Source organism: Accipiter gentilis, chromosome 18 (genome assembly GCF_929443795.1).
Source record: "Accipiter gentilis chromosome 18, bAccGen1.1, whole genome shotgun sequence".
NCBI lineage: Eukaryota > Metazoa > Chordata > Aves > Accipitriformes > Accipitridae > Astur > Astur gentilis.
In genome coordinates this window covers 19,007,416-19,151,594 of record NC_064897.1, presented here as the reverse complement: position 1 = coordinate 19,151,594, position 144,179 = coordinate 19,007,416, and the positions used below count along the sequence as shown (strand labels likewise).

At 39.5% G+C, this 144,179-nt stretch overlaps 1 protein-coding gene across 1 annotated transcript; it reads left to right on the top strand.

Moving 5' to 3' along the window:
- Positions 1-44,256: 44,256 nt before the first annotated feature.
- On the top strand, positions 44,257-81,411 carry SYT10 (synaptotagmin 10). Its single transcript, XM_049821735.1, has 7 exons — positions 44,257-44,407; positions 57,693-58,050; positions 64,031-64,595; positions 76,648-76,768; positions 77,129-77,300; positions 78,788-78,917; positions 80,030-81,411. The coding sequence occupies exons 1-7, from the start codon at positions 44,257-44,259 to the stop codon at positions 80,099-80,101; spliced, it is 1,569 nt and encodes a 522-aa protein (XP_049677692.1). The 3' UTR covers positions 80,102-81,411.
- The last annotated feature ends 62,768 nt before the right edge of the window (positions 81,412-144,179 follow it).

Below are 144,179 nucleotides of genomic sequence, written 5' to 3'. Positions count from 1 at the left end.
CTTGATGATTACTCCTGTCAGTACTCTCTACTTTCTCATTTTTCATTTGTATTGCTAGTTTATATCCTTCCTGTAACCACTTTGCCATTCTATTTTTTATTACATGGTGTATGACTGGCCACTCTTGCAGATACTCTTAGAAACTAGTCATATCCCTAGAAAGGAGAATACCTGGCAAACATAGGAGAATTGACACATTCACCTCAATGCCTATTAGGAAATTAAATTATTTTAAGGAGTAGCAAATGCTGAAAACCCTGAGATCATGACGGTTAGGACTACTTTCAGTTGGAAGATTAATTCTGTGTTAAGCATTGCACAGTTGTTGAGCTAAAAGACTAAAAAGGTCAGTCTGTTTCAGTATTGTCCTCCTTCTTAAGTCTTCCTTTTTCTGACAAATCTATACTCCTCCTCAGTATTTGAAGATACCATAGTTAAAAGTGCTCCGTCATAGATATGTGAGCAGGAACAGGCATTATCAAACTGATTTTACAAATAAATAGCATCAAACATGAAGTGTCTAAAATTCACTGCAAAGTTCTCATAATAACCAATTTAATGTCATACTGTCATGGTTTAACGCCAGTCAGCAACTAAGCCCCATGCAGTTGCTCATTCACTCCCCCCTCACCCAGTAGGATGGCGGAGAGAATCAGAAAAAAAAAAAGTAAAACTCATGAGTTGAGATAAAGACAGTTTAATAGGACAGAAAGGAGGAAAATAATAATGATTGTACTGATAATAATAATAATTTGACAATAATAATAGTAAAAGAATTAGAATATACAAAACAAATGATGCACAGTGCAATTGCTCACTACTTGTTGACTAATGCCCAGTAAATTCCCAAGCAGTGATCCTCCCCCCCTGGCCAACTCCTCCCAGTTTATATACTGGGCATGACATCACCTGGTCTGGAATACCCCTTTGGCCGTTTTGGGTCAGCTGTCCTGGCTGTGTCCCCTTCCAACTTCTTGTGCCCCTCCAGCCTTCTCGCTGGCTGGGCATGAGAAGCTGAAAAGTCCTTGACTTAGTCTAAACGCTACTTACCAACAGCTGAAAACTTCAGTGTGTTATCAACATTCTTCTCATGCTAAATCCAAAACACAGCACTATACCAGCTACCAGAAAGAAAATTAACTCTATCCCAGCTGAAACCAGGACTCATACACACTGAACCATGTTGCTTCTTTGAGACACTAGAGAGTTATAGTGCCTAAGGTGCTCCTGTAATCACAAAATCACATGTTTTTGTATGAAATGTTTTGTTTGATAATTATACAAAGAATGATGAGCCTCTTGGGAAATCCATTCGGACGTTTCTGTCAACTTTGTGTCATTGAAAGTTCATATAGTATTATGGGCATTTTAAGCAACTGTGAAGTTACATGTTTTTCTTTTAGAGAATACAGTGCAAGTTGATATTTTTTCCATTTTAATACTTACATATCAAAGTAGTTTTCTTTTCTCACCAATGATAATTTTTAAAGGTATATTTTGAGAAACTAACAAGCACTTATCATAGCCAGTTTCAAGACTAAAAACAGGCATGAATTATACTTTCAAGAATGGAAAAAACCATCATTTACAAAGATGAAGATAACTTGCAGAAATGCAGGGCACTTCTGTCTCTGTTTATTATCCATCTTCGGTAATTTTCCTGTGCAAGTACCTCAAGACTAAGAGTGGTAACGGAAAGAAAACAAAGACAGCGAGAGGAGTAATGGGAGGGATCGGGGGAGAAAGAATCAGCTTAATTAATAAGGAGAAGACTCAAGCTATAGGATTCCATGATTAGTGATTTGATATAATGTAGAAAGTCAAGTATCAGACTGTTCATACAGGTTAGTTCTTCTCAAGAGGATAATTTCTTCATGACAGGAGTTCCCATCTCCAGGTTAACTCACAGGAAGACAGAGGAGGTTGTTTCCCCCATCATATATGTAGGTAAGAGGCACCTAAAACATTAGTATTATTATCAGTAGTAACATTTTCATTATATTTTAATCAGACATGGGCAAAAGCGGGCAATACATCAGATGTGGATAGAATCTCCCCTGGTGAAACAAGACGGTATGGAAATGCATGCTTGAAAAATACATAAGCAAACTTTCCTCATTGTTTAAAGTGACAGACGTGTATTTCATCTTAATCTAAGTTTTGCTGGAAGATGAAAGTTGTGCAGAACATAGACTCTCTGGAGATGGAGCTCTCTAGGAAGTTTTCTTTGCTTTTCATGACAGCTGACTGATACCTGCAGAGTTAACCGCATTTTAATGCAATTTATAGAGCCATGCATATCACATAAAATTCAAAAATTAATTAAGAAAACATCTAAAATACAAATTAGAGAAATAATTAATTTATTAACTGATGTATTGTTGCTTGAAATTCCAAAAAAAAAAAAAAATGTGTCATGAGACCCTGCATGTTCCTGCTTTCAAAGACAAATTGACATTCTTTTCCTCCCCCACTTCTTCTTTCTTTTTTAAATGAAGCAAGTTACTTGTGAAAGTGTTCTGGTTGATGGAACTCTGCCAGCCTATTTTATTATAACACATTTTTATTCGCAAAGAAAGAAAAGGTTACATCACATGTCATATCTTTATTATACTTGACAAGCTGTAAAGCATGTATCCTAAAAGGAAACAGAACGTGATATATCAGACTGTCTTTCCGTTATCCACAAGAGCCAAGATGCTGTATGGCAAAAGAGCCCTGTGTGGACGCTGACATTCCGTGGTGATTGGTTCTTTTTTGCATTTACTTCCCAGGATAAAGAACGTTAAATACACACTTCCACAGGAAAACTTGGGAGACTGATGTAAGTGGTCTCCTCATCAGTGGGAAAAGCTGTCATCACACTGCTGGTGGACTTGCTTACCCAACTTGAACTGGAGAGGAACTCTATAAAAATAAGCAAATCCTTATTACTCTGACCAAAGCCTTTACACACATGTCATGTGGCTGCACACAATTTTGTCAAAAATTGTGAGAGAAAAAAAAAGTTAAATCCCTTTCCCAAAATATGTAAATGGAAAAATGTTTTCAGTTTTAAAAGAATTTCCAATTAATAACATACATGTGTTTATGCAACAGTATAACAAAGACCTAATTTGATTTGGATCTCTGAATACTACAGTAATATTAGTACTTCCTGTATACTAAACTCAGGAAATATTACTTTTATGTACCTGTAAAATTTTTTTCAATTACAGAGCAGTGTAAGAGTATTTTTTTCACTTTGATGGTAACCAGCAGGAGAGAGTTTAATTCAGATACTGCAGGGTAAATGTAACCTCCATGTATATTCACCCTACACCATGCAAAGATGAAGTCATGCAGGTATCAAGTAAACTTATAAATCAAAAATTACCAATGTGTAAATTGTTCAGGACACTGGGATCTGATATTCTGACTGGGTTCCTTTTATCTTCAGAAGGGTGTTTATTGGGTGTCAAAATTTTACGTCTACATACAGCCACAAAACACAATGAATAATTGTATGTTACAATATTTTAATACTGGATCAGGAGAAATTAGTAAAAACTATGAGGTGAAAAAAAGTTATTTGATCTGAATTTGGGGAAAACAAATGATTTTTAAAAAGAAAAAATTAACAGCAAATATAAGCAAGCATGCTGTGTAGTTTTAGGATTGACATGCCCAGAAAAAAAGGAAAGAAAGACTGGACTTTTGCCATATTTCATCTGTGCAACATTTTATTAGCTGAGGTTTATGGCCCTGTTTGCAATAATGAGCAGGAACAGCACAGTGTCCAGATTAGCAGGCATCAGTGCTACCATAAATCATTTTAAAACAAGACAGTTCTTCAAAGAAACACTAAACTTGTCAGTGGGCCACCTTTTAAATTACATTTTGTATTAATTTTAATGCCACAGGAAGAGCTTTTAGAAGCAGGTATTTCTGCATGAAGAATCATATTTAAACTAATACATTCAGAATAGAATTTGGAGACAAAATCTATAGCCCTATTATGTGAACAAACCAGACTGTAATCATCTCTTTTGTACTAGAAGGAAATAGAAAAGAATTAGACAATTTTGTCATTTGTTTTGTTTGTCTTGGCAACAGGGCACCCTGGCATATCACCAGGAAGAAAGATTCATAAATGTGCAAGATTTTAAATAAATATGTTGCATATAGATTGAAAGCACTGCAGAAAGTTTCAGGAAACATCTGCCTCAATACGTTTATCATTATGTGAACCTGTTATTGTCGGACCCTGAAAAAGCAGGACACTTATTTTAATCATGGTTATTTGTACAGTTCCATTGATTTCATTGTAAATTATTATTAACAGACAATAAAAAGTGGTACAATGAAGTCGCAAAAAGCCAGGGTCCACAAACCTAATGCAAATCACACATTAAGATGTGATACATGATGACAGGAGACAGGCCCTAGAACTATAAAAATGCTGAAGAAAATAACAGAGTTTTCTTCCTGCCCTTTTGGATTTACTGAAAGGCCATTCAAAGAAATTTTGTGAGAAAGATCAAAATGGAATTAGTTACTTAATGATTCCTTCTCCCTGCAAAACACAAAGGACAAAATCTATAAACATACTTAAAATGTCTTACTTTGTGAGAACTGGTTCATTTTGGAAGCTAGGATTATTCCTTAGGAACTTTTTACAAGGAATCAGCTTCAAGAAATAAAAGAGAAAGAGAAATTTGTGCCTTTGAGTCATTCATTTGGTCAGCGTTAAATTTCTGGGTTTTTTCAATGTGCTATGAGGTCTTCAAACACTTTTGCATGCTGCATCTGTATTATCTGAGGGACTGGACCTGTCAAACCTATTCAATCACATAGCTGTTGAATGGACCTCGGGCACTGTTGTTCTTGGCTCTTGGATATTTATTTGCATGTGAAAGGACAAACTTGGCCCCTGCATATGCAAGATCCTGCACACTATAATTTATAGATGCACTTCATAACATTTACATTTCAAAACAGAAACCAGTATTGAGCAAATTTATGACCTCGAGTACCAGTAGCTTCCTCATCTACCTGCTGGTTTCCACCCCTTTTTTTTTTTTAACCTGATGAATGTAACTATATATAGTTATGTTCACATTTTCAAAGGTCTCTTACTCCTGTTTCTGTTTATGGACTAAGAGGAAGTTTGATGGACTATAAGACCTTTTCATGTGACGAACCAAGCTGTGCTCCTGTAGAATGTCAACTCCTTCGACCAGCAGAGAAGCAAAGGGAAGGCTGATTAGATGGAAATTGCCTCTTTTCAGGTCGTGGGAATCCATTTTGAAACTTCTTACCCGACTAGCCTATTTTCACTGATGCTCATGTCCTCCAGTAGGAATGTCACCGTATCTATACCCATGGATTGTGATTTTTTTCTCCACCTACTTTGTTTTCTGCTGCTTTAATCCACTGGGCATATATGAGTATACCCTACAATAAGTCCGCAGCAGATGTCAACTGACTGTAGCCAACTGAGTTGCAATGAGTTAAACCTGTTGATCCTTCACCTTTGCTTACCCACTTAGCTGCATAGATTCCAAAAAGCCTGACAGCCACAAATCCAGAAGCTGAGTAAAGTACACAGATTTTATTCTAATGGCTGTGAAAAGGAAGACCTTTCAGTAATGCCACTGTAAGGTAAGATGATTTTATACCAGCTTTGTGCTGACACAAATGACTACCTGTAGTGCTCGATGGGAGAGAATTTGGTTGGACCTGGCAAGTGTCTCACCTCTCCCTTTATTCTATTTGGGGATGGAAGCTGTGAATATTTTTCCAATTTGATATACAGTGCACTTAACCCGCCATAATAAAAATATTTAGATTACCGATAACCTGAGAGATTGGGATACCTCCCCTCAGCAATAGATATAATTAACCTTCACATGCAAGCGTCGCTCATTTGTGGTAATATTTTGGCAAATGTGCATAGTAACCACAGGGCTAATGTATTGTAATTGTTCTTAATCATTTGTTGATCTTGAAAAATCTTTGTTACTGAATTGCTTCACCTAGATCTCTGATGTTTTCTGCTGGCACATCTTGGTTCCGGTGTTTGAAGGGTTAGTGGCTGAAGAAGTTTGTGTTCTGCCAAAGCTGCATGGGATGGTTGCCTGGTAACGATACCTGTGGCATAAAAAGTATTGCATCAGGCATATGCCTGTTCCTACCTCTTTTTAAGAGACAGCAAAGAATTATAGATATATTTTATTTAAGGAACCTAGAAGATCTAGAAGAACTGTTACCTGAGAGACAAAGCTGAAAAGGAAATGCTGTGAAACCAATATATCATTGGAGTCTGCCTTCTGTAAACCACTGCAGAATTAAATTAAATTCAATTTTAACACTCTAGATAGCTGCCATGGGAAAAACCCCCACTTTCAGCTGCTTGCTGGTCCCACCCCAGCAAGGCAGCCAAGTACTTTGGAGAGCAGTTAGGCATAAGGTCCTCCACATTTTGGCCCCAGGGGGCCTTCCAATGTGTTTAAACATCAACCAGCTAGACCACATGTTGCTGCCTGCAGCTGTAACTCACCGGGCACTACACCAGTCTCCTCTCTCAAGGGGAGACACACCACCACACAGAGCTGGGTGACAGGTTCTGCACAACTCCCATTGCTCCCATGACCCATGCAGCTCCCTGTGGCAATACAAAATTACTGCCTCTCATCGACAGTACCCAAAGCCACAAACTGACCAAAGTAATATCAGTGGACCAGACAAGACCTTTACTAAGTCTCTCTCAAGGTTGGATGGGACCTCTATTATTGACTCCTCATCTTCTCAGCTGTTCCACCATTTTACTAGTAGGTTTATTCCTATGTCTATCCACCTGTTGGGGGGGTGGATGGTGGTGGTGGGGGTGCATTCTTTAGTAATTAATAAAGGCTAAACAATGAATAAGTGACAGAAATGCTCTGATAGACAGAAAGTATATTTTGCCTGCCCACTTAATGGCATCATAGGCTATTACCATGGCTGTCAAACTGCAGTCTGGAAAACAGTGAGCATTTGTGGAGGGTCTGAGGGTCCTTGTTAAAGAAAGACCTTCAGCAACCCCAGTTCCACTTAGTTTGAGGATGGGCTCAGGTCTGCTGGTCCCAAGGTTTAAACATTACTTGAGCTTGGAAAAAAATGTACAGTACTACAGAACCACAGAATAGCTGAGGTGGGAAGGGACCTCTGGAAATTGTCTCATCCAACCCCATCACTCAGAGCAGGGTCAGCTAGAGCATGTTGCCCAGCACTTTGCCTAGTCCTTAACTCAGAGGAACTCTAGTCCACTGCTTTGACTCTTCTCACGAACCTCTTGACTCCTTAGAAGCTCGCGCTGGCTGACACCACAAAGCCAGATGTGGCAAGGTTGAAAGGAAGAGATAGGGTCTTCTAGCTAAATTTCCTGTTTATTACAGTCAGAGATGTTTGCCTATTCATTGTGGCATCAAGTCCAATAACCTCTGGTTAATTACAGCAAATCTTTTAGGCTGACATTTTAATCTTGACTTTAAAACTCCAAGTGACAGAGAAGCTGGAATGTATCCTAGACAAATTATTCTAATGATTAATTACCACTTCCATTACCAAAAAAAAAAAAAAAAAGAAAAGAAAAAGTGCAATATCTGAATTTTTCCAGGGATGGATCTTGATATGTATATCTGTTAGATCAAAAAGACTTCTATTGTCAGGATTTTTCCCCCAGATAAATATTTATGGACTATGATATTAATATTTTTATATGCTCTTGGATAAGATACATCCAGTAGCAGCCATATCATAGTAGTCTATGCAATTTTAATAATTACTGAATCACTGTTTTGCTGTGCTACTACTTAAGAAGATGCGATATGATCCATCAGAGTGCATTCTATAAAGAACTGAAAGGAAAGTAAGCAGTGTTGATTAGCTACTGTGAAGTGGGGGTGTGGGGGGGGGAATCTAGCTTGCTTGCAGTGAAGTTTATCCTCAAATCTCCTGTGGCCAGAGTTCACATTTTCTACATTTTGTTGTCATTAAATGGAATCTTAACCTTGGGCATAAAATGATTTCAAATAAACAGCTGCTAAACACTAGAGAGGCAGAAGGTTGTGTTAATGCCTGTATGCTCAACTCTGGCAAAGTTGTTTTATTTTTTTATTGCTAACCCAGTTTTATCCAGCCTCACTCAAATTTTGTAATTGCACAACCTGAAGGGTAAAATGTGTGCATGTCTGGGGAGAACTATATTCTGTCCAGTGAAATGACCCATACAAGCAGAGCCCAGAATCCATCATACCCTAGCACCTGTCACTCCCCTCTTTCCTGATTCCCTCCCCATGCCAAAATACTTCAGTCACATCAACAGAATCCTGAAAAAGAAAGAGCCTGGAAATATGTTAAAGTTACAACAGCAGACTTCCAGACACAGTCTGCTCTTTCCTTCTGAATGAGCTAACCATGGTTCTACCAGTCCCAAATGCAGACTGCAGATTTATGGCGCTAGTATTATCTTTGCTTTTAGAGAGCTGGAGGCTTTATACATCAACAATAGTAATTTATTCCTTCTGGAAACAACAGCAGGTGTAGAACATTGGCTAGCTGAATTCTTCAGAAATTTGTAACTTCTGAAATGCTGAAATTATGATAATAACTCAAATTGCTTTCTTATTTGAATACAAGACCTACACCCTTCTAGCTAAGAACAGATGCCTAAAGTCTTCACAGAGTTCCTCCCTAAACATCCACAAGCTAATAAGTATCCCACAAGTTATCCAAAACTGGGAAACTCGGTATCAGACAGTGAGTGTATCTGTCAGTGGTCATCCTGTCATCCTCCCTCCATGCCTGAATACTAAGCGGTAATAGCTGTGCTGTGTGTCTCTGGATCACACTGCTGCAGCCAGTTCCTGTGAGAGAAAACTTCAGCACCTACCACTGCTTGCTGCTGGAGACAGGTTACTGGGCTGGAGAGCATGCTCTGAGGCACAAGGCTAGCATCCACCTTCTCATGAAGGCCCCTTAAGAACAGTTTTCTGAACAAATAAGGCTAGTAATGTTCCAAAACTCGCCGAAGGTGCTAAAATTTCACCTGTTGGCCTCAGTGTTTATAATTTTTAAGAAAATTAATTAAGCTTCCTCTAGGGCAGTCTCCATCTGATGAGCTGCATCAGTAGGCTGCCCGAGGCCATAGCCTGCCTCTCTCTCTGCCAGCTGCATCAGCCACATGCAGTATCACAGGTAGGCAAACACCTTTGGGAAATCAACACCAGCTAATTACTATTTACATTTTCAATTACAGGTGAGTAGGAGTAAATTTCTCTACCCCTCTTTGCAAATCCTTAGATTATAATTAAGATATCAGCACTGTTTTTGAGAGCTTCCCTCTCCAGTCTCTATACTGAGCCTAGTAGTTTACCATTAACATTTCTCAGCTGATCACATGTTACTCTCACAGCTGTGCTCTCTGTGCATGTGGTGGAGGTGGTTTAAACAAAAACCACAGGAGAGGAACACTGTAACCAGCCTGGAATAATACACAGTTGCCCGGAAGACCTGAGGCACTTGGCATTGCCTGAGCTGCAAGAGGAGACATAAATGCTACCATAGCTAAGGTCTTTTTTGAGGCAGAATAGAAGAACACACCAGGAAAATGTCAATGAAAGATGGCTTCCCAAGAGACCCACTTGCAGACCTTAATTCAAGCCAGAGATGGAGGTTGCATGCACTGTTTACTTTCTCCCCTTTTTTTCACACACACACATTGACTAAGCAGTTTTCCTGGCCTCAACCCCATTTCCAATTATCGTTATTTGGGCTCATCCCTAATGAACTTTTTCATTTTTATTGACTATGGTTCTTACTAGCCTGGTGGTACAATATCTAAGAGAAGAGGGAGACGTGATTCCCTCATCAGGAGATCCGGTAGACAAGACAGAGTTGGCCATTTCAAAGGCAAAAGTCTAGCTGCGGTTCTCCTTGCCACCGACCCTCTACTTTTCCCTCCAGTCTTCCTGATTATCCAGAGACAACTTCTAGGCATGTGCTTCCCTGACACTGAGAAACTGTCACTCATAAAGTGTGTCTCTGCTTTATATATACAGTTATACCCTATATTGCTGACTAGTAGCAGAAATGTGTAGGAATAGGCAGAGGTGAATGTCCCTGTCTAGATCTTCAGCAAGGAAAGCAGAGGGAGTAGTTAGAAGAAAAGAAGCAGCAAACTAATGGGAGAATTAATTCACTAGTAATAAGGAGAAGGGTCCAGAAGTGTTTAATCTCTATGTGTGCATTAAAAAATGAGACATAAAGAAGGTGCTCCAACTTCCTAATTCTCATGAGAAATTCAACTGAAAAATTCATCAATTCATTATTTGTTTGCTCTACATGAATACAAAAATCCTGCTTTTCCTTTATTTTTAAAGAACAGAAACAACAGAAACCATGTCATGACTTGTCTGGAATCATCCTCAAGATGAACTGTGTAGAGAACAGTGCTGTGTGCTGTACTAAAATATGTGTGGGGGGGGTTCTACTTCAGAATATTTCAGCAAATATCCATGTATAAGATCTAAAGCCAGCTCCCAGTCCATAACCCTGTCCTTCTTCACGGTGAGTTCAGGAGAGTTTTATTTAAGAATTTCCAAGCTCTATCAGAACTGCAATGTCAGAAACTTTATGCTAACTGTAGTCATTTGTCAGCATCATAAATTTACATCTTTGGTGATTCTGTATCAGTAACACTCAAGGAGAAACTTCTAAAGGACTGATGTTGATGCTGGAAGTTATGTCAATTTTTTATCACTTCTTGGCAGCTGAATGCATATCGTACATAAGTTAAGATTTTTGATTTCTGAATCCTGGTTAAAAAACCCCAGAAATTAGAGTTGTTTCTTGTTTAGATGTTTACTTTTACTCAGACAAATAGATAGGCATATGTGTTTGTATATAAAGTTTATCTAAATGAATATATGCATATATAAAATATGCTATATTTTTAATCTACATATATAAACATTTTAATCAACATTTTGGATATATATTAACTATCACTCACTTTTTTGTGTGTTTCTTCAGTATTTTGTAATTTGTCTTACAATATTCATAAAAGAATCTGACATTGCTTCAGTGATAGAGGTCTTGGTTTAGCAGAGTTAACGCTCGTCTGGGCACTACTGACAACCAAAAGCAGATGGGTTCATACTGTTCACTGAGGCAGTGGCCCAGGTCTACCACAGATCAAGATTGTTACAGGATCACCCCAGCACAGGCAGTGTTTTGTAGCTGTACCTGCATCAGCTGGCTGGTGGGGAGGAGTTTCTGGCTTTGAATTTTCTTGGTGTGTCTTATACGAAAACAAGTGGCCCACAAACCCACACTTGACTCATATAATCATTTTCCCTTTCTATAAGAAATAGTAGAAGAAGATATAAGTATTAACTAAGACTGTGTTTTTCCTTGTTACAGTTTTAGTTGGGTAAACAAGCAAAGATGATAAACTGCATTGTCAATAGGAGGAATTTTCCATCCAGCAAACCAGTACAGCAAAGTCCAGCAAAGTTCTCCCAACAGAGGCCTTGCCCTAGACAGCTAAGATCTAGGTGAAATACTGTAAAAACTGGCTGGCTTTTTCACAGGTTCTTTACAGGGTAATATGAATGAGATTCCCTTTTTCTTCTTTCATCCTCCCATTTGTGTTACTTCTTTTTAAGGCCAAGCTGTCAGGCAAATGAGTTCTTAAACTTACTGTCTTGTTTTTCTCTCCCCCACCCCCTTTTTTTTTTTTATATATTTGGGGTTTATAGTATTTCCAGGTATAAAACCGGAGAAGTGAGCAATCCCAGTGGCTGCTTTGTTAGGTACTGTGCAGACACTTGAAAGAGACAGCCCCTAACTCAGGCTATCTATGAAAGATGGATAAAAGGGTAGGTAGAAAAGAAATCGTTTCCTCCCTCAGGCTCTGTGTATGTGTGTGTGTGTGTGTGTGTGTGTGTGTTCCTTGAGGTGTAGACAGCTTAGAAACTGTAATGGTTTTCCTAAGTCTACGCAGGAAACGTATTACAGAACCATGGATCGATTCAAGATCCACTGCCCCACTCAGACTTTAATCACGAACCACTCCTTCCCTTCTCAGTATCTTTCTTTTGAAAAAGATCTTTAGTGTTCAGAACACAGGCACAGCCACCCAGGCACATTTCTCCTCCTCATGACAGACAAATGTTGTTAAAATATATACATATGGAATTTAAATTTGCTTTTGCTCAAAGACGAATATGACAAGGTATTGGGTTAGGCTTCTTTCCTCCAAAATTGCTTCAGGCTAAACCCCAGGATTGAGATACCACAGAGAGCTGTGAGATAACAACAAAGAACAAATTCTGGAAAGCAAGCTATTAAAGCCAGAAGATTGTTGTTTTCCTGTTGGTCTTTATCTGCATTTATTAGTGTATTTTTTAGAGATTAACTTCAAGGATCAGATTGTCCAGCAAATTTAGATTCCTCTGGGGCTTTGCAACCACTCTCCCAGACTGACAAAAAGATTTCAGTGCAAAGCAAGGTAACTTTTCCCACATCTGATTTCTTTGCCCAGTTTATTTTGTGGTTTTGGTTTTTTCGGGGTTTTTCCATCCTAATCTGTTTATTTCAAGAACATTCTTAAGGGTGTAAGACTTGTTCTCAGGGTAGTTTTGAGGTCTGTTTAACTCAACAGCAGACACCTCACCAGAGGAGCAAGAAACCCACTAATCTATTCTTCCTAATTTATGCTAGAATTTAATTAAAACCTGTAATATAAAAGTTTACATCCTTATTAAAACTTTCTTTCCCCCTCTAGCTTGCAAGTGTTTTGGATCCCCCTTTAACTTTTGATTCCTGATTATAAATATCAACATCAGAAGTAAGAATTTCCTGACAGTTTTCATTCTCTCCTGCTTTCCATTTTTCATATTTATTGCTTTTTTGTTTCTATATAAACCAGTCTAGACATATTTGTCCTGATCAGAAATGTATGTTCCACCTGAACTCTAGTTATTTAAACAAGTTTTTTCACAGCAACATTACAAATTTTCTTTCATCTGTGGAAAAATTCATTTGTTATCATAATACCAGAGTTCAAAGCAGGCAGGAACCACCTACACTACCCCATAAGACAGCAACAAGGATACACCATAAAAAACCTCCTCTCTGATGTTCAGCGTATCAAGGTTGCCACCCTTCAGATCCCATTCATTGAAAGTGAAAAAAATACTGAGCTTTGAAGAATAAAAAGTGATGAGCCCTAAGCGTTACTTTAAATGTCCTAAAATGCAGGTTTACACTTTAAATACTAAAGGGAGCCTTATAAGGAAAGGGGAAGGGAAAGGGAAAGGGAAAGGAAAAAGGAAAGAGAAAGGGAAAAAGAAAAAAGCACCAGCATTCTGCTCTCTAACTGGGAAAACCATGCAGCATACATGCTCTACTACATGCTTTAGTGTATCAATTCCCCTGTCCAGCCTCTGGAAACAGTACTCAGTGGTGTGCCAGAAGAAGGCTAGTAGGCAGTCGTGCATCAATGGGGACCATGTTAGTTGCCATTAGCCAGTCACCCTCTAACAGTTTTTAAGCTGACTTAGGCAATGAGGAAAGGAAGGATGGCATTAAATTATTTATTCCTTTCCTTTCCCAGCAACCAAAACCAGCATCACACTGTAGCTGTAGCTGAAAAACACAGAACACAAAGATTGAAATACTCAGCTTACCTATAAAGTTAGAAAACACGTTTTCTTTCTCTGATAAAGGGACATGAAACTAATGATAAAACAAACATTTTTACCTAGAGAAAAACAAAGTAAGTTAGGAGCAGCAGTTCTCTGGATGAATATTCTAAATTCATAAAATTGCTCTTTAGCTTTCTAAACAATAAATTGCCGAAGAGCAATTTTTAAGAAGCTCTACAGGAAGAAAGTGGCATAATTATTCCTTCTTAAACAAATAGCACAGGCACTCCAGCCTTTATTTAGTTATGGAGGCTTTAAGCAATGTACTTTTCTACATTCATTAAACAGAACCTGAAGATCATGCATCTTCTGCCCAGAAGCAATCAGAATCATAATAACTGCACTGTATCTCTGAAAGCTAAGCACACAGATACCCATCAGTTAAACAGAAGTTCAGTAGTTAGAGATTTCAGTTGCCTTTCATTAAGATGCAAGTAAGGTACAATTTCTTTTTAGTTTACTGCATTCATTTAAAGTGATTTTTAAAGATTTTTTTCTAAAACGAAGAAGTCCATTCATGAACACCATCAAAATTGATAGATATAAATTCCCCAGTGACATAGATCCTGACTGACAACCAAAGGTTTATATTCATTTAGAAAATTGGTTTCTACATAAAATCGTGGAGCTGACTAGATGAAATAAACAGAAATCAGCGTGCAAGACTTGCTATTACGGAATGAATTCTTGATTATTACACTTCCTTTAAAAGTGCTTATTTATTCTTTTCATATTACTTACATGAAGTAATTCATATTTCATATTACTTATATTGAACCATGGATGTCATCTATCTGGAGTTCTATAAGGCCTTTGACACAGTCCCCCATAACACCCTTCCCTCTAAATTGAAGAGATATGGATCTGATGGATGGATTGTTCGGTGGATGAGGCATTGGTTAGATGGTTGCAACCAGAGGGTTGTGTTCAACGGCTCAATGTCCACATGGGGATCAGTGATGAGTGGTGTCCCTCAGGGGTCTGTACTGGGACCAGTACTGTTTAGTATCTTCATCAATAACATAGACAGTGGGATCGAGTGCACCCTCAGCAAGTTGGCAGATGACACCAAGCTGAGTGGCGCAGTTGACGGACCTGAGGTATGGGATGCCATCCAGAGGGACCTGGACAAGCTCAAGAAGTGGGCCCATGTGAACATCATGAGGTTCAAGGCCAAGTGCAACCTCCTGCACCTGGGTCAAGGCAACCCCTGTATCAATACAGGCTGGAGAATGAAGGGATTGAGGGTAGCCCTGCCAAGAAGGACTTGGGGTTACTGATGGATGAAAAACTGGACACCAGCCAAAAATGTGCAATCACAGCCCAGAAGGCCAACCATATCCTGAGCTGCATCAAAAGAAGCATGGCCAGCAGGTTGAGGGAGGTGATTCTGCCCATTTACTCTCCTCTGGTGAGACCCCACCTGCAGTACTGCGTCCAGCTCTGGGGTCCTCAGCACAGGAAAGACATGGGCGTGTTGTACTGGGTCCAGAGGAGGGACACAAAAATGGTCAGTGGGATGGAACACCTCTCCTATAAAGGCTGAGAGAGTTGGGGTTGATCAGCCTGGAGAATAGAAGGCTCTGGGGAGACCTTATTGCAGCCCTTCAGTACTTAAAGGGGGCTTATAAGAAAGAAGGGGACAAGCTTTTTAGCAGTGCCTGTTGCAAGAGGACAAGGGGTAATGGTTTTAAACTAAAAGAGGGTAGATTCAGTCTAGATATAAGGAAGGAATTGTTTACAATAAGGTGGGTCAAACACTGGAACAGGTTGCCCAGAGAGGTGGTAGTTGCACCATCCCTGGAAACATTGAAGGCCAGGTTGGACGGGGCTCTGAGCAACCTGATCTAGTTGAAGATGTCCCTGCTCATTGCATGGGACAATGCATAAGGTAAACTTTAAAGGTCCCTTCCTACCCAAACTTTTCTGTGATTCTATACGTACATGAATTAAATAAAATGAATACCCTTCTGTTAGTATAAATAGCACATTATAACAGCTCTGGTACATAACCGCTTCCTTAATAAATATGTGTGTGCTCCAGACATTTAAGTTTACCATTCCCATAGGCCACCACATTCCTCCTTTGCCTGTAACCCAGCTCAGGTGGAAATTCAATGTATTTAACCTCATTTCCAAAATCTTGACTGAATTAATGGTAAATCACGTCAGGGATTCTCTCTAATCTCTCCACCTGCATGAGCATAAAGGGTATGCCTGATAGCATCTGTGTGTCATTTGCAAGGGCTGAGGTAACAAAGCTTTCGTCAAGCATTTAAATAATGGGAGAATAACACATGAGGACTCTCACATAACACACATCTTTGAAACACTTGGCTTAAATTAGCATTTTCCCAAGTGATTATACCAAAGACTTCATTGCAAAGGAATAAATTACTACTCCTTCTTTCCCACTCTCATTTCTCTCTCTCTTTAGAATATATAATGCTGAAATGGCATCATTTCCCCTAGAAATGTAAGAACCCACAAATGGGTAGACATACCTCCATTGACATATGTAAGAGGCCGAGGATATGAATAAATGAGTCCTTAATACTAATTCCCTTCTCTAGTTACTTTAGGTAGGAGAGTCATAGCAATTTCTAAAAAAAAATAAAATAATTCAATTATGGGTTAAAAGGAAGTATATTTGAAGTTATTAGAAATCATGAACATCTGTCAGTCATAAAAATGGATCTATGATGTTCCACTTCTATCTTTAAAAATGCTATTTACAACACTATTCTGCATACCAGCAATTAGTAATTTGTATGTATCTTTAGGTAGTCTCACCTTTTGATCCAAGAGACCATTAATTAGCGCAATTCTTTCATTACCATTTCAAATGGTTTTGTACAAGAAAAGGGACAGTTGAATTTTTTTTAACACAGCCAGCACTCAAAACTGTGATATTAATTATATCCAGAAATGAAATGTACATCAATACCACCTGTAAGATCTTCCTTCAGTACAGCCTTCTGGTCTGTGAACACTTTGAATGATTCTAGCTTCATGTCCTTCTCAACTGATTCCTATGCACTTTGTGGGTTTTTAGAAAGTTCTAGCTTCAGCTCTTTCTTGGCAAAACTTTGCTCTTAAGGATGCACAGCTAATATAGGAGTAGATCAGTTCTTTATCTAAATCAGCAAAGCTCCAATAGCTCAGTAGGGAGTATATTGATTTATGAGAGTTGGGCACAGCCTGTAGTCCATGAAATTGTCCTCTTTGTATGATCTAAAGACAAATCAGAGTTAATGTGCAGTAGATATATCTGAAAGCTAAATTTGTACCATTATCCTGACATCCATCACCACTTACTATGCCCTGTCCACCTTAGCATTGTTTCCAGATTCCATTAACTCCAGCAAAATTTGTAATTAATGATTGATTCCATTTGTTTTCTGGCACTGTAGCTGTAGGGTTGCTGTCAAAGAAGTGTTGCTGGATTATACTTCTACTTATTTATTTACTTTTTTCAGTCTCAGTGGTTTAATGAGCCTCCATCACCTCCAGAAAACTGATGAAAGGACAGTAGGAAAAATGTGTGCTTTGAGGGACACAGCTTCTGGTATTTTGTAGCCCTGCCTGCTTGTAATGCTCTGGAACCTGTGCATTTGCACACTCATGGAAAGAGCAGAACATCTGAGCATAAAATTATGGCAAATTTAGGACCCTTTTTTTCCCAATTTAATTCAATTTTTGCATTTTTTAAAAGCACAGTGGTATTTAAACAAATTTAGAAATTAAGGGTGGCTGCTTTCCCTACCCGTACACAGGATGCACTTAATGAGAGAACATTCCAGTTCCCCATAGATGCTAGGGAAGGTAATATTTGCCTTTAGATAACATGTGAGACTAGAAGCAGTTATTTATATTCTGAGCTCTCTCAGATTCAGTTATCCAGAGAGGCTAAGTCAGCATTTCCACTACTCAATGCCCAAGGCCAGATCTTCAGCACCTCTAAAGGGATGTTTCTTTGCCTCTATTTCCGATATATCTGTCTCTAAAATCTTAAACCTTGGCTTCCCACAATTACGTAGCTGGAAGCTTTCTTTCCTAGGATGTCTGATGTGTAACTATAATCTGAGATCATTCATGCATTTTGCAAAACATGTCCTCGATAGCATTTGTAGGAAAGGTCTTAAGAAGAGTTTTAGCATATTCTTTAAGTGATCGCTTAATTTAATTAACGTGCCCATTGTGAAATTACATATTGACTCTGAATATTTCTATAAAGTACATGTTTTAAGGAATTTAGATATTGGCTAATTTTATATAGAAGCTGAGAGTAACACATTATTTCTATTGCAAACACAATGAGTTGACAAAGCTCACTCTAAATAGCAGTATTATAGAATTCATATGATCTTTATGTTTGATAAGATCCTAACATACATATCTATAGTATCATTCATACATGAGTTTGACATGTTCGCAACTAAAGAACAAGCTAGTGAAAAATGACTGTAAATTTGAAAACGTAAATCATAATTGAGATGTATCTGCAACCAACATACTAATCACAAATGTTCTCTTTCCTTTTCTGAAAGAACTGTCTCTGCATATCATCCATAAAACAAATGGTAGCTGAATATTTTGTTTAATTTAAAAGAAGGCAATAAACACACACAGGGTCACTGTGAGAATATGTAGGTTGATGCAATGTCCCAATCCACCGGTGAAGCTATGGAAAGAACAGGCAGCTTAGTCTGGTACAAACCCCTGAGGCATCCACATCCTGCGGAAGGAGCTGCAGCTAATGAACATGAAAGCAACTTGCCTCAGCAAATGGAAAGTATTTTCAAAGTGTGTTAGGGAGTTAAGTGCTCTAGAGATTCCCCCATCTTTTCTCTGTAATAGAATGGAGTATTACTCCCATTTTTCCCTCTCCATCTTTGTAGTGGCTTTTAGGAATAGCATTAGGACAGCCACTACAAAAGATATCAAATAAGTGAAGTGGAGGTGCGCAGGTGTTGTTCTATAAGAGACCTTATTCTATGCTCATGACCTTGACCTCTCCATATCATGAAAATGTGTGTATATAAAATGCTGAATTCTTAGCCTATTTTATGGGAGGAAAATCCTGCAATGGATAAATAAGAGAAAATATCATTAGTTCAAATTCATAATTTCCATTCCTCTGCAAGAAAATTACCTGTCAGGGGAATAATAAGGCCCTTCATAGTGCCTCTAGCAGCATAAAGTGTTGCCAGGAATTTAAGGGGGAAAGCTGAACAAGCTGACCTTACTTAAACTTCAGTCTGCCTAAATTCTGAAAAGCACTTACATCTATAAAATGGCATTCAGTGGATAAAAGGGGAGAAGATTGGAGGAATGAGATTTTCCTGTCTTTCCCACTAAAATGCCAATTATTGGTCAGATTGTGCATTATTTGCCAAGCCTGGTGAGTCATAACCTTGAATACCCAAATGCTTACCACATGGTTGCAAAGACTTGCTTTGTAACAGACTACATAAGGGAATCTAGCCAAAACCCAGACTTAATTTAGATTCTACCATTGATTTCATTTAAAACTTTCCTCCACTGGTCCTAGCAGAACTGCACACAAGCAAATCTCTAAATAACGAGTCACACACTGAACACAGAACACAAATCAATGGTCCACTTCAACAGTTTTCAGACCACTCCACCTCCAGAATGGTATCACTCTTCGGTTATGCCAAGCAAATCTACCATCATATTCCTGAATGTTGTGCTTTGATCTTTTTGTTTAGAAATTCAATATGATGTTTCTGTGCTTGTCATGGAGAAATCAGGAGTGAAAAGGAAAATGCTGACAGCCCTGACTTCACTTGTAACTGTTGTGTTGTCTTGTGAAGTCATCTTATTCAGCATGTTAGTGCAGGTGTGTATGCACTCTGCCATATTGATAACAGAAGGGGAGAAACTAGTGATCTCCTAAAAGCCACGAGTTAAACCTTTTGGACTTACATGACCTTCATACATTGAATCAAGTCGACTGAGCCTTAGTTCATTCATGGCCTTAAAGATTCAACAGGAAATCTTCACAGAAAAAAAAAACAAACAACCAACCAAACAACAAACCACCACTTTCTTACTAATAACCAGCCATAGTGGAAAGAGTTATTGGGACTGCCATTCATACCTAATCAGGACATGCTTTAAGTTTTTATAATTTCCTTGGCTACTATATGATTCTCATTTTTATGGAGTTACTTAATGGAATAGTCCTTACTGTGATTAAGCCTATTTATTATTAATGATGTGATTGTTTCTTTTGTCCTCTCTCTTGTTCAAATAGCTCTAAATTCTGGTCATGGAAGGCAGAGTTGATCAAATTCTGATTTCAGTGAGACTGTCATAAGCTGAAATATTTAACTACATTGAGTGAAAGGAATCATTCCAGATTTATAAGGGCACAAAATAAAAATCTGGCCAAGTATATCAAAGGTAACCAAACATAAAATTCATTGCTACATCCTCATGAAGACACAGCAAACTACAAAGATCAGTAGACCTTGAAGAAAAGATAAATGAGCAGGTAACTGATCCAGAAACAAAACAAAATGAAACACACCTTTGCCAACAAACATTTAAAAAGTGCTGAACTACCCAGAATGTGAAAAATGTTACAAACAGACAACATCTTCACTTCAAATGAAAAACCTATGAAATCAAAGCCCCATGTGAACAAAAGGAGCTAAAAAGTAAACAAATTTCAGTCTTGCCAAAATAGGGCAACAGTAGGGAAGCAGGTAGAATCTGGAGGTCAGGCAAAACATTAGTAAATTCAAACATAATTTTGAAAAGATTAATTTCTAAACTTGAAAATTTGACTCTATTTTAATGATACTTCTTAAAGTATAAAGACACTGTTGCTTCAGAACAACTTCAGTTTTTTTTTTTTTCCATTGCAAAAACAGTAAGAAAAAAGGTTCTGCTTCTGAAAAGAGTAGTTACTGCTCTCCCTTTCCCATTTCTTCACCCTCAAAATAAACTAAATATAGCCATTTTGTTGTGCTTGAAATTATTCAGATAATTGTTGTTCTTCTACTCTTTCGTAGCCTATACTTCCACACAAATTTTAACCCATTGAGGATTAGCTGAACTTTGGGACATCATCTACATACCACTGTATGTAAAAAGCAGCAGCAGACTGATGTGAACTCTTCTAATAACTATGGCACTTAGCAGATAAAGTACTACTCAGCTGTCTGTGGTTCTCAGGAAAAAATCACACAAGAGCAAATGACACTCTAAAGATGCCTTCCTTTCTTCGGCTTGGAACTGTCAAGTGAGGAGTTTTATGTACAGACATATAAAACAAACTCTACAAATTGCTGCTCTTCCTGTACTGCTTAGATTGGTAACCAGCTTTCCAAGATGATGTTCCTGACCTTCTGTGTCACTTAGCATAGACGAAAAAGGTGGCATCAAAGTCACAGACCTACCAGCAAATTTCTTTGGATTTCTGTAGCTGGCGATGTGCAGATGGAGGCTCTCAAAGCCAATCAAGAGACTGAAGCAGTGCCCTTGCTTGCTAGTTGCTGCACTTTAGAAGCTAATATGGTCAATGCCTTCCTAATTGTCTAGAAATAGTTGACTGCTCTTGCTTGCAGACAGTGCAGAAGGTAAGGACTCTCCTTTGGGTACTGCAGATTGTCTCAGTGCGAGCAATATTTCTGCTGCCAATATCACCTTGCTGTGATGAAATTTTAAACCTCCAACTCTTAGACATCTTCTGGGAAATCTTCAGATGGATAGTTATCTTGACTTTCCAGGTTCTTTGTTTCACCACAATCACAAAAGATCAAGTCCCTGACCACTTAATATTGTTCACTGTCATTTCTGCATTCTAACATTGCTTCTTCACTTTTTTTTCTAAAGTGTTTTTAAATACTTTCTTTAATTCAATGAAAATTATTTGCTTGTTTCTCAAACCTATTTATATTCTAATATTTAGTAGTTTCCGCCTTTGAAGAAATGAAACAGTATAATAGAATATTACTTCTTTATTAAAAGTCAGTCTAACATGTTATGCATGTTTTGGAGTGTTAAGAAGGCATAATGCTGTCCAAAAGTCATTCAATTCTTGTGTTTAATTTCCTACACAAGCTTTTAGGTCTGGCTTTTCCTCACTCTGAAATTACAGTATATTCCATTATTTCCTATACAGCAAAATGCAGATTATACTGCTGTTCTTTTGTTCCAAATCTAACAGGAACATTTTTTAAAGCTGTCACTTTGATAATAATTTTGTAGAAGCTATAGCAACACAGAGAATATTTTTTTTGTTTCAGTTGATTATGACAGACATTATGAATTACCATTTATGCATAACCTTTTCATCAGCAACTTTACAGCAACTTAAAATCAAGTGATAACATATAACATATTATCTAATGCCTGCACCTGGGTTTTCAGGCAAAGCTGTCCTGACTGTTCTTCACTTGTAGAAAGCCCCAAAGGCAGTGGCTGTGCTTTCACACCGTCATTCAGTTGTAGTGATGAAAGTCAAACCTACACAAAAGGATCCTGGAGAGCCCTTATGCATTCTAGCAGAGCATGATGTGATTTCTCTGTGATGTTATATAAATGAAGAATTTATGGGCAGGTTATCAGGCTTATCACTTTGCATACCTTGTGCTACATATGCAAGATAGGTAGCAGGCAGAACACAGGCTGAATATTGCTTATCTTTTCCTTTGGGAATGGTCTTCCTCAAAAGATCTAGGCTGGTGCTCAGAGCAAAACTGAGGGACAAAAGTTCCACAAATCTTTTTCCTGTCATGATGCATAGAAGAGCTGGTCACAAGAGAAGTAACACATAACATGGTGTGATGGCTTTACCTTGGCTGGACAGCAGGTGCCCGCCAAGCCACTTCCTCAGCTGCATGGATGAGAGAAAATATAACAAAGTCTTGTGGGTTGAGAGAAGGACAGGGAGAGATCACTCAGCAATTACCATCACAGGCAAAACAGACTCAACTCGGTCTAAAATGAATTCAATTTATTGCCAATCAAAATCAGAGTAGGATAATGAGAAATAAAACTCAAATCTTAAAACACCTTTCCCCCACCTCTCCTTTCTTCCCAGGCTCAACTTTAGTCCTGATTTCTCTACCTCCTCCCCACCAACATCACAGGGGGATGAGGAATGGGCGTTGCAGTCAGTTCTTCACACATTGCCTCTGGCGCTCCTTCCTCTTCACACTCTTCCCCTGCTCCAGCATGGTGTCCCTCCCAAGGGAGACAGTCCTCCATGAACTTCTCCAGCATGAGTCCTTCCCACAGGCTGCAGCTCTTCACAAACTGCTCCAGCGCCTGTCCCTTCCACGGTGTGCAGTCCTTCAGGCACAGACTGCTCCAGCGTGGGTCCCCCGCGGGGTCACAAGTCCTGCCAGCAAACCTGCTCCAGCGTGGGCTCCTCTCTCCACAGGGCCACAGGTCCTGCCAGGAGCCTGCTCCAGCATGGGCTTCCCACAGGGTCACAGCCTCCTTTGAGTACCCACCTGCTCCAGCATGGGGTCCTCCCCAGGCTGCAGGTGGAGATCTGCTCCCCCGTGGAGCTCCCTGGGCTGCAGGGGGACAGCCTGCCTCACCAGGGGCTTCCCCATGGGCTGCAGGGGAATCTCTGCTCCGGCGCCTGGAGCATCTCCTCCCCCTCCTTCTGCACTGACCTGGGGGTCTGCAGGGCTGTTCCTCTCACATGTTCTCACTCCTCTCTTCAGCTGCAGTTGCATAGGGTTTTTTTCGTTCTTTCTTAAATCTTTTATCCCAGACATGCTACCGCTGTCAGTGGTAGGCTTGGCCTTGGCCAGTAGTGGGTCTGTCTTGGTGCTGGCTGGCACTGGCTCTATCAGACATAGGGGAAGCTTCTAGTAGGTTCTCACAGAAGTCACCCCTGTAGCTCCCCTGCCACCAAAACCTTGCCATGTCAACACAACACACATGGGAATATGGAGCTCTGTTAAGCATTTAATATCCAAGTTTACCCTGCATTTTCTCCCATTTGTTCAGTACATGTTGTCCTGTAATTTACTGCCAAATGGTGCAAGTGTTGGCCAGATTCTGACAACCTCATTCTCACTAAAACAGGACAATGCTCTGAATATGGCCACATTGACTTCCTCATTGCCAGATCTGTACATACTTAAGGAGCGACAGAATCTAGTGCTTCATATGTGTAACCAGAAATACTTTTTGCAGAAATCCTGCAGAATGGAGCGATCTTATTCTTTCAGTTTGCGACAAAACTTTGACGCTAAACATCAGTATTGGAAAGCTGTTGTTAATTAATAGATTAGCGATAGATTGATTTCATCGTGTTATTTAGCAGACATTGTATCTGGATAGATCTAAGTTTGGGGCAAAAACTGCACAGCTCCAGGATTAAAATCACTGCCCTGGGATAGGCAGTGCTAGCCCCAAATCAGACATATAAGTAACAGAGCATGAAGGTCTCTGCTGGGCAACCTGGAGCTGGTCTCAAAACTCATTGCAGGCACTGCTCCTGGCATTAGAGCACCCTACTGCCTTTCAAAAATGAGAAGACAGGCTTAGATTTTTACTCCCTTACTTGATTGGTATTATATATTTATAACTGGATTATTCACTGCAGTATACTCTCTGTTCTGTAGCTGGAGTATTATAACAATGTTCTATTTTCTAGCCAGTGACAGTTAGCAGTTTAATTGTTTTGCCAAACTAGTATTAAGCTAGATAGCCAGAGAGCTCACATAATGACTGTGTTGCTAGTCCCCTTCAGCGTTTATTTCATCTGCAAAGTCCCTTATGTGATTTGTTCTTTGTTCCAAAAAATGGTCAAGGAAATAATTTGCTACATGACCAAAATGAAGAAATCAGTTTAATAATTGGAGGGTAAGAAGCTCTCAAAAGCCACTCATTTGCTTGCACTCATTGTCCTCTCCTCATTAATAACACTTTGCATATGGAGCCAGATCTGCAAAGAGTCCTGATCATTGCAAGGCTCAGTATGTCAATACTGTCATTATTTTGGGACTCGGCCCACAGTGCTGAATCAATAGTCCTGACTTAGGCCCCCGAGTTCCATATTTAACAGAAAAAGGAGATCAACTGCCACATCTCTAATTTAAATTATGCCATACATGTACAATGATTATAAGGAAAATCTCCATTTTTCTTTTTTGTGATGCATTTATATTATGGGTGAGTTTCATAGGAACAGTATCTACTATGAAAGAGCAGGAGCTAAAAGAAATTTTAATTTTAAAGTGCTACATTTCTAGGAGAGCTTTACTTTCTCTACATTTCTGAAGAAATGCGCTAGACTCCTGTATATGTCCACACTTCAGAAAGTACTGGAGGAAGGCACTATTAATACAGCTGGAAGTCTCCATATAAAGTAAGAAGCAAGTTTCGAAAGCAGAAGCTCTGCAAACTTTATTGTCCTGACTTTGGGAAAATTTAACCTCACTAGCACTGCCTAGTTCAGAATGTACTCTCACATCCATAACATGGTTTTAACCATGCAGCTGCACACCATTCTCCCTTCTTCTTTTCTGCAGCCTGATCAGGATGGCATCCACCTGACATTATGAATAACAAGTACCTCACGTGGAAACACATACTCCATTTTTCATTCATTTAAGCATACTACTTTCTTCCTGTATCAAAAAGAATAATGAATTCTGGAACTCGTAGAAAATCCTGATATTTTCTGTAAAAGGAAAATCTTATGCTATCTCGCCTGTGTGCATAATAATCTTGTTACCTCATCAAACCAGAGCTGATAGCAGCCATTTTGACTACATTTCTCAGCAGTAGAATGGATAGGTGAGCTTTGGCAGATCTTGCTGCAGTCATTTAAGGCATGACACTGCCCAGCTATTTAATCCAGTTTCTTCTCTTAAAGTTATTGCTTACTTCCCCCCCAGCCCTCCAGCAAAGGTGGCATGGGGGTGGCCATGATTCGTATTGTTCCAGTCATTGTTTAGCACCAGTACTGAAGGTGAGTTTGCACTGTGCCACCAGACTGCAATTCAAAGCAGCTGGGCTACGAGCACACAAGACTGGTGTAAGCTTGCTCTGCATAGTCATCTGCACCAGTAAAAGGCTGGATCAGTTTGCTTTGATGATGTGATTTAAAGTTTTATTTAGGAAATATATAAAAACATGCATATACAACAGATTCTGATTATGACCCTAAAATATGATGTTCTGGATAAAAAGATCTTAATTTCTTTTTTTTTTCTTTTCTTTCCTAATCAGAGGCATGGAGCTACTGGTCTGAAGAGTCCCGACACTAGATCTGGATCAGAAAAATTCAGAAGGAAGAGGTCCTTTGGTGGCTATTAACACAGTTAGATGGATGCAAACTTTAAATCAGGAAGGTAGTTAGAAGCTGGTAGATGGAGGATGATCATTCTGCTCTTGCTGTTTCTTGCACTCTTCCCCAAAGCATCAAATACTGACTGCTGTCAGAAAGTAGATACGGAGATAGAGGGAGACTGGTATTAAGCAGTTTGGCAGTGCTGTGACTGCATTCTTTTGTTATCATTATCATGCCTGTGCTGGTATCATTAGGCTAATATGAATATGCACAAAAGAATGTGCGCTTTTTTTTTTCTGCCAGAATGTTTGCAGTGCTTTGTGGAAATGAAGGCATGTACGGTGTTACAGCATAGTCAAATGTAATTCAAACATCGGAAAGATTACAAATGATTATATCTACTCTGGAGGTATAAAAATTAGCTCAAGCCCATTCTCTCTTCTCAAGAGCCTGGAAAAAGCATAAACCATCCTAGGACCAATGTTATTTTAATTCTGATCTAGAAATTAGGAAACAGGACAACTAGTTTCCCATGTAACTGTCAGATAGAATTGAAAATAAAAGTATTTATTGGGATATATCTGATCTGAAATCTAATGTTTATGACCTGTGGAAATGTCCTAGAAAGTTTTCTTCCAGAAAATATTATTTCAAGGCAGGCTCTAAATCAAATTATAAAAGACAAGATTAAAAAAATATATGTATGAGCAATGGACATATTCATTCATTACACAAGAAGTTAAGGCGTATATTTTCTTGAGGTACCTGTCAGCAAAAAGTTGGTGTTACAGAATTTCTATCTGAACATTCAGAAATAAAAGGTGCCAAACTTAACACATGACTGATTCGATATAGCTTAGTAATTGTTCTTCTTTGTGCTTAGCATTGATAAACTGAGCCATTCAATCTCTAAATCTCTTGAATACGGCTTGGGTAAAAAAAGATCACTTTTTTTAAAGGAGTGCAAAGACAACAGTTCTGCAGATGGCTTTGTGCTGGTGAGCTACTGTGCCTATGCAGAGACCCAGAAACAAAGCATCATGTAGAAAAATCTGAAGGATAAAGTCCTTGCTCTTTTGCCAATACTTATTGTTTAAGAATTAAGATTAAATTAAAATTTCTCCGTATAATGAATGTTGTTTGCAACTTCTATAATTCCTTGTGAGGCCTAAAAAAAACCCATGCTGTTGTGGCATCCATCAAATCTTCTGCATGTTTGGAAATTTTTTATGGGAGTAGGCAGTTACGGTTTCTTCCACATTCCCACTTTTATTCATTTATCTAAGCAGGTATGGCATCTTAATAGCAAAATCCACATAAGACAGTTTACAGCTGTGGCTGGATGAGGGCAATGACATATAAAGTTAAATAGGAACTGACATTTTGAAAAATAATATTTTCAACAATGTAAAATGTGTTGTGTCAGAAAAAAATAGATAAAAGTCTTCTCTTTTGATATTTTATTGTGTGGCTGCTTTTCATGCCATTATGCAAAAGGACAATGATTCCTCCAGCCATCATTAACGTTTTATTTTTCAAGTAAAAATAATCACTTTTCCTGTGGTTATTAATATTTTAACATTATAAATGTTTATTAAAACAGTCAAAACCTATGTTTTCTGTTGCTGAAAAAGCATGCAGACCAAATTAGTCCTGCGCAAAGAGTGTAAAACCATTTCTAAGAAGATTAATTTGCTCTCACGGTGCTTATAATCATGAACCTTTTTGTATTTGACTTTTACAGCAAACTTGCTTTTTGGCAGAAATATATAAAACATTGAACTTTAAGTGACCTCTGGAGAATATTTGTGGAAAACAAACTGTGAATTTATAAACATGAATATTCCATTCCCATCCTCAGTTAATCAGGATATGAAACTTACCAACTGATCTGAATATACATTTTAAATCAACCAACACAGCACAAATTTCAGCTTTCAAATGCTTGTGATAAACTGCCCCTGCATAGTTTATGGACCAAGAAATACTAATGAGAGTTTTTAAGATGTTTAAAGTATACAGATTTTGGGTTGGTTTGGCACTGCCTGTATTACAAGTAGTACAGCACAATAGGAGAGCCCCACAGGGTGAAACCATTGGTGCTGAGAACCCAACACCCACACTACGTTTTTCAGGAGGTTTAAGCTGGGCCCTTGATGAATAAATAATGAGTAATCATTAGTGGCTGAAGCATGTTAAGCACACTCCTGGATCTCTTCTTCCAGGTTAATTTCTTTGGAAAGGAATCCAATTCATCTCTGAGATCAGTCTAAGATGCAAACCAAAGCAGAGAGAAAGGAGACAACTGGAATTGCACTCTTGATCTAAAACAAAACCAGACCTGTACGCGCTTCTTATATGGGCATTGCTTGTTGTCACAGTTTATAATGTAAGGTACTTCTATGCAGAATAGAACCACAAATACTCAATGTTTCTATTTAGTATTTAAATTTCTGACATAGTCCTAAGTATCATTGTGGGAGTCTAAAATACTAGCACATATACATAAAATACTTTACACATATATGTATTTCAAAGAGCATAACCATGTCTATGTATTTCTTTTCAGGTCACAGTCTTCTTCAAACATAACACGTACATTTCTAAAACACATTTAAATGACTTTGTGTTAAAGATTTTTTTCCCCCAATAAAGCTAGAGCACAGGCTATCTTCCTTCTCTGAGAAATAGTATTAATTTCACAGTATGTACTTTTCTGATATGAAGGAGAGATAATATAATAAACTTTCTTCTAGGAAGATCTTTAAAGTCAATATCTAAATCACCAGGGTTATACATTTCCAAAAATAACAGCCCTGAATTATGTCACACAGGGATACGGGACTGGCTAAACCTTTGGAGTTAGCAGTATGGTAGATTAGCTTTCTAGCTTTTCACCTCTACAGAAGCAACTTCAGATTCTGGTGCCAGTTTAGCTCAGAAATAAACTGAGTTTGCAATTTTCCTGCTAATACCTAGTGGTTAGCCTCAAAGAACTGGTGCCTGGTTCTGGATGATTACCAGAGCTACTTTAATAGAAACTTATCACTAGCATAGCAGGGGTAGTGCAGTATTAGTGAGGTGCATTACATGGCAAAATAAATTCATAGTATCTATGGCTAAAGTCAGTACTTTTAGTCACTGAGTCTTGAAAATAGTGTGCTAACGACTTACCTTAGCATGGCCATTTTTCAAGAAATCATGCCCAGTAACGAATTAGCATGCAGATGGCATTTCCTTCTCCTCCAGCAGGTCAAATTTGAATCACGCTTTGGGAAAAGCATAAGAAAATTTACTGTCTTGATGTACCTCTTCTGTAGATAAGCAGTAGCAGTTTTAGCATTCCACAAGAACAGAAAATGTATAAAAAGGTATAAAATTATCATTTGAAGAAATAATTAGAAGTCTGTGAGTGACATTTCTTTCTATGTAGATACAGACAGATACACATACCCTATTTTCTAGATTTGGTCCAGACATAATAGATGATAGATGTTAATCTCCAGGTAAGCACGGAAGCCCTTCGTGCAAAAAACTAACTAAACCATATGTTCATGAAACACTTTTGTGTGTATGAAGGTTGTGGGATCAGGTTAGTAAATATGAATTCACAAAGTATTCATTTTATCAACTACAGATACATATTCTAAGTTCAGATAGCTGTATGGTAAAATAAAAAATAAATAAATAAAAAACCCCCACAACCAAAGAAACAGCTTCTCTTTTCTATTTATAGAGCAAAATGGAGCTTTTATATAACTACTGTATGAAAGGCATCAAAAGTTTTCATTTGTTAAATTTGTTATGTTTTACAACTCCTTGGAAATGTCTTCTAAGTGACAAAGGTTGATTCTTTTCTTGAATGTTATTTAAAATATTAGCATTTTTATAAAAGCTCATTTGAATCTGCAGTATTTCTTTATGAAATGTAATATAATCAAATTGCTTATCCAGATCCACACTGCATTACTCTTTTTATAATGGTGCGATAGCTGCATTCATTAGAGTTATACTGGTATAAAAGCTAGATGAAAACAGTGAGGAATCAGGACCCTATTCTCTTTATTAACAGATCAGTTCATGCTGGAAACAAAGCCTGAATGTTTTCTACTTTGCATATTTTAAATTATCTGTACCAAAAAAGGGAATAATGTCTATTGCCAAGACCTATACACACTATTCATTATGTCTGGAAAGAGAGGACAGGCTTAGTTCATTAAAAAGTTGTTAAATTTTTTATTAGACTCTGGCTAGTTAATCCATAAAAATGAACAAACCACTTTTTCTCAAAGTTTAATAGCTTGCTTTCATCACGCTGTGAAATACGTAAGAACGTACACAAGAGAGAGCTCAAGTTTTGAAAAGTTTTATCTTTTCATACAGTTGCTTAACATATGAAACGTGTAAATATATAGTAGTCTTGTTTAAGACACGGGTGTGTTTTTAATTAATATCTTGCATTATGTTTAGTGTCTTTTTTACATTATTTTGATCTATGATTTGTTCTGAGTGCCCTCTACTGAAAAGTAAGATGAAGTGATTAATTATTTAGTACCCAAAGATAAAATGCCTAAAAAACCACATTAGACAGTTGTACATTATTAAAAGATATATGTATTGGTATATGAAAGGCTTTAGAGCAAATCTACTATTTCAAAGATAAGTGCATTATGCGTATATGTACGTATATATAACAAAAAAATGGTCTGTTTGTTCCTTCTGCTTCCAATTTTCTCAAAAAAAAAATGTTAATGATCTAGAATTATATAACAGCAGAAATCTAGTGCATTTGTTGAGTAACAGACATCTCTTGAGAGCTTGCTCCAAAACCCCTGGAAGTCAATAAGAATCTTCTCATTAGTTCAAGTGGCTTTGGATTGGTCCTAAGTAGGTATTGTATAATATTAATCAGTTACAGAGACAACTTCAGGACTGTTCTGCTACTGTAGGACAATAACAAATTAGAGAAAGCACAAGCAGCAGGTAGTTGAAATTTGGACACTGAGAAACCAGTTATAGATGCATATATGTATATTATATGTATATATATATAAATATGCATATAGCTCTCTCTACAACAGTTAAAATGAGATGTTCATCTTGAATGCTAATTGAATTCTTACTGTTCAACAAGCTTCCCATCAACTATGAACTATCATGGTTCTAGTCAACTGAGATTAAACAAATTTCATACTTTAAAGTGCTGTATTATTGTATTTTTAAAGTGTTGAATGCATCATTGTGTACAGTATTTTAATCAGTATTTTAAAAAAAATTGCTCAAAACCTGTAAGCATACACACTGTTTTATTGGTATAGTACAGATGTGCATTCCTAGTCTGTGTTTCCCAGCCAAAGGACATACAGATTTTTGGTTGAGATGATTGATAAAACCAGTGAATTATGATGCTTCCTCAGCATACTGTTTACTAACTATGGGTAAGAGTGAAGGCTATCTGGTACTGCCAAGCAAAATGAATGAGCTAGAGATTCCCGGCCGATAGAATGTAACCCCAAACTCTCTCCATCATACTGTAATAAATACGATGTCACCAGCTCTTGAATCAAAAATAAGTGCCTCTGCACTTCATTGGCCAACTTCACTAATTCTCTCTCTACTCAATACACTGTTCACTAATATATTGGTGTCAATCTCAGCCTCCTATTCTAGCCTGCTTTTCTACTTTATTTCCTGTCTTATAATTACCTTTTAAGTAAAGTTTGCTGCTTATTTAGGTGTTTTGTTTTTTTAACTAGTCAGAGCAGGCATAACTTTATGCATCCATTTATTTTCCCAGTTTACCTATATTTTCTTTGATTCTATCTTTTCAAATGTTTTTCCTTAGTTCCCCTGAAAAACCTCTTCTGGTTAGTAATTATCACCACTCAGGTAGTTGTCTAACTACAACTCATATTCATGCCAGTTTTTCTTCTATTTTACTCCTTATTTTCATTAGGTATATTCACCAAATATCACATGAATGTTGTGTACTGAAAGTTTTTCTAAATGTTTTATAATAGATTCCTTAGATGTCATTCTCCATTACATCTGCATGCTGATTTTTCCATGAAAACCACTTTCAGTTCATGAGTTTCACCATCACTTCCATGAAAAATACCAATATAAAATGATTACTTCACTAGCTCCTGGTCTTACTGTCCTCTCCAATGAGCTCAGATTACCTTACTATTTAGAAATTATATAATGTTATCTTATTTATGATGTGGAAAGATTGCTACAAAGATAATTACTATTTAGGTTTGTTCCTCATACGCAACGTGTATAACATATACACAAGCGCATTTGCAAGTGTGCAGACACACACATTTATTTTATTCTTTTATTAAGGCTGTTCCAGTCCAGCCTATTCCAGTTCATTCTTTGAACAGATTTACCACTTCTTAGAGGGTACATCTATACTCATTATAAGTAATTACACATAACCACAGAGCAATACCATCTGGATCCATGGATATGCTTTGTGGGTCAGATTCTCATCTTCAGTCCAAACTCTGCTGTCATTCAGGCAGCTCCGCAGACTAAGGAATTTCTGGTTCTTCCTAATTGTTCTAACACACTGCCATGCAACACCTAGAATATGTGGGTTCAGGGAGAAGGAGACTCCCAAAGCAGGTAATTCCCTTTAGTGAGCAAGGGCTATAATAGCAAAGCCATTATATAAACTGTGGGCTCTCTATGCATCTCGGAGCTGCCAATTTTAACATGCGCTGCCCACATAGGCCTATGCATATGCAGGAAATCTATTACTGTTTGACTGTTAGGCTCATGAGACCTGCATGAATCAACTGTTCGCACAGACAGCTACTCATTGCCAGGGAGCTTTGGAAAGTATGCGGTCTCAATCATGTTTTGTGAGAGAGCAAACCCTGCTCCTGTACAATAGCTCTATTAGAGCATGCTTTCTCTTACATTAGATCATTCAAGCAACTTAGAGAGTGTCTGTTTCCTGGTAAGGATGAGCAGTATGCAAATACCATATCAGTACTTAATAATCTAGTTGCTATAACAATCTTATGACCCACAATGGAGCCTCTACATATTCATTTGAGTCGCAGTCACACCCTCCAGAACTGAGGCATGGTTGCTCCAGAGGAAGGGAAGTTAGGCAGGGAAAACATAAATTGTTTTATGTTCAGACAAGTGTTCTGGCTTCCCAGAAAATGAGTAGCTGAAGGAGGAGGTTGTACAAGGGAACTTCAGGACTATCTTGGCCTGTGGCTTCCAACATGGATGATGTTCATCAGGGAACAAATCCAAGCACACCCATGAGATCAGACTGTGTGAGGGAGGAACTGGAAGGCTACCAAAAGGGGAATTGTTTTCCCCAGAACCTCTTGGTTCTATAGTTTCATGGTATACTGCAACACCTTGATGCTCTCTATGGGTGCCATTATCTTAGAAGACTGAAATTCTAAATCACAGCATTGGACTTACTGTCCTGCACTGGGATTCACATGACTGTCTGAGCTGGTCATCCCTTCACAGTCAATGGAGAAGAATACCTATGCTAAGGGACAAATTTACCTCATCTTAAGACAAACATGTGAGAGGCCTCAGACAAATAACAATACAGTACCCCCTTCTGTCCATAAGCTATATATGGATGACAGCTGAGATACATGCATCTACACTGTAGATATCTAAATGTAGCCAAGATGAATCCTACCCATAAATTCTTCTACAGTCTTCTTTTATAGGCCTAGGTCTTAAGCACTCATGAGCTGTGATTTCTAGCTGATCTTTAGTTGGTGGACTGTCACAATGGAGTCACAATCTGTTAGTGTATTTTAAAAAAGCTTTCAGGCTGCTCTGAAATAGAGCAAAACCTCATGAAAACCTGTGTATAGGACCAGCCTCATAACCAGACCTACAAGTGGATTCTTTGCAGGCTTCTTTCCATTAAATCGGATTATGACTCGATATGGAGAAGAGTTTGGCTATATTTTTATCTTTACTGAGGGAAGAAATTAATGTCTGCAGTGCCAGATTCAGAATTCACGTAAAAGCTTTTAAATTTATGAAAAAGCTTGCTTTTATTTTTTTCTCCTTTGCTTTAAAACCTACATTTTTAAAGTTCATCTTCTCAGACTTTTTTCCCTAAGGGCATCGTTCATTGTTAAGAAAATAACACTAAACACTCAATGTTCACAGTTATTTGGCAGTGATTCTACCCTAAAACTGTGGCTTGATTTCTGAATTTTAGAGTGAATGGGAGGACATTGTAGAGTACGCCAGAGGTTTGTTATCAGTCAGTTAATATATGACTGATTCAGATCATCATTATAATGTTTTATCATGATATTTACTGCCTTTCAGTGTGTGCGTTGTAAACCATTTGGCAAAAGCTCATGTTTTTTAAGAGAAAAAGTACTTGTGACAACTAATTATGAAAAAATGTAGGAGTGCCATCTTGCAGGTATAGATTTTCTTAAGGGACTTTGAAATTGTAAAGCATCCTCTACAACTCTGTCATGTTCCTTGTCAGACAGTTATTTTGTGAATGAAATACATATTATGACACCTTCCTGTAAGGACACAGAGACCAGATATCAAGAGAAGCTGCCTGTGAAAGGTAGTGAACTACATGTTTTAGAGACTCAGGTGTACTAGCAAGAAAGTTTGGCTCTGCTCCTTCCCCTTTAACTTTGTGCGTCACCAGAATTTATTTATTTAAATGCTGTTCATATATATACACAATGATTGAATGACAAGTTAGAAATCCTGATATAAAATCTTGCTAAGAATATTCAGGATACAGCCACATGTGAAACATGTTGGTTTACAAGCTTGACTTGTTATTATGGGCATACTGTCCTATATCCTGATCCATTCTGACATCTGTGTATACATCACAGGACTCCTATCCATGTGGTGGGCCAATGTGACAGCATATTCAAACAAGATGAAAAAATCTATTTTTTCCATAAGCATAAAAAAAAAAAAAAAAAAAAGAAAAGAAAAGAATTATAGTACACTTAAAATAAAATAGCCCTGATGTAGCCTTCACAATTATTAATAGTTGTGACTTATAGACGGATTCTGCTGCTGTCAGTTTCCTCAGTGCTCACACACTAGATCAAAAAATTTGTAAATATTTTACTTTGTGATATGATAATTAATTCAAGATGGGTAACCAGAGTTTGGGGTGGGGTGGAGGGAATCAACATTCCTGGCATTTATTTATGCCATTTGCAAAACCACAACTATTGTATGAGGAGGAGTCCACCAGCAAATCTGACTTTCCTCAGGCCAAGTGAAAGGGAAAAGACAACCCTTCAAAGAGGTGCAGCATGCTTCTTCCAATGTACCAGACTTGCCCCTTTTTGTCAGTCAGTGCTGGAGGAAAAACTGATGCCATGGCCCTATGTGTTCCCTTCCCATCTCTTCTGGGAAACCATGCAGACTGCCAGCCCCCATCCCCACCAATTTTTTTGGTCAGTAGCAACTGCACCCTGCTTGCTAATGAAAGACCCCATAAACAGGTCTCTGCACAGTGCTAATACATTGTCTTAGAGCATTGTTTCTGGCTTATTGCCCTGACTGTAAACTAAAGGGAGAGCAGTGATTAAGGGCTAGGAAGAAATCACTGAAATGACTGATTACACAGAATTGAAGTTGTTTCAATTAGAATTACCAGAGATTAGTTCCTTTCTCTCACTGAAAAAAATTAAATTACAAATTATTAGAGAATAGAAAACATCCTTCTAAGCCTAACAGTATTTATTTACCATGACCTAGGTGGGAAACAGGCTGTCTCAGAATCAGCACATGATACATCACTTTATGATTGGGCACTTTACTATGGTCCCATGGTCTAGCCAAAGTTGGTCTAGCATCAGTTGTTAAAGTTCAAAAGCCTTGAGCACAGCAGGGAGAATCTGATTAATTTTTAATTACCTAAGGGGACCACTTTGGTTGAGGATGGCCAAGGAGTACTACATTCCTGCTGCCACCATCAGACCTTCAAAGAACATAGCTCACTGTGCAAATAGCAAATGTGGCTTGTAGGACATGTCAGACACCCTGTTAGGGCAGCTCTCCTTTTTCCCCAGCAGAACAAGGGCAGGTGACAAGGAGAGGAGGAAGATGGCAGGGTGGGACTGATCCACAGATGTGTATTGAATGGCATCTTCTCATTGTAAAAATTAGTTTTCTGAGTTCATTTTCCAGCATCTGCTGTGAACAAGAAGAGTGAATCATGAGCCACTGGTTAAGAGCGGAGAATTAAGCTCAGTCCTGACACAAATGGACGTAGTTTCTGTTGTGAGTAAATGGCATTGTACCCGCTTAAGTCAAAGCTGGATTTGGCCAGTAACATATACCAAGCTCCAAACTAGTTTTGACGGAGATAATTAAGAAATAATGACAGTGGAATAGTACAATGTCACAGGATAAAGGTCTCCTCCACTCAACAAATGCTGAAATGAGGCTCATTTATCATCAATGAATGTCAAGGCAGAGCTGGTGTCTTTTAAAAGCATGGAGCTTTACTCTTTTGACAATGCTGAGTAGCAATTATTTGTTTCTATTATGTGGAACTAAAGGATTGATATAGATGTAATAATTTTGTTCAGTGGCTATTGATAGCTTAGATGAACAGGTGTTCATTTCATAAATAGTTGACCTATTTTATTCTAATTAGCTTAGACAGGAGATGTCTCAATGTATTGCAGCAGAAGAGTGTAGTCCTTCACAACAAATGTTTTTGCTATATTTGCACTACCACAAATTATTTCAGTGAGTTTTGTACTGCTCCATTAGGACCTTATAATACATTCACCAAAGAGTGTCGCCGTGAGAGGGGGATACGACATAATGGGCCACAAAATCCTTAATTTATCAGGTTTTCCAATGAAATAAATCGGAAACAAAATTTGGAGCTGTTATAGGAGGCACTGTACCATGAAATGATCAAGCACAGAGGAACAAAACCAGAAAAAAAAATTATAATCACCAAACTACTTGTGTCTGGGTTCAGGTTGATAATAACTTTTGGAAATCAATAAGGAGCATGCTCATAGCCATCTCACTAGAAGGCACACAGAGACATAAATTCATTAGATGCAGATGAATAGCCCAAATTAATCAGCAAAATCTGGCTGCATTGAACTATTCTAGTAGCAAAACATACCTTATTTCACCAAGGTTTATGGTTGGCATGTATTACCAGAGACAGAGTATTATGAGGAAGCTGACTTTGAGGAAAAACTTTGAAAAGTTTGCTGACAAAGAAAAAAATCATTATTCTATTATTCTGGGCTCTTCAAACCCACCTACTTCACAAATCTGGAGATTATTTTGAGCATGACTTCTTATCCACAGCTGAAGAAACCTCTCAAATGCCAGTCACAACCTCATTCCTCAATAAGTGAAACTAAGAGAAAGAAGGGAACGTAATAGGAAGAAAAAAGGCAACAGAAATCGTTAACATGCTACCATTCAATAGAATATCTCTTTTTAAGGCACCATGTCACACACACATGCTCGAACACGTTTCCTCTCTGTGGCCTTGCCTTTCTTCTGTTTCAAAAAGTAGGTGAAAAACAATAAAAATGAGAGGCTGTGTGATGCAGGTGGTAGAGCCAGCTGTCACAGAGCAGAGACAAGGAAGCCCTTCAACTGAAAAATGGCAGATAAAAAAGGCTTATTAGCCTCAAAAATACTTTATCTGGTAAGAAAAAAAAGAATATCAGAGGAGGAAGCTGTCTCCGGACCGCTCTTCTCACCTTTTCCAACATGTAATTAGCCATCACACAACAGGAGTCACTGCCACCTTGCTCCACTGTCTGTCACCAGTCTGGAGCCACCTCCTCACAGGGCACGATGTCTTCAACCACAGTCTCACCCCATTTAGGACTGAAGATTAGCCAGATGAGGTTTCCTAAGCACCGTTTACTTCCGTCTCATAATAATTATGACCTTTTACGTATCAACTGTCAGGGCCCTGAGGGCACTGCCAGGCCAGTCCACCCCTGCCCTTGCTCTGGAGCTCCCCTCATCCTACCTATGGCCCAGGACTCCATTTCAGCCCTGGGGCCCATCAGTCCCCGTCCCAGCGACACCGCAGCAGGGCCGGTCTCCAGCTCCCCACAGCCCTGCCCTGCCTGGCCATGGGCCCCACCAAGCTGGCCCCACGTCCTGGCCCAGCCTCAGCCCATCCCCGTCCCCACGGAGGTGCCACATGCCCAGGGCCAGGGCTGCCCCCAGTGTCCCCCCGGCTGCCCTCCTCCTGGCTGGGAGGTGGGGCAGGCCCTGGCTGCCGGGGGCTGGACTCCATGGCCCTCAGGGAGCTGCCGGCCCTTCCCACACCCTGGCAGCAAGATACTTGTTCATTATGTGGTCATTAATCAATGAATGTTCACAGCTCCTTTGCACATAACTGGTTAGGTATGCCTAAGGTTAAGGCAGGCCTTAAAATCTACATAGGGGGCAAATGGTGTGCCAGACCACGCAGCCATTCCCCCAGATGGCCAGGATGAGCTCTTGGGACCTGCTGGCTTCCCAATGGATTGCTTCGCTATTCCTTCTGCTTGAATAGCCACACAAAAGACTATACTTTGCAGAAAAGAAAAAAAAAAAAAGTATTTTATTTAATTACCAGCTAGTAGCTGAGAAGCAAACAACAATTCACAGTGGATTCAGGACTCTGAGACACCAAAAACTTCCCCATCCCGTGTATCACTTACAAAGCATGATTTGAAATAAAATAGGATAGTAATCACTTTGCCCTCTGTCCCTAACCAATTATTCTCAAAGAATTATAACATACGAAATCTCCATAAATTATTCCATGCCATACATCTTTCAAGAAACATTTCCACAAAAGTGCAAACATTATTTTCTGCTGACTCTCAAATTTGCTTCAGCTGTCTGTGCAGGTCCTGTAGGACTCCTTTGCTCAGACTTATAGACTTAAGTATCAACTACACCAAATTAAGAGGAAAAAAAAAAGTAATCATTGCTCAGCATTTCTGAAAATCGAGGAAGCATCTGTTTAGACCAAATGGGGTGGGGTGGGGTGGGGTGGGTGTCCTCTTTGTGGTTGGGTTGTGGGTTTTATTCATAGCAAATTAGAAGTTGGAAAAAGCAACCCAGATGAGGGCTAAATTGTACCAGATACTATGAAAGTATTGCAGTGAGAAGAGGAAATTGAGAAGAATGGTAGAAAAAAGGAAATTTAAACTCTTTTGTATTACGTCTAAAACTAAGATAGGGTTCCTGTTCAAACCTTACATAGACAAGACAAATAAAGGATACCAAAAAGTGTTACTGACCTCATGTTATAGTTTGTAACTCAGAGATATTAAGAGTCTCCCTCAAAGTCCCAGGGACAGCCTGAAGACTGTTGGAAAATGAGAACTCACACTGTGGCCCTTCGCTGCTGTAGCCATGAGGCCTCAGTCCTCTTCCAGAGAGGCTGTTCTGAACATTCTGAAAGCTGGAAGCTCTCTCCCAACCTATTCAGTGTTTGCTTTGATGACAAAACGATGCCGTGCAATTACCTTTTCATGTCACAAGAAGGAAGGGTGTGATTTCATGCACTGGATTCCTGTGCTAGCCTTTTTACCTCATGAGCGGAGGCCCAATTCTGACCAAAATGATCTCATCTTCATTCAATTAGGATGCAAAGAACAGCAGCGTTCCCATATCCAGCTGACATAATGTTTCAGTCTGTTATTATGAGCACCTTTACATAGCTCATGGCACCCTTCCTCTCTAATTTGCAGGTTAGGAACGTTCCGTGTTGACTGTCTCCTGGATTGCTCTATAACTGTAATAATGCCTGTCAGACAGCTCTCTCTCTCTCTCTCTTTTTAACATTGGGAGTGAAAGGCACTTACTCAAAATGAGAGGGTTAAAAATATGCAGCTAGAGTAAAGCAATCTTTAATGTTTCAGGCTTTATTTTGCTGTTTAACAGGGACTTAAAAGTTAAGGAGATGCTATCAGGAAAAAAATTGAATTTGTAATTTTGTTACAAAAACTGTATTAGTAACCTGTGTTTTCACTTTCTTCTTCTACTCATAGCTTCTTAAAAGCTGAATGCTGAAATGTTTCTTTTCCCCCAACTCTGTTGCTTTCTTGGTACCTTCATTTAATTCTAAATCAAGAGACCAAGGCCAGACTCTCAGCTGTGGTAAAAAGAAATACTTGAAGGTTCCAGCTAAGACCTGGGTGCCATCTTGTTAAAAATACAGATCGAGTCCTTATGCGAAAAAGTGAGCAGGCATGATGTACAAGAAGCACGGGGGGTAGCTGTTGAAGACTGCACAAGTCAAGAGCAAATCATGGCTCTCCCTGAGTGTATCTACAAAGCCTTCCTTTGACCCTGCCCAGCAGTACACTAAGAGCCAGCCTCTGCTTGCAAGCACGGTTACAAGTGCAGCCAGAGACTACTTTCTGTTGCAGATGTCTTTGGTATTGTACACTGCCACTCTAGCTGAATTTCAGACAGAAATTCACTTCAGAAAGTGGTCAAAAGCTATAAAGTGTGGAGTATACCATTACTATGGCTATTCTTACACCTGCTTATCATCACCTGCAGCAGAGAGAGTACTTTTGACTTGATACTAGACCAGCCCATTCTTCCTTTGCAAATTACTAGGCCTTCACTCATTTGCACCAGATGATAATTTCTGGCCTTACACTTAGTAGTGCAGCTTAAGTCTGACAGACATCTGAACCTTATCTGCCTTTAGGCTACCCATTTTGACTAAACTTCAAAAATCCTAACACAGTGTTTGTTAAAGATTCATCTTACAAAACTGTACATTTAGCCCATGTTTTTCCTGTCCAAAGTGTAGTACCCTAACCACTGGTTGAATATTGCATAGACAATATGAGGATGTGAATACCTGCAATTAATGTGAAGAAAAGGAAATTTTCTCCCCTAGTCAATGTCAATCAACAGAAATCAGTCAAGCCAGTATGAACTTGCTAATGACAAGCAGCCAGCATACCAAGAGTGGATAAGGTCTGGTGTGATCCCAGCAGCTGGAACCTATGAGGCATGAGTCCACTGTGTCCTAACAAATCATATGTGGTGAGACAGCCTAAGAGCACTTCCAAAGGGGAAATGGTCTTTGTGGATACAAGGGCACACGATGCAACTGCATATTAATTTAAAAACTCCCAGGCTATTGAAAAACCAAGCAGTGGGAGTTCAAGCTAGCAAACAAGCTTTTATATCCTTTCATATGCAGAAAAAGTAGTTTTCCACTGAAAGAACACATTGGAGAAAAATGCCATGAATCCTAACCTGAATTCACATTTTGGACTAAACTCCTCAACACAAAAGTGAAGAACTTCTGTCATCAGTAACTTGACCCCAACAGCAAAAGATGTCTGGATCTGGTTTAGGACAAGATTGTCACATATCTCACCAGCAGAAACATCCACCTTCACGCAGCCACTTGCTCACTCCCCCCCACCCAGTGGGAGGGGGGGGAGAAAACTGTGGAAAAAAAAAAAAGTAAAACTCATAGGTTGAGATAAAGACAGTTTAATAGGACAGAAAGGAGGAAAATAATAATGATAATAGTAACAATAACAAAATTACAATAGTAATAATAAAAGGATTGGAATATACAAAAAAAGTGATGAACGATGCCATTGCTCACCACTCACCGACCAATGCCCAGTTAGTTCCCAAGCAGCAATCTGCCCCCGTGGCCAACTGCCCCCAGTTTGTATACTGGGCATGACGTCACCTGGTATGGAATACACTGTTGGCCAGTTTGGGTCAGCTGTCCTGGCTGTGTCCCCTCCCAACTTCTTATGCCCCTCCAGCCTTCTCGCTGGCTGGGCGTGAGAAGCTGAAAAATCCTTGACTTAGTCTAAACACTACTTAGCAACAACTGAAAACATCAGTGTGTTATCACCATTCTTCTCATAGTAAATCCAAAACATAACACTATACCAGCCACTAGAAAGAAAATTAACTCTATCCCAGCTGAAATCAGGACAATAAGTAAACAAGGAGGGTGGCAAACTGATCTATGTGTGAAAGTTTGACCCTATTATAATCAATGGCAAAACTGCCAGTAACTTGAGAGACAAAAAATTTCACTCGTGGACTGTGTGATACATCCATGGGCACAAGGACAGTCTGTAGAAAGGTTCAGAAATAGAAGAGCTTAGTTTTCAGCCCTTAAATGGAGTCCTTTGCCTCATTAAAACCCACTTCTGTTTAAGACCCTTCCTTTATCAGTCTGTATTTGTATCTCCTGTTAGCTTCTGCTAGAGTTCTGAATATGTCTCAAAGATAAACAGACTGCTTAATTATTAGTTGGTGGTGCATGACAGAATTTTGGGAACAGGACTGTAAATGTCACATGAACAGTAAATATGTTCATAATTTGAAGTCTGGAGGTAGGCATCAGTTGCCTTCACTGTAATGTACATACCTTTTTATTGCTAGCAGGCCTATTTTCATGAGATAATTATACAGATTTAGGTCCCTATGAGGGTTAAATGAATCTTCAAATAGTACTACACAGTTCTGTGTCCTGACTAGTTACAGTCTAAACATTCTAGGATTTGTCAGAACACTTTGCAGAAATAACACAGAGTTTTGACAATGCTAATCTCAGGAAACACACTGAACGGGGAATGATTTCTTTAGTAGCATCCGGTATTTCTGAAATACCTGCTATATCTGTGAAAAAGCATTATGGATCAGAATTTCTCTTGATGTTACAGTTTGTATACAACAGAGGCTATTACTTCCCTACGATTTTGAAAAATACTTGTGTATGAATTCCCATGCATAAATGCATGAACCTTCAAAATGCCAAGTGGCTGATTTTTAGAAGTATCATCTGTTTTTTACAAGTATCCGTACTATGTAAAGTACAGGATTTCAGAATTAAAACTGGAATACACATTTCTGTAATATTTCATAATTTACAGTTATTGACTGGTGGTTATAAAGTTTTCCAATGTTAAGCTTTCCAGTTTGTTAGAGAGAGTTATTAATTTTCAGGTACAGATAAAAAAATTGAAACCTGGAGGAAAAAAAGCACAGCAGCGTACAAGTTAACTCCTCATGCTTATGAAACCGAGACACCCTAGCAGCGGACTACAGGCAGTGCTGTTAAGCAAACTGCTAGCAGACTTCCTTTCAAGGGTGCCTAATCAGAATTAAGTACTGAAACACATACATATGACATCGAAGAAGAAGCATTTTTCTTCACAAATATAAAAATGTATCAGAATTGCAGTAAGTATATTAACAAATTAACAGTTTAAGTCTCGTCCGGCTATGCAGCCACTAAGTGAAATAACCACCAGCAGTAAAAGCTGTACTGATTTTTAGAAGTATGTTCAAGCACATGCAGTACCTGGAACTTTTTTACCTATAAAAAACCCCCAACTTTGCAGAACTTGTTGAGGAAACAGAGGGGACGATCGTAAGGTTACTCTAACGCCTTTACAAGTTAAACAAATAGCCCAAGTCAACTATTCCGTAACTCTGCTGCTGAAAAGTCTAGTGGAGATGGTGACTCGGTTCTCGAAGTTATCTGACGTTGCTCGGCAGACCGTACTGAAGATGACACTGCCCAGGTCACCTCAGAAATAGCGTTCCGGGGAAAACGACCGGCGCGGTGCCGAACAAACTCCGCTTCGTCCTCCCGCCGCGATGAGCGACCGAGCAGCTCCGCACGAAGCGCACCGCTCCCCCGCGGGGCTCGGGGCTCCTGCCCTGGGCGGAGGGGCAGCACTCCTCCCGCCGGCACCCCCGCAACCCCCGCACCTCCCCGCTCCCCTCCCCGGCCCCGCCCCGCCGCGCTCCCACCGGCGCTCTCACCCCGGGAGTCGGCCCGGGCGCCGCCGCCCCTCGCCGGGCCGTGGAGCAAAACTTTCCCCGGGGGACGCGAGCAGCCCCCCCGCCACCTGCGCCCCCCCGCGCTGGGCTGCCATTGGCCGAGCCGCCTACCGAAGCCCGCTAGGCACAAAAGGCGTTGCTAAGTGGATGCTTATTCTCCCCCCCCCTTTTTTTTTTTTTTTTTCCCTCCCCCCCCCCCTTTTTTTTTTTTTTTTCCTCTCCCCCCCCCCCTCCCCCTTCACTACTTCTTCGGTTCACTCGCGCCGCGCCCGCCGCTCCGCTGCCCGCGGGAGGCTGCGCGGGTCGGGCGCGGAGCCGGTCCCGCTCCGGCCATGGGCTAGCGGGCGGCCGTGGGGGGTGGGGGGGAGGTGTGTGCAGAAGATGAGTTTCCCCGCGGAGGACGGCGTGGGCAGCCTCTGCCACAAGGCGCTGCAGATCATCTCGGAGCTCTGCCTGGGCGGGCAGGTGGAGCGGGAGAAGTGCGCCGGCATCTTCCCCCTGGAGACAGCCCGCCAGGGCATCGGCGGCACAGGTACCGATACACCGGCCCCGCCGCCGTCCCCCCACCTCCCCCCGGTCCCCGGTCCCCGGCCGCCACCCGCCGGGCCCGTCCTGCCGCCGCGGGGCGGGCAGCGCCGGCGTGGGCGGCCGGAGAGCGCAACTTTTTCCTTTGCCTTCCCTGCGTGCGGAGGGGGCGGACGGGGTGTGTGTGTGTGGAGGGGGGGGGCAGCCCCACAGCCCGCTTTAAAATCGTCTCCCTCTCGCAGCCCGCCGAGTTCTCCCGGGAAACAGCGAGGCAAGCGGCGGGACCGCCGAGCCGCCGCCTGGGGGGTGGGAGCAGCGCCCCGGGGCGGGGGACGGGGGAAGCCTGGGGCAGCGGGCGCGGGGACGGGGGAGCACCGAAAGGCGCCGAACGGAGACAAATCGCCGCCCGACCGGCGAGCCCCGCCGCGTCGGATGTCTTTGTCACGGGTGGCGGGGAGGACGGGCAGCCGGCCCGGCTGCGGGCGTGAGGTGGGCTGGGGCGGGGGGGGGGGGCACAGCCCGGGCTGGGGACGGAGCTCGGAGCGAAGGCGCCGCTCGGAGTAAACCTGCGGTGAAACTTGACAGAGCGCCCGGCGCTTTCCGAGAGGGGGTTGAGGTGGGTTTACATCCCCGGCGTTAATCGCTGGGGGCGGCAGGAGAGCTTTCGGACAGCCGGGGAGAACCTGGAGAGTCAGGGCAGCCCTCCGGTCCGGGACTCGTGCAGGAAAATTGGGGGGGCGGGGGGGGGGGGGGAATTCGGGTTAATTCAGATATTCCGAAACCAGAAAAATTGTCGGGGTCGAAACCAGGATTTTGACTCCTAACGGTGGTATCTTTGGTGACTGATTTCTGGATTGCCAGGATCTTTGGGATCTGGCACTCTGCGTTATTCTGTACAGTACCCTCCGGACCCCTTGCTTTCCACGGTACTTGTTTTTAGGACGGGGCTTGAAAATTAGTCCAAGTTCCGTGCTTCATTTCTGCCAGAAGGGATTGATAACCTATTCTGTCTGTCCATAAATGCAAATGGACAGCTTGCATTATGGCCAACAACTACCAAGCGTGCAGTGCAAATTAAATAAATTAACACCAAGTCATGAAAAGCAGCAGGTCCTCAGCATGTGCCCCAGCTGCGCTGCTGCTACCGCCACAGCTGTTACTTTTTTTTTTTTTTCTCTTTCTTTTCTTTTCTTCTAATGCCCACAGATTTTACTGTGAATTCCGGGTTATTTGTAGCATCTCAGAGCAAAAGACTCTTGTCTGAAAGAGGAACGGTTCTTCTTTCAGACAGCGGTAACCTGCATGGTTCTCCCAGGGTTTTGCGAGTTTCCAGCCAGTGAAAGACGGAGGGGGGGGCTGGGAGGGGGCGACCCGGCCCAGTCCGGCCCAGTGGGGCAGCAGGGCGTGGGGGGCACGGGGGTTGTAACATGCTTCCACCGGCACGGATCGTGTGATTGTTGTGCTTTGTAAATGCCAGCTACCGAGTATGTTCGGATCATGCATGGTGTTAATTGTCGTGGTCCGAATGGTAGAAGGTTGCATGAAAATAAAATGACCCTAAGGAGCCTGGAAAATTGGGCTCTGAAAAGCTTAGTTTCTCACTGCACGGGGAGTCAGTATTAGGTGTCATATAAAAACAAAGTTGAGGTATAAACAGGTGAGATGGGAAGGAAACAAAAATGTCCCACAAGACTGTTTAGAAAATGTGCATCTTCAACACTGCCTTGATACTGCATTGTGTACAGTAACAGAAGCTTCATTTTAGGCATTTCTTCAAAGTCAACGATCTTCTTGGTTTTTCATTTGTAAACCCTAACTACCTTGCAATTGTTGGATTAGAAAAAAACTGACAGCAGACCAGGGGCTTGAACCACTGGGTCCCACATCTCAGCTGAGTTCCTAAATCTCACTTTTTCCTCCTTAAGAGGAAACCATTATTAGATGATGGGTGCCAACTTTATTGGCACACATTTTATTAAACATTGTCTTATTAATAACACTGCTAACGAGCATATACTAATACTTTCTGTCTCCAGTGGAGGAACAGACACACAGTCGTTGTTGATAATTGACAATATTTTAATATGTAAACACTTGGATAGACAAGATAAATATCACTCACATCAATTTCATGAACTGAAAGTCTGTAAATACAGTTTAGGCTGAGGGAAATGCAGTCATTGAAAGGTGAACCCTGCCATATCTCTTCTGCTCTTCAAACGCCATGTAGAGTTCCTTATCTCTATGGATAAACTTAATGTTGTCGGCAGTGTTGAACATCCATAGTTCCTGTTCATTAAAGGTAGAAACAATAAGTGTTCTCCATCGTCACTCTGAGAAAGAAGCCATAAATGTTTGTGTTTTCCTGAAATATCTGTCTCATACATAGGGTGGTAGCATTCGGTGTGAATCCATATCATGTAGCCATACCCTTCTGTGGCTGAGTAGGTTCTGCCCAGTTCTGGTGTCATGCAGCTGCAGCAGTATGGTACAGAGGAGGAATGGCTATTTAGCCCTATCAGTTTTGCTCTATGTCCTGACTGATGATGCTGGAAGCACTTTCCCAGCGTATGCCCATACCGGGTGACATGCATCATGGAACTAGTTCAGTTATGTGCTCCCTGGGGCTCCAGCTGTAGCAGTGTGTTGGGAATTAGCTCCTGCAAAAAGCACTAAAGTGTGTGGAGTAGAAACTACTGTAGTAACAGTAAGAAGATACTTGGGGTGTGAGGAGGAGTTCTGGAAGATGGAGAAAAGATAAAAGACTGTGAGAGGGTCACTACAGATTAATGGTTTATTATTGTATGTTGTTATGTTATAGAATCACAGCTAAACTTTCAATCAAAACCCAAAAAGCAAATAGTCCAGAAGATGGTATAAAGAGGAAAGAAAAGAAAAAATAATAATAGCTGGCTATACAAGGATAGTATAGTTGCTTTTTAAATGGTGGGTTCATTCAGTTTTCCTCATCTCAAAAAGAAGATACCTAAAAGTGTCAGAAAGGTAGCATAGGCAATAATCACTAATGAGATTTCGTTTGAGGAAATAAGTCTAAAAAGATGAGGAGACCCATATTTGGAAAGGAAAGAATAGTGCAAGAAACATTTCAGAAAGTAAAACAGTAGAAGGTAAAAAGGAAAGCAGAGCATTTCTATTTAATACAAGAATAAAATTATGCTCTAGAAGTCGAAAACATTAAAAAAGGCAACTAGAACTGCTGTGATATGGTTATGTTGGGGGTGTGATGATTGCATTCTGTTCAGCTAGACCATGAAAAGCAGCCAAGCTTCTCAGAGCAATCAGCTAGTTAAGACAAAAGGTGTACCACCCAATCACAGGCTCAAAGCAAAATATGAGACAATATTGACCTTGTGACCCAAGAGGTTTCACTGACAACCAGAAAGGCTGGGTACTGATTTTTTTGTTAGTGGAAGTGTCTAGGTATGAGAAAGAAGCATAACAAGGGTAACAGAATCAAGCACAGAGAAGAGGGAGCCAGAGACACAGGCAGAACAAAAAATGGAGAGTATGGCTTTGGGAAGGCAGAGTACAACAAGCAGAAAGGAGAGCTATTCAGGTTTGCTGCTAACCGAAAAATCAACCTCCATGTGTTTGATTCTTCTTATTCTCAGAGAAATAAGAGTTTGGACATTCTTTGTGGACAAACAGGATTATATCAAAGAAGTGACTGATTATTCAATAGTTTTTTCCTCTCAGCAATACCATCTCAGTGACACCATCACCTTAGGACCCTTAATTACTGCTCACTGCTTGGGTCAAAAAGGGGTAATCATATTTAGTGTAATGGATAATTAATCTATGGAACTCACAGCAGAGTATCTTAGTGAGATAAATAATTCTGTAAATTTCTAAGAGTTTTAGACAATTAGTGAAGATAGACATCTGCTGTTACATTTTCTGCCCTGGTAATTACAAGGACTATTAATTCTCTCATCTCGGGGGAATGTTCAAGTGAAAAGATTAGGAAGCTGTTTATATTTATGGTACCTTTATATATTTATATGACTATGTGAGCTTGCTTCTGAAGTGTATAACATTTTTGGCAAAATGCTGAATTAGTTGTGCAACTGTTTTCTTTTTATTTTACACCTCCTTTATTTCCAGTAGATTTAGGCAAGATGATTAAGATGTTTGTCAATTAATAGGAAGAGTTCAGGTGGAAAATAAATGGGAGCTGGATGTGCAGGATTGCACCTAACAAAATTTATCTCTAATCCAAGTACATTATTTTCTAAAGTGTCCAAAATTCATATATGCAGCTTGGTTATACTTGTATTTTGACTCAGGTTATTTGATTAATAAAGGACTCTAATTCATTTTTACCAGTTAAGCATCCCTCCTCATTTTCAAAGGAACCAAGCACATCAAAGTCCCAGTTGGGAGCATTTCTGAAGGTTAAGCCAATTGCATAGAGTCTAATGAAAGGAGCTTTGGCATCCTGCTCTAGGCACACATGTTTAAAATTCATTGCATGTCCTCTGCAAATGGTGGGCACTTTCTGCTGTCTTTGCCTTTTTTTAGGCCTGCTGGTCCTACAGAACTTCACTATCTTATTATCAGCTCTCACAGTGAATCGATGTTTATAACAGAGCTGGGAACCCAGTTGCTTCCCTGCCAGGAGGGCATATTTTAGCCATCTAGAGTGGGTAAAGAGTTCTAGAGAGCCATGTTCGCTCTTGCTCTTTTGCTTGTCCAACAATGAATTTATGTTGACCATGCAAAGAGCATCAGCTTCTACAGGATCATCTGTTACTCATCTAAATATTCTACTCACAAGTATTTTATTAACATAAAAGTTTAACCTACCAAGTTTCTAACCCTACCCCTGATTGGCAGTTTACTATAGAAGTACAGAGGGAGGAAGAAAACACTGGAGCATCCTGCACATAGCCATTCTGTAATACAGCCTCGCTCTTCCCTGAAGACTAATGCCTCGGGTCCTTCTGCTGTACCTGGCATGAGTCTCCCGTTGGCAGCTCTCAACCTGCTGATGGCAGCTGATGGTTTACATTCAGTCCTGGTTCCTTCAAACATGCATGTGTGCATGAACCATTGCACACACACACGGAGTATAAGCTGTAGGTATATTTAAACTGCCTGGATACATTTAGGGGTGGAAAGAACAGATTTATCCAATAGCATCCTTGCAAGCTCTTCTCAACTGTGCCAAAGCGAGCATGAAGGGGACCAGACATGGCTTGAAGGAATGTGAAGACTACTGCAATCAGTGTAGGACTGTCATACAAGAAAGGAACACTTTTCTTCATGAGGAAGTAGTTGTGTGATACAACTGAGCATTCTGTTACAGAGAAATGTGATAAAATTAAATAATAAACATTTGGACAGTTAACAGGCCAATCGAATTATTTATGATACAGCTTATCACCTGGGCAGAACAAAGTTATTACCAGGGAGAAATATGGTTTGGGGGGGGAAAAGTGCCGGTTTACTGAAAAATATGCTTAACAAAATCAGTGTTAACAAGCTGTGAAATCCAGAAATGCATCTCATTCAGCAGCGTAAAGGCAGAACAGAGGGGTAAACATACCACAGAGACCAGATTTATTTACAGGAATTGTGAAGGCAGTCACAACAATGCAGAAGTGCTCAACATGCAGACAGCAGCGATACGCAGTAAAAACAAGAGTTTCATGAAAGAATCCTCCTCCATAAGCATTTTGCAAAGAAATACAGATGAGAAGTATGGAAACATTTGGAACAGCTGGAGTACAAATCTGTAATGATGAAGATAAAGAGACACAGTGTTTTGCTGGGTCTCGTTGTATGTGTGAGATGTTCATTATATAATGCTGGGTAAGAATAAACATAACCATGACAATTCAAAAATGACACTTGAGCTGCATGAACCTTGTTACAGCTATGGTATGCTTATGATTAATGGCAGTCTAGTGGGCTTATGATGTGTTTTCATTTCATTTTCTTGTCTGAAAGAGGATAATGAGAGTTTCTTGCAGATGCTCACAGAGACATCCTTACAAGTGGGAGAGCAGCATGGGACCAAACCCAAAACTGTTTTTTTGTTTAATGGAAGGCAAGCGGGCAGACATGGGTTGAGCAGACATGGGAATTACTTCCTATTGAGATTAAGTGAGAGTTAACGAGTAGAAAAGTAGGTAGGCCAGAAAAAGCCTTGGAAGTGGAGACAAATAATTTACATTTGGTGTGTTACAGAGGAGAGGCCAACGTTCAGTGCAACATCTTTTGCTTCTACACTGCAGGAAAAACACGATGACCGAGTGAGGCAGAAGTGAAAGCCATCTTCTCTAGTTACATACAGCACACAAATAACGTACTGAGGCTCATGAATATACAGCTGTTGTGGCAAATTCCTTCTGATTTTTGGAAAACAGAAGGTAATGGGGTCTACAAAAGAAGGCTAATGAGCTTTGGGAAATACCTTGTATCTGCTGTATGTCACATAATCTGAAGTCCTGTACATGGAGTTTGAAATGGCAAAAGAGGGTGTTCCATTTGTGGTTGGACAGATATAGATTATCAGACACATTAATATATAACTTAGATAAAATGATTTTGACAAGAGATTAATAATTTTATGTGCTGTAATCATGTAGTAAATCACAGTGATACCTGACTTCATTGGATTCCCTTACTGTCAAGAAACATGCTACCACAAAGCCCAGTTAGCATTAAGAAGTGGTACACCAGCCAGTAGATGGTGATGGCTGTTTTGAACAAATTCAGACATCAGACTGAATTAACAGCCTAGAAGGGAACACATTCACAATAGAGCTAGGCTCAAAAGATATGAGGAAGACCTTCAAAGTATGTTTCTCCATGAGAACAGGAGAGGAGATCATATTAAGTGATACTAATACTTTAAGTGAAAGGCTATTTTTGCTGTTTGAAATTTAAGTGGGGTGTTCTGATAGGTTCAGGTTATGAGACAAAATACAAGACTCTGCGTTTGCCACTTTCTGAGGCACGCTAAAGCATTATATCCCCATCTGCAGGGATTTGGATGAAACAGAAGTAATTGTGGAAGATCTGCTAATGCCAAGTAAAAATGAACACCAGCAACTTTTTATGTTCTTCAAATTTCCCCAGGGAAAACTGAACAGCAGAAATGATGGGATGGACCAACTGGTTCATATACATGGAGATAAGGGAGATTTATTGGACCCAGACCTTTTATAATCACTTATTATAAAAAAAGCTATTATAAAAGCTATTAGACTGCTTCCTTCCAAATCCTAGAAAAATCACAGAGAATAATTTATCTGATTGAGCTGACTCCTGATTTTCCAGACGCAAGAGTTCCCCTTAGAGTGGTCACTATGGAAAGGGTGAAGTTCCTTACAGTTGATGAACAAGAGAACAAATTAAAAGTTAAGGAAAAATATGCTTGAAAAAAGTTTCAGAAACATTGTACATTAAATATTTAAGAGAGCCAAGATATAGATGAAGAGGTGGGTTAAAAGAGAATATAATCCCCTTTTTTCCCAGGTGTTCCTCTCTCCCTATTCCTTTGCTGGCAAGAATATGTTCTCTTTGGTATGGTCCACATCAGACACGTGCCTGCCCCTTATAAACATGGGCAGCTATGTCACAGCACTATCTGGTCTCTCTCTCCATTCAAGATAATGGGTTTGTGGAGTATGTTTTTCCAAAGTTAAGCATCAAGGGGCACATACTGTCAGGGCACTAACTAAAATGTAATGTACATAATGTACATAACTAAAATGTAAATGAACTTAATTTGGTTAGGAAATGGAAATCTGCCAATGTGCATGCTTGCAAATGAATTCATGGGCAGAACTTTTCTGAGGTAAGTTTCAAACAACAAATTGTTGTAAGCCATAGTACAGAAACTACTGCTCAAATCATTCCCTAGCATCCAGAAAAAAGATGGGAATGTTTCTGAAATACTTACCTAATATGAAAGACTGGCTATCTTATAGTGGAAATGTTTCTGAGGATATTTATTAAAAATGTAGAGAGATTTTGAGGTAAAGAGAATTCACACATTTCCCAAACAGACATGCCTTTCTCAAATGAGAAATATAAAATTGTCCAAAATTCCATATCTTGAAAGAGTAGTTTTAAATAGAAAGCCATCAGGAAACACGATACTTTCTTTCAGTTATGAAATTCTATCAAGGCTATGAAGATGACATTAAGGACAGAGGTCAGTAAAGGAAGATCACCATGAGGGAAATGGTAACTCCAATGAAGTTGCTGGAAGATTTCCCACTAATCAGGAGGGAGTGTGTAAGAAAGAGGTTCTTCTTCATACTGCTGATTTTACCCAGCATGAGAACAGGAATGGCAAAAGCATAATGCTACATGTCCAGATGAATATTCGGAAAGATGTCCAGTTCTTTGCAAATGTGTAACATTGAAGACAAGCTGCAATTACCATTTCAGAAAAAGAGTAGTCAAACAACTGCTTGTAGTTCAAGATGGTTTTTCTCTTCCTTCATACCAGAGACTAGTGAGAACATCGTTTACAGTGTTGGCAATTAACATTGTCCCAGCAGAGTGAGTATATCTCCTTCTGCCTCTAAAAACTGAGGCAGTCTTTGAATTTGTCACCAGTTCTACATCTTTAAATAATACTTATGTATGTGAAGTGCAACCCTGGTCTGATGACACATCCATCCTTCAGAAACCATTTTCCTTCCCAACCAGATTTCTTTGGCAGGGATGTGAAGAAACTCCTAGTCTGAAGAACTGTCTCTTAATGTTTTGTATTCTTAAACCAAACTTCCTATAAAAAGGTAATATAAGAGACATAGCCACTCTAACAGGCAAAGGGTCTGGGAAGCTCCCGTTGACTCCTTTTCTACAGATGATTTCAGTCTTCACATAACAGCAAATCTCTCATAATTGCTCAACTGAGTGACTGTCAGAAGTGAGGAAATGAAGCAATATGCTTTTTATATCAATTATTATGGCATACAGATTGCTTTTTAGCAATTATGGCAGTAAATGTAATTAAATACTTTTCTTTGTAATGAACTTTTTTTTGGTCAAATTCCTGGCAATTAAAATATTTCATGTTTCTGTTTAAGTATTTGTTGTATTATGAAGTACAATATGTGAGGTTGTTTATTAGTAAAATAGCAAAAATGCAGACTATAATTTGTACAACTCTTTGTAGAATTAGCTCCTTTTCTCCATTCTTGAGACTTCAGATGTTCTATGTGATTATTTTAGAGCTATAAAACTAACACTTTCTGTAAAGGTTTTAGGAGTGACTTAGAGTTTGAAATAGTTTAATGGAACAGAAAAAAAAGCTTAGAGAAAGTTGAAGTACAGGAGTAGGTGTTGAAAGGAGAAACCAAGTTATCTGAAGGCTTGAAAAATGTCTTGCAGTGAAAAACTTAAAACAGAATTGGCTAGAAATGCTTTGATGGAATGTTTTTCAACTGGTAGTATCTATTTATCAAATTGAAACTCTGCTGGAAGGAATCAATTTTCATATTTCTGGTTTTGAAATGTTTCCAGTGGTTTCAAAGTTGTTAAAACATCCTGTTTCAAGTTTTTAAAATGAAAAAAAAAAAAATTACAATCTTCAGTTCTAAAAGCCTTCCTCTCAAAATGTAACCTAATTATGCCAGCCATCTCTAAAGTGAGCTGGAAATATTGCAAATGACCCCAAATTGAATTGCTTTTTGTTTTCTTTTTTTTATTATTTATTTATTTCTGATAGATCATCAACATTTTCAAGAATTCTACTTTTTGTCAGGCTTCGAGAATGGAAAAATATTTTGTCCAGCTTGATTGAAATTCAGCTGGTTCAATTTATGATAAAAGTTCCTTCAGTGGGGCATACGTCTGTATTAATATATTAAATTTAGTTATGACTATGTATTGGGTTTGGTAGCAAGGGTCTACAGGGGTGGCTTCTGTAAGAAGCTGCTGGAAGCTTCCCCTATGTCTGACAGAGCCAATCGCAGCCGGCTCTATGATGGACCCGCTGCTGGCCAAGGCCGAGCCCATCAGCGAGAGTGGTAGCACCTCTGGGATAAAAGATTTTAAGGAGGAAAAAAACTATGCAACTGCAGCTGAAGAGAGGAGTGAGAACATGTGAGAGGAACAGCCCTGCAGTCCCCCAGGTCAGTGCAGAAGGAGGGCAGGAGATGCTCCAGGCGCCGGAGCAGAGATTCCCCTGCAGCCCGTGGGGAAGCCCCTGGTGAGGCAGGCTGTCCCCCTGCAGCCCAGGGAGCTCCACGGGGGAGCAGATCTCCACCTGCAGCCCGGGGAGGACCCCACGCCGGAGCAGGTGGATGCCCAAAGGAGGCTGTGACCCCATGGGAAGCCCGTGCTGGAGCAGGCTCCTGGCAGGACCTGTGGATCTGTGGAGAGAGGAACCCACGCTGGAGCAGGTTTTCTGGCAGGACTTGTGACCCCACGGGGGACCCACGCTGGAGTTCATGAAGAACTGTAGCCTGTGGGAAGGACTCATATTAAAGAAGTTCATGGAGGACTGTCTCCTGTGTGGGAGGGACCCCACACTGGAGCAGGGGAAGAGTGTGAGGAGTCCTGCCCCTGAGGAGGATGAAGCGGCAGAGACAACGTGTGATGAACTGACTGTAAATCCCACTCCGTCCCTGTGCACCGCTGGTGGGGAGGAGGTAGAGAAAATCGGAAGTAAAGCCCAGGAAGAAGGGAGGGGTGGGGGGGAAGTGTTTTAAGATTTGGGTTTTATTTCTCATTATCCTACTCTGATTTGATTGGTAATAAATTAAATTATCTTTTTCCCCATGTCAAGTCTGATTTGCCTGTGTCAGTAATTGCTGAGTGACCTTTCCTGGTCCTTATCTCAACCCATGAGCCTTTTGTTATATTTTCTCTCCCCCTGTCCAGCTCAGGAGGGGGAGCGATAGAGCAGCTTTGGTGGCTTCTGGTGTCCAGCCAGGGTCAACCCACCACAGCCCATTCTCTTGCACTGAGGCCAACTTGCATGTAAGAGCCTATTTCCATGCTATTCAAGTCTGTCATGTGCTGAAACAGAAGGACCACATCCAAACCACCTATTAAGAGTGATCATTGGCCTACTCTAATTCCTCTTCCATGCCCAGGAATTGGCTGGGAGGGCATCAACTGGCCCAGTTTAAAACCATTCCAGGGACTGGTATAGGCAATTGAGTTTCAAGTCCTGTGTTTGTTTCCTGGCATGGTTTATTTTATTTGTATTTTGTATAGGCATGTCTTATGAAGCATATCATATCTTTTAATCTTTCATACAAAGACATGAAAGAAGCAATGACTGTAAATTAGAACTACAAAAGTACGAATCAGAAATACAAATTTGCAACAAAGTGATTAACCTTTGAAACAAGCTGTAAACTCAGCATCTCTTGATGTCTTCTCTTGTTGTCAAGATAGGACAGTCTGCTTCAGAACATGAACAAGCCGAGTAAAAATTACTGGGCTCAGGAAGGATATCAGGGTAAACAGTAGATTAAAACAAATAGCCTAATAATCCCTACTGGGAATAAATTATCTAGAAAGATCATATGCAAAAGTATCGTTTGCATCTTGTGTTACATTATTATTAGATATAATTATGCATCCATTCATTTTATGGAAGCATCTTAAGTCAGAATTTGCCATATTAATTTCTCATTAAGCTGACATGCATTTTCCAAAGGCTACATTTTGACATTTAACTACAGGCAGAAAAGGAGGATGCCTTTCTCAGGACTGGCACGAAATGGTCAAGGAGGCATACTTCTGTTCAAGGCTGGGCAGCTGCTTGTGCCAAACTCTTTAAATCAAGAAACACATCCTCAGCCAATTCCCCCCTGACACTGGCCAGGACGTATATGTAGCAAGGTTGAGCAGAACTGTATCTTTCAAACATTTTCCATTTCCTTTTGCTATTCTCACGCATTTTCGTGCTGAATGGGCCTGAAGATCAGTGTTTGTTACTGGAAAATGTATCTGGATATTATATATTAATAAAGAAAATGTTCCCAAGTTTTCTACTGGAATCTTCATCTCTCAAAGGGACCTGTGAGGTACATACTGTTCCAGGGAGCTAATACATACCTAGAGGTTCCTGTAGAAAAAACATGCTCAAACTCTCCTTGCACTTTTCCACTGTTTCAGTTTAGTAGCCTATAGCTTGGAGCTATGGATACAAAATATTAGCTGTTAAACTGTCAAAACTTATTGTAACAAGCAGCAGCAGCTATTACTTGAGGGACTTTTAAGTAGGGTTTATTGAATACTTTTAAAGCATACCAAAGGCTCTTTTCAAAAGGAAAGGGATTTTTTTTAGTTGTATTTTATAATATTACATGATACTGGAAAAATCAAACTGAAACATGTCACATAGAATAAAACTCCTAATTAGGGCTCAACTGGCATTTCTGGTGATCCACCATCTCCTAAAATATAAATCTGTTCACAGAATTTCGTTGGTATGAAATCTGTTCTCCTATCTTTGCCCGTGCTATTGGATCTGCTAACTAATTGTGGCAGAAAAAGTCAAATACGGGGCAGCAGGGGTAGCTAAGTGTACCGTATGGTCTCTGTATAACTCAGGGTGCTGTATAGTGTATTCTGAAGTCAGCTGCATTTTCAGAGCAGACTTTCAGATACAGATGTATATGTGCTGTCTCAGTCTAACACAGTCTTGGTCCAGAGCTTAAGATTTAACCTTGGAAGTTTCTTATTTATGACAGATTATATCCTGTCTCTATGCCACATAAACGTTAGGTTTTAACATGTTTCTGAAGCGGTTAGCACACAGAGTCAAAAGTTGGGCAAGCCTTGAAGAAATTTGTGTATCAGCCTGGTGGTTTAGAACTGGCCCATCTTCATGCGCACTTACAGAAAATGTTGACTGTGGTTTACCTTTTTCAGCAAGATGTGTTCCTGAGCAGACACCTTTTGACAGCAACGGCCATGAGTATTTGGGACCATTTGGGTAGTCCCTTACTTCCTGAGAAGTCTGACTGAGTGTGTGGCTGGTGGTACAGATACTGGCCCCTGGCCTGAACAACAATTAATGGAGTATTTGTGAAATAGATAACAGAGAATGATAGCATTTTAAAGGTACAGGCTTAGGTACAAGCCTGTAAAAAAAAAACCAAAAAACAAAAACAAAACCAAAACAACCAACCAACAAACCAAAACCCCCAAAACATTAAATAGGACTTTAAAGCTCTACGCAAGATAATGATCAACATGTTTCTATCTCCTTACCTGTGCCATTTTTAATTTTTTTCTCTCAATGTTTGTCTGTCATGGTGATCTTTGTTTCTAATTCCTTGCAGACATCTCAGTCAGTCTGTTAGCAGTAGTCGTCAGCTTCTGCGGGCTCGCCTTGCTGGTAGTCTCACTTTTTGTCTTTTGGAAGTTGTGCTGGCCCTGCTGGAGAAGCAAACCTCTCACTTCCAATGCCAGTAATGTCCCTCAGAGCAACTCCAGTGCTCCTACGGAGGTTTTTGAGACCAGTGAGAAAAAGGAAGTTAAAGAAAATGGGAAACCTACAACAAAGGTACTTGAAGCTGCATTGAAAATTAGCCACACTTCACCTGATATACCAGCAGAGGTCCAGAACGCACTGAAAGAACATCTGATCAGACATGCACGCATGCAGAGGCAGATCACCGAGCCCACATCGTCATCAAGGTAAGTCAGGGGCACTCGCGTTCGTGGCATGTTTTCTGGAAACAGGTAGAGCCAGAATGCTCTGCTGAAAATTTCCACGATCCTGGATTATTCACTGACTTCTTAGCACTTATGGGCGAAACAGCAGTCACAGGAAGGCAAAGCCTCAGTGTCCTTTGAACAGAATGCTCTGAAACATACGCTGTACCTTCAGTTACATCATTATTTTAACATATGAAGATCAAATCAACATCTTCTACTACTTTGTAAATACGTATGTTGCTACTTTAAGCATTTTCATGTTAGGTTTTGTTGCTAGGAAAATCCATTTCAGTACTGCAAGTCTAGCTTTATGCAGAGATGTGTTTTATAGATACAGCAGCTGCTTTTGCAGATGAAAGTTTCCCTTTCCACTAAATAAATGACAGGTTCGTTTTTGATGGCACATTTCTTTAAGACTTGGTTTGCCACTTATAAAGGAATTAAAATCCCAGTCTAAGAATGTAGATTCTTACGGACTGATCTTAAAGCAGTACAGATTCTATAGATCTTTAGTATAGAGTAGTAAAAAGTTCTAAAGTATAGATCTTTAACTAACTAACAAGCATGTAGTATTCCTGAAGTGATTTCTTTTGTATTAAAACGCACAACACAAACTTTTCTCTTGTCTTATGTACTGCTTTATATTAAAAAATAGTGAAGACGTGTGCAGCGACCTGTAGTTTCAAACAGGATTTTCTTCAAATACTGTCAGCAAATTTAATGCATGGAAAACAAACAATGAACTGCAAAGATCACTTTTTTACATAAAGAAAAGGGAATGTTCTATAAACAATGAATGGGAAAATGAAGACTAAAGGTGTCACCTGAAGTATTGCATAATGCCATAAGTTAGAATGCAAATACTGTATAGGAAGTAGCTTTCCCTCAATAAAACATTTGCTAAATGAACACAGGCTACCAAAGGAAAAAAAAAAAAAAAAGGCTCACATTCACAATAATCATTGGAGGCACAAGACTGGAGAAGACACGCACTTTACATTTAGCGCGCACATAATTTGCTGGCCACCTGTGAGTCCCTAAGACAGCATTTTGCCAGCTCAGTGCGCTCATTGCGGTGGCGAGCGCTGAAGTGCTTTTTCCCAGCTATCCCAACAGCGTGGAAGAGCCAGCAGGCAACCACAGGAGGGTCCCAAAAATGAGAGCACTCCAGCCGGGGAAGGTCTAACTGACTTTAGCGGCTGAATCATCTCCTGAATTATGAGACTGTACAGCTGGCTTTAAGCCACATTGCCCTGGCTATGCCTGGCTCTAGCTATTGTATCCATCTGCTAAGAGAGGGAGCACAGTATCCAAGTCACTCTGAGGAATGCTTCCAAATTACTGGGATGACTACTTTAAAATTGTAACTGTTATACTAAATACAGAGGGACCAAAATTGATACAGCTTAGAATGACAGTGATATTACACAATTGTTATTACCTAATAGGATATTAATTGGAAGAGATTTATCCATCATGTACCAAGAGGTACATCTGTAGGCAATCAGACTGTCTGACTTCCTAACAGACAAGAAATAGCTGGCTGGCAAATGGACTTGAGTAGTCCCTGTGGTATTATAGGGGAAGAAAGAAGTTCCAGGGACATGATCCAGAGCTACTTCAGGCTGTGGAAATATTCCCACAGACCTCTAGAGTGATTTGGACTGGGATCTAAATGCATATAAAATATCTGTGAAGCCAAGGACAGATTTACAAAATTAAAACCTGCCATCAATCCTACTCTTTCTGCATGTGTTGGTAACTTTGTAAGGGAGCTTTTTCTTTTTATCATCTCTAGAGTATCAGGGTTAAATCTTTCCTAAGAGGGACAGTTCCTTTGCTTTGAGTAACCCTGATTGTCTCCCACCATAGCCAATTAATAGCAGGGTGTTTGGAGATATCACCTTCCTTTACAGTTGGCTGAAAAAGTCTGCACCCTTGCTACAAAGTTACCCAGAAATAGTCCTTTCTGTGTTTGTAAGTGCATTTTTTCTGTACCTCTGCCTGCCTTAAGGGAGTCTTAACCTTCTGGCAGCACATATTAATTATTGCTGCCAAGAATATCATGTATGAGATGAAGGCTGGACATTTAAACCAGCTTTCTGGGTTACTCCTCCAATGTGTTGCAGAATGTTGGATCACAAAATGACTAAAACCTGACTCTGGTGTCCTTCACTGGGACCTCTAAATAAAGGGGAGCCATTAGCAGACACAGAGGTAGCATAACTTTCTCTTGCACCATCTTCAGCACACCACTGCTTTGTTGTACTCAGGAGTCCTGAGCGATCCAAATGCACCATCTCCTAAATGTATTCTACTGACAAAGGATCTAAGAGAAATGTTTGCTGTCTGGATTGTCTTCTCTACACTGATCTCACCTGAGCTGGGGCTAATAAAAGGGTTGTAACCAATTCTGTGATAGGTTCATGTAGCCATCAGCTCTTAATAAAAGAAATGTAATCATACTAAGTCATTGTAATTGAAGCATAAGGGTTTTACGAAGCCATTCAGAGCAATAATAAAATGTGCCTGATCACTTTTTATAAACTGTACATCTAACATGGAGACATGTTAGTGTAGGGAAATGATGCATTGCTGCTTAATTGGAACTATATCATTTTCATAGTTCCTGATATTATGAAAAGACCTGCTTGTTAAAAGAAAAAAAAAAAATCTCTTTAGTCCTTGATCCCAATTAACCAGTAAACTATGATAGAAGTCCTGCATCAGTGGTGTTCATTTACAAACATTTTTGCTCTGTGTTCTGAGAACCACTTTTCCCAGTACTTTGTGAAAGTATTCTGTAATATAGTTTATTGCTTCTAGAATATTCCTTTCTTCAAATGTTCACCTCTATTTTCAAAGGACATGCTTTTTGCTCTTTAGCATTAGGTGGGAGAGGAGCTTGTCATTCAGCTCTGCAAAGAGTAAGTTGGTTCCCAGAAGCTACAAAGGCAAAAGTGAGGTTCTTGGGAATGTTAAGGTTAAAGAAAAACAGGCAGCTCTGTTGACTTCAGTGATTGCAAGGAGGAGACAGCAGCCCCTGTTCTGTCTAAATACCACAAGTGCTGGTGTCCTTTCCTGGATTTGGTCCAAAAGATTAGTCTAATGTCATCTGGGAAAGCTAGACCAGAGCCGCCCTTTATACATCTCTAGTCATATAAATCAGCATCCTATCCTTCTCTTTTGTTATACCTATGGCAGTCTTACTGAGTTAGAAATCAGCTTCATGCTATCATTATTCCCATGCCAGCACAATTTTATATTAGAGATTTACATACAGATTTGCTGTCACTCAAAATTTATTTGTTCTAAATTATGGAAGGCATGTCTATTATAGCAGTGCTATGTGTAAGAGCCAGTAGAGGTCCAAATACCTGGATTTGCATGTTAGTAGCTTCACTGCATTTTCACAACCTGGTTGCCTGACATCCTTGTACTTCATTATCACAGTCATTAATCCCTTTGTTATTGCAGAACAAAGGAAGAGAAATATGTTGCCATGACAACAACGAAGCATCTTAATAATTAACAGACCAATTAGCTATGTTGGTGAAATGCTGTGACTCAGAACAGATACTAGGCGCTATGTAATTAGGACTTCGCTTACTAGAGCAAAAGCTCTGCTGGTTCCCACAGGGAACAGTCATACGGCTGCACTGCTTTACTTAGTGACATCTCGCAACAGTGGTTCCACTGGAGGATCTTACATGCATAAAGTTTGAAAATTTGAAAGAAAGTCGGTACCTTAGATATAATAGATTTTTTTTACATGTCACTTTTACAAGTATTAATCCAGACCTTCATAAATGCAAGAGAAGTCGAGGAAAAGAGAATTTGTCCTGTATCTGTTTTCAGTCAAACTGGAAATGCCATACAGTCAGCGTCATCACTGTTTCCCCTGCACAGGCAGTTATCTCCACTGCTTGCCTACGGCAGGGTTTGAACATGATGGGCTGGGCATCTCAGTGCTACAGCTGCAGGTGTGAGGAGCGCTCAGGAACACCTACCTGCACAGGTTTCATTAGCACAGAGAGAAGCAGCAGTAACACAGGTCTTCCCGGACTTATCATTACGAGACAAAAATCCTAGAGAGCCAGTGCCTAAACTGCTGCACGCCCAAACGTTTGTTGCCACTACATTTTGGGTGGAGTTCAGTTCCTTCCCTGTGTTTAGCACACCTACGAGGCTGGACTTCTCAGAGGACAAAGGCACAAGGACAGCCCTGAAACCCCCTGAGAACAATATTGTACTTTTCTGACTCGTTAGGGCCTTTCCTCTCCTCACTCCGTTCCAATGGGGACATTGTATACGATGAATTCAGGGAGTTTTAACGTTGAAGAGAAAAGAAAATCTTGCAGCTTGTCTGTCTGTAAAAAAAGAAAGGGTAGAACGTGTTACAAGAGGGTGTATAAATTCGTCTAAATTTGAGATCGAAACACCTGGATTTTTTGGAGCTACTTCAAATGCAGACTATGAAGTTCTCCCCCACCTATTCCTGCATTACGCTGGGGCTGCTCCCTGCACCTAGCAGTACTGAAACAGTCTAAAGGGGAATCGTTCTTGTCTATTATTTAATGGCTGCAGATTACCCTCTTGTATCTCTGCTCAGCTGAACTGCGGTAGTTTTGTGCTTCATGCCTTCTGCAACCACTTCACTTACAGCAAAAATACAAATATCTATGAAATGAGTCCTGGTTGCTTTCAAATGGACAATTTGCATTTCTGATTTAAAGAAAGAAACACACAGCTGTGACACCTCTTGTTTTCAGAACACAACACCACAGGGAAACCAAGCAATAAGGCAAGGCTGCAGTTGGCATTAATAAGCAATTGATTGCAAAAAGCAGAGGAAATTCTGACAATTAAATTGTTTTTTAATGGCAACTAAGTATGCTCACAGGAGGAGGTAGTGAGCTTTTCCAGTAGAGATTGTTGGGGTAGTGAAGTACCAGGGAAATGTGAAAATGTCCAAAAATCAAACTGGACAGGGTGGTCATAAAGGCATCATCTGCTGATGATTAATTCTATGAACCTTTTTGAGCAGTGTTTTTATACTACTTTAAGGCTGTATGGCATGCCAGGGCTTTGATTTCACTCTTAGTAGGAAAGTCACAAATTTCCGTACATGTCCATGAGTCAAGATAAGCCCATAAATACATAGGCTTATGCAACATTGTATTCAGAATTACAAGGATTTAAACATACTGTTTCTTGCTAGGAGTACAGGAATCAGCTTTCTAATACAGTCCACAGCAGAGTGCGAGAACAGAAGGAAAAAAAACCTATCACAGAAAAATGTTGACCAAAACTTTGAAATGTTTGCAGCCAGAGCAAAATGTTCCCAGTATGATTGGAGGAGGCAGCCTGTACCTCAGGGTAGCAAATACTGAGCAGTTATATATAAAATATTGTAGGATGGCAAAGCACCGTGCTGAAAACCTCCAGACATAGGTCTACATGGCCTTTTCAAGCACCTTTCACAGTGATCGTTGTGAAGCTTGGTAAATATTTAATTGGAAAAAAACCACCAAAGAATGCCTCCAAAACCCAGGAAGTACCGATGACTATTCTGCCAGTTATTTTTTTTCAGCCTGACTATACTGTACTCAGGCCCTAGCACAGTGGGATCAAGCAATGTTGGAACTGTCATCTTGTTCTGTGAGAGAACCTGAATTCAGTTTCAGGTCCATAGCCTGAAAACAATGTTATAAATATATGTATTGCCAGGACACTGGGTGTCCCTCAGGCCAAGAAGTTCATTCTGAATGATCGTTTCCTCTCAAGGATGTTTTAACACTTGCAAAACATTTGTGGGGGCTTATTTTAAAATTATTTTTAAAAGAGGAACCCTTACTAATTTGGTCTTCTTGTATTTTCTACTTAGTAATAGCCAGGTCTTTTCCTGGAGATAACCATGGCTCGTTTTGTGTGTGTGTGTGTGTGTGTATGTGTGCAGGCACAATTCTTTCAGGAGGCACTTGCCAAGGCAGATGCAGGTGTCCAGTGTTGATTTTAACATGGGAACAGATCCGATTTTGCAAAGGGGAGAGACAACAACCAGCATTGGGAGAATAAAACCGGAACTCTACAAACAGAAATCTGTGGATTCTGATGGGCAACAAGAAGATGTGAAAACATGTGGAAAACTTAACTTCACTCTCCGATATGATTATGAGAATGAACTTCTGGCTGTCACAATTGTCAAAGCCTTAGATCTGCCTGCTAAAGACTTCACGGGAACATCCGACCCCTACGTTAAGATTTATCTGCTTCCAGACAGGAAAAAGAAGTTTCAGACACGAGTTCACAGAAAGACATTAAATCCTGTCTTTGATGAAACCTTTCAGTTTCCTGTAGCCTATGATCAACTCAGCAACAGGAAATTGCATTTCAGTGTTTATGATTTTGACAGATTTTCTAGACATGACATGATTGGGGAAGTTATTCTTGATAACCTTTTTGAAGTATCAGATCTCTCCAGGGAAGCCAATGTATGGAAAGACATCCACTGTGCCACCACAGTAAGTAATGTGTTCCAAAACTATTAATGTGATATTTTCATTTCTATTTGTAGTTCGTGGCAGAGCATCCTGTTTATCAGCAGAGTCTGGAAAAAAGAAAAAAAGAAAAAAAGTTGACAATATTTTCCTTTGAGCATAGAGAATAAGATGCTTAGGAAGTTATAAAATTTAATTACTAAAAAATCTTCTGGGAACATACCATCACCCTTACGGTTCACTGTGCAAAAATAAATTAAGTTTATTAATTAAATAGTACATCACAAAAGTCACTGCATAACAAGAACTATTAACATTTTCCTGTCAGCAAAATACCCTGTCCTTCAAAATGACCATCTATTGAGGAACAGGGCCCATCCTGCTCTTGTTAGCAGATATTCATAAGTTGGGAATCTTGTGAAGGAAGAGAGAGAGGCTAAAAATGCTTGAAGTCTGAAATGTTCATTGCTGGCTGTCTTGTGCTTAAGGTCCCCAGTAGATGTATCTGTGTTGCTGCTGGTTACTAGCAAAATTCAAGAGGCACAAGCAAGTACAGTTAGGAAATAGAAATTATTTGTTTATTGTTACAAGCAAGAAAAGGAGGCCTGTGCATGGATGACAGGATGGATGACGGGCTACTAGTGGGAAAACCAAACATTGTCTTTATTAACCTTGAAATCCAAACTCATCTTCCCTGGCTGGAATTTGGAGGTGGGGGGGGGGGAATATGAAATATTTTAGTCTGGGGGTTTGATTTTGGTGGTTTTTTAACTATTATGCTATTTATGTAGAAGTTTTTCCATCTCTTGTTCTGTGGAGATATTCAAAACAGTCTGAGTCATCCCTGGGTTTGAGTACGGACTGGTCTTCCACATCAGGGATGAGCAGAGGACAGAGCAGCAGTAGACTTCAGTGACAGAAGCTTCATACCATCCCTTCAATAGAGCCAGAGACTTCCCAAATGTTTTCATGCTGTTCATACCTGCTAGATAAGGAAGTCTAGGACTGCATGACTAGGAGGACAAAGGACTGGTATTTCCTCATCAGTTTGAGCATAAGCAATGTGTTTCCTAAGGAAGGAGAAATATGAGGGAGCAGAGCATAGTGGAGACAGTTTTCAAATTTGAATTCACAAAAACAGCTATTTATTTTGACTGCTGGGTCTACCAAACTAGTCTGAACAGCCTCCGGCACACCTCCAGAAAACTGCATCTGCGTATGCTTAGTGTGATCAAGCTCAGATTTCAGGTAAATTTAAGAACTGTGTTCTCAAGCTTAAAATTAGATCTGTGTTTAAGGTCTTGGAATAATAGCCCAGTAACAATTTTTTTTTTATTTATTCTAGCTTTGATATTATCTGTAATACTTCAGTAATGATTTAAATGCTCACTGATCCTTTGCAACAGGTGTGTGTGTGAGATTTTTAGCTGATAACTAGAATGGTTTCAGCAAATTAGAATCCCTGGACTGTTCATCACTGGCCTTGAGCAGATTGAAATGCCATACCAAATTATGCAGTTGGGAGAGATACTGATATACATCTGGATGAAAATGGTTGCTAATCTTGGCGCTGAATTCTAATACAAGTCTCTTCCTCATGAAGGGTTAGTACATGCAGTTATAGTGCTTAATTCACTCTGCTGGTGTTTTACTATGTATGAAGTTTAAGAGAAAGCATCAAGTTTTTGGATTTCAGCCTTTCAGCCAGTATAGTTTACAGTATTCTGTGTGTGTGAATAGGTTGTCTCCACTTTAACCATTAACAATAAACACATAAAATTGAGGTATCTTCTAGTATTGGGTGGCCGCATCAGCTTTCACAAGCCTTACACTATTCTCAGAAAAGTATGTAAGAAACTGATAGAATTGATTTTTCCTGGCAAAATGAAACCCTCCTATATGATGTCCTGTTAGTATATGTGCAGTGTGCTGTCTTGTGTTTTACTTCAGCTGTTTCATGTAGATTAAAAATGGTTAGTAATAAAGGTTTCTAGTTCTGCCATTTCAGAAAGTGTAAGATGAGGGAGACAATCCTGCACAGGAATAAACAGTGCATAAGATGTTAATCTATGGGGAATCATAGTCTTAAGCACCAGTTCTAAAGTTTACCAAAGTCACTAACTAGCAATTAAATAACTAACTAATGCTTGCCAGAGTCAACTGGACTCAGATTAAGTGTTGAAAAAAAAGATCCAGCTGGTTCTACAGTTAGTGAAAAGTAACTGTACTCCAGGCAAGCATGCTTTGGTGTTCATAAAGAATCTTCAAAAAACAAACTGGCTGTCTCAGTGGGAAGGTCCTTACTTACACAGTAGAGCATAGGAACCAAGATGCCATTCTGCAAATATATTTCTCTCATGCTTTTTCCTTCTTCACCTCTGCTCTGTCCTGTTGCATGTTCTGTGAAGTTTTTCAGTCTTTTGTTCAGACATGCTTCCTACATCCAGTGATTTGCTCATGGTGTTGCTAAATGATAGATGGTAGAAAATGGTAGACATGATAGATCAAAGGATTGGTCCAAAACTTAAAAAACACAGCAGAAGTAGCCTCTCTTCAGCTTTGAGTCTTTTACATCTCTTCCACGGTCAAAACTTTTCTATTCAGAAGGTAGAGTGAGGGTAAAAATCATTCCTATTACCCGCTTGGAAAGAACCTATTTTCATGACACAAGGCTCTGCAGTCTCAGAGTTGAACACCTACTAGACAGATTTACCAAAGAAATGCGCTGCAACATTTTACCAGTGAAGGAAGTTACCACAGGACATCAGGAGAGTCTCTGCTATGCAACGACTCTGTCAGTAGTTAACATCATTTTTAAAAAGATTTGCTGGCACATTCATAAATAGTTTTTATTTGGTACAGGAAATACAGTCTGGGGAAAAGCAGACTGGATGGTTGCACTGAGTCCTTCTGGCCGTAAAACCAATGACTCTGTGGGAATCTTGAATATTTTTGAATATTTTTTTTTGCTCACAATAGTAATTTGAAACTATTTTATAGAAGTGTGGGATTGGCACACACACACGCTCATTTTTATTCTTATGGTTTTCAACCGTTGATATTTATTATCTTTTGTAGTTTGTATTTTGTTTCTTTAATTTTTCATTCATATCATTGTTTCTCTCTTATATGTTGTGTTGAAAACCTACAGCTATCGTGTAATATATAGCATGTACCTGTTGTAAGTGCTAAGGCATTTTCATTTCTTAAAGTTAAATTATCAAGGTAAATTTGGTGTAAAATCGGTTGTGGAAAAAAAGTATCCTTGATATCTGATAGTATTAATATCCCTGAATTTTGCTTATACATGGGTGATTGAATTTTCAATAAATAATCCATCCTTTACTTCTCTTTGGTTGATTAATTAAAAAAAAGAAAAATTCAAGAGGCAGCTTTGGACCACCTGCGAAGGTTGTTCAGTATATTGGAATACTGTAATTCTTAATACACTTCAGGAAATTAATTCATAACACGAGAGAAACAAGTAATACCAAATGGACTGTTTAGTCAACATATCTAGCTTCTGGTTTTGTGAAGTGCTTGTGAGTTTTGCATACATCTCTGAGGTTTTGTTGCTATCAAAATATACTGCATACTTTTAAAAAAAGGAAACTCATTTATTGGAAATGCTAACAAGCACTTGAGTGCAAATATTCAGTGTTGTAAAACTGATTCGGCAAAAAGACCACCTTTTGTGATCTAACACTTTCTGGATGTAAAAGTTTAGTAACTTCCTATTACACTTTTTAAATTGATTGATTGCTTTGGAAATCTCCATAGTTTGCTGTTTCATAAGTGCATAAAAACTGGCACACTAGACCTTACTCTGAGTAAGGCAACAGTGGTGTAGAGCTGACAAAGATAAGTCATAATGATAGTCAAACTTTGAGGCCACATTATAAGGATTGTCCTATTTTCTAGTGTTCAAAGAGCAACACTATCAGGAAATGTTTTATCACCCGCAATGTAGTGGACTATGCCCTACTGTTAGCCATCCTCATCAGAACGGACTTAGACTGTTAGTGGTTTGGGGAATGTACATAAAAGCTTTAACACAATGTTAAATAGGTGTGAAAGAGGAAAGGCTTGTCAGTATAGAAACATTTATCATCTCTATAATGGGAACAGCCCCTTTAAAGCCAAGAATAGCTGGCACTTGTCATTTCTACTCAGGGCCAGTGATATAAAAGATTCATGCAATCACCTGCTTCTGAGTAGATGAGAGAATACTCTGTGTCAGTCTTTACAGGAAACATGTTGAGGTTTTTCGTTTAGGTTTGGGACTGCTGTAGGTCTGGGTGATAACTAGAAAAGATGATGAACAAAGGGTGGGTTTCTGTCCAGTTACTGAAAGTGAGGAAGGTTTCTATTATTATTGAATATTTCTTTTCATTTGAAATGAAAAATTATTGAAATATTCTGCTTCGCTAGAGCCAAACTACTACTTTCAGTACACCTTAAAAGTAAGAAATATTAGATGAACAAAGAAAATGGTTTCCTCAAGGGAAGTTAATATCTCTGTGTCCAGGTGGTCCCCTGGTAGCTACGCTAAGGTGCACGGCTTGACTGACCTGCTGTGCCCTAAGTGCCCTCTGAGTTTCTCACTGCAAATAGTCTCTTTGCAGTCAAGGCATTGCTGCTTTGGAAGAGCACCTTTATACAGGAAGCCCCATCCTTTTTGGTTTGTTCACGTGACGGTAGATGCCATGGTTAGTTCACAGAAGTGCCTCTGTTCTCAGCTGTTCTGAAGCAGGAATGGGCTTCCTCGCTGCCTGGCAAGATGAAACTACCCCCCTGGTGCACAAGGCAGATGGTTATGTACAGAGGGGGTGACAAAAGAAGCACCCAGGAGGCTTCCCGGGGTGCTATCGAGAGCATTCAACCTGCTGGACCCAGCGTGCCATCTCAAGGAGTCCTCTCTGTGCAATCAGGGCTGCAATCAGCAGCTGCGCTTACCCAGAGCAATCAGGATGGCGGGTGAAAACAAGTCTGAAGCCTCCACGCGTGAAAGACACAGTCATTACTGAGCACCAGGCCCCGCTGCTTCCATACTGTCTTCCACAGAGGCAAGAACAAACACAAACCTCATTGATTCATTTCCCAGGACAACAGCTCAATCCATAAGTGGCGCTGGGAGGAAGAAAAAGAGCTGGATTTGACATGCAAAGAATGACAGGAGAGGAAAATAAATATTAGCTGTGGGGACAAGGTTTCCAAAGGAAAATCCCCCTGAGAGCTGGTAGAATTAGCTCTCCAGTTTGAGCTTCATGTAGCTTTTGACAATCTCTGTGATAGCATAAATACCATCAAATTCTAAATGCATAGATGAGGGAACAGGCAGACTAGTAGATTTCTGCACTGCTCTCTCCTATCATTCTTTTAACTCTTGATCTATACTTCAAAACCAGAAATGTCTTAATACAGTCTTAGCTAACTGTCTGAGGGGACAGGTTTCCCTCTTCTTTTCTTTCCATCCAACCCCCAACTATTATCATTATGTTTTATTTTATCCCTGATTCTTGAAGCTTGAGGTCAGTAGTTTTTATTGGAAAGCAGGAATACATATAATATGCTTCTAAACAGAACAAGAAAAAGAGAGAGAGAAAAATCTGCCCTTTGGGGGAATTACTTTCCTGCAGTATTCAAGTAATCCAAAGCTCAGCCAATGCATTTTTCTTTAAACTTGCATACAATACAGAAACGCAATTTTCAGGGTGACTAAAAGAAACAGCTAAAAGTCTAGGAATGTAAATGCCTGAATAACTTCTTTGATATCTAGGAAATTATTATTAGTTAATACAGATGCTTGCTCAAAATACAGCAGGCAAATGAAGAGAAAAAAATTTACAAATGCCTTGTTTAGGAAACAAGTACAAAATAAATATCTGCCAACCTTAGTATTTTTGCTATGCTACTCTCACATACAATCTTTAAAACACCATTTAAATTACAATTAATAGGAAAGTAGTTCTGGATATTAAAATTGATATGAAGTATAAAACTTATTACTTACTGTGGATTATGATAATCTGAATGATAATGAATGTAGCAACAAGGAAGTTTTGAGGGGATTTCATTTCTAATGCAGTATTAGTTATGCAAATACTTGCATTTTAACCATGAAAATTAATGGCACACTAGTAACAATAAAAGTGTATAAATTTTTTAGTTCCAGTAACATTTATGTAGCTCATTGTAAGAATCCATAGCGAGTTGCTCTTTTAAGACTTTGTTTGAATTGCAAAACTTGAAAAACAAGTGGAAAAGAAGAAGAAACAAGCATCAGTAAAAAAATGGCCTAGAGTTCATTTGTGATCAAAAAAAGATGCAAAGATGACACTTTATTTCATATATCAGCTCCCTATAAGCTTTTCACTCCGTCTGGCATAGGAAACCAGTTAAGATCTGGGATTATACGAGGGAAATTATGGAAGTTCTTACTCTGTCAGTATAGTCAGTAAATAATTTCTCCTATTCATTTCAGAATTATGGGTGGTAATATGTGAGAAGACACTACCCTGAACATGGAAGGTTCTCTAACTTCCTCACTGAATTTGTGGAGGTTCCTAGCTGAAAGTTGTCTCTTCTATTGAATTTAATGGGAACAACTGGGAAAATTAATTGGAGTAAGGGACAGCAAAGCTTTCTCCAGCAACAACTGTTCTAAAAACTCAATCAGGATAATTGACGCTCTCCTGCAAGGGCTTCAGACTTCTCCTCACATCCCTCCTCTGTTTATCCATATTGTGAGTAGGGAGCACAGCCTCTGTAGAACGCTGCTACTTCTACTGCCCCTTCTTCTAGAGGGGGAGGCGACTCTCCCCCTCTGCTCCCCACCTGCAGTACTGCGTCCAGCTCTGGGACCCCCAACATAGAAGGACATGGACCTGTAGGAGCAAGTCCAGAGGAGGGCCACCAAGGTGATCAGAGGGCTGGAGCACCTCTCCTATGAGGACAGGCCAAGAGAGTTGGGGTTGTTCAGCCTGGAGAAGAGAAGGCTCCAGGGACACCTTAGAGCAGCCTGCCAGTACCTACAGGGGACCTACAAGGAAGACAGAGAGGGACTTTTTACAAGGGCTTGTAGTGACAGGACAAGGGGTAATGGCTTTAAACAAAAGAGGGTAGATTCAGGTTAGATGTAAGGAAGAAGTTCTTCACCGTGGGGGTGGTGAGGCACGGGAACAGGTTGCCCAGAGAAGCTGTGGGTTCCCCATCCCTGGCAGTGTTCAAGGCCAGGTTGGATGGGGCTTGGAGCAACCTGGTCTAGTGGAAGGTTGGAACTAGGTGATCTTTAAGGTCCCTTCCAACCCAAACCATTCTATGATTCTATGATAATTCTATGATTCTGCAGGCATAAGTGTGAAAATGAGAGCACTGGTGTCCATTGGGTCTGATAACAAAAAAAAAAATAGAATACGGACCTTTTTTCATCTGACTTTGCCAACCCCTGGACTGATTTCCCAAGAGCCCATAAAGCAGGGAATGTGAACAGAACCTTGGTAACCTAATGGAAAAAATTACTAGCACATCCACTCAGGTGTGGCAGCTTGTGCGGGGTGAGAATTTCGCTATTTGAAGAATCTGTATTCTATAGCTAAAAAAATCCGTGTTCATCTGAATAGCTGACATATGCATTTGAGATTAGTGTTTTCTTTGTTTTATTTTGTTCTAGTATTGCCATATCAGCAAATGGATTGGATAGTGAGGTAAACTGGAAGCCATAAAAATAACTGAAGCTGGTATAGCGCTTACCACTAGTCCAGTTCCTTCACTCTGTATGATGGCTTGTGTACGCAAAAGAGAAATAAATGAAGAAGAGATATTCAGTACCAAGAAATTCTACGTTTTGCATTAGTACAGCTGTGCTTGATGCTGGTTTTTTTGTATCCGTTATTGGTAGTCAGTGGGGGGAAATCATTATGAGCACCTGTAAAGCTAGCTGTTAATTGAAATCTAAGTTTAATTTAAGAAGAAAAAAGGAAAACTCAAACTAGGCATAGGAAAGAGATAACATTCCATGAGAGTTAATTAATATGATACATGTAAGAGAATCTGAAGCATAGTTAAAATATGCATGAATGGCAACCACTAAGTCCAGGCTTGTGTCTTCTGAGCTGCATTTTGTTTGAGGTGGACTGTACTGCAGACGTGATTGTTGAGGGCACTCTGTGCCTTGGCTTCCTCAGATTTGCTTGTACTGAAGGGTTCCTGTCAGATGACTTGTGTGAACTTAATTATCTAGTGTATTATAAAGTGGGAAAAATACAAATTTTCTAGAGCACTGGGATCCTGAAGTAATTTAAATCCTATTTTAAAATCTCAATTAAAATCAATAATACTTAGGATCCAGGGCATTTTAAAATGTCACTCGTGATAATCAATGTGGTAGACAAAGACCGCCATGAGAAGTTTAAATGCTGAGCCTTAATTTGTTCATTATTTAGGTCTGAACCGGTATTTTCAGCTCCAAATTCATGAACCTCTGGTGCTCAAGCTAACAAAAAAAGAGTGTGTGTGTGGGGGGGGGGGGGGAATGGTGATATCCCAATACCCAGTCTCTGATACTATCATATATATATATATATATATATGCATAATTTTAATCTTAATCATTCAAAAGAACATTTAAAAGTTAGTTAGTCTTGGGCTTCACCCTGTGTGATTGATTTCCAAAGAATATTTATTTTAGTGATGCATTTTAATATCTTAATCCCCAGTTGCCTTACGACTTGTAGAGGTCCTAACAAAATATAGTTCAGTCAAATATGAAGACCACCAATCTTGGCAGATACTCAGAGTAGAAACTGATTAAAAGTACTAGGACTTTCTATTCCTTACTAACCAAAAAGACACCGTCTACAAAACTGTCAACAAACATCAGATGCCACAAGTAGTACCAAATTAAATTAAAAAGATAAAATCATCAGAGTTGTTTAAAGGATTCTGAAAGAACTTGTGCTTTAACTCAACCTGAGGACTGTGGGAACTCCTAGTCTTTGGTGGCACTCTGTGACAACCAGTTCTCTCTGCCAGGAATAGAGTTAAATGGTACCTACGGACTAGTGCAGGGTAACTACTAATTTTATTTCTAGCCCTTTGATCTTACAATGAGTGACTCATAAATGTCTTTGATATAGACAAGAGCGTTGATTTGAAATAATACCTATTCTAGTCTACTGTAGAATTTATCTATTGAAATAGTGCATAGAGCAACATGACTATTGTTCAACAATAAGAAAATCAGACATTTCAGGGCAGCAGAAGCCACATTTTTTCCAGGTATAGGTCACAGGTGTCAGAAAATGCCTGCATAAACAGTGGAGTGGTAGAAAGCCTTTTCCCAATCCTAAAACCATCCCTTGCCACTTCAAACTGAGTAGTCAGTACACAGGTTACAGCTCTCTGGTAACTTCAATACATCTGCCCTTTGGACAGTCTGCTGTGCAGAGTGTAAAGATTCCCTTTATTTGTTGTCCAAGTATTTATTTTTGCATTAAGGCATCTTGCTTATTCATTGCATGGTCAAAAACACTGGGTTTGATTGCAGGGGATTTTCCAAGCTCTTTTTCAATAGAACTTCAGTACATGGTGTTCAGAAAGGAAAGAAAAAGGACTGAGCATAAGCCTCAAATGGTTGCTATTTTGTTAAACACTGCTGCTTTTCTCTGCTCTTCAAAAAGTGCAGTAGAGTAACCACCATATGGAGTTTTGCAAGTATTTTGAGCAACACTTCTTTTAAAGTATTTAAGTCATGGTAAATACTCCTGTCTGTGTTCTTGTTTATCATTTGAGCTCAGCCAAACCTTTGAGTGTCTATCCAAATTCTCTTCAAAAAGAAATAATAGAATATTCAAGTTCATACTCCACCTTGCCAAAATTATTTTTTCCCTATTCACCTACACAAGTCCTCTCTCTGAAGAAGGAAGAATTAGTCCATTTTATGAGCTGCCCACTGTGTTTTATGATCAAACCCATCTTCAACACCTCTATCAACATAGGCCTTAAACTTTGAAGCACCAGATGTGGGGGAACTATACTTGCTTTTCAAACAAAAGAGTCAGATGTCTTTGACATATGGATATGAGGAGCAACAATCAGACTGAATTCAGAAAGTAATACTAGTAACAGAAGCTGTGCTTAAACCGGATTTCAGATATGACAAAAACTGTAAAATATAGAGAGAGCACTTGCCACTTTAACAAATGAGTGAAAGAATTACACTTCATTTGTTCAAGTTTTATTTATATTTTCTGAAACAGAAAAGTGAGTTTGTTAATGTACTCTGTGGCCCAAAATTCTGCGCTCTGTGTGGCAAAGTAAGGGGTTGGGCTAAGGAGATGTCAAACAGCTGTATTTATCCTATGTGGACTGAATGAGCTAAATCATTTTGAAATCTTGAGAAATCTGAAATCCTGACAAGCATGAAATTTGCCCACAGCGTATGTTCAAGTGTATGCTTATCAATCTATTAATTCTCAGAACAGAATCCCAGCAAAATGACTGAACATGTGAATTGACCAATGTACACAAAAGTCAATATTTTATTAACAGTGCAACAAAGAATTCAAAGCTATTTTAAAACTGGATTCTTCAATATAAAGTCTGCAATGCAGGGGAAAAAGAAAAGCAAAAAAACCCCAAAAAACCTTGAGGCATGTGATTAAGTCCATCTTTACTCGAGAAAGATCTGAAGTACCTGTTTCAATTTAGACAGAGTATTAACCCAAAGGAAGTCAATAAAACTGTTCATATACACAACTGAAAAATGTGAACAAGAAGCCCCAGTCTGTCTCATAACTATAAGTAATGTATTTGTCATCTACACAGCAATCATTATTTTAGTATATATAATTTAAAAATACATCATGCTTGCCTTCTGATGCTAGAACAGCTGTACCATAAATACAGCAGTTCTCAAACAAATTTTGTACTCTCAGGGTAGCTGTAGGTTTGACAGATAAAATATTAAAACTGAGATATTAAAAATAAGCTTTTAGTAGTAGTCAAAAAAAGTCCTTTGAGATCACATGAGCATGCTTGAGAATGGCTGCCTTACAGAAGTGACTTCCTTACACACTCCTTACAAGCTCATATTTAAAAATCCTGAGTTGTTCTTAATATGCAATTTTCTTTGGGCTTTTTTGGGGGGTCTATTTAAAATCTTAGAAAAACAGGAACAATTTAGAACATAACTAACTTCTCAACAACTAAACTTTTGTGGTATTTGGATAATTACATAATTGTGAGAAAAGGAAAAATAAGAACTGAAGGAACCTCTCTTCCTTAGATTACATTTCTCAAGTGTTGTACCATCTGAACTGTATAGCAACATCATATTGCATGAATTCACAGCACATTGTCTCAACATAGAAACCATCTCTTTATGAGGATTATTAAGGTTCCTATAGACCTTATCCATCTTTCTGAGTATATTATCCTCCAAAAAGCTGCAATTAAGCCAGGGAAGTTGTAGGTGCTACTCTTTTACTTTGCTTTTCTTCTAGAACAGAGCAACCCCTCAAAGCACAGTAAGAGCAATAAAGCTAGCAACTTTTACAGGTGTGTTCATCTTTTCAAAGCACTTAGATAGCATAAACCTTTTGTATGCATATTTTTGTGCAGAAATAAATCTCCTACATGAGTTCCAGTGGCTAATAGGCATGTAAATGTGTGTGATCTAAATATCCTACCAGGGTTGGGGATGAGGGAGTCTGAGTTTTTTCAAGAGCAGAACTTGACATTCTACATTCAGCAGACTGTGTGAAATCATTTGTGTGGATTCAACACGAGCATATCAGGAATCCAGAAAGTTTTGGCTCTGCTTTTGTTTTAACTTCTCAGTTTAGTAATTCTAGATCCTGTCACTAAAATATTATCCTATTGGTATTCTTTCCGTATTTTATAGGAATAAGAAATATAGAAATAATTTCTGAAAATTGTTTGTGACCTCTTCAAAAGCATCTGAGGCTGCAAAAGAAGTCTCTCCATGTTAAAAAAGGAATTCTAAATTTTGCATGATCTGAACAGAACTGTTTGCAGGATGGTCAGATTTCTAATCATTGCTTTTCTTTTTCAGGAAAGCATAGATTTGGGTGAGATCATGTTTTCCCTTTGTTATTTGCCTACTGCTGGGAGAATGACATTAACAGTCATCAAATGTAGGAATCTCAAAGCAATGGATATAACTGGCGCATCAGGTGAATCTACCTCTCTTTCAAATAACAAGGCAGAGTCTATTCAGGGAGGGGACAAATAAGAACTCTTTGGGTTTTGTGTGTTTAACATGGTTGTGAAATGGAAGTAGCAGGAGAATGGGTACAAGCCCTGTTCAGATCTACTGGCTATCGTTGGTCTGGCAGTCAGCATGTCTGCTCAGAATGCCTACATCTTTCCTTTGCATTGACAGCACATTGAAAGCAGTGTTTGCCAGGGTCATTAAAATCTTTCTAATTTTTTATCTTCTCAATATGACATTCCGACAAGAAAATATTGCTTTTATGCTACACATTTGAATGACTTTGAGTCCAAATGCACACAACTGATTATCTGTTACTCAGATCCATATGTCAAAGTGTCACTGATGTGTGAGGGTCGAAGACTGAAAAAGCGGAAAACGACCACAAAGAAGAACACGCTCAATCCCGTTTATAACGAGGCCATCATCTTTGATATCCCTCCAGAGAATGTGGACCAGGTCAGCCTCTCCATTGCAGTGATGGATTACGACCGGTAAGCACAGTTTGCTTTCTGACCATTAATCTTCTGCGAGAAGTTACTTGATCATTGCAAACGACTGCTTTCCACCACCTTGAACTTTCAAGTAGGTTCAATGTCACAAAAGATAAAGCCTTTGGGTCTTTTCCTGAAGAGGTTTCAAGCTTCCACACCTTTTAGAGCTCAGGCCATTTTAACTGTGTTATCAATAACTGTGATGACAAAGAAACATGGCTCAGTCCTCTTACAGGCCACTAGCCTTGGCATACATTTCTGTCCCCATCTGGTGGCTAGACTACGTAAAAGCTTTATAAATCAGGTATGTCTCCCAGCTTAAAAAAGACCCTCACACCTCTAAGTTCTATTTAAATGGCAGGTATTTGAAATCAAAGTAAATTTGGATGATTAAAAAATAATTAGATGTTAATTACCTCATTGAATTAAGTCATAATTAATTCTTGGGTTGACTCAATAAAGAAGCTTTGTAACCTTTGGGTTTAGCCCTCACTGATAACATATCTGAGCCTGAATTATCTGTATCCACATCTAGAACTGACAGAAAGAGAATCCTGCTTAGAGTGGCTCAAGGAGTGCAGGTTAAACTAGACACTGACTGACAGAAACATGCCCGTGCCAAGTCTGCTTCATTCAAGTGCTATTAGTAATGAGCTCCTGAGATTGCAGGGCAAATAAACAGTGAAAGACCAATTTAGGAAAACGAATCTTCAAATTGTTTTTCCTTGCCATCAGATTTCTGATCATCCTCCAACTTCTGTCAGGAAGACTTTCTCAGTCAGATGTGAAAGGGGCACTGTGATGCCATTAGGGGCAGAAGAGCACAGCACCTTGCACACTGCCAGTCCTCTTTAGTTGCTCCTTTCCAAGCATTTGCTAAGAGGAAGTTAGGAAACATTATTCTAAGGTACATATAGGCAACGTAGAGAAAATTACTTTCTGGAGTCCCTCAACAAGTTTATGGCACTTCCAGGAGTATGAAGTATTAAGGTGTAGCCTATTATAGCTATGCCTCTTGCCTTTCACATTTTTGACTGAAGTTCCAATGACCACAGCAGTTAGAGCTGGGAAATAGAGTGTGAAATGATGTCTGAAGGATTTGCAGCAGGAAATGTATTCCCTACCATTTTCCTTCACCTTCCTCTCCCACAAAATTTAAGCATGCTTTTCTTCTAGATCATTTGGTGCATTATGGTCCTTTTCTGTCCTTATGTCTTTTAGGTTGTAACATTTTAATGGCAAGGGTTAACTTTTCATTGCTATTTTATAACTGCTAGAAGCACTCTGGTAGTGGCTGGAGGTTTTTGATGCTAACATTACAGAACTTAATATTACTATATTACCACTAAAACTAATATCTGTAATAAATAATGTGGAAACTTTGGGCATGTATTCTGTGCTGCACTAAACCAGTAAACAGAATTATACATCAGATGTTATTAAAACTATTTTTATTAAAAAAAATTCTGCCTCTCTGCAATTCTCAGAGTAGGGCACAATGAGGTCATTGGGGTATGTCGGACAGGAATTGATGCTGAAGGGCTTGGAAGAGATCATTGGAATGAAATGTTGGCTTACCCACGTAAACCAATAACTCACTGGCATCCACTAGTAGAGGTAAGAAGTAGCGAAATTTTCTCCTTCTCAGTATATTGAATTTTTTTGTCTCTCTCACACTTAGGTGCTTCTGAGAATCATGAAAATCAGTGCAGCATCTATGGAGCAGCTATAAGATCCTTAACACAACCTAAATCTAGTTGCATGGGTTTACTGATTACTTAAATGTGCCATTTCAAACGTTTCCATGATGTGCTGACAGCATTGTAAGATTAAATTAAGACATTTAAAATTTCCAGAGGTTATGGTAAGGAGCTTACATCCACTTAGAAGAGACCATTTGCAAGTATTTCTAAAGCAATCATTTCCTATTCAGAAACCTTTAGCACGAACAGTTATGTTGCAAAAAACATTAATCTGAAACTGGCCTGCTAATTAGGCTAAATTGAGGCAACATACCAGCAGGTACCTTCAGAGTTACTCAAACAGACACTTTTGGGAAATTTATTCAAATGCATGGGGGATTATACGTACAAGTGCCTGGGCTTGGTCTCTCTTCAACCTGCTGTGACCACATCTTACCGTTTTTCTGCGTGCAAAATGCTCACAGCTTTGGATTCAGAAAGATGCATATCGAAGCTTCAAGGAGCAGCAGGCCCTGTTCTGGGACACAGAGGACACACTGTTTAGCCCTTCCCAAAAGCAATCTCTGTAGAAAAATGAGTTGAGGTCTGAGGTATCACGGTCCATTAGGTTTCCCCATGGTGTAGCACGTGGCTGCACAGCATGTCCAGTGAGAGGTAGAAAAAGCCCAAGAGCAAGGCTTCAGTAACACACCTACAGAAGAGTGTGAGGGCAAGGAAACTGAGTCAATGCAGCAGAGAAGCCTCTTTTTAGAGGTTCATGTCTCTCTCTGAATTATGTAAGTTTGGAGACAGAGGTACCATCCCTGATTGGTGAAATAAACCCACTCCTGTGAAATGAGTCAGAAGCATTTTTAGGAAGTCATTTTAGGAATTGTCTTTCCATTATTAGTTCTGCCAGAGACTTTGATCCAGAAAGGTTCTAGATATGATTTGTGTTCTTCTTTGAGGGAGTCTTTCATCCTCTGAAATGAGTGTGATGCACAGCCAGATATGATGACATTTGTAAAACTAACACTTTTCTTGCAGTTACCTGGCCGAGCAACCAGTTTTGATAGCCAGGGATCTTGTTCATCACCAAAACCACCGCTTACGCCCTAGGGAACAAGAGTGGATTCATCGTGTTCAGTGTCCAAAGCTCCCTTGTAGCTCACATCTACATAAACAGAAGGTTTGGCTTCCGCAGATGAACTGTATCCATATTTTTTTATTAAAATACATTTTTCCTATTCTAAGTCTTATATTACAGTTTATAATAATTTCTTAATGTATGAACGAAGTTGACTTGAGCCAAATATAACCCTTCCTCATACGAATTCATTCACCTGTTTTCTCGCTGGCCCATGTCCAGTGTCATATCCAAGCAGTGTTTTGATATGACCTATATCTTTGCATAGACAAAGAAATCAGAAGAAAAATCCCTTAAGCAATTCAAAACCACTGCAGCTTGTAACACCTAATTCTTTTGAGGGAGAACAAATAGTCATATATAGCTCATGTAGTAAGTTTCTTCTAAATTGCACTAAATCCTGTATGACTTCTCAAGATAACACTTCAAACTGAATGTTGCATGAAAAAACAACTGTTGTCATGTTTCGAGTGTTTGGAAAATCAGTTCATCCCTTGGGCAGGGAGGAAGGGCTGATCAAAAGCCCACTGAAGCCAACGAGAAAGATCCTACTGGCTTCACTGGGTTTTAGTTCAGCCTTTATGGAACAGGTCTTACAACTGGATCTATGCAGTTATAATCTTCCAGCAATCAAGATGCCTGCTGCCCCTGCAAGAACTCGTTAGCGTGTCCAGCAAAACACCCGGGCAGGGGGCTGCACTCAGCGGCCGTTTGGCTCCAGCTGCCCACCGGCTGAGGAAGAGCTAGCTCGGATGTCTCTGCGTGGCACTGACCAGCGCACGTACGGGTATCGTTGTGGAAAGCTAATGTGTCTGCAATGAGTTGCGTGGAAGTTGATGCAGCTCCACAGAGATGTAGGTGTCTCCTGATGAGGTGCATCCAGCCCCTTTGGAGCAGCCCATTTGCTGCTGGCATCATGCAGTCCTTGCTTGGTCTTTACGCAGGTCAAACTGTAGATAAGAGAATGCTCTGAAGTGAAGGGATTGATTTAACGCGGTTTAGCTCTTCAAAAAATTGGCCAAAACTGCAGTTGCACACAACATTTTTCTGGTTCTTGATTTAATGTGACGGTATTAGATTTCTCTGAAGTTATTTTGAGTAAGTGCATAGCTCAAGTGGAATAGTTTCTGGTCCCTGGCTGGATGTCTCTAGAAATATATGCTAAATATGAATTTGAGATATGTTTTGTGTCAATATATGGAGAGAGAAATTGAAATGTAGCAATTTTATAAACTCGTAAACTCATTTATTAGAATACACAGTGACAGCAAATGCAAAAAGTATTGGCTGAAGTGAGCTGCTTTAAAAACTGGAAGAGTTTTGTGGATTTAGCTCTTTTTAACACTGCAGTTGACCTCAATCAGATAGTTAGTTTCTTCTTTTCTTTTTTTCTGTTTGTTTTTTTTTTTTTTCTTTCTGCAAAGACCATGGCAAAGACTGCATGATTGGGACTGAGATTTTGAAAGCTGAACTGCAACTACAAAAAAATTGAGGTGATGGATCTGTTTGTATCTTTGTCGTGTATAAAGAAAACTGAGAAGATCGTATTTTCCAAAACAGAAGAAAAGTGTCATACACAAGAAAAATGTCAATGGAAGATTGATTTATGATAAGGGAAGAATTTGTGAGAATTAATCAGTTATGAAGGGAAAAGGCAGTTTAGACAGCCTTCTGAAGAACCGTTTTAGTTTGGTTAGTTTGGGCTGGTGACACAGCATACGTTTATGAAGATCCAGTCCCCCCATTCCACGAACTAATCTCTAAGACAGTGAAATATGCCTTGAAGTGTCTTAACTGCTCCAGGAAAGTTAGGAATGCTGGTCTTAACGTTGCAGGTGTTTCTAAGGCAAAAAAAGGAGGTAGGTTTTATACCTTGCCTTCTGTGCCTACAAACATAGCAAGCGAGCAAACAAATAAATAAATCTTTCAGACATTCTTTACAAATTAAAAAAAAAAAAAGGCTCCAGCCCAAGTTTTCGAATGTCTGTTCCAGGTTGCTATTCGTGGCATCTAGACAGACATAGTTTTTCCCAGAGAGGGTTGGTAATGCTGTACACTGATCCTCCCTGCTCAAGATTGTATTTTCATCACCATAAATACAGAGCAGGCTTGCAGAATTTCATTCCTCTGTTTGCTCTGGGTGAGTAATTTTTTAAACAGGAGAACAATCTCTCCTCTGTGGGTTTTTTTTCCTCCCATCATTGTTCTCACCACGAGATTCTGTGGCCTAGATCATTTTCATCATGATTTTGCAAGGTTGATATAGAAACAGAGATAGATATATGTATGTGGAGATTGAAAAACTATTTTGTGTATACATTTATCTTAATATAAATTATATCAGCGGTGGCCTTTGTGGCCTAGAAAATACTTTTTGTAATGTGGTACTGTAACAGTTAACTAAATATTCTTTGCACTTTTTTGCACCTAATATCCAAAAAGCTAACAATTTCACAATCAAATGTAGCATAAGTGTTCAGCAATGAGCGACATCTTTTTAAATATTTCATTGTTCTCTATGAGTATCCTATATGTTTCATCATAAGTAGTAAGGTATTTCAAGATTCATTTTCTCAGATTTAAATTGTTGTCAAACACCAAAGGAATAATAGCTCAGTTTGTGCCCTCTTGTTGTGTTATTTTTGTTATTGTTAATAACATAGTGAGTGACTTCCGTGTCTAAACTTGATTTAAGGGTGCTCTGCATCTAGGAGAAATCAGTCTGCAAAATTATTAGGACATCTAACTTCCAAAATGATCCCCTAATTAATTATTTTTAGTCCCTTATCACTAATTAATAGAATTTATGCAAAAGATTATATTTTTTAGGTTTTTTCTGCTGTTTTCTTAGCTCTCTCACAAGACTGGGTATTTATTTAGTATAACCAACCCATTGGCTTTACAGCCTGGTTCACAAGTTACTCTCTGAGCATACTCACAGAAGCACCAAGTAAAAGCTTAGCACAGTTTTAGTCAATTAATATGTTGCTTTAGATATCTCTTTATTAAGAAATTTAAAATATTTTAATTTGGAGAAGTTATAAACTCCATGCTCCCATCCTGAATATTTTTTTGTTGCTTATCCATATTTCTGCCATATCACAAACATTAGCTTAATTTGAGCAAAATCAAATCTGGCAAATGGTTGGTGTAAAATATATTGTAGTAATTTTACAACAGTTTTGAAAAACTCACATTCCTAAAAGCCTGAGTTATTTTTATTGAAATGATTTACTGGAAACAGTAACAGTACTTAATAAGAATTGTATTTTGCACTGTAGAGCTTTTTTATACATTCACAACAGTAAACCACAGAACTGTACAGAAAAAGTACATGATGGATTAAGTGGTTCCAGGGGAGCTGTTAAATTTTTGTATTTATTTTCAATAATGCACTGTAAAGTGAAAAAGCCCACATACAAATGTATCTAATGAGCCATTCCAGTCTTTTGGGTAAATATTGTTTTCAAGCAATTGTTTCCCTTCCCCACATTAGATAAGTTTTCAGGGACCATTAGATTTGCTCTAAGCAACCATAAAATTGTTATTAGGTCTATGCAAAATGTTAAGCAGGACCCTGAACCGCAGGTAGATTTAGGATTCTAGTGGCACTGCAGACAGTAGCATAGGTGAGCATATGCTCAATAAGATCTAAGGCGCGTATCGGACTCTGTGATCTCAATGTCAGATCACTGTATTGTATAATTTTGCTGATAGCACCCTTCCCCTCTCTCTCCCAGCAAGTAACCGTCTCTTTCCCCAGCACCTTTGTCTGTATTAGGCTTGGGTTCAAGCAGTAGAGACCTCACCCTTACTCTTGTCTGCAGTGCTGAAAGCTGACTCCCGGCCTTAAGAAAGTAGTAATATGGAACCTGTGGGGTCTTGACCAAAAGGTGTAGCGGAGCTACGTTGCTCATTTTCATTCTACAAAGAGCCGTCAGAGAAGTAACTTCCCTCCTCTACAGTCCCTTATGATCATCAGACATTTAGAAATCAGTAATCCTGTTGGGTTTTTTGCTTCTAGCAAGCACTAAAAGAGCAATATACATATCTCAGGGATATGTATATTGGTCAGGGACAGAGAAAGTGGCCAGAACCAGTAAGATAAAACAAACCTTAGTATATCAGGACAAAAGTTCCCCTGCGGAATTTCTTCTTCAATATATGGAATTGTTTTGACTTCTTATGTTTAAGTAATGAAACTATACATATTTCTTAAAGAATCACAACCCCATTCAATATTCTTGAAGAAAATTTTGAGCAAACATGAAATGTTTTCACTGGGATGGTTTTTTTTCTGAGGGAAAAAGCAATTACTTTCCAATCTCTTTCTATGGATGCATTTTTTGAGCAATATTAAGAAAACTTTAAGTTTCCAAAAAAGACTTATTTGATCCATCCATTTCTCCTATTTCTCAGTTTTTTTAATTAATTTTTAATCCTTTTAAAAGTTTTTAACATGGTGATGCACAACAAATACATGGTAGTGTAGTTCCAAGATTATTTTGCTATATCTTTTTAATCAATTAACTGCTTGTATCTTATAAACTTTTATATGTACTAACTTTTTATTACACTCCATTAATTTAACAAGCTTTATACATCTGAAACCATTTGACTGTATTTTTAAAGTGTGTAAACATTTAAAAGAAGGGTGAATAACTCTTTTAGAACTCAGTAGCAGAGTTCTCCTCCTGCTGAAAATGGCAACTTTTTCAGAGATCCAGAAATGTGCCTGTAAAATTTGAAAACCAACTTATTAGAACATGCAAAAATCTAGATTTGCACATACTAGTATTTGCACTCGCAAAATGTGTAATCATTAATATTTAGCACTTCTATTACAACAGAACATCCACGCCTAATCAGAAATATGTTTCAGTTTGTCATAAATACTGGACAAATCTGCACTGACTGACAGTTCCTTGACCTGAAAAGTTCATATGACTTTATTTCTACAAATGAACACACTTGAAAATTCTGTAGGTGTTAAAATATGACTTATATGTTAATTAGACAGTGAGGTGACTTCTGGACAAAGCTTATATAGTATGTTAGACCATCCAAAATATGGATAAAATATAGTATATATGACAGGAATATTAATGCATGATTTGATGGAAAGTTTTCTCTCTCATTCACACCACAGCTGAGACTCAGTTTAACCCTTTGCTCAAGATTCACTTTCACTTAGCCTCTGAGGCTTGCCAGTCTAAACTGAGCGCTCTGGTGTCAGAAAATAGCTAAATCACAGCACAGAGCAGACTGCAGAGCTAAGAAAGACAAAAGAAAATGTGGCAGTAGACGCACAGCTATTCAGTGCAACTGCAAACACTCTGAAATGAAAAGCCTTCTTTCAAAACTGGTGATCATTACAATATTCTTATCACTTGTCCTTTCTTTCTATACTGTAAAGCAGGAAGAAAAGGGGGTGTTCCTGAAGAAGAGTCAGCATTAGGCATAGGAGTTAATTGAGGTGCTGATCACAGCCATTTGCCATTTCCAAGGCAAATAATACCTTAACTTCAAAAAGTGTCTTTTGTGTACTCGTCCAAATGAATAAATATCTCCTGCCCAATTCCCCTTTTCCTCAGCCCCAGCTGGAAACTGGCAGGTTTTTAACAGCACGTAGGAAACCAAGAGCTGGAACTCTAAGAGAAGGTGAAGCTGCAGGTGGGATTTAAATATCACAGAGGAATCTGGCCAGGAAAATGGAACTAACACCTTCAATCTTGTGCTCAGTGCTAGGGGATGCTTGATGATAGCAAGTGCTCAGGGCTGTGATTTTATGTTTTATCTGATAGTACCTCTACAATGTTGCTGTTGCTGGGAAACCTCTTCTTTACTGGCTCAGAAAGGAGAATGCCTCTGGAAGGGCACAAAGCGTGTTAAATTTGCAGAACAGGAAAAATCAATTAAAGCGTTGCACTGTACTGTCATGAGGACTATTCACTCTGCCGATACGAAGGACAAGCGCTGGTGCCTTACTGATCCAAGGGAGGACATTTGGTACGGTACTCTGTGTTGCTAAGCCCATGTTGGTGAACTGTGTTAGTACTAGTGAAGACATTGTCAAAATATAACTAATAAATATAAATACAGGTCTTACAGGTTATCAGAGTACCAACGCTTTCTCCAGTGGGAAAGACATACTGACTCCCTGACACGTAAGTCAAGACAGTGTGCTCTGGAAGTTAGATCTGCAGGAAGTCACAGAGCTGCTGTGATGAAAGTGAAGCTGCTCTGTAATAATTTATGAATACAATATGTTGACTTGGTTATTGGTCTTGAATTAGGTGAGTTCAATAAGTAGGCTGTAGGGAAAAAAAGAACAGGCAGGAAACATTTGGTAAGGGAGTGCCTCTTAAAAGAAAGTGAGATTTACAAAATGTTAATGCCCATCCTGGTGGCCTGGGAGATTCTACCGATGCTACAGCCAATCTGAAAAATGCACCTCATCTAAAATGGTGAAAGCCCAAGCAGGCATAGGAAAAAAAGCATAGGAAAGATCAAGAGTTCTGTTTCAGAACAGACAAGAGTTATGTCCGAGCAGGCTGGGATGCGAGGTGTTGCTACAGTCTGCAGAGAAATTAGGCTGGGTTACTCTCCCATTAATGGATGGGAAAGCTTAAGGCAGGGTAGATATTCATATAGACTGTTACTTTCAAATCCATTTATCTGAACTATTTAAGTTTACATATTTAAGCTTAAGTATTTAAATAACATTCTGTTTTTAATGAAGTGGAGCATTCACAGACTACCTGAAAGAAAAGCAAATCCATTCAGACTGGGTTACCACAATTACTACAGGCAGACACAGACAGTACGCCAGAGCATAATTACAGGAGAACTGTGAAATCCTGCCTCTCCCCTGGATAGGTGACGTCAGGAAGCCTGACATGAAACGAGAACTGAAGACAGACCAAGGCAAGGATGAGGCTACAGCTGTTTCATGACAACTTCAGAGATCCCGATCCCAGAGGATTCTCAGTGCAAAGAGCGCTGGTAGTTGCTCATGGCACATCCTCCCCCTCCAGTGTTTCTCCTGCAGCATAACTGAGGCAAAAAAGGCGTATTGCCAGCATGTGCTCAGGCGCATTCCTCTCTAGATGCTGTAATAGCCTCCTATTTATTCGCACCTGGCATAAGTTTGAAAATCTCCAACAGGTGAAAAATAATTTTTATATAATGTCACCTCTTCACATTTTTAAAGCTTCTGACAATCAGTACTTGAATTACCAGTAGGAAACACCTCTGAAAATGCTGCTGTGATACACAAGGTACTGGTTTTGTTTTCAAGTCAAGCCTAAAGTAATGTCACGCAATGGTGGACGAGTCATTGTGCTGTTGCAGGTGCTAATTCTCGAATGACTCACAAAACCGAAGTCATAATTATGGTGTATTTCTCACTTAATATCCCACAGGTCTTTGTGTGTGAACACGGTCCTGGAACGGATGTTTCAGACAAATCCCATCCCCTCCTGTTCTTCCCATTCATGGAGGTTCAGCTGAATAATGAATTCTTATTCCTTTGTCCAAAATTGTCACGTAGTACTGGGTGTACTGGGATTGTTTCACCCTGGGAGTGGCTGCCTCTCACTGAAAATCAGAGTGATCAATAGAGGACCATTACTTCCCTCACCACGGTTTTCTGAGGCTTAATTGCATAATAATAGTTATGAGGGAAATGACTGCATAGTTGAACAAGACAGAATTGCCAGCTGTAATTATTTTTGGCAAATGGGTATGTGTGGATGGGTGTGTCTTTCTTCTTTATGTAAATGGAGATTTGGCTACCACAGAAAATGAAAAAGGAGATTACGTAGACACTCCAAAGAGCACTTTACGCTCTTATATTGATTTCTTTCAAGCTTCATGTAGTATAAGTGTTTAATGATCTTAATTATCCTTATAGCAAAAGAACTTGATTCATTTATTTAAAGCTACAATCTTTTCAGTTCTTAGTCCACCAAGATAACTTTGGGCCAGAGAATCAAAATCACTAATGAAAAAGTATAGCTTTATCTTAGCCAGCAGCTGAATCTGCACAGCTAGACCTTTCCTGTATTACTCTGAAAGGAAGCCTGGCACTATTGCACTTTAGCTACTTGCCAGTAGCAGACAGACAATTGTAGGTCGTAGCCAGGTTTCAGAGAAGCTCTGCGGATTAACCTCTAAAATCTTGGGTCTGATTCTGCATGCCCTCCAGAAACAGGGCAGCCTGTGAAGTCAAAGAGCAGTCCTACCTAAAGAGGGCTTGATAATAAGAAATCTGTTCTGAGAAAAGAGATTTCAAATTATTCCAAGGCATCTTTTAAAGATTTTTGCCTTGTTTTCTGTACTGTTGTTAAAAATTAAATTTTTCTTAAGACAAAACTTTATAATTTAATCTCTAGCAGGGCAAAAAGTGGTACTAAGGTACCAATCTACTCATGCACTGAAAATAACATTAATGCAAAAAAAAAAAAAAAGTTTCAAAAAGTCTTTTAGCAAAAATATCTGTGACAGCAAAATATGAAGATGCAGATGAAAAGACATTTTTCTTTTTCTGTGATTTTTTTTTTCTTTTTTTTAAATAGAATTAGAATACTTCACCTCCCTTTTTTGGGCTATCTCAAGAAAAACACAAAATGGTAAATGTATCTAATGTAGCTTTGATATTTATTGAAATAATATAGCACAAAAAAGTGATTCATTTCAGCCTTTTAAGGTGTAGTTTTAACAATACACATTTATATATTTTGCATTACTACAAAAGCTTACCAAATTCTATTCACTACCTTATTTCCAATATACAAGATTTATAACACGCTTTCAAAAGGATCTTTCTTTTAGGTCTATCACTTGCTACTTTATATGGCAATTGTTCTTGTGTTAATTAAAATGAAAATATTTTTTTAATATCATGGCAATAGACCATTAAATATATCCAGCAAAACTACTCTGTAGGCCTTTTGAATATGTCATTTCATTTCAAAGCACAGCATTACGTACTTGACCAGCCCACCACTGAAATCGAGCAGGAGCACTGCTATCGATTTCAGTTGGCTTTGCACCAGGTTGCATGTGATGATGGATCGTAGCATCTTATGAAATGAGCCCAGTAAGGAGTCTCAAGGCAAGCAGAATGAATTCTCTTATATCCATCATGGATGTTTGTGGCTTGCTGACAATTCGGACTATATTAAAAGTCTTCAGTGTATCTCTAGGGTATGAACTATTATTGCAAATGCTGATTTTACTAATATCAGTAAGAAATACGAGCCTCAGCTGTCTGATTTGGTAAATAAAAATGTCTGGTCTCTGTAGTCAGGCTTAGAAGTCAGAGATATTTTTACTGGATTTTTCCTTTTTAATAGTGGCCTACAGTTTTCCACATGATTCCATCTTGCTGTTGAAGCTCAGAGGGTGTGTGTATAGAGTAAACCTTTAATATGTAACATTTAGATAGTCCTGTTGCACATAAGATATAAAGCACTTCTTTTCACTCTATATTTCTATGGAAAAAATACTGAACAAAATTTTCTTTTGTTAAATAAATAGAAAACTATTTCTCAAGGAAAGGAAAAAGTATAGATATATATTTCATATTGTTTCTTGTTTCTTTTTCTTCCAAGTGTGAGTCTAAATTCTTTCTATTCTTCTCTGTTTAGGTGAGTAGTCTCAGTAGGAGATATTGGACTTAAATGCACACGTCTAAGGATGGGGTATAGCTAGTTCTCTCCCCTACAAGTAGGCACTCTTGGTGTCCTGATTTGGAGACGCACTTCTGACTTGTGCTTTCTCCCCTTTCTGGTGGAGATCATGAGGGCCTTTGTTCAGCAAACCATGTGAAATTTTTTTAAAATGTGACCTGCTAATCGAGTCCCTGTGAAGTCACGCTGGCTTGGGCACACACCCTGAGCAGAGCAGCCGCCCAGGTGCTTTGCTGGCTAGGAATGATGTGGGGACTCTCACGGCTAGTCTATGCTAAAAGCACATCTCAGCACCCTCCACGCTAGCGCAGCCACGCTAGCCCGGATGAGAGCCGGCAAAGCCAAATTGCATTTCTTCACTGTCCTGCTCTCGCCCAGCCCTCACCACCTTGGGCAGCAGGACAGCAGCGCTGGCTCCTCTGCGTGCCAGCCAGACGCTCCTCTAGCCACTGCAAGGGCAGTCCCCAAAACTTCTCCTTTCTTCTCATGAGCTCGGAGTCCGCACTGTGTTCAAGCCGACCGGCTTCAGCGCGCTCCTCATGAGAACTGAAGCGGGGGGGGGTAGAAGATAGAAATTAGCCACATCTTTTCTTCAGCACGGAACATTATGTTTTTCTAGTATATGCTTGTTTGTGGGGAAGGCATTCTCCAGAGTGTATGCTTCAAAAGGTAGGAAGTTATATTGGAGTTCCTGGCCACAGGAAACATTGACAGCTGAAAAAAACCCCAACCAAAACCCAACAACCAAAACCAACCAAAACCACTCAATATTTAATCACTTAATATTTTGAAATATTAAAAGAAAGCACCCAATACAATGCCTGTCAGAATAAGCATCTTTGCTGTGACAATGTGGGGTTCTGGATTAGGCCCTAACTGGCCCAAACTCTAACAGAACTCCCTACCTTTAAAATAATCTTTATGATTAGATCAGAAATGTTGCCAAGTCTATGTAGCTTACAAAGAACTGCAGAGTTCTTCTAAGATTTTGTCTCTTCTTGCTATGTGGTGTTGGCTGACCAAGATCTAATATTAAATACCTGACTGTTTTAGTACCCTTTATTCAGTGTTCATGATGTGACTTTTTAAATGAAGTCTGTGATTTGATACCTAGCCATTGTTCAAGTCAATATCCTTGGCTTCTGCGTAATAGAGACAAGAAAACAAAACTTTTTGAACTTGTGTTACTGGCTTTTTGTATGCGCTAAATGGCCATTTGTGAAACTTGACAGCATAAAATTGTACTACTGATAGTAAATGGGGTTTTTTTGCACTAGCCTTTGAGAGCTGTAACACATTTCAGTATTTTTACAATGTATTCTCTAGAAAGTGTGAATCTATTTGTCAGTTCTGAAAAAAATATGTAACAATGAAACCTCAAAAGATGTTATGAAGTGTACAGTTTGTGATAATTTTATATTAAAAAAAGACAAGAAAAAGAACTCATTTGAAATAATTTTATTCTAATTGTTTCATATGTATTTTGAACAAGAAATAAAGTGATTAAAATTATTCAATTTTTTGTCTTTCTTACAAAAGCAAACTATTCAAAAGTAAATAGAGATCAGTGGGTTATAATTGCAGAGATCATCTTTTCCTATTTATGCTCTCCCTTTTCCATGCCCACATTCCTTGTGCACCTACAATGCATTCCCGTTGACTTGATGCCTTAAGATCAAGTCAAAACCAGAAAAATCAGTTCATTTTCATTTCCATGGGTGGGAAGAGCAGCCTTCTGTTTAAATTGAATTGGTGCTAATGACAACACCTTATGAAGCGATGATGATCCAGTGTAGACAGGGTCAAGCATGTCAAATACTTTGTTGGCACTTAGCAAGACAGTACTGTTTAAAGAGGAAACCTAAGCTGCAAGTGTTCCGTTTCAGCTAGATGTGATCTTTTTTCATTCTACCAGCTGCTTAATTCCATCTGATAAAAAAATATGAAAAAACACCACTGTAGTATATCTGCAGCACTGGAGAATATCGTCTGGAGAAAAAGAGTATCCAAGTTCAACATATATGCAATTGCCCCTTGGCAGGCTTTTGTAATTCTCCTGGAGTGAAATTAGATATATAGTATTGAGGTTCCAATCCTGTTTCTGATCTCTGCTGGCTGAACGTTAATCTATCCAAAGTCAAATTTCTGCCAAGATATTAAAGGCAATTCTGTTCTTTGCTTCAATTCGGGACTTGGTTTACATCTGTGATTGAAAGATTCAGTTTTCTTTGAAAAACTGCTTGTCTTTATCTAGCAAGGGTAATGTCATTCCAGTTTGCCTTTGCCTTTAATCCTCATATTTCCTCTTTCATATATAAAATACTCATTTTCATTAGAGGGATGGGTTCTGATGATTATGAGTAGTGTAGTTTATTTTGGAAAATTAGCTGTAATTCACATAGAAGCAATGCCAACTTCTCTAAGATTTCATTGCGGTCTGTGCAATATAATTTCCTCTTAAAGTCCTAATCCTTCTACTTCAATCGTTCCTGAATGTTTCTGCATTCCTTACAATAATCGAATTTACTAGCCCACAGAGGAGCTGGAGAACATGCAAAAAAATGGTGCAAAAGCCAGGAGGGAACCCAGGAGCAATTTGTCAGGAAAAGAGGAGAAGAAAGGAGGGCAAGCAAAGCTCGGAGAGATTTAGCCTTTCTCTTAGTTCTGCTCCACTCCAGAAGCAAGCAATGGCCGTTCTGCAGGGCAGTGTGGTGGCCTCTCCTCAGCTCCCCAGTGCAGGCTGTGTGGGGAGTGGGTCAGACTGGTGGTACAGGTGTCTCCCCCTTCTGCAGTGCCATGTCCCCCCTGGCCCCAGCGTGGGGCTCGGGCTGTGCTGCACAGTGGGACGCTTTGCCCCTACCCCTCTCCTGCAAGTGGAAGGGCTCATGACGCACCATGATATGGCTTTTCCAGACTTCCATGTGCTTTCGGACAACTTTATGGTTTGGGGGAGACTTTTGGCGGCTGCCGCCTCCCTTTCCAGCTTGCCTCAGAAATACACTGCAATGGTTACATCCTATTGACTTCAGGAGAGGAGAATGGCTCCTGTAAAAAGTCACACTCTTCTACCCTTTAGGCCAGTGAAAAATAAACATGATATAATTTCACTGATTATTAAATATTTTTACATGCAGAGAAGAGCACTCTGTCTCAGCCAATGCACACTATTACCACAACATTAAAAATGATGCAAAGAAAATCTGGGATCAGAACTGAATCCACATCTCCTATCTTTTAGGCCACAAAACTACCATTCCTTTAGATGAACGTGAACTTTGCATGGAATATATGAGAGTCTCCCAAAGGAAAAGCTGTTATGCATATGGAGGCAGAAAACGAATTTTTTTAAAAAAATAATAAAAATATATATAGAGTGCCCTCTTATCCTACTAAGACACGTTGGTTCAGATAAGGAAACAGAAATATTGTTTTCTTATAATATTGCCTACTATGTCATTCTGAAAGTTGAATAAAAGCCCTCCTGCTGCTACTGTTGTAGATAACAGAATCTGTTGTTTAACTCAAATGACAGACGCATGTATTTTTAGAACAAAAGGTTCTGCATGAACTCCATTCTCTGTGCTGCTTGTACGCAGCTGTTGATCACAATGGTGGTTACAGTCATATAATGCAGATTATTTTAAAAGCTTTAAGACTATGGCAGTATAAAGACAGAGATCTTTACCACTTGTCATGTTCTGAAGGTGGAATTTTAGGAGCAGTGCAAGTGCTCTGTTTGCACATGCACTGATTTTGCTTAACGTGCCCACTATGCTTAACTTGCTCAATTACTCTCCCCTTCAGAATTTTAAAATGCAGCAATCACAGCTTAAGCTCTTCTGCTGAAGTGGTGAGCATGCTCTCTCCTGCTCAGGTGCTTTTTTGCCTTCTCCAGCATATATTTTTTATGTCCTTAGGCTTCACACTACACCTTTTCAAAAAACAGCCGTTCTCTTTGTGTCAGTGTCATACATCCCATGGAATAGTGCATTTCCAGTTAAGATGACCAGCCACAGTTTCCCATTTCCATTTCTGTCAGTTTTCAAAATAAATTCTCTTTGCTCTAATGCTGCTTCTCAAGGAAAATGGTGAAGAAAATTGCTTTTCTCCAAAGAGTAAGTGAGATTGACAAGAGTTTCTTGCCTGTCCCAACTGTAACAGAATTTCAAACATAGAGCCTTTGAGGATCAATATTTTTTTTGGAGTGACTGAAGAAGACTTTCTGTAAAGTTGGCGCTTATGAAGCACTCACTGCAAGTCAAGAATCAAGTCAAGATCTGAGATTTTACATGTTAAATACCATAAGTGATGTTATATAAAACCAAATTATTTGTAAAGTCTTTGCAATAGTGGGATTGGGTAGACATGTTTTATGCAAAGCTGATTGTGTTTTACTCATTGAATATTAATTTTGTCAATAGTACAAAAAAAATCCTAAAGATACTGAAGTATGATAATGGTTTTGTACTTAAATATAGATGAAACTAACAGAAGTATGGCTCATTTAGATTTTATTTAATTTAGAGTTTACGTTTGGGAATTCTTGACATTTGAGCTCTTCGTTTCTGAGCTCTGTGTCCATTAAGTCCACAAAGAAACCTGCCTAATAAACTTCTCTGCCCTTTAGCCTTGTTCTTTAAGATATGTTTGTTAAAGCCAGCTTGTTAAAACAGAGTCATAACTATCAGTTTTGGACATCCCTGAATTAAAAGTCATGAAATAGTTTTTGTTAAGGAAACATCCTGCTACAATCCCTCTGATACCAAGTCTGTCCGAAACGAGCCAGACAGTCATCCACCACCTTCCTCATCACTAACAAATTACACCCAGACAGAAAAGTACCCATGCCCAGGTCCTTAAGGCCAGAGCCCTGAGCCAACCTCCCAAACCTGGTAAGTATCCAGAGGGACAGCATCAAGCAATTTCTCACCGATTTTCCTTTGTGGATTGTGCTTCTGACTTAAATGTGCTGAGATTTAGACAAATAATGTGAGGCCTTCTAACTGGTGAGGTGGGCATGGGAAACACCTGGCTGGAGAGCATCACCTCCACGCAGCTCACTAGCATGGGGAATTGGCTGCTTAGTTTCTTCTGTGTGTACAATCAGAAGGAGAATTGTTTCACAGGAGGAAATTGTAGCAAAACTTTGGTTTGGATTTGTGGCTGCTGGCCAAAAAGTGGATGTAGATGTTCTGGGAAATATATGTCTGTTCTTTATTCCTAAAACATTATTCCTAAACTGTTGATCAGTTCTTTATTCCTAAAACCTGATAAAATCAATCCACTAAGTTTAAAGGTTGAAAATTGAACCCAGCACACAAGCATACAACAGTGGCAAGCATCAGAAAAAATATTCCCTCCTCTTCTTCCCAAGCTCCATGAAATCACTTATGTATTCAAAATGACCACCCACTGCAATAACACGGGGTTCATTCTCATTGTCTCACAAACATTTTCACTGGCAGCAGAAACTGGTTCACAGGCTCTAGCTGCAGCACAACTGCTCCTTAACGAGATCAGCATAACCATAAATTCAACCACCATTCAGGATGTTTCAGAGAAGCAGCCTTTGGGGTGAGACAGACAGAAGAATTCCAAGATAGATAAGAAGAAGAAAACAAAATGTATTGTCAAACTACACAATGTTTGGTTGCTCTCAGCTGACTCCCATTAGTTCCCTTGGCCTGATTTTAAGGTGACTTCACAGAAATATTTCTAGCAGAAAAACAAATGTCAGTCAGGCGGATAGAACCATTTATCTGAATAGCAGTAGAGCCTGGTTTCTAATTCCTTCAAATGAGAGAAGGAAAGCTGTCTGACGCTACCCATCCATAGTGCCACATGGGGTCTTAGCTAGCTGATTGTGATAACCTGCCTACAGTGTGGTAATACAAGCTAATTTTGGTATCCATTTTATTGCATAAAGAACTCACAAGCTCATAAAAACTCTGATTGTCTTCCAAGTGCAGTGAATTACGTGTAATTTTGACTGACACTGTTGTCTGGTAATATTTATCTGAGTGCTTGCCTGCTAGTAATAATTGCATTTAAATATTTACATTGAGTTCTAACTGAATTTGGATATTTAAGTTATATTATGCAGACAAATACAGCCTGCATACTCAAGTAAAATGATATCAAGCATAGCTTTCAGAAATCTAATTGAAAATCTGTAAGTAATGTTTTAAAAGTGCATGCTGCATGTGTAAGCATATTATGAAATTAAATTCTTTTAAAGTGTTTACTTTTTTCTCCCGCCTCAGGAATAGTACATGTGGCTAGGAAGCTCACATCTAGATTCTTTCCTGTTTACCAATGAATATGAATTTCTTTGTTGTTTCAGCTAGAGACCCTACTACAGCAAGCTGTGGCATTATACTGGAAGGAACTATGGTATTGTTCCCTTTCAGGCACGTCACCCAAAAGCCTACCGCATTCAATCTGGTGCTTTCCTTCACCCTTCATGGTTGATATTTAGGTGACTGGACAGAGGCTCACTTCTCTCCCCAGGGGCAGAACTTACAAAATCCAGGATCGGCCTGGGGAAGTAAGTGTAATCTGTGACATTTCACTGTCTTCATGGCTCCTCTTTTTTACTTCAGGAAGGAAAGCGCATGTGGCGACTCTCCTCAATCCAGGTCACCTCCATTTGAAATGATACTTCAAAAAAGCCAAAGCTTAGCCCTTTTCCTGTCTTCTCTACCTCCCTACCTGCATGAGCAGGAAGAACATGACATGAAACCCCCACTTTCCTCCGAATGACTGCAGCCCTGACATACAGCACTTGTAGAAGGTAGTGTGGGATGCTGGTCTATCTTCCTCTATTGTGTAAGCAAGACCATGTCCTCTCCTCAAAGCAACTGGATACGCCCAACTCCTCTATTCCATGCAAAAGCAGAGTCCCACCAGCACGTCCCAGAAGCACGTTGTCTCCCACCAACATAATTTTCAGTTGCAAGGGTGACTATCTGCCTTGCCCATCAGTATCTGCTCTTGTTAAACGACACTTCTGACCTAACAAGAATGACAAGGAGTCAGCAAAAAAGGGGAAGGGAAGGGAAAGGGAAGGAACTGGAACACACTAAGTTCTAGTGAAAGTCATGCAGGTTTGATTCTGTAAGTGTACCACAGCTGGTGTTGCTTGGTTTTGTTCATACAACTTCGTGTGCTCAACACTGCAGACTGGCAGATTTCTAAAGAATTGTTTTGTCCAAAGAAGTTGAATTAAAAAATGCAGCTATCTTTAAAACTGATTGTGCAAGGTGAGATGCTGAAGAGTAAGAATATATTGTTTCATATCTTCAAAAGCTTTCAGAGTTACAGCTGATTGTCTGGTGAGTGATGACTCTTGCCAAGTGCTGGCTTCAGTCCTAGACTCAGGAGAAATCCACTAAAAATATTTTTCTATGCTGAATACAGGCTGCCTGCTGCTGTCAGTATTGGATTAGTCACCAGAATATGTTATTCTTCTTTTGGTCCACTGGCACAAGGCTTGATGATGTCAATATTAATCAAAATGCCCTGGGGCTAGAATAGAGGAACAGAGACACATTTCCTTCAGCTGTTTACCTAGGAAACAGAAAAACTCAATGAGTTTTATCGTCCATCTTGTCAGGGTTTAACCCCAGCTGGCAACTAAGCACCACACAGCTGCTTGCTCTCACTTATATAGTCAGCATGATGTCATATGGTCTGGAATACCCCTTTGGTTCATTTGGGTCAGCTGTCCTTGCTGTGTCCCTTCCCAGGTTCTTGTGCACTCCCAGCGTCCACTGGCAAGGCAGTATGAAAAGCTGAAAAGTCCTTTACTTAGTATAAACGCTGCTTAGCAACAACTAAAACATCAGTGGGTTATCAACAGTATTCTCATCCTAAATCCAAAGCACAGCAATATACCAGCCACTAGGAAGAAAATTAACTTTATTCCAGCTGAAACCAGGACACATCTTCAGTAGCAATGCTTGGTGACAGCAGTCAGACAAATTACTTTGAGAGTTTAGTGTCATTTTGTCACTTTGTATTATTTAGATTTAATAAACCAATGAAACTTCTTATTTTGGACCATACGTTCAAATTGCAAGCATTTTGATTCTAATATAACTATGCCTTCCAGAGAAACAAATGAGCTATACAAAAAGATATAACATCTCTCCATGGTGATGAAAAAGGGTGTATTTTCCCCTGGAAGAGGAGTGCTCTTGTTCCCTGCATCCAAAGGAGAGTTTCTGAATATGCAGGTGGATTCATTACAGTTCGCAGTCCTGACTGGTTCCAAAACAATCCCGTTGCGCTCTGTGATGAGCAAGGCCAAGCCAGCATTGTTCAGTCCTTGCTTCTGAGGAGCACTGGTGCACTGACACAGAGCACTGGCTGTTGTGTACAATCTGCAAAGGATTTTCAAACTGATAGATTTAATTATTGTCTATCAAGATTACCATAGCCTTTCTTTTAACCTCGGTATAGGGCTTTTGTCTGTACAAGGTATAAATGAAAACACAGACCTGGTCCTTTTGAACTGGGAGTTGCTAGATATGTCAGGTTTCTTAGGAATCCTACGGTATTTGTTCTGAGGGTTTTGTTTCCCAAAACCTCAGCCTTTGGCCCCACAAGAACGTGCTAGCTTTTAGGCTTTTATTAAAGCAAATGTTATCATTATTATTGTGCCATAAATTTGAAAGTGCAACTGAAGCATACCTGGAAGACTACTAATTCAGATACGTGTAAATGTTTACACTCACCACCCACAAGTACATACCACGTACAGTTTTAAGTAGTCCTGTGAATTTGTAACTATTTGGATTGGGAGTACTGCATTTACACTCCTGAAAATTCTGAAGTTTCCTTCACTTTTGAAGAAATATGGCAACCAAAGCTTAGGATTTGCTGGCTGGGTTATTAGAGAGATCACGTGCAAGAGTTTGCAGGATAGCTCCTTTTTTATGAAAGGCAGTATTAAGCTTCCTGAGCTGTAGAGAGTGTGAGCAGAGCCAAGGTTATCTTATTCATTCCCTGTCCTACCCACCTCATGGACAAATAGTTCCTGTTCTGCTTATCCCTGAGGGTCTGAAACTATTTCTCACAGTGGTAGCCTCTGAAGCCCCTCAGTCCTCCATTGCCTCTCTCAGCTGCATCAACTTCATATTCCTCAACCTGCTGAGCACTTATTTAACAAATATAAAAGTAGCTTCTTCCCCTTTTGTCACAGAAAAAGGAAAATTTTCCTTTTCCCTTTGCTCCATCTTCCCTTGTATCCAAACTTCAGAACATTACCAGGACAAGGCTAGCTGTCCCGTACATTTCCTCATGCACTACAGTCACCTAATAGGCACATGTAGATGAAGGTAACTTGTGTCATGCTGTAATTAGGATGCAGAAATCATTCCTTCATTTTCTGAGAATATATGTGTAAAATCAAACCATCACCATAACTAGTGACTGGGTTTTCCTCTACTTCTCCCCACACTCTGACAACGTTGAGCAGTGCATGTTGATTTCTAAATGTGTGATACTTACATCCCATGTTCTTTGTGACCTCTTGCTGTTTAAAGAATCGTTTATTTTGTCGAAACTGAACAAAAGCCACAGCTGAACAAACTCTTTCAAACTCCTTTTTTCCATCTCATTTAACATAATGACAAACTGCTTGTTACTAACAAATAACCATGTTTTCTTCATTTCACACATACATGCTTAGAACAATCTGTTTGTTTCCATTAAAATGATTCTGAAGCTTCCTATACAGTAAATCTCAGAAGATTGGACATGAGAATTGTAGACCTGACTATTACAGACATTGCCTTTCTTCTGCCTTTCTACTAGTGTCTTCCCCGGTGACTCCAGGCATCAAGTGTTACAGGATGGCATAGGGAATACTTCATCCTTAGCTGACTCATTCTTACACTTGGACCCCACAACTGGCTGCTACCACCAAAGATCCTCATGATCTGCTTGTCTCACAGGGTCTTGACACCTTTGCAGCATTCACAGTGAATAACAGATTGTTTATGCTTAAGTTACTCCTCTCTCTTATGACTAAGCTACTCCCTGATTCTAAGGGGCTAACTAAACCTTGTCTACTTACGCTGACACTGTCGTCAGATAGGCTTAACTTATGCTAACTCCTATATTCACATGTGTACTTCAGTCATTGAAGACATTTTGAATACTTTTTGTTATTGCTTTTCTTCTTACACTTTTTTTACTTTTCACTAATTTTTTCACTGTAAAAGAATCCTGCAAAAAGATTGAATTTAAGTTTAGCTTAAAAATAAGCTCCTGGGCATAGCACATAGTATGGAACTAGTTGCCAGCTAGCATACCTGGTGGTGCCTCCACCAACTCAAACAGCAGTGACCAATTTCACCTGCTAAATTGCACCAAAGCAACTATATGTGGAAACAGTGTAGATTACAAATTATCAGATGATAATTTTAGGCAGCTCAACCAGAAAAAAAACCACAACCGCAAAAGTACCCCACAACAAACCCAAAAACCTTAAACCAGCAGAATTTAATACTAGCCATGGGTAACATATGATTTGGTAATGTGGCATCATAACAGCAAATAATTATTTGAGATTTACCCATGTATTAGTTGAAAAAGTTCAAAAGTCATTCTATAGGCTCATAAAAAATAGAGCAAGCAAAAAATCTCCTTCAGCCTGCCTCTCTCGTGTTACAGTTTGTACAGACATTTATATATGTACAAAATGCCCATTTATCTCTGACTACAGTAGAAAGGATTTTGTGTCATCCCAGAGAGGATGTCCCAGAGAGGGCCTGGGACAAAGCAGTAGGACAATCACCTTTAATATGAACAGACCCCAGTGACAGCACCCAAATCAATTATTTCAGGAGAGCACCCCACATCTTTCAGTCATGCCACGCTCTTCCAGGAGAGACCCCAGACACAAGGACTGTCTATATTTGAACATGTCCTAATACTCAGAGCAAGTCATAATACTTTTGTACGCGTCATTAGTGAAAAGCTGAATAGTTCAGTCCACAGTGGCTACCTGGGCTAGGAATAGGAGTATAACTGTATTCCAGATGCAGGATTAATTCTTGAATGAACAATGAGAACATTTGCAGTAGTGAGAATCTGGAAGCATGCAGTATTCCCACTGCCAATTTATAAAGCATAAACTGTAGCAGAGAGCCAAAAAAGAATCAAAATAAAAACAGCAGGAGGAGAGAAGTTCTTGAGAAATAAAAAAGAATGCAATCCTTTCTGAAGAGAATTTTTCCCCTGAAGAGGATTAAATTTCCCCTGTGGTTCCTCCTTACATATAAACTGTAATTCCACCTGCAAGTCTTCAGTTCTATGTCTGTGTTTCTCCACAAAAAATACTACCATTTGTGCCAACAACTACTAGTTAACAATACAGATAGATTCCCAATAGATGACTAGTCCAAGAACACTGTATCTAAGACTACTGACGTTCAATTTGATCTAGTCTGATTTGTTCTATAATATAAAAACGAGTGCTCTGACAAACAGCTAAACTGATTTGATGCCTTTTGAGAGACTTAGGAAAAGTAAACATATGCCCCTTGGATGCCTTCTTCAGACCCCCGTATATACACAGGGTTTCTTCACATAATCAATAACAGATGTAGGTAATATGCTGCTTTAACCATTTTCTACAATTAGCCTTTGGATACTTGCTTACGGTAGTAATCTTGATAATCACAGTTGACATTTTACTGTGTGCATAAAATCAGATGGGGGTTTTTTTGTAGCTGAAAAAAAAATTCTCTGCATTCCTGGATATAGAAGTGTTTGACAGGTCCTTTCTACCACTTAGTCTATGGCAAGTTTTATCCAAGATTAGCATCTTGTAAAAGGTGATATGCACATTTTACAGCCATGGGCCAACATCAAGGCCTCTATATCAACAGTGCTATTTTAGCAATGAGCTTTTGTCAGTATCTGCAATGCACAAAGGACTGCTACCCAGTTGTGACCTTACTTTTACAGAGACCCATCTAGTGAGTGCTGATGGATAATTTAATTCCGAACTTGCTGCCACATCTGAGCTGACACCTACTTAGTGCTATGTATCAGATCTGCCATTGATATTGTGTTAGCTGAGCATGTGATATCCTTGAGTACACAGAGGGACACAGAGTTTTTGAAGACTCAAATAATTACCCTCTGTGGAAAATTTATGGAGGGCAATACTTGGAAAGCAGACAGGACCCCAGGCAAGAATTTCCTTTTGACAGTTTGACTTCTGTTGTGTTTTGTTTTGTTCCTACCAGACAAAAATAATGTGGTTGTCCTTGATCTCAGGCTGTCCAGTGTGAGTACAGAGGCTGACTTGCCTCCTGGCTGCCACTGAGACTTGGGACCTGAGCGTAGTTCCTTGCAACAATTTCCTTACCTTGACATTACTCCACACTGGACCTTGTATTACACCTGTTTTTTCATGGTTAACTGCTTCAGATGAATTGTTTCTTATCTAAGGAACATGGGGTCCTACACAAACAAAATGATATTTTGGATAGGCTAGATCTGTCTATATCACCACTGCAAAGCATGGACTCAGATACAGTAATCCCCATCTCTGCTGCTCCCCTAGAGAGGATGGGCTAATGCACAGGCTAGGAGATCTGTGACTACCCACTGTCCTCAGCCCATTTATTCCAAAAAAATAAACAAGGCAATGTGAGGCAAGCATGTAAAAATTATTTCAATAAATTTAATCCTGTTTTCAAAAGGAAGGGAGAAACATAATTTTGCATTCTAATTTATTTAGATACATCTATATGTTCCTTCTCCTCAGATAAATGGTGTCAAACAACCATCCATGTAATGTACTTTAGTCCCCTACTGCAGCTATTTGCAGTGACTAATATCTTGTTGCCCATCACCTAAGCTATTACAATGCCAGATATGCTAATTACTTCCTTGAATGTGCAGTACAAAATGTGCTTGGCTTGAAACCATTCTTTAGACAACTAAAGCATGTATTTTTTTTCCTGGCAGTTTAATTGCACGACTGTCAGCTGGATCACAGCAAACATCTTTTCCTTCCTCATCTTTCATGCCTTAGTCTGTCTTCTTGCAGTGTGCTTGCAATTGCTAAGTAAGAAAAAAAAAAAAGTGAAGAAGAGAAGAAAGAACATTTACAGCTTATAAAGCTACATATGTGGTCTTCTAAATACGTGTATAAACATAGGTGAGTAACATAGTCTTCAGGAAAAGGAAAGAAATTAGAAGCCATTGAAAATAAGCTCAACTTCCATGAGCATTGTTGGTATGTCCATCCTATGGAGTTGTACAAATGCCACTGACATAAAAGGGAATATTTACACTGACAGAGGTAGTGTTTAATCTGCCCACCTGAAGATGAGATACCTCCCATCCCCCTGTGTGAAGGCCTTAAGAACTACTTTGCAAATGGGGAGGGATGGAAGTCAACTGAATGGCTGGCTGTTCAAGTGCCATCAAGAAATACAACAGACACTAGACCAGGAAGGTGGATCGCGGAAGGGTAAGGGCAAATGTAAAATAGTGGTAGGGTGGAGTCATCAAAAAAATTCCTATTTATAAATATTTACAAATATTTATAAATATAGACTGATCAGTTAGAAAGATTTAGCTTTTGTAATTTTAGATGCTCAGCATAACAGTTTTAACTCCAAACAATGCACTTCTGCTATTTTAAAATTAGTTTTGCTTTAAGAGAAATCCTACTTTACCTTTGAAAACCAGCCTTTCCTCTCTTCCCTAGCTCCCTTACTCCTCCAGATAAAAATAGGAAGTTCAACCTCAGCTTAAGGTAAGAATCATGGCCTACTTCTACATCTCTACGTTAGAAAACTACCAGGATCAAAGCCAAGTTCCTTATCTACTTTATCTACCCTCCAGGAGTACCCTTGTGGTCCCCATGAAAACACTATCCATGTGCAAAATACCCAACCTGTTTTTTGCTCTTTGTCTGGCCCAACAGCCTCCATCTAAACTCTCTGTATGCTGCTGCCCTGTAACCCACTCCAGAAGGACAAGACAGTCTGGCATGCCTTCCTGCTAGAAAAGACCAATGGTGAGGACTGAAAAGATAGCTGGGATCTGTAGTTTTCCGAAATTCAAACTGAGCATCAGTTGCCTGTAAGGTCAATATGGACATGAGATGCCAGCTATCCAGAATATGCTGCGTGTTCAAATTGCTTTGGAGGCCAGCTGTCTCAGATGTAATGTGAACATAGAATTGACACCTCCTCTGTCTAGTTCAAGCATACAGAGGCCAAGAAGGCCCTTAATATTTATCCAGAAGAAAAGTATTATTTTAAGTTGCATAATTTTCTTCATTTCACTCTGTTTCTATGTTGAGATAAGAAGGATCTTTGGACCTTGTTTCTTAAGAGCATTAGCATCTCTGCAGCCAGACTGAATCCTCTCAGTTGTTGCTCATACCCTCTCTAATGCACAGTGTAGCCTTGTGTGGAATTTCAATATTCAATGTAAAACTCAAAGTAAGCTTTGATTGAATCACAGAATCATAGAATAGCCTGGGTTGGAAGGGACCTTGAAAGATCATCTGGTCTAGCCTTTCATGGGAAAGGGAGTCCAGATGAGATTATCCAGCACACTGTCCAACTGCATCTTGAAAACCTCCAGCAATGGGGACTCTACCACATCCCTGGGGAGGTTGTTCCAGTAATTGATTGTTCTTGCTGTAAAAAAATTTTTCTTACGTTGAGATGAAACCTCTCCCAGTGCAACTTGTACCCATTGCCCCTTGTCTTCTCCTTGTAGCTCCTTGTGAAGAGAGAGCCTCTGTCCTCTTTATAGCCACCCTTTAAGTATTGGAATCAGTGTTTAGTTGCTATTAACACTGTTCTTTTGGAGAATTTGTTATATGTACCATATCTTTATGACATTTGAAAAGGTACCAGGCTTCCAATTTCACTGAAGATTTCCTGAGCATCCAGATAAAATTTAAGAAAGATTACAAAATAGTTTGTTACAACTCAACAGCAAAGCAAAAATCACTTGAACCTTGAAACTGTGTATTGTGAGGAGTGTTACTGTTTTGTGTGCATGGAAAATTTAAAAAACATTGTGTTGCTGTAATGCTTCACCCACTGGTACAACTGACACCTGCAATTTCTTAAACTTTCTTCTCAGAACAGATCAAGATCATTCTGTAGCTTTTATTTAGTCACATTGCTATAATGATAAAATTCTAGTCTCCTCATAATACTGAAATAGAGACCTCAGCTTTGGTTATTAACATGGAAAAACACAGACTGAAGTTATACCCCTGGTCTTAAATGTAAGTAAATGAAAGGTCTTGGGAAAAGATTATAAAAATCATATATCATTACAGACATGGCCCCTTCATGCCTGCAAAAGCATCTTGGAATAACACTATTGTAAAAAACCAACAAGAAATGGAGAGGAGAGAAGACTGTGACTTGCCACTGAGCCTGTATACCCGTCAGTTGGCAGACATAACGATAAGGAATGTATGGAGTTGTATTCCAGCTGACTTCAGATGAGCAACAGTGTAATTCTTCTGCAATAAACTCTGAAAAACAATCCTTTCCCTTCAGTCAAACCCACCATAACCAAACAGACTATTTAAAAATTGTGACAGCACCTTAAATATCCTGTTCTTTTTTAAAGGAGATGGAGGGATATAGAAAAGATAATACATTTTATTAGGCCAACACATGTACATGAGGTTGTTGTCATCTGTGTTTGTGTCTTTTTTATTTGTCTATGATTCTGAACCTTCAAGGCTTATATTCTATATTTTTTCTGCATTCAGAAATGTTTGGGGTTTTTTAATGGTACAGGGATTCTTATGTATTTTTCTTATGTATTTTACAGAAAATTAGAATACACTATCCTTCATGTAGTTCACTGAAAGAGAAAATAGCAAGACAATTAGCATGGCTGAAAGCACACGCAAGATGGAAACCCCAGTGTTTCCTATTAAAAATACATCTGTACATGTAAAATGGTGTGCAGTGTGCAATGACTGAGACAGACCTTTCACAGCACTCTGAAATAAAATACCGCAGTCTGAAGGTTTCTATTTTATTTTTTTTTTATGTCATTCCAATGGTATTCTACAGTTCAAGGGTTACTTTTCAGTGCACTTTTTTATGTATGGCGTCTAACGTTCATTACACTGAAATACAAAAGCAGTGGTTTTGAATCCAAGATTTTTCATCTGAGATCTACCTTGACAGTCCAAGGATCTCTATATCCTTTGCTTATCTGTATGAAAAGGACAAAGTGACTGCAGCCTTGCTGTACAAATGCCTACCCTTCCCCAGCTCATGTGCCATCCCCACCACATACACACACACACGCACACACACAAAGTCATCGCTGTCTGACACAGTCTGTACTCTGGATCATTGTAAATTCCATCTATAATTTTGCTGAAGTGCTCGTAGATATCTTCTAAAGTGTTTCTTTTTTGAAGTCTGTGTGTCTTTCTCATACGCTGCACGCTGATAGATTGATAGTGCACATCTTGCCTCAGGCACTACTTGCGTTGCCTTCAGCTAGCCAACAGCTTAACTGTACGCTAGCAGACAAAATCCACAACAGCAAAGGAACTACATAATGCTATGTAGCAGGCAGGTGAGGGGAAGCACAGTGGGAAATGGCTCTTGTCATCACTTACCTTTCAGTAGCCATCCCCTGCAAACCACATGAGCAGTGGCCAGTGAGGCTGGCACGTTCAGGTTGTTCAAAACAGCTATGGCCATACAGCTGCACAGCAAAGGTAAACACATGAAGCCTTCACCCCTCCCAGAAGTCTCACATTTTAAACGCTTTCAATTTCACCCAGAATCTTTCTTTTAATGCGAAATGGCAAAAGATCTAAAACAAACAAAAAAAAATTTTTTAAAAAAAGCTTCAAAAAAGAGGTTATAAGATATGTTTCTTATCCACTAATAATCAACTAGACTGGATTTCTGTTGAGTCTCTCTTGTGCTCCTGAATCCCAAAGATAAAATGCTGGGTTAATATGAGCAAAAAAAATGCCAAAGGCTAAAATCAAGGAAGAGAGAAAAGTTATTGCGGTGTGATTGTCCTGATGCATTTTGTGTTGTAAATTAACACATGTCAATCCGAATAAAAGACGGTTACTTCTGCTTCTGACATCAGTAAGTTGTGCTAAGAAAACGCAAAGTGTGAGCCCCATGCCTTCAACATTGGAGGTGTGACTCATTAGAGGAACTTCACATTTGGCACTTTTGTTTGTTCGAGTGTCATCTTGGGAAGTTTCCTATTGTGTACTTTCAAAAAGATGATTGCCACATGTAGAAGAATGAAGAATAAGCTTCAGCTAATAACTGTTCACACAGCCAAACAATAGCCTTGACTATAATCCAAGGGAAGAGGTAAGAAGAAATGAGCTTGCATTAATATAATTTTTTTTAACGTTCTGCAGAAGGCTGATCTATGTAGAATTGAAGTTTTCTGTTTACATGAAGACCCATGTCTCAGAAAAAGCCAGGCACTGCATCAGTGAGTCAGTGGTCCACTAAGCCAACACTGCGTGAGTTTTGAAGGACTGGTTGCCAGATGTGTCAAAGAAAATCCTTCATTGTATCCAAGTGCCGCTCAAGTGTAAAATTCTGGGAGTCAATTCTCTTCATTTTTGTTTACTCCACAGTGGTGTTACAGCAGCCAAAAGCATGGGAACAGTTGAGGCATGATTTTCTTGCAACCTTTGGCCACTTCTTGAGCACCTTCCTCCATGAAAAGTATTCCATGTGGAAGATGGTGAGTGACTGGCAAGCACCTAAAATGTCGTATCTACAATAAGGTCCTCTCTTATTAAGGCAGTTGTCTGCTAAGCTAAGACGGGCATTTTGCTATATCTGAATGGTACAAAGGGCATATGTTAATAACGAGATCCTGTCTATCTTCCCCATCTCCACTGTAAGCAATTATCTTAGCATGAAGAAACTGTGCTAGATGTTGCCTGATCCTTCTCCAAGTGGAAGAAGTGTTTGATTTTTTTCCTAGGTTTGTTTCTGTTCTTATAAATAAAAAGTCTACCTATACCTGAATGTCTTTTGTGTACCATGAAAACATGGTATAACCTTGACGGAATGAGCAGAACAGTTACGTTAATAAATGAGGAATGAAGAGATCAAGAAAACAGCAAGGAAAAATTATATGAAACAACACTAGGAGTAGGCAGAAAATAAAAAGCCTAGAAGAATGGATAGGCAAAATGCAACTACATTGTATAGGAAGGCTTTCACCATGTGAAAGAAGTGCTTGAATCCGATTAACCTAATTCCCTCATCGAAAGAAGTCCTTTGTACCTCTCCTCAGCAGCTGTGTCCCTGCAGGAGCTCAGGGAGCCCTGACACAGGAGAGTCCTCTCCACTCACAGGACTCTACAACACAGGCCAAAGTTCACCAGTAATCTGAGTGGTTTAAAAAAGAAAATGGATAACTTTCCAAAACAAATTGCAATGAGGAGAGGGGCTTATGAGCAACTTAGGCTTATCATTGACAACAGATCACCTTCAGGATGACCCTTCCTAAAATTATGATTTGATGTCAGTGTTGTTCTACATGTAGCATCTAAGTTACTTCTGGTTCTCCCCTTCTCTAGGGAAAAATTCCAGCAATAAATGTTTCAGTAACATTTTGAGTTGTAACGGTTTCAGTCCAGTCTTGCTCCTCTGGCAGATTGATGAGGAACATTTTAACATCCTTCCCTGCTGTAGATTCCTTTTGTGTTGTTTATTACCATTTTGCTTTAAAATCAAATGGCAATGGTAATGCAAAAATAAAAACTCAGCACCAGTTTTATGATGTCAGTTTCTACTGGTTTCTGTGTTGTCAGTTTTACGCTTTGTTTGTTGTGAGCCTAAAAATAATCCTGGGTCTGGGGCTTGAGCTTTTCACTTTCATTTTCTTTTATAAATAGCATCATGAAACCAAGCTCTATTCCATAGCCCACTCAAATCCACTGACTAGAGTGAGCAGTTGGCCACAAGTCACAGCAGAATTTAACCCACAAAGATGAAGATCACATGCCATGTATCTTAGCTAAAATGTTTTTATTTGACAGCTCCTGCAGAAACTTTCTTGCTAGAGGTCAAACAATACAGTTAGTAAACAACTGATCTGGAAATTAACTGCATAATTAGCAGTTAGTGTGCATTATAAATAATGGATAATTTCCAACAAGACATAGCTTTAATTGATGTGAATTTCCATAACCCTCTGTAAGAAAACACAGAACTGACAGGACTAGAAACTGATGAGTGACTGAGAAGGATGGGCAGAAAAGTCTAAGGAAAAGGTACTTACCTATCCACAGCTTGGGAGTGCTAACCATTACAATCACACAAACAGTCACTACCAGACATGGACTTCATTAACTTTTTTTCCTTTTTAGAGTTAGTCACTTCTAACTAAATGTCCTCTCAGTTACTAGTTCCAGGATGCAGACCCTAAAAGGTTTCCACTGGAGATGTACATCTCTGCACAGAAAGTTTAAGCAAGTTTCTTACCTCCTTTTTACATTCCAGCTGCCCTTGAGAATCACCTGCCTTAGCAACTTAAAACCACAGCTCTAACCATACTGGGGAATTGTAGAGTAATTAGTCCAGAAGGAAATCCTAGAGGTCTTCTGGTCCAAAACCCCTCACACAGGAGGGCCAACTTTGAAGTCAGATCCAGCTTTGAAGTTAGATCCTGGTGCTCAGGTTCATATCCAGCTTGATATCCGTCTCCCTGTTGACTTAAGGATGTGAGGATGAGATTTAGGTTGGGTCAGCTCAAGAAAGTGGCTGCTCAAGGCACAGTCACAGCCTTTCTTCTGCAGACCATCAGAAACACTGTTTTTTCCATTGCTGTAGCAAGTCAGGTCCAGCAGAAACATAAAACAGAATACTCCAGCTCCAGTGCGCAACTTTCTGTGCACTTGAAATTCAAAGAAGTTACAGTCACTATAATTACAGGGGAAAAAAAAAAAATTGGAAGGGACCTTTGGATGTGACCTAGGCCAACTCTTGCTCAAGGCATGATTTGGCCATGCCTGTGGTAGAGGCTTCAGCTCTCTCAGTACCTAGGACAAGGGGAAGAGAAATGGGGCAGAGCTCAGGCATCAGCCACTCTTTCCTTCCTGGGCACTTTGCTCCCTTATTTATGTCTTTAAAGTCAATTTCTGGACTCATTTAAGTATAGAAAATAAAAATTTATCCAGTCTTTGTGTGAAGACAAACGAAGGCCCCAGCTTCATCCCAGAATGCCTGCTGCTTCCTCTGCAAAGCCTAAGGAGAATCTGAACCTTAAAGGAATACATGTAAAAATCACAGTTCTGTGATGTTTTAAAGTAGTTTACTAGGATGTCAATCACTAAACCAAAAAGCTTGCCTAGAGACTAGGCACTGAAAAACATAGTGACATACCATACACTGGAGTTTACCCCAAGACAACCCGAAGTTGAAACCTTCAAAACATGAATACATGGGTGGTGAAATTTAAATTGCCAGATATGAACTTTCTTCCACTGCTTTGGTTTCAGTTCTACTTTCTTTTCAAATTATGATTGCAACGTGGCAGAAATTTCATTTTGAAAACCCATTTTCTTAAAGTGTTGGATATAGTTTATAACAAATACATCCTGAGTTGCTCTTGTACTTTTCTAGCATTAGGGATAGAAATTTTGAAAAACAGTGACCTTAACACCAAAGTCCAAAGTTCATTCTACAGTGATTTTAGGTCCGGATTGTTGTTTTACCTCTAATGCAATTGTGGATTCTAATATCACTTTCTTGGTACAACATTTGGGAACAATTTGACCAGATTCCCTGGCAGAACAAATAGGCAAACCTACCTGAAGTCAGTGACACTATGCAGGGTGACACCAACAAAAAGTTACTGGCAGCAATGGAACTGTTCTTGATTCCTTATGTTTTCCAAAGAACTGAAAATCAAGGGAAAGTGGATATCTGATGTCACAAGGCATCTATATTTTTCCTTGGACAAATCAGCAGCTTTTTAAAGACAGAAGCAAAACATGATGAAATATAAGAATGAAATCACACAAGCAAACAAAATTAAAAGCAAAAAATCTATGTGTGCAGGTGTTTAGAGGTTTACAAAGTATTTCCCTAAAAAGAATATATATATAAAGACATATATAATTTTTTTATACATTTGCTTGTTTGTTTATTTATTATATATGGGGTTTTGGTGTTCATAGCAGATTCATCAGTACTGTTCGCTGTTGTTTTCCATTTAAAGTTGCAGGCTTTCCCCAAGAGATCTGTAACTTTTTTTTTAAAAAAGTAAGACAGCAATATTACAGTAGGTTTCTTGGCTATTTGTATAATAAATAAAATAAATATTATATACATCTTATATAAAATAAAATATACCTTTAAAACAGAAGACCCGGAGGTATACACATACTAGCGAGTCAGCTTTTAAAACAAAGAACTCGCTCCTCAAGTCAACCACTTTCAAGTACAGTGGTTTAATTTACAGACAGAAGGACCCTTTAGGGAAGAAAAATCTTGTAGAAGCTGACTGCATAGATACTTTCTTCTTTCTCTTTTACTTCCCCGTGGAATTAGAGATTTATTTTCTGCAGAGTGAATAGACTTTTATGAAGTTTTCTTGTGTTAAATTGATTTCTTTAGTACTAATCAGCAGTTTTTAAAGAACAGACTTTGAAATATAACTTTCCTCCTCTCAGCAGGACATTTTATATTCATGTGCCCTGAAAAAAACCTGTTGGTAAGGATTGAATCTTCACTTCAGTAAGCCAGGTAAGAGAAGTCCCAAGTCCATAAAGGTGGTCTGTAGCATGTAGTCAATGAGAAATAGCATGAGACCCCCCACCCAGGGGTATCCCTTGCCTTCGCACTGGAGGAAAATATATTTGCATTTATACGATAACCTACTCAGTGGGAACAAGGCAAGCTGCATGCCTCTGACACTGCATCTTGCGCTTTGTTGAGCTGGGCCCTGCATATGATGGATGAAACGTCTCAACAGCTACGGGAATTATACGTATCAATAAGTATAGATCTGTATATATGTAAATAAATATGTATTTATATATACATATGCGCAGCTGAAAAGGTAGAGCATTTTGTGATGGTTATTGATTTATCATGCCAAGAGTCTCTCGATGATTGTCAGAAAGCTAATTAGTAGCAGACCAGAGCTCTGGCATAAGCATTTTTCTCCCACCTGCCTGGTCCCATCTGATAGCCCCACCTGCTCTTCTGAGACAATTGTGCTCACATTTACCTGGAGATCAATGCTCTATTATGAATTTAGCACCACGTGTGACCTTCCCAAGACCACTGAAGTGATCAGCAGGAGCCTGGCGTGGGTGGCCCCGCGGAGATGGTAGCCATTCATTCTTTGTGCCATCGAGGAAGGTAGATGTTCGCACCCGGAGCTGAGTAGACCACATGGCCACAGCCAGTAGCCCCTACACATGTGCATTTAACATTTCTGTTGCCCATTTTCTTACAGGATTCAGAGCTCTGAGGTGAGACATGACTGCCCAGTAGCATCAGTGGTCTGCACTGGAACCTCAGGACAAGTTCCTGAGTAACTCGAAATATGTCTTTGCAAGTCACCTGCTGATATTACATGGGCAGAACTAGCATATTTCACTGCTTTATTCTAATACCCGCTAAAAAAATGTTTTATTTTGCCTGCCTTCTTGCTTAACAATAAAAAATTTTAAAGGCTTTTCATCGTCTTTGTGTTTGCAATCCATATACATATACAGATAAGTGATTTTACTGCAGACACTAACTTTTCCTATAATGTGGCTGCATATTCTTCCATTGCCTCTTGGTAAGTGCTAAAAATTTTAACAGTTTTAATATAACACTCTAATAGCTACAATTTCTAGAGTATTTGTAATTTCCCTATGTTTCCTGAATGGCACATATTTTTTTAGTTTATTATCCAATTATTTCTGGAATAAATATGTACCTTTTTTTTTGTTTTTTTTTTTTTGCTTGATCTGCATGTGAGCACTTTCTTATGCATGTATGTACAAGCAACTAAAACGTATGCTGTCTTCTCTAGTAGCCAACACCCCAAAGTGCACTGAGATCTATAGGAAACCAGGGAAAACTGCTAATAAGAAAAGAGTCACTGTAAAAAGAGGACAGCTGATCTGGTGCCTAATTGCTTTAGCCAAGGTGTTCTGTATTAATACTTATAGATCTTTTGAGAGACAATTAAGATTATATATTTACTTGATATCAAAGGACCATTAGTGGAGCTACATCACAAAGCTCAAACTCTGACCACTAGCCACTAATCACAGTATCTAATTGCTAAACAAGCTCCTCCAGACATACCAGACTAATTTTCTGCTTGCTGTCCCTCATAATTTCCCTACTGAGTGGTTCCATTGTTAGACGCTGGGGGTCTTTGGTGCCATTCTTCTGTCCTCATGGTTTCTCAGTTTGGATATCCAAGCTGCCAGTTACCATTGGGAAAAAAAAAAAAAAAAAGTCTACTTGGAAGTAATTGTGGTAATGAGTTTCAGCCACAGAAAGAGGAGAAACATATCATTGCACAGACAGAACACAACCACTGAGTACAGTTCACAAGACACACACAGAGCAAATATAGTTACTGAAAACACAGTGTACAACTCTTCTGCTACCATGTTCTGTGCTCCTCTGATGACGGGCTACCTGGGATATTTTCAAAGCTCCTCCAGACTGTTTTACTTTCCTCTAGTTCCTTTTTAGTTCTTGCTATATGCACACTGTGAGAAAAGTCCGCAACGTGTTAGTTCACTTTCCATCGCTGTGATCATCTTTGAGTGAACAGTATGTTCCTTAGTCTTTAGGTAAGCTAAAGCAGTGTGTGATGTCTTCTACACAGAATGGTATAATGGTCTGTAAGGACTGGAGACAATCTGACTTCGGCCATATTACCCTGCTTCTCCAAGCTATAAAATAAACAAGGAAGCAATAAATGATAGAATGTATAACATTAAAGACTAGATAAAGAATGAAAGAAGCAGATGATTAGGCATTTTAGGCAATGATAAATGTTGTGCAATTTTATGTTAGATAGGATGGTTTGAATCACTGTATAGTATAAGAAAAACAGATAAAGCAGTTTTCATTATGTGTAATTCATAGAATTATAGTAATTCTTTTAAAAATATTTAATTTCAGGGGGGAGGGGGGGAGAAGAATGATTAATCAGGCACATCGTCTGTTTCTGATTTAAAATTAGACCAGAAATTATTTTCTCCTGAAAAATAATTGGTGGAGTTCTGAAAATAGAAAACCATTTAAATTTAGTTTTTGCCATTCTGACATTATCACAATTAAACTTACTATTTAGTTTTAAAACAAGCTGCTACAATTAACCAATGTTGTATTAAAAAAAAACAACCAAACAAACAACAAACAAAAACCAAGAAAAATCATTGAACAGCTAAAATAAAGCAAAATATTCTGTTTAAGATTAAAGAAAAAAGAAGTTATTCACATTCTTGCAAAATGAAATTTTAGGCAAGGTTTCATTCTGCTAATAAAGTCAGTATAGGTTCCCTCTGGTTTTTGGTTGAGACACTGAGAGATCCATCATTTACTCAGTTCCAGTTACACATCAGTTATGCCATTATGTGTTCTGCCTCCGATCCATGGAAATTGCTTGTCCTCAGCTGTTCATTTCAGGCTTTTTCTTCTTAAGTTGCAAAAGTTCATGGTTTTAGCTGTGAAGATTCAGACGCCGGTCACAGCCAACATGGCAATAAATACAGCTAGTCATGAATAGCATGATGAAGCAACTCAGGTCATATATTCAAGTAAATGATTTAAAGTGCTTAATTCATTCATAAACGCAGCCTCTTTTCCTGTTTCCACCACCTGCTACTTGGAATATCCCCTCCCTTATGCACTAGAGTAGTTCCTGCCACTACAGGGGACTAGCAACACCACAATTAATAAATACCCAGCAATGTTCATGTAGACATTGTTTAAGAGTTATTAACTGCAGGTCTTGGATGCATAAAGTGCAGTTATATAATAGGAAGGCATCAGAAAAATTAAAACTGTAAAGTAGAAATGTAGCATAATCTGGCAGATTGAACACACCAAAACCAAGCCCATGCTCTGATCCTGCCGTGTGTTCCTTTGGGTCACCAGGCACTTTGCCTTTAGCTTCTCATTTCCCCAGAATACAATGTCGGCATTAATACTTGTACCTCTCCCTCTTCAGTCACTGCTTTTAGGACTCACCAGTTTCAGCAGGTCTTGAGCATTCACACGTATAAACTCTTACAGAATCAAAAAGCCCTTCTTGCTCTCATTAACGGGTAAGCCTCGTATTGACTTCACCATAAGAAAAGGCAGTTCCTGAAGATTTCTCACATTAATGGCAACACTTTATGCACTCAGTATCCATTTTCTAATTCTATATGACCTCAGAAATCTCACTGGGTACCAAGTTACTCAGTTATAAAAATGAAACCCTTCTGAACTTACGTCAGACAGGATGACAGCAACTTCAGAGGCTGCCTTGTCTATCACCTTTCCCCACAACATGACTAACTATACTGTCAGACATTTGCCTAACCTGTTTCAAAAGTCTCTGGGGCAGCATTTCATTACATCCTCAAGCAATTTTCTCCAAAGCTTCACTATGCTTACAATTATAAAGTCATTCTAACGTTTAACCTAAATCTCCCTTTCCAGAAATTGGCACATTCTTTTTGTCTAATTCAATATGGACACAGAGAAAACATTATTCCACTCTTCTCAGCAGTCTCCTTTTCAGGTATTTAAGACTGCCATAATTTCCCTGTTTAGCTTTTCTTTGCTCTAGGCACAGCAACACACTTCTTTCAATCTTTCTTTACAGGTCATATTATATGCTGACCTTTCCCCACTATCACTGTCATCTCTGGACTGCTTCTAATTAGTTCAGTTTGTTAAGAAAGGAAGGTGGTGCCACAACCAGTGTCCTCCACTGGAGCTCTTACCAGCCCTGCTGAGCAGGCAGAGAACTTTTGGGTGCCCAGGGAGGGATCACAGTGTGATTACGGACTTCTGCAGAAGCAAGGTGGCAACAGAGCAAGAGTGCCCCGGTGGCCACGTGTCTGCTAACAACTAGCATGGTGCAAAGGGAGAGAATCTGAAGCGGAGGACCCGGTGTCCACACTGCATGTTCTCAGGGGCATTACTTCAGATTAGCTCTCATCTGGTTCCAGGTGCTGAATGCCTGTCAATAATTGCAAAAAAATGCAACCTTCGAGCACATCTACTGGATTAGTGTCATCCAAAAGTTCTCCCGCTGTATAACTGCTCCATGATGCAATCAGAAGTATGGTAACTGGAGACATCTGGGAAATGTACTGTAAAACATCTGAACAAAAATGTAATGTTAAATGCATCCAGTGATCTTTTTTGGATGTGTGTTAAGGTTCTCGTAATAAGTGTGTACTGTGGCTTTCGAAACCAAAATGGCTTATTCCAGACCTCAATGTATGGGCTGACCGTCCTCGCCTGAGAAGCCTGAAGCAGGTAAATCAAACCAGCAATGGAGCATATGCAGAGAGATACATGCAGAATGTTAGATTTCTACTTCTTTTCCTGAGTGTAGGGGAAGGACTAGAAGGGGAAACTAGGCTTATTGGTAGCTTTGTTACACTTTATAGTGGATTCTGTGTTTTTTGCTAAATTTCTTTTAAGCATCAGAAGGCCAAAAGTTAACTGCAATCAAACTAAAATGTGTTCTAGATATTATTCATAGTATTTGTTTTGATATTCTAGAGTAGCTTTAGAAGAAAGACTTTTCAGGCTCATAGTCTCATAGCTGTTTAACATTCAATCTCTTGTGTTGGAGGTACAAAGTTAGTAATTTAATTTGAAGTGAGAATAAATCAACAAACTCGGGAAACATGAAGGAAGCCTTTCTTTGAGAGGAAAGATTCTGTCTTTTGACATATCACTTCCAACTCCAAAAAGGAGCATAACACACATTGGATTTTATTGCTTGGCAGTGGGGAGTAATATTTTCTCAGCTTTCTCTTGAGATTCTTCTCCGTACTTTATTGTCTTAATTCCTAAAGAATAGCTGTCTTCCAAATCCAAGCTACTTCTCAGGCTGAATGTTAATTAGTCACCTAGGAAACAAATTCGGCATGCTACTAGTTTTCTGCTCTGATTCTCTGAAACCTTAGAGACAACTGAGTTTGAGAGGTAGTTGTTTAGTTTGTTTAAAACAAAACCCAAACTGCCTTATTCTCCTGGCTTTCAGTTATGTTCTTCAAAATGTGGACTGTCTTATAGCTGTAATTAGTAAATTTGGTTGCTGAGATTTCTATGAATTGGCTTTTATGGTAATGTCAGTTTCAAGGATTAAAAATGATCTAAACGTTTTTCCTTAACTTACAGGAGAAGGTAAATAGAATTAATGCCCTGCATGTGTCTCATCCCCTGAACCTCCCAGAGGTATAATCACCTAGAATAGAGGGTAGAAGATAAGACTTTAAAAAAAAAAAAAAAGTACTGGAGCCAAGACTATTTATCTTGATAGTCCAAATTAAGAGATTTGATAAAATATACCTTACAGTACTACAGAAGCTGTCTATTTCATTCATAGGGTTTATTAAGTAGATATGAAGTAGCATGAATGTGGTTGCAGAGGGAGAATGAACTTGGATTAAATCAGTGGAAAACGTACAACTGTAATAGTAATAAATCTTAAGAAAAAGCAGAGACAACACATAAAATGCTTATTCCTTTCCCTCCCCCTTACTCCTGCTCTGTAGCTGCAATGTGTATATCCCAATCTTTATTTGTAGCTGTTATGTATCATACTGCAATGTGTTACACCTGTTTGTTTGTAGGTTTATTTTTTAAGTACACGGGACTTTCCCATCACAAAAGGAGTTGTGCAGAAATAGCCATATGTTAGAAACCTGAGCTTGTGAATATTCAGGCTTTGAAAAAAATGTATCATTATAGTTTTCAACACACTTCCTGCCGAAACTTTAATTTTCCAGACTCTGCTTAGTAACACTTTTGCTTCTTAAACCATCCAAGGGGAGGGGAGTCAAAGAAAAAGGGAGGAAATGTCCTTTTTACACAATATTAGTAGAACAGTTTGGCATTTTGAAGACATATTAGATAGGTCTCTACCACAATGAGCCAGTGCTCTGCATGACCATGCACACAGACAGCAAAATAGGTTGCAAGATGTGCTACGGTAATTTTGGTTTTAATGGTTTCTTCTCAATCTGTTTTAATCTGTTAGGAGTGCTGAAATAACCATGTTGCTATTCACATTTTCCTTTCTCCATTCTTTCAGACATTCATCCCCCAATACTTCTGCTTATCATGGAAAGGCCTGGTATGATACAGTTTATCCTATTTGTTGGGGTTTCCAGAACATAGTTTTAGATTTACTTCTGCTTACATCTTGGATAAAGTTATCATGACAGATCAGAACGAAATCTGAACTAAATACAGAATCACTTATGTGACAGAAGTGGCCAAGCTGAATCATAGCTGATGGATGAAAACTTAACGTTGCCAAAACCCCTTAGCATTACTAACTTTTAGTGGTATCACTCAATATCCTTCTATACAGATGTAGTAACATTTGTCTGAAGTCAGACTTAACAGGGGATGTGAAACAGGTCAAAACATGAATTCTCTACGCATTTCTATTTTGCCAACTTGCTAACTTCATTAACCTTCTTAACCTTAACCTTCATTTTTCTAAATTTGGACAGTAAACTTGTGCTTTCAGTTTAGCTAAATTGAGTGCAGTTTATGACAGTTTATAATACAAAATAAGTGAAGTTTCTATTCAAGCATATACAAAAACTGATACACTACCCAGAGTTATTTTCAGGGACCATTCACTGTGGTTCCTACCGAGTCAATAACAGAGAATAAGAAGTTGTGTTTATGAAATAAGCTGGCAGAAGTATTAACAGAACTTGTGGGTATTGGAAAAGGATGCTTGCATTTCTCTTACTGCCTATTTTGAACATAGGTTTACATTGCACATGTCACTGTCATCTGAAGAGAGGTACTTGGATGAACCCTACCTCTAATAACAAAAAGATAGAGCATATCTCAGAATCATAGTCATGTAGCTTGTAAGAGATCTCCAGAGGTCATTACCATCCAGCCCTTCCTTGCCATATTTGGATAATTATTGCTTTCATAAGACAGGACTCATTTTGTTCACCTCTGGAGTGCAGCAGCCCTTACAGAACAGTTATATTTCCAAGAATGACCTAAAGACTGTCAGGTATTTGATATCTTCCATACACAATAATCAATCACAGAAATAGTCTCGCTGGAAATGGTGTTTCTCAAAATGACATTAATACAAACCAGGAGATATGACAAGAAACAGGACTGACTGAAAAAAAAAAATGTGGTTTCTCATAGAGAAGTGCTCCCTAATCATTTAGCCAGTATCTTTTATCATTAGTTTCTGACCATGTATTGCTAATTTCAGGCAGTGAAAAAGCTATTTATTGAGCTAAACTGCCTTTGATTTGTGACCCTTTAGGACATTTTTGCTTCACAGTTTTGAACTTTACTCCACAAACATAATACCTAGAGACTTTCCGCTGAAAATCAATTCTCCTAATTTTAGAGGTTGAAAAGATGTGACTTGCAAAACGGCTAGTCCACTCCAAGGCTGAATTAAATCTAGTCTACTTCATGCCCAAGTGGCACCTTCTGTTTTCTAACTGAACTCTAGTAATGAGAGATTTCTTAGCCTGACTTCTTCTACATTCAACTGTTACTCAGAGCTGGCTTAGTAATAAAATTCCATGTATGTATATATAAATCCTCTGAACTCACACTCGCTCCTCTTGCTCTGTGTTGGTCATGGGTCATTTTTTATTCTGGCTATACATCTATTGCCGAAGCCTTTTGCCAGATTTCAGGTTTTGAGGTTTTAACTGGATTAAACTATGATCTTTAGAGCACACTAGTAAGAAGCATCCAACACTGAGAGTTCACTGTGAATTTTTGAAGAAGGCTTGAAGACAGGGCTATCTGCAACACAGTTCTAGAGAAGTACTCTTGTAGTGCACATACTAGGGCCAAAAATGTCACAGAAGGGAAATAAATTATTTCTGCAATTAGCTGTCCCCCATTGACTACAATGTCAATACTGATTTTTAGATATTTTACGCTCCTAAAACCTCTCTGAGCTCATTTGCTCAGTAGTGAGGAAGGGTAATACCAGCACTACCTGCTCCTGTTTCCTGGTGGAGGGACACCCTAGCCCTTTCTGCTCCTGGAGTTCAAGGCCATGTCTGTCTGGTATTTAGGCAGGAGTTGCAAGAGGGGAAGTTCGTGATTGCATTCCCTCCTTTCCCCTTCCTTAAATTGAAGGAGCAGGACATAGCTGGTATTCATCTCTTGCTGAACTTTTATGCAGGTGAGAAGTTGCTACCTCTAAGTTTAGGAGCTCCAAAAGCATATAATAACTTGCAAATGTGAGCAGCACTGAGATGATTCTTTATTTCTGAGATACATTTGGAACATTGTGTTTCATAGACACTGATGGAAGAGGTGAAAGGCTTTTGAAGAGCTCAGTACAAGTGTCAAAATAATACATCAGAATATGCAGGAACTGTTAATGCATCAGTCTTGAAAATCCAAATTGCAAGTCAAATATTCATACGTGCATTCAAAATCTTCCTCAAATACTGACAGGTGTGTATTTCTCAAAGTTACTATTCTATGACTCATTCTCCTTTATCTTCTTTCAGGAATGTTACTTCTAATGGAGAGCATCTAAAGTGAAGTGATCAGGTGATATTAAAGCTAACACATCGACTGCAAGATATTCCATACATAAAAACAGACATATTCCTAGTATGAATGCTTGCAACTAATATTTGAGGATTATTATGAGAAAGGTTAGCATCGAGTTAACTGCCTAGTGACAATATACCCTTGGAACAAAGACCAATTTATTACAACAGTGCTTCACTTCATTTGTCCATGAAAGCATGTCCACATATATATGGATATAACGCACCCACACTTGAATGTGCAGCTGCATTGAACATCTTCCAAAGCAAAATCTTGGCCAGAATTCAAATCCTGGAGATTCAATTAATTCAAGACAGAAGTCCCACCAGTTCTTACCCTACTGGAAATTCCAGATCTACATTAGCTAGTGACCAGTACTTTGCTTCAGTCTCGATTCAGTGGCTAACATTGCAGCATAATACTTTCTAAAACAAGCTGAAATAAGCGATGTGAATTAACCATATGTTTGGGACTTCAGGAACATGTACATATACATTCATATCTTACTTGTGATCATTTGACACCTTTGTTTAATGAGGTAGTAAAAATGCAGTAACATAGAATCATGGAATGGTTTGGGTTGGAAGGGATGTTAAAGATCACCTAGTCCAACCCCCCTGCCATGGGCAGGGACACCTTCCACTAGACCAGGTTGCTCAAAGCCCCATCCAACCTGGCCTTGAACACTTCCAGGGATGGGGCAGCCACAACTTCTCTGGGCAACCTGTTCTAGTGCCTCACCATCCTCACAGTGAAGAACTTCTTCCTTACCTCTAACCTAAATCTACCCTCTTTCAGTTTAAAGACATTACCCTTTGTTCTATCACTACATGCCCTTGTAAAAAGTCCCTCTCTGGCTTTCTGAGGCAAGAATTAAAACCAAAACGATTGTGTTCCTCCAAGTAATAATTAGTCCAAACTATACAAACCAATTCACAGAGAGCAGAAGTCTAGAATCAATGTGACACTGGCATAAAGGAACTCATGCCAGAAATTTTAATATTTGCTTTTCTACTTAGACGTGCAGTGTTGACAAGCTTTCTGTCTGAGTTTGTATGGAAAAATATGCCTTTGGGGATAAACACAAAACCAGTATGAAATATTATTAGAAGAACAGTAAGAAAAGCTGAAACACCACCCTGTTAGGTTTCAAACTGTTGGCTAGATCACATCACACTGCGCTGGACTTTCTGAAATGATCAAATCAGGTTAAGCATTTGGGACAGCCATTCTTTTTTTCCTCTGACTGGAAAATTCCATTCCTGTTGAACAAATATACAAGGCAACTAATGGCTTTTGTTATTTAAGTCACTTTCCATTGTATTGTAGCCAGTGTGGCCAGCAGGACTGGGGAAGTGATTGTCCCCCTGTACTCGGCACTGGTGAAGGTCACACCTCGAGTCCTGTGTTCAGTTTTGGGCCCCTCACTCCAGGAAAGACATGGAGGTGCTGGAGCGTGTCCAGAGAAGGGCAACTGAGTTGGTGAAGGGCCTGGAGCACAAGTCTTATGTGGAGTGGCTGAAGGAACTGTGATTGTTTGGTCTGGAGAAAAGGAGGCTGAGGGGAGACCTTATCACTCCCTACAGCTCCCTGAAAGGAGGTTGGAGCGAGGTGGGTGTCAGTTTCTTCTTCCAAATAACAAGCAATAGGACAAGACAAAACTGCCTCAAGTTGCCCCAGGGGAGGTTTAGATTGGATATTAGGAACAATTTCTTCGCTGAAAGGGTTGTCCACCACTGGAACAGGCTGCCCAGGGAAGTGGTTGAGTCACCATCCCTGGAGGGTTTTAGAAGATGTGTAGACGTGGTGCTTAGGGACATGATTTAGTGGTGGTCTTGGCAGTGTTAGGTTTGTGGCTGGACTTGATGATCTTAAAGGTCTTTTCCTACCTAAATGATCCTATGATTCTATGATTGTGTTAAAGACCATGTCAAAAGCTGGTTCATCAGCTCAGATATGGTGCCAATCCTCTGTACATGCAGATTCATTACAAACTTTCAGTCTCCCAAGAATGACTCCCAGAAAGGTCCTTTTACTCTTGGGAGAGGAGTTCTTCTGAACTGACTACAGACATCTCAATCTCTCTCTTTGTGTTTGTTTTTCACATTATGAAATCAGTATCCATTTAGTATTACGATACACTCATGTCTTATGCCACCTTCTCCTTTTGGCAGAAAAAAATTATACTATGCAAATATCTATTTTCAGTATTTCAGTTGATTCTCAGCCTTTTCAGCCTTTACATCCATCATCTCTGTTGAGAGAGAAATAGTTGCTCTCTTGAACTACACTGAAGGTCTTTTTTTCCTTTTTTAATCAAGGTCTGTAGTGGCCTAGGCCTTGAGAGTGGCAGCTAGTGCCATCTACAATATTGGTCTCAGAGAAGTAGAATTCAAAACAAGTGTGTTTTCTGTAGTGTTGTGTATGCTCCATCTCATTGGTGTCATGGCTACAAAATGGGGCACCTTTGTTGTCTGAACCCCTCTTGAATTCACTGTATACATCTTGTATGCTTAGTCCTGAATTTTTACTTCTTTTTGCTATCTTCTCACAGAGATCTAGGTGATAATGTTGAGTGTATTAACTTTGACATTTGCTGCATTGTGCGTTTGCCTCATCTGAACATGTCACTTGTCTTAGAAAAATAATTTGCCACAAACTCCAGAGATAATATGTGCATTTTTCAAACTAAGAGTATAGTACATCTCCACCACAAACAAAATCACCTTTATCTTGTACATAGGCAGATAGTGAATTTGAGGATGTTCCGTACTACATCAAGATAAGTCTGAAAGGTAACGCAAGCATTCTGACATTTATAGTATATCAAAGACAGCTTTGTTGCCATCATTAGCTCATGAAAAAGAGTTTTGTTTGGCATAATGGAATTTCCTTAGTGAAAGCTTTATCTGATAGCACACAAGCATGTGTCATGGAGCCATGCAGTGTGGAATTGCAACCATGAAGAACATCCGAACAATATCTTCTTTTGGGCCATGGACTCTAGGTGATGTCAGAGTCCAGATCAGACATATGTCTGTGAGACCTTCAGGAGGTGGCTGCCCTGAAATCAGGCACTGGCATTTCTCCGTTTTTAATGACTGTGGTGCTCCTCTGGGAATTTAGCAAATCTGCCTCAGATGTACTGTGTTTTGAAATATTACCTCCAGCCATTTAAAACTGAATGCTAGCAAGTATTTGATTCCAAGGGTACCCTATCTTATTTTCCTTATGCCAAAATATGCTTGCTTTCACTGCTACTAAACTTATAGCTTAGGTACCATACATTTCAATAAAAAACACGGGTTTTGTTTGGTTGGGGTTGGGGCAGGGGGGGATGGGGTGGTTAAAGACTCCTCTGATTCTACCCTAGTTTTGATATATGTATTCTTGAATCAAATAAGTCATCATTTATCAACTGAGAGTATTGGAATTCTGGAATTTCTTTTATAAAAATCTTTGATCCTGATATCAGGAGAATACAGTGTCAGATTGTGGATGTGAGGAGATGATACCTTCCAATATTAACATCATTCAAAGAGTGGAGAGATCCTTTCTTAGAAAATAGTGAAGCTGTTGTGTTGAGCAGGCATTACCCCTTTATATCAACACCAAGTTTTTCTACTGGGGAACAGGAGATCCTAAACACATAATTTGTTTTAAAAGTTTTGGATCATAATTAAAAATTCTAAAGCAAACAGTCACATGTCAAAAACTTACAAAGAGTTGACACAAGATTTATACACAGATAAGCTGTGTAGAATGCCTTAATAAGGAGTAATGCTGCTCATTTCAGTGTGAGTCAGTAAAGGACTCACAGAAAAGATGAGATCCTGTAGATAACTCTTAGTTTAGGAAATCATCCAAAACTACTTATTCTATATTTACTCCAAAAGACCTTTTAGGCTTCTCTCATGGGATCAGCGGAAGGAGAGGCAACAGAAGGCTGTTCAGAAATCAGCATTTTCAGCATTCTTGGTGATGTTCTGAATTTCCTTTAGCAGGTGGCAGAGTGTTCTTGTAAATTGCTTAAAATGCAGTTTCTTATTCCCATTATCCAGGATTTGCTGTTGGTTTCAGGTGTTGTAGGTTTTATGTTTTACAGAATAAATTTTAAGCTTAACTACAGTGATTACACTTTCAATTATGATATAGATTTTGAGTACCCTTTAAATAATTGGCTCAAGGAGACTGTAGTATTTCATTTTGCTTAGTAAAATGTTCACCACAGCTTGGAAGATGAATGTTATTGTAAAACCTTTCTTTCAGCCATAATTTTTAGTGTTTCAAGTGTGCCAGCAATCTTGTTTTACGCTATATGCCAGCCCAGTTGACACTGTGGTTGATACAGCTTGAGAAGATATATATTGTTTTCCCACAAGGGAGCATCTTCCTATGCTGAGCACATTTAAGAAAGTTAGGTTTGGTAGCATAAAATTATGATAACTTATCTTTCTCTCTGTACAATTACATTATGTAATTTTCCTTTTTTCCCTAGGAGAATAATTGCCTTAAAATTGTGATGGTCTGACAGGTTTAGAGTTATATGTGTTCTCTATAGTGCACTTTTCCTGATGAATTTATCAGAAAATTGCTTTGTTACTGCAGCAACCATGTAGAGATGCTGAAGCAATGAAAGAGAAAAATAGTTTGGCCAAGATACAAGTGAGTAGGAATATTACTGTGATCAGTTAAATTCCTATTAGTGTTCAGTATTTTGTGTGTATATATATAAAAAGGGGATGCCCTCTGTTTTAATAAATATAAGAGCAAGGCTATTAAATGGGGTTTTAGAACACCATTTATCTTGGAATTAGGCTTTTCTTGGTTCCACAAAAATTACATATTTTTAACACTGTAAAATTTAATTTCTTAAGAAACTCTAAAGTTTTTTTTATTTTTATTATTATTATTATTTACTTAAACTTAACCCAATCATTTAACATCATCTTCTTCTGCCTTTCTCCCTGCATTTTATAGTTCTGCCTGGTAGTTGGAAACCAAGAGCACCTTTCGGGAAGGGTGATGTGTGCAGTCATGATATGATGTCACAATTAGGCATGTACAGCTTTTAACAGGGACAGGCTGCTGAAATAATCCTGTCTAATACAGCAGCTAGTAATAGAGACTAAACCTCCATCAGCAAGTGTGACACAAGTCTGCTTCAATGAATGGTGAAGGATATGGAAAAAGGATCTCTTGTGCTAAGAAAGCTGGCATTTTTAGCAGAGAACTCAGCTAAATAGGCATGTGCTATGATGTCAAATGAGGAAACTCATTCCTTGGCACATAGAAAATCCAGCTGACTTTTCTCCACTAGAGACTTTCAGCCATGGCAAGCTCCGAATGGTTTTGGCATCCCTTGTATTCAGGGACAATTGTCTCCAAAGAAAGAGTTCAGAGAGTGCTGCCAGCCAGAGTGATGATTTTCTTTGTCCTTGTGAGGGAAGACAGTAGACCAGCAGTCACCCCTGCAAAGGTGACTTCCATTCACCAAACTTGAAGGTAACTTCAGACCTGATGGATCTCCAAGATACACAAAACCAGGAAGGGGCAGGCAATCCAAAATCTTTGGCCTCTCCAAAAGTTTCTTCTATATCTAGATACCATTCTGGGAAAAGCTGGTGTGTGATTCTGCAGATTTCCAAGCCTGAGCTGGAATGCTAAGTAGGACTTCCTTGAAGAATAAAATACCTAGTGCTTCCCCAGAAAAAGTCAGCAAAGAGAAAATCCATTTGTTTTCATTCTGCCTATCCTGTGCAAAAATCATAGAAAGATAGGATCATTTAGGTAGGAAAAGACCCTTAAGATCATCGAGTCCAGCCACAAACCTAACACTGCCAAGACCACCACTAAATCATGTCCCTAAGCACCACGTCTACACATCTTCTAAAACCCTCCAGGGATGGTGACTCAACCACTTCCCTGGGCAGCCTGTTCCAGTGGTGGACAACCCTTTCAGCGAAGAAATTGTTCCTAATATCCAATCTAAACCTCCCCTGGGGCAACTTGAGGCAGTTTTGTCTTGTCCTACTGCTCATTATTTGGGACAAGAAACTGACACCCACATCGCTCCAACCTCCTTTCAGGCAGCTGTAGAGAGCGATCAGGTCTCCCCTCAGCCTCCTCTTCTCCAGGCTAAAAAACCCCACTTCCCTCAGCTGCTCTGCATAAGACTTGTGCTCCAGACCCCTCCCCAGCTTCGTTGCCCTTCTCTGGACATGCTCCAGCACCTCCATGTCTTTCCTGGAGTGAGGGGCCCAAAACTGAACACAGGACTCGAGGTGCGGCCCCACCAGTGCCCAGTACAGGGGGACGATCACTTCCCTGCTCCTGTTGGCCACAAAGTTTCTGATACAGGCCAGGGTGCCGTTGGCCTTCTTGGCCACCTGATACTCATCCGGCTGTCGACCAGCACCCCGAGGTCTTTTTCTGCCGGGCAGCTTTCCAGCCATTCTTCCCCAAGCCCGTGGCGCTGCATGAGATTGTTGTGACCCAAGTGCAGGACCCGGCACTGCGCCTTGTTGAATCTCATACAGTTGGCCTTAGCCTGTCTATCATGTGATTTCCTGCTAAGAATCTGAAAACTTCTGGTCCCACAGAGTTAAGTTTTACAGGGACCTCAACAGGGCAATTAATATATATGTATATTCTCTGTAGAAAAGAATATAAGCAAGGTTTAATTTTTAAAATATTATGCAAATTGTGTTTTCTCTTTAAAACATGACATCTCCTCAGCCTCTCCCTATTGACTGTGAAAAGCAGGAAGCTGCTTAAGTTAATGTCTTTTTCTTTCCTATCTGCAATTTAAAAAAAAAAAAAAGAAAGAAAGAAAAAAGAAAAAAACAGAATGTCACTTCTCAGCGGTTGTTTTCTTCACTATGTCAGACATGCTTCCAAACATTGTTTATCTACTATCCTCTGTCAGTATTGCATACCAGCATTAAAGACAAGATGTGCAGGGAAGACATGTTGGAATGAGGTGGTTGTTGTTTTGTTTTGCTTTTTATCAAGTGAAGCAAGTCGTCCATTTAAATTGATATGGATCAGTTCAGATCAGAGGCTGTTAATGGCAGCGCAGCCCAAGGAGCGATGCAAAGAGAGGAACTGAAGCTCAGAAAGAACTTTGTGACAACTCATATTGAAGCTGAACATTTTCTGAGATCTCAGCATTAATGTTTCCTTTCTCCAAGTGAGACTTTCACATTTTCTTAACTTTGAAAAAGCTTTTTAAGCCAGTGGCATCTGTGACCACCGCAATTACAGAGTCCTTCCTGTAAGGAATTTATATATTACAAGGTAAACTGTCAGACAATGTGAAGCAAATTCCACTGGCAAGGAAACTTGTCTCCTGACTCAGTAACTGGGTGCCCATTTCACCCCTGTTTTCCTGTTAGTCTGTGACACTGAATCTTGGAGATTTCTCAGCACCAAGTTTCTACTTTGTGAACAGGAGGCATCTTTTAATTTAATCTTTCTTCACACAGATCACTGAATTTCCAACAACAGTCTTAACATTTTCCGAGTAAGAAATGTTTTCACTCTCCTGACTATAATGACTATTTTAAGAGTAATCACCAAGAAGCCAAAAACCCATAGTATTTGCTTAGCTTCAACTTCTGCTCATGTGTAAGAGAAAACAAACACAGGTCTCATTTATTCCTCCTCAGTCTACCCAACTTATTAAACACTGCGGGACTGTCCTAACAAGAGGTCTGCCTGTGTTAACATCAGGCCTGAGCATCATTTCAGTGAATACCCAGAGCCATCAATTCTGAATAATTATAAACTAAAACTGTAATTCAGAAGACTTGCATTCTGGAATTTAGGAACTGGTTCCCAAACATTACCAATGACTGAAGCTTCCAGCTCTCGTGACCTCACATCTAAATACCTTTTGGGCTTGTTGAGATTAGGTTAGTAAAGCAGAAAGGACATTTTCTACAACAAAAGCTGTGGATGAAATTTGAAACTGCCCCTGAGGTACAAGATATGCACAATTTTTATCATTCCTTCACACAGAAGTTTCAGAGCGTTTCCCTGACTTAAACAAGATTTTTTTTCAATAAACTTTCATGCTGGACAATGTACATAGTCTGAATCCTGGACATATTAGAAACTAAGTATATGGCCCTGTAAGAAGGAATCATGCCATTCAGCACGGTTTTTTATTCTGTGTTATCTTATTTGGAGAGCATTTCCCTGGCAATACATATATAATCCTTTTTTTTTCACCATATCCTCTTCTGATTTAGCTTGTGCTGTTCCATACCAGGTGTTGCCTGAGTTTACCATGATGGAAAGTGTTTCTTGAGCATCGAGGCACCCACTTCATCCTTTGGAAACCCTGGGATGAAAAGAATAAATAAACTAAATAATTTCACTTTGGACGTCATTAGTTTATACAAAATCAAAACAATACGCAACTATATAAGTTTAGGAGCACCAGCCCACAGCTACCATAAAGGGTCAGGCTATTATGCTCACAGAGCTCCACACTAGCAATAACTCTGACTGAAATGCAAGCAAAAGCAGGAGTGTTTGTGTAGGGCCTGTAACCCTGACATGTTTGAAGATTGCTCAAAAGTTAAACCAAGTGCTTTGGTTTGGTGTATGCACATTTCTTCTAATAGAGGTGAAACAGAATTAATGTTGGCATGGCCACAACATCTACTTGGCTCCACTTTGTTCACTTTATTATACACTTCATAAATAAAAGATCCTAATTTATGTAGCTACTTTTCCCAACACATAATTTATGTGGACACCAGTGGCTGTGGCTTCCAGAAACTTGAAAAAAAGTGTGAATACAGCGTCCCTTTTACCCACATGCTAGAAAGCATCTGTACTGAAGGCAGGAGTATAAGAGGCATAGAAATGCCTTTTTTACAACCATGTAACATCACCAGTGTGGTGCCTTAGTTATAAACATTTTATGTTGCTCCCTTTTTAAAATGCAATCACTGGAACCACTGCAGAAAAGAGCAGCAATAGGATTATAAACCTATTTCTATGTTCCTCAAGAGCTAGTGAGGTACACATTTACTGTTCTAACAATTCTAAAGAAATACTTAAGATGTATTTCATCCTCCATCAGTGTAACAGTAAACTTAATTTGTCAGCTTATTTTCTTCTTTGGCTGATCAGTCTGGTTTGGTCTGTCAAAGCACCACTAAGAACTTCTTGACAATTTCTCTTGTCAGGACTAGGTAATCTCACCAGACCATTTCTTTTAGGCTGATTATTAGGTGGGTCCCTATTTCTTCTCCTATCTGCTGCTCACAGAAAAGAGCAGCAGTCAATCCCTAAAGCAGATGATATCTCAGACAGGCCCCCAAATGAGGGTAGCTTGTTCAGGTGCCTCACTTTTCTCAAGCCTTCCTATATTGTTCCTTTTACACCTATACGTACAAAATATGTATAGTCCAGATATCTGTAAATTAAAACTGAGTACCTGAATCTGGGAACCTGGAAGCTATTGTGCTGTGAAAAAAAACCAAGTTATTTGTTCTGCATTGGTCAGACCCTACTGTCGTGGTTTAACCCCAGCCAGCAACTAAGTACCACGCAGCCGCTCACTCACTTCCCCCATCCAGTGGGATGGGGGAGAGAATCGGGAAAAGTAGTAAAACTCCTGGGTTGAGATAAGAACGGTTTAATAGAACAGAAAAGAAGAAACTATAATGATAATGATAACACTAATAAAATGACAGCAGTAGTAATAAAAGGATTGGAATGTACAAATGATGCGCAGGGCAATTGCTCACCACCCGCCGACCGACACCCAGCCAGTCCCCGAGCGGCGATTCCCCGCCCCCACTTCCCAGTTCCTATACTAGATGGGACGTCCCATGGTATGGAATACACCGTTGGCCAGTTTGGGTCAGGTGCCCTGGTTGTGTCCTGTGCCAGCTTCTTGTGCCCCTCCAGCTTTCTCGCTGGCTGAGCATGAGAAGCTGAAAAATCCTTGACTATAGTCTAAACACTACTGAGCAACAACTGAAAACATCGGTGTGTTATCAACATTCTTCACATGCTGAACTCAAAACATAGCACTGTACCAGCTACTAGGAAGACAGTTAACTCTATCCCAGCTGAAACCAGGACACCTACACAGGGTGGACTCTAGCTTCAGGGAACAGTCCTCAGTAAAACCTCATCTGAAAAACACAAGGACCTTTCTGTGCCTTTGGAAAGGTGGAGTTATTCCACTGTCTTGAGTACAGTTGGGACTCAAAACCTCAGGACAATACTATGGCCTAGGCAAGATTGTACCTTACAGTCTGTGGTAATTTGGGATGTATTTAACATGCAGCTAACTTTAAAGTCGTCACTAATGTTACAGATGAGTGCAGGACAGCTCTAGGTTTAGGGAGTAAATGGCGGCTTGTCTTAGTACTGCAGGATGGGAAGGAAAATACAATTTTTTATCTTTACAGGTACTATATACATGGTGCTAACATGAAAACTGATGCCACACAACAGAGATTTGGAAAAGTCAGCTACAGTTTATATTTCTTCTGGTAGCTTCGTGTAAGTGCACATGTATGAATGTGAAACAGCTTCTAAATTTGTATGGGAAAAAAGGATATTTTTCTGGGATAAATGAGAGGTTTTTTTCATTGTTTAACTAAGAAAATCATAACTTATGAAAGACCCATCCTCATATACTTGATTCATTTCACATTTTAAATTCACTGGAACAGCTAAGATGTCTTGGAAAACAGCCAAGGACAAGTGTACTTGCAAAATTTTCACTTCTTTCATTTAAAATATTGTACATGGCCTGCAACATTGAAATTCATACTCTTTCAATAAACCGAGGATTGTTTCATTCACTTTTTAAAGCTGATCATTTGACCCTTTAATCTCTCTTGAGTTCCCTCTTGTTCCCTCTTCCCTTTGAAAGTACAGTGACCATTGCTGACACTTCAGGCTGTGCAGTCACGGATGTAGGAGGTGGTGTTCTAGTTTCTGTTTTCTTTCTCCTGTTCACGTACCTTGGACTTGTCCAACTTTGTGGAAACAGAAGCTGACAGATGGCACTTGAATTCCTACTGGAGGGGGAGTATGGTCATACCAGAGAACTGTTTTTTTACTGTTTGTTTCTTATATGGCCAATTTGACACCACTTACAGGGAGTTTTAAGTGAGGTAGGATATTGCCCAAACAAGAAATAGAATAACATCATTCACCTCCACCTACCCTTTCCTCTGGAAAGATGGAAAGTATCTGCATGTCTTTTTGCCTCAACTTCACATGTGTGTGCCAAGGCTACTAAATGATACTCCTTGTCCGACATTCTGCTAAACTGAGTAGATGTGCTGCCTCAGCGGTAGCCACTTGTTCACATGTTCCTGCAGGATTCTCTGGGAGGACCGTCAGGAGAAGCAGCAGCATCCTGGGTGAGGTTCTCAGTGATGGAGGAAACCCCCTTCATTCTCCTTATCACCACAGATAGCTCCTAGTCCAGTCTGTCTGGGTTTTTTTTAATACTATTCTTCGACAGATATTCATTTTTCCCAGTGATTTTATACCATCATTCATTTTGGAGCTTTTTGCATGTAACACTTCACTTACTTTTGAAAGGAAGAGTACACACAGGGAGTGTTCTTAACCAGACCAGATCTTTGAAATTGAAGTTGAATACAATATAATTTCTCTTACTTCATTTTTGACTAAGTGGCTGTAAATATTTATCAGCTTGAAATGGCTTTCACTGGCTCACTATAGATTTTATAGATTTAATATCAGCACCTGGTGCACCACACTGCTAAGATTCTGCTGAAACTATCATAGCACAAAATGAAATGAATCCCCCTGGTGTATGGTCTGAAACTAAAAATATTCTCTGTTGATACTGAAAGGCTTTTAAAATCTGTCTTCTTTCCAAATCTCTCCTACAACCCAGATCCAGGGTTTACCCCAGCCTACAAAAGGTTAACTCAGTGAATTCTTCCTCATCCAGGTATGCATGAGAGACAAAGAGGGAGGAGGAGTGCAAACTAGAACACAAACACATTTAAAGTTGGACAGGATGTTCTGTCATTCTGAATGTTTGAAAACAGCAGAAAAATATAGCTTATGCTTTTATTTGAGTGTATTATGCAAAAGATTTTCCTGTTTTCAAAACTGTCAGGACAAAAGTAAATGGAAATCTTTGCAATTTGCTAACAAAGCTGCAGGAATATAATTAAACTCAAGCCCTCTGTTTTTACAGTTATAACTTGGGGCAGGGTGAAAGGCAGGTTCTTGAAATTGCTAATTGATAGTAGAGGCTTTGGCATTGTGAGAAACCATTTGCCGCTTGAGAACTGAGTTTCATTCTAAGCCTTTCTTCAACCTGACCTCTGAGTGTTGTGCAAACATGAGGTGTTGGGGGAAAGAGTAGATGTACCACAAAAGTTCCTGGGAGGAGAAAGATGACCGCTCTTTGCTGTGCTTCCTACAGGAGTATGCTCAAGTTCAAAGTAATTTCTAGTTACTCTGCAGGGGGGCAAAGAAGTGCATAAAAGCTTTCATAATTGGTAAGTGTAAGTAGAAGGATGAGGTACTTCACAAGCAATCGGGAGCCAGAGTTAACAGGGAAGCTGCCTTTAGATCACAGGACCAAAAACTTCCTGATGGTGATTAAAGACAAAAGAAGCAATTTAGTTTACTCTGTATTCATTAATCAAGACTGTGTTTGTTAAGGTTTAAGATTTCCTATAACTGTTAGATCATATGTTTCAGCAAATGAGATTCAATTAACATGTAACGAGGCAAACCCTGCCACCCAGATGCAAAGCTGTTCTAAGCTGATTGCATTAAAAGGTGTAACTCCAAATTGGGTGGCTGCTGGGTTGAACTAATGAGATCAGACAGGTGTAAGTTCCAGGCACTGTGGGTATCTGAGCAAGAACAATGCAAGTGACAGACAGGCAGTGCTGCCAAGCTCAGCTTTTCAAGGCTAATAGAAATTCTCGTTAACACATAACAAGATAGCATTCCTAGCAATGATGGGGGTGAAACCCAGAGGGAATGAACCAAAATCTTTTGTATTTGGACAACAAAAGTCTATATGAAAATCTTCAACTGCTTCAAGTATCTGTGGAAAAAATGTACCTTTTTATGCATGGACATAAACAGCAGATTGCTTTCTCCATTTGCATGGCTACTGCTCTGCATAGCTACCCTTGGGCCAACGTAATCTATGCCCTTTCCTCTTTAACTTGTGGTCTATATTTACATCCTCTAACTGTGACTGAGTGGCAGCAAGTGATTCAGTGTTGGGTAAGTGGCACTAATGCAAATTTGAAACAGGTGAGTGAACTAAAATCTGCTAGAATATTACTTGGGTAGACCAAACATCTGCTGGTAAATGCAGCAGCATCATTGACCACAGCAGGTGGGGGTTTTTTTTAAAAAAAAACACCTGCTATCTCTAGGCCACTGGAATAACAGTCTGCACCTTCTTTTTAATGTAATTGTCTTGTTGCATGGAATCAACAGCACAGGTATTCATCCTTACTTTGCTGAGCTCTATGCTGAGTCAGTCCATAAAAATTCAGAATGAATTGTTCCATGAGCTCCAGAAGAAAAATATTCTGAGATTCAGTTGATCTGTGTTCATGGCACTATATTGCAGTAATGGAGACAGGAATATGAGTGGAGGATGGTTGTTTTACTAAGCACAATAATCTAATTTTATGGTTTGCTGGTCACCTTACCTACTTTTGCCAAGACTTCTTATACTCAGAGCTAATATTTCCTTCCTTCCTAAACACAAGCAGGGGGGAAAAAAAGGTGGATAGGAAGGTAAGGATAGATCTGTACAAGACAGGAAAAAGTGGTGTATGACTGATGGGGAGGAGAGAAATATTTTAATGAATAGAATCAGAAGATATGGAAAACTGATAATTCACACAGCAAACAAAAAGATCTTGTAAATCTACTTCATTTTAGAAAAGCAATAAATGAAGTCAGGACTGGAATTTCAGCAAAATATTACATGAATACAATACTGCTTTTCAGCACAGCCTGGCTCTTGACTGTCTTCCTTCGGTTACTCAGTAGCATTCTTTTCCCTCTTGACATTTCTCTCTGAAGTAAAAAAAATAATAAATATATTTTTGAACACATCTTGATGCCTCAGTGTACTAATGTGTTTCAGAGTCAGAATTCCTAGGACTTGGTGGATCAGGGTTCAGTGTAGGGGCAGGCCAGCAGGCCTGTCTTTCCTGGGCCACTGTAGCCATTACGTACACACCGTGTCACACGTTTGTGACTCATTTTTATGAGTCACATTTTTATTGTTTTTCTTATAACATTCAGCACGTAGAGGGAGAAAAATGCATGCAGAATAGCAGCTGCTCATGACAGTGATGCCTTTTCCAGGGTTTCTTGCTTTTCCTTTTACAGTGTGGTAGTTGAGGGTCTATAGCTGTGTCCAGTCAGCAGGCTGCAATAACCAAGTAGCAAATGGAAATTTTTGACAAGCCTGTTTCCTGGAGAGGCTTGAGGGCACTAGCTGAAATACCTGTTTTAAACATTAAGACAATTTATATTAAGTTCTCTCGAGAATCTGGAGTTTCTCCTGAGTGCCTTCCAGTTACTGCAGACTGCCCATCCTGGGCCCATCTCCTGCTCTGACTTGGTGCCATGCGTGACAATTATGGCACAAAACGTTTTGTAATAATAGTGGAAAATACCAAGATTAGTAGCTGCATCTAAGCATGCCGATGGTATGCCTGGGCTGCAGTAGTTGTCGACCACGCAGTTGTTGCTGTGGTTTCACGGAGGAAGCTGTGCTTCCCTCAGGAAGCCCACAGAGGTGTCAGTGATCTGGGTCCATCCCTGCTGAGCCTTCAGTTCTTGTGGCTCATCTGGTCTTTCTCATCATGAAAGACCTTAACTAATGGGTGCCTTCGCAGGCCAGGTTACCTGTGCCCTGTTGTGAGTGGGAGCACCTGGCCAGGGCGCTGCGCTCTGCAAGATACGAGATGTCTGCTTGTGATGCAGCTGTGGACACTGCAGCTTGTTGACTGTGTACCAATAACTTTTATTCTTCCCGTGCTCCCCAATATGTACAGCACACTTGACACGGCAGCTTCTGCGAGAAAGGTCAAGAGTTGTCTTGGGAGAGATCTGGTGCTGAAATGGATCAATCAGATTCTGCCTGGCTGAGAATAATGCTTGAGTCATGACGCAAGATAACCCTTGAGTTAGGCGGTACCCTGAAGGTCATGGGGATTTATCCAAAGGATATAGTGAGGTTTTATGACCCAAAGAAGACTTTGCACACCAAAAGTTCAAAGAGAGATTTGTTCCCTTTCACATTCTTAAATTATACTGGTGCCTGCTACCCCTCAGATGGCACTGGAATAATGTAGGTTAAGGCAAAAGTCCTCATCCAGTGGCTCAACTCAGTACAGTATGAGAGCAATTCTACTGTACAGTCATTTCTTTTTTCTTACTGTAGACTATTGCTTTCCAAACATTTGTATAAATTTGAATCAGTTCACTTTATCAGCCAGATCCTTATTCAGACATTATTTGGTCATTTTATTTTGCAAGCTGTTCCAGCAGATTGAGTCATCATTCCAATATTATGTAATTATTTTATAAGCCAAGTTACATTACATGCAGTGTATTTCTTCTACAGCTCAAAGTTATTTATAGGGAAATCAATAAAACACTTCAAGCCAGCTGTCATTGTGACAATTATGGAAAATACTAGCCTTCATTTGCTGGTGCAATATTTAAGTATTTCTCAAATGAATTATTCCTCTGAGGATCTAAATAATCCAACTTTAAATTAAACAACTGAAAGATTTGATTTTTTTTTTAATAATATATGTAATCTTTAGAAAAATCCATGAGTATGTTTAAGCATCCATTTTTGTGTTGCATTGCCCAACATACATATCTGCACACTGACATACCAAATACCTCTGAAATTAGAAAATACATTCTGTTGCCCATTTCAATTTTCAAGACAGATTAACTGTATGCAGTATTTCCAGAAAAAGAAGGCTTTTTATTTTTAGCTTTCCAATACATTCCTTTGCCAAAAAGTCTCGTATCCACTTTGTAATGCATGGGTAAGTAACGAAACTGAGATCCCGCCCTGCCTGAGCAAGGACCTGAACCCCGTATTAGCAGTCTGGCTGTTTTCCAAGTGAATTATACCTGTCTTGTTTCCAGAGCTGAGATTCTCTCAGCAGTTAATGAATTTTTCACAGCATCCTGCTTGCAGACACATTGTTGGGGGTGAAGGTCCATAGAATAAGGGGGGTCAGATCAGGTGGGCAGGCAGGAGCAGAGACCTCGTAGAAGACCCCTGAGCACTACGGGAACAGCGCCCTGCTCCAAGTTACTCCTAATACAGTGTCACAACATGGTTTTGAATTACACCAACTAAACAGGTTTTGCCTCATTATTCAGTGTATATTTCAAATGTGGTTCATTCTTTGCCACCATAACCAATGTAAATTTAACTGTCTCCCTGATTTCCCTTTCCTTTCTTATGGGTGCGTTATTCCTATTTCTTCTCTCTTGCATGCATTCAGTCTGCTTTGAGTGCTTCCAAAGAGGGAGAGAAGCACATGAAAATGTTGTGTGTTAGGAAAAAATCAGACACTTTATTGTGGCGGGTATTTTTTTTCAAATGTAGAGATTTCTTTGATCACAAGTGAGGGTGAAAAGAGTGAGGAACAAACAAAACTTGGAGAAATTTAGCGAACGAGAACAAACATGATGCAGGACTCTCAGATGTACTAGAAGCAGTGAAAAAAATTAATTCAATATCTGTGGAAAAAAGTCAGATGAGAAATAGTTGAAATAGTTTCAGAAGATAAAGAGGTAGAATTATGTTCTCAAGGAAACTATAAAATCCTCCCTGCTTATGTCTTTTTAAACTATATAGAAAAAAAAAAAACAAACCAAACCATTAAAGAACATAAATTCTATAGAAAATGATCCTACAGTGCCAGGGACCTGAAATAAATGAAACATCGGAAATCAACAATTTTTCCTGACATTTGTGACTCTAACTTTTGTAATGGCTGATAGGCTTTCCTTTCCAAATTTTTGTTTTCTGTATGATGCTTCTACAGACTTAGTTCAATCTGCTTTTATACTGTGCTTAATTTCCTCACCTCGTACTGAATAATTTAAAGGAAAATGCAAACTAAAACATTCGCCACAACTTCATCCCATTCTGCTGTAAAAACTAAAGAGAGAAACCCAGGAAAGAAGTACTGGAGTGACATCAAAGACCATGACTGACTTGACTTCTCAAAACTATTTCTCTGAAAATATGATAATGTATGACAGAGATTACTGTAAATGCCTTATCTGTGCTTGAAGAAAAAGGTCAAAATAAACATATTAAAAATTTAGACAAAACTATTTTCTTTGCCAGGCAAATTCATCACAACTCAAAGATAATATCTGAGGATGGGCAAGGAATTGAAAAAAGTGAACGAAAAGCCTGCTGAGACTTATAACTGTAAATAACAAGTAGGTTTATAAATAAGTTCTACTTCATCACTGCAGTTTATCAGACTTCAAGGGTAAAGTGTGAAAACAGGGAGTGTGACCTTCACAGAAAGCCAGATTGGGGATTATTCATATGATAAGAACTTCAGGATGTGATTAGTCAAACACCAAAAGAAACATATAGGTACGAAAAGTGCAGCCTGTTCCAGAGTGGCTGGGTAGTGATAAAGGAGGCTGCATTTTATTAGGCTCCTTTGGCCCTCTCCTTCATGACTCTGTCTCCTTCGTCTCACTTGACTGGCCCCCTGTGATGGTGATCCAGAGCCTGGCCTTTCTGGTGGTCTCGGCTCTTTTGCTTTGGTGCCCGTCTGTCAATCGTCATGTAAACTGACTGATCTCATTCAACGTCTTCGGAGAAAAGTCATCATTGTGGTCCCAGGGCCATTTTTCCCATTCAGTGCTGGCTGGATCACACAGGAGTGTGATGTTGCAGATCTATAATTTGGGACAAGAAGACTCCCTTGGTCCCCTCCTCCTCCTCTCTCCAGAAAATCTGTCACCCATGCAATAAAAGCTGTTGTGGCCAAACGGCTTCTGAGAGTTTCTGCCTTGTGAAAACTTAGACTGATCTGGGTTTACGACACAAGCAATGTTTATTTCATTGATCCTGTGTAGTCTAGGGAGTTTTCAAGCATGCTGGATTTCGGACAATGGTGCTGTGGATCTGCTTGTCAGATCAGACCGAAGCCACAGTCTGTGGACATAATCTTCACGTGCAAGTGCAGTAAGTTGTCAAGATGCACAAGCCATTGCCATAAACATCCTGGGTTAAAGATCTGGGGGTTAACTACAGGTTGTTAAACTGCTGGTTGTTTCTTTATTATTGTTAAAGTAAAAAATATCCAAGTAGTATCTGTTGATTTTTTTCTTTTTTTCTAAAAACTTACCTCTGAAATCTCTCAAAAACAGTGAAATAAATGTGTGCAACAGCCCTCCCCCCAAAAAAAAAGTTCAGAAAATATTGCTCTGAAAATAAGTTGAATCGTTTAGGAGAATTGAGAGCTTGGGGTGACAAATCTCACTATTAAAAGCAACAAGAGAAGCTACCATCACTCACTGATTCCCAGTGCCCCAGTCAAGCCTCCTGATTTTATCTACTTTTTGCATTACTCCTGCTTAAATGCTTAAATCTTTGTTATCTGAGAACAGAAAGATAATCTGCATGATGTCGCTGTCGCTAAGGCCTGTCTCTTGGGGATCTCACTGGGTCAGTGTCCTGAACGAGGGTTCACATGAACTTTGTGAAGAGAGAGTTCAATTTTCAGCTGAAGCACAGGAGGCAAATACAGATTTATCTTCCACAGTAAAGAAAAAAAATCTTCCCTTTTCATAGCTAGAAGACTTGACTGTAAATCAACTACATAAATCACTAGTTTTAAATCTCAGTTATACTCTAAATCAAAGGAATACTTGACATGTTTATTTCCTTAATAGATACTGAGAGCGTTTAGTTTTAAAATGGTTATTTTCATTTTTTTCAGACTACATCTAGAGTGGTAAATCCACTGAAAACCAAGTTTCTGTTCTGTTCTGTTCAAAGTGTAAGGGGAAACTTCTCTATCCATGCCCAAAATACTTTCAGTTAATATATTGGGTTTGCACTTTTCTTTGGCAGCTGCCATAGAATAGTTATTACATTTTGATCTCTGAGGAGCGTTCACTACCTGGAAATTTTCAAACATAGAAAGGGGATAAAAAAGACTTCATAAAACTGATTATATACTGGCTTAGCTTTACTGTTTGTATTTTATTACCAAAGCCTTGAAGAGTAGACTCTCCTATAGAGTAGGTTACAGTCCTCTGGATATATGAATGAAAAAAAGCCTGTTGTATTTTGGGGATTGTTTGCTGGTTTTAGAGGTTAATAATCTCATTGATCTCCCCTAGTGCATGTTTTTATTACAAAAATAATGATTTAACTGCATATTAAACCTACATCCCTATTTGTACTTTTTCCAAGAAGACTCCTTATTGTTTTGGCATTTTCCATTTGTTTTGCTAAGAAATACCAGAGCTTGTAGGTTGCTTGCAGCGTAGATGTCATGTACCCTGGTGCACTGAGGCAAAAATTGCTGCAGTGTTTTGTTTTCTTCTAATGTAAATGGAAAGGAGGAAAGCTTGGAAACCAATGCTGTGCTCAAGGTGGGTCAGTTCAGCTTGGTAGGACCAGCTTCCAAAGAAACAACCAACTACTCTTGAACTGTTTCTTTTAAAAAAAAAATCTGCTCTTCCTCAGAGCTCTTCTTGGGGACCGCATTAGCTATGCTTATTGCAGTGCATGGGTCTTCCTCCTCTTTCGTGCCAACTCAGGCTGTTATGCAGAAATATCTGCCTTTCCTGAGGGATAGGAATGGACCACCCCTGCTGTTCCCTGCCAGCCCAAACCTTCTTTGGTCACTGCCCCTGGGAGCAGACAGGGGCTACTTTGCCATCACACTCCTGGTTATTAGAAAGGCCACACAAATATTTGGCTGTTGGGTGGATATACAGCTACGTGGAGTCTGGGGAGAGGAAGAGGAGGAGGAAGAAAAACAGTCCCCTGAAGCACAGCACCTGTGGAGAGAGAAGAGAGGGGAGCAGCCCCGGAGCAGAGCACAGCGTAGCATGAAAGTGCAGCTACAGGAGAGCTGCGTACAATGAATAATCAGTCACGCACATCAAGCAATGGTGCTCCTGGCTGGGCTTTTCGAAAGGTCCTCAGTGATTTAAGAGCACAACTGCCATCGACTTCCAGTGGGGCTTAAGCGCTTTCCAAAATTTACCCCTTAACACATCAAGCTGTTAGTTGATGTTCTTTGTACTTCGCTCTTTTTTAGCCTTGTTCTTTTTTTGATTTGGCTGCCTTGGAAACCTACTGTCAGTTTCCATGGAGCAGTGCACTACAGTGTACATATATTATTATGGCTTTACCTTTATATTCACTGCTCCTAAGGCATGGCAATGGTCATTCTCAAATCTCTGAGCACCTGAAAGACAGCCCTATCCTGGAAAAGGGATGTGAACCATGGAAATGTGTGCATGTCAATGAAAGTACTCTCCTCTCACTATTGTCATGTGTCATCCAGCTCCACATCGATGTCATATTTGAGCCCATGAGTTTCCGAGCATTGCTAGGAACCACACTGACACCAGCAGATGACAGTGGTTCATGCCAGTAATGGCACTTGCACTAATACAGTGTCAGGACCCAGACTCGGTGCTAGGCTCAGAGACATCAGCAGTCACAAAGCTGAGCATTGTGTGCACCTAATTAGGAACTGAAGGTGGGCATGTGGTGCTAAAAAGCCAGTCCCAGCTCAGGGTAGATCACACCTGCTAATTGTACCAGCTCTAAAACTGACTCATCTAATCACAGAAATAAAATGGGAAATTTTGCATAGGTTGGCATCAGTATTGCTGACAAATTATAGGACCTCAGCTCTGCTCAGTGGTCCAAAACAAAAGTTGTTCCCATTTTAAGTAATATCAAGGAACTGGGTTTGGTCTGAGTGGACAGAGAGATAAAGGCAGCTGCAGGGCCGAAGCATATTGAATGATAGTGGGAAGAGAGTGCCACTGGTGCTTGGTGGAAGTAGGGCCAGGCTTAGCTTTTTCTAGCACATAAAGGCATAAATTGTTACTTAAATTCCTTCTGTTTGCAGGCTGAATATTACCAGGCTGCTTTTAGTGGATGAATTCAACTATTAGTTCTAATCAGCCACTCTCCAGAAGAACTATCACCACCATTCAGAAGTAATCACCATGAACCATGAAAGGAAGAAGATCATTCAGTATTTTAATCTGGTTAGTACAGCAGTGTTGTAGTACTTGAGACAGGAGCACCCCTTAAACACCTGTGATTACTGTGCTTTGGAGGCAAGTAGTTGCCTTCAACACTCTCCTGCCATGTCGAGACATATGACCATGGTGGACCATAGGATGACAGGATTTCATTTGCACGCTGGTGACTTTGGGTATGGGAGGGAAGCTTGAGAGCAGCCTCTGAGTGGTAGAGTGGAGAGCTCTTTATAGCTGTAAAAACAAACTGCTGAGAGAAATGCTTCCAGGAAATATTAGCAAGCTTTAGCAACTGAGGGTTATATTCAGCATTACCACACTAGTGCACAGTAAATTTGTGTCAAACCAACTGGAGTAAGCATGTCCCTGGGCAGCACATCACTTTCTATTTCCCCTTGAGGAGGTGAAGGCAATACTCTTAGTTTCAAAAGTATTCTTTGTCACATCTAGGAGTTTCAGAAATAAAAGGAAAATTCAATTGAAACACTCCCTTCTGTGGGGCAGGGGAACACTTCCGGAGTAATTTCAGAATTTTCAGTGTCTTGGGTTTTGTTTGGGGGTTGGGGATTTTTTTTACAGCTTTCTGTTCTCACCTCCTCCCTTCTCACTGTGATTCACAGAAATTTTACTATTTTTTAAACAAACAAAAAATCCTGGAATCTGTGGTCTGAGATAAATGCATTTATTTGTATTTAATTCCCTTTTGGAATTCCCTGTTAGTAATGGGTTCTATATGTATCTAGTCCCTGTTTATACAGGGAGAAAACACAGCCTGTCCAGTAACCTGTACAACTGTAATTCAGAATCTGAATATCTTCTGATCTACAGTTTTGATGGGTAGTGCAGTTCCCACCCCCCATCAATATCTTGTTAATTTTCCTGAATTCAACATAACAGTGAATGCTTACCCTTTGAAAGGGCGATATCCTACTTTTAGTGAACTGAGGTTCAAGCCATGCCTGAGTTGCTTGTATTGCTGCAGAATTGGTGGGGTTGCCAGGGATCTCTGGAGATCCTCTAGTCCACCCCCCCTGCTTAAATCAAGGTCAGCTAGACCACATTGTTCAAGGCCATGTGCAGTCAGGTTTTGAATATCTTCAAGGATGGACATTCCACAATCTCTTTGGAAAACCTGCTCCAGTGTTTGGCCAACCTCACATTCAAAACATTTTTTCTCATGTTTAAATGGAGTTTTCTGTATTTCAGACTTTTCCCATTTCCTTGGGCACCACTGAGAAGTCTCTGGCTCTGTCTTCTTTACTCTCCCTGATCAGGTATTTACACACACGGGTAAGATCCCCCTTGAGCCTTCTCCAGGTTACATGGTCCCAGCTTTCTCAGCCTCTCCTTGTATGAGAGATGCTCCAATCCCCAAATCACCTCCATGGCCCTTGGTAAGCCTTGCTCCATTATGCCCACAACCCTCTTGTACTGAGGACCCCAGTGCTGGACCCAGCTCTCCAGATGTGGTCACACCAGCAGAGGGGAAGGATCACCTCCCTTGGTCTGCTGACAATGTTCTTGCTATTGCTATTACTCATCGGAAGCTTGTGTGAGGAGAATGAGGGTTTTTTCCCTATCAAATTATTTTATGGCCCTTGAGCAGTTCTTGTAATCAGATAAAATAGGGCTGTGAACACCAATACAAAATTGGCTTCAGTGAGTTTCCATCTTGCCTGACAGCAAGAGAAAAATACATATACAATATTCATGGTTCATTTGAAGTAGTTAAACACTATTGCTTCTATCTAGTGTTCTTAAATTATCATTTATTCCCATGTAAATTTGACAGTGTATTTAGCGTCAGGTCCATAAAGCAGTTTACATATGCATTTAAAGAGCTCTTGAAGTGCTTTTTATTTAGACTATAAAGTTCTTGTGTTATTTCTTTGGGAAACTGGAAAGTGGTTTTGCACAAAAAAAATCCACAAGGTGATAATTTTTAAGCACTGAAAATGCAAAATTATACAATTTAAACTGAGCAGTGACTTTAAATGTTCTAACGACATTGATTAAAAAGAAATGGTTGGGGTTTTTCTTTAAAAAAAATGGCTGCAGTTTGGAGAACTCTAGTAACTGAAAGATTTGTACACTGAAAGTCATAAGAGCAAAAGCTTATGATGCTGTGAATTACCTTAATTTTTCAATATGATGGGGTTTTTTTAAATGTGAGAGAGGTGGGTTTAGGTATTGTAGATGGGTATTGCAGAGAAGGAACACAAAGCCACTAT

What these genes read in the sequence shown, in the direction of transcription:
- SYT10 (XM_049821735.1), top strand. Translation starts at nt 44,257, where the DNA reads ATGAGTTTCCCCGCGGAGGACGGCGTGGGCAGCCTCTGCCACAAGGCG. An exon ending in GAGCCCACATCGTCATCAAG is followed by an intron (nt 58,051 to 64,030) that starts GTAAGTCAGGGG and finishes GTATGTGTGCAG; the next exon opens with GCACAATTCTTTCAGGAGGC. An exon ending in ACATCCACTGTGCCACCACA is followed by an intron (nt 64,596 to 76,647) that starts GTAAGTAATGTG and finishes TTTCTTTTTCAG; the next exon opens with GAAAGCATAGATTTGGGTGA.